General features: G+C 44.1%; 1 protein-coding gene and 1 pseudogene across 1 annotated transcript; one reads left to right on the top strand and one right to left on the bottom strand.

Annotated features, from left to right (window-relative positions):
* Positions 1 to 70,516: 70,516 nt before the first annotated feature.
* Positions 70,517 to 78,454, bottom strand: LOC136373364 (ATP synthase subunit alpha, mitochondrial-like). Its single transcript, XM_066338273.1, has 12 exons — positions 78,302 to 78,454; positions 77,168 to 77,246; positions 75,955 to 76,124; positions 75,013 to 75,186; positions 74,768 to 74,934; positions 74,475 to 74,623; positions 72,719 to 72,870; positions 72,368 to 72,592; positions 72,152 to 72,259; positions 71,476 to 71,620; positions 71,103 to 71,253; positions 70,517 to 70,721 (listed from the first exon to the last, which is right to left on the bottom strand). The coding sequence occupies exons 1-12, from the start codon at positions 78,359 to 78,361 to the stop codon at positions 70,640 to 70,642; spliced, it is 1,662 nt and encodes a 553-aa protein (XP_066194370.1). The 5' UTR covers positions 78,362 to 78,454; the 3' UTR covers positions 70,517 to 70,639.
* An 11,751-nt stretch (positions 78,455 to 90,205) lies between these two features.
* On the top strand, positions 90,206 to 92,714 carry LOC136373414 (uncharacterized; annotated as a pseudogene).
* Positions 92,715 to 144,179: the final 51,465 nt, after the last annotated feature.

Here is a 144,179-nt window from a genome sequence, read left to right as displayed (position 1 = left end):
GCTTAGAGCATTTTGCTCTATGGCACGGAGGTCTTTAGATCGGGGCAGATTGGGGGCAAGAAATGAGAGGGAGGTCCTTTGTATGTGATCCAAAGGGTTTATTCTTCTGAACAGCCAGTGACAGACCATGAGCACGGGGCACAGCAGCTTATAAACAGAGGGGTTCAAGGGGTAGGTAACAAATTTTGACCAGTAAGGAGAGGGTGTGGGAGGAGAACAAGGGAGAGTTTCATACTTTAGGAACTAATAGGAAACCAGTGGAAAGAAAACAAGTTACACGGACCAATGGGGTGTCATGTATTAGGGGAATCCTCAGAACAGGTTTTGACAGGGATTGGACCAGGAAAAGATTGACTTAGAACATTCAGGAAAAAGGGGTTGGGGTAGGTATAACTGACAGCTCAGGGGATGAAAACAACTTTCAGGACAAAATCATTAACTCAGAGAAAACAGGGGGATACAGAACAGTCCATTAACAATAAAACTCAAACAAACTACAACATGCCACTGCTCCTTAGCTCAATGGTAATAGCTACAGTGTGACAGAGGTACAGTTCTATGGAAGGCAGCACCAAGAGAAAGGCCCCTGGAGATCTCTGAGCCTACAATACTCAGTACTACTCCTGGCTCCCTGCAGGGCTGGCAACTAGGATGGCAGTGATGGGAAGTGAATTTTGGTTTGTTTGCACCAGCAACACCTCCCAGCAGTCTTGTAAGGGCAGGAAGCAAGCCATTGCCACTGCTGGATGGGACTGCAGGCACAAATATGTCACACTTCCTAATTCCCAAGAAAAGGAGGTCCCAAGGTAGTAAATAGAGGGTTTTTCTGAGAGGCAAGAGAGGGATGTTAGGTGCTGCATAGTCTTCTCTCTTCTCCCCTAATTTCTATAGAGCTTCCATATACTTTATACTCTCTATGTGGGACTTTTGTTTACAATATGTGCAATATCTAACATACTCATAATTTGGAGAGTATGCTCATGGTTTAAGATGCTGATATGCTGGTGTGGAGATCCTTGTGCCATTAAAGGAATTTCCAACTGCCCTTCCCTGAAAAAGTGAAGATTAAAGATACCCCAGGTGTAATAAAGGCTTCTCCCCCAGACACTGTTACATGCTGGTACACGGGTAATTGTGCCCTAGTTCTTCCTCATATCTAAACATCTATCTAAAGGTAAATAAAGCAGTAGCTGATTGCTATGCCTCGGGTTTAAATTTGCTATCTCATTAATCTGAGTAATTTTTCTTGAGGAAAAAATTATACATACTTGGATCAGTTATATCAGTACAAGAGGAGGTGAAGCTGCTATGACAGAATAGAAAAATCTCTAGGAATGTGAATTGTCAGTGATGTATAGTATCTAGTCACACACTAAGAGATTGAATTTAAAGTGATAATTATGTGCTGTTTTTGAGGCTTAAGTATGTTAATGCCATCATGATTGTGCTACTTAATGGAAAAGCTTAAAATCAGATTAGCATGGGAATACTAAAAACCTTAATGGCTTTCTGCTCAAGTCATTCTTTTTATTATGAAAAAACCCACCAAATATATATAAGTAAGTCTTTGGATTCAATTATTAATCCTATCTTCTAATTTGAAGATCAAAATTATCACTTAACAGCAGTTCTCTGAAATAGAATTTTAATTATTCTAGTCATCTCATAGTTGAACATGCTTTTTCCTGATCAGTACAAAGTTATAAGATTCTCAGTGCTAAAACACTAAAACAGTTTTAATTACTAATCTCAACCAGGTAAAAAATATAGTGTCAACAGCATGTCTTGAGCATCTGTCAAAGAAGCTGTAAGAAATGTCCCCTTCAGCTTCTCCATATGTTACAGTACATAACACCACCAATGCCGAACCTGCAGGGCTTTCGCCCTGTCTAACGGATGGCGCCTAGGCATTACCAGGAATTCCTTAGCCCAACCACGCGCAGCTTTCGCCGCGTCTGACAGGCAGGCACCAGACCAGACCAGAATAAAGCACCTTACCTCTTCTCCAGGGGACGTTGTGAGCAGCAGGGGGTCCTGCCTCGATGGGCTCCCCGAGAATCCCTCGGTGCCGGCTGGAGCGTGATCGGGACGGGACATCCTCAGCAGCGCTCACAGGGTCCCACCTGGGTCACCAAAATGTTAGCAAGGAAAACACATAACCATCAGAATGATTATGAGGTGCTTTATTGAAGAGCTCTGGGAGTCGGGGTACAGACCCAAATCCAACTCCGACGAGGGTCCAAGAAGGCCCCAATATTATACCCCTCCGTTACATAACTCTATGTTAATCATTAAACCTACATTGTTCTATTGTATACATCCAAGCATGAACTTTGTAAATATCTTCCTTATGATTCTAGTTTGAAATAATAATCATGTTCAGCTACTAACAATTATTGCAATTCGATCATCTATCTTATGATGATTAGGTACAGTTTCACTCAACCTACTTCATTTCCAAGTACAAGCCATCCCAATCTTCTCCTTCTCCCCCCATCCCGATTACCCAGGCAGAGTTATACTTGATTTGGTTAGAACAATGGAAGCAACACCTGGTTGCAGTGAAGCAGAGACTCTATTCCCAGCTTCTCTGGTAACAGAAATTATTAACCCTATCCTAACAGAGGAAGGAAAATGGAAATTACCTGATTGAAGAGAACTGGTATCAAAAGAATATACCAGGAAAATTCTGAAAAGATTTTATCAGCAAGCACATTGGGGAGCATAGGCTCTAGCAGAACATTTTTTTAAAATTTTTCGGATGTAAAAAAATCTATGAATTGGCTAAACAAGAAGTGCATGGGTGTATGATTTGTCAGAGGGTTAATCGAGCTGGATCCAGACAAACAGCTTTAAGAGGATGGATGCCAAATTGCCTATCGCCCGTTTGAAAGGATCCAAGTGGATTTCACCGATTTACCTAAGGTAGGGAGGTACAAATTTTTATTGGTAATAGTGGACAAATTAACCCACTGGGTGGAAGCTTTCCCTAGGGCAAGAACTAAGGCCCAAACAGTATCAGAAGTGCTACTGGAAGAAATGATCCATCGCTACGGGATAGTGGATGATATTGATTCTGATCAGGGAACACATTTCACCTTCAAAATTATCAACAAACTGCAGAAGCCTTAGGAATCCGATGGCAATATCACACCCATGGCACCCCCAAAGTTCAGGGCAGGTAGAAAGGATGAATCAAACATTAAAAGCCCAACTTTTTAAATAAATGTTAGAAACAAGAATGTCTTGGGTAAAATGCCTTCCTCTAGCTCTTTTGCACATAAGAACTATGCCTCATTCGAAAACAGGACTATCACCATTTGAAATGCTTTATGGAATGCCTTACAAACACAGAATGCCAGTTGGGCATCCTCAAATAGAGGATACTCAGATTCAAACATATCTAATTGCTATAAACAGAAATTTACAGGATCTTCGAAGGAAGGGGCTCATTCCTCAGAGCTCCCCTTTGGGATTTGCTATTCACAAAATAAATCCCAGTGATGAGATCTTGGTGAAAACATGGAGGGAAGTCCCTCTGGCACCTCATTGGGAAGGTCCTTTCATTGTCCTTCTCACCACAGATACAGCAATCAGGACTTCGGAAAAAGGGTGGACACACACCTCGAGAATAAAGAAAGTGGAGCCTCAAGGCACTGCCCCGAAGTGGAGAGTGTCCTCTCCCAGAGACTTGAAAATCAGATTACAGCATCACCATAAATGAACAGAGGAGATCAGATAAGTTGTATAAAGCCAGATTGTGAATGTTTCCTTTTTGTTTATTTTAAGTGTGTATACTGTAAACAGATTTGGGTTGCTCATTGTAAAGGGAGGGGTGTAGACCAAGTAGGCTGTGTACTACTTGTTTGGAGGAGGAACAAAGAGAGACTAGTCACTTCTTAGTAACTGCCACTGATTTGGACCTGCTGGAGTTAGAATTCTCCAGAGTGGTATTTGATATACAAAAAGGGAATAAAAGGACAATTAGATGTAGAGGCCAAAATACTCGATGTTGAGTACCAAAGGGCAATCAAGGTACCTTGTCACTCAGATACGGTCAGGTTGTCCCAGTGGGGTGTGTTTAAGAGGAGGTCTGTGGCTTGGACCAACAGGACCCGTGAAACATATGCCTGCTGCCAAGATGGGCTACCTTGCCACAGATTGCTACCGCGTGGGTGAAAGGAAAGGCAGAGGAGTATACTGGTGGAGAGTCCTCGTAGTCCTGAGCACAGTCCTGAGCCAAGCGGGGGAATTCCACCCTGAGAACCCGCAGAGGCTGACCCCCATGAAGGAGTGCAAACCATATCTAGAGGTTACACAGAAGGGACAAGTAAAAAGCCTGAAGTATCAACCATATTATGATTACTCAGGGGATGGAAAGAAGGGATATTGTTTCTTTAATGGTACTCAATATAAAATTTGTGAATCAGAAAAAGAAGTGGTGTGCCATGACCCGAAGGCAGTTACTAAAGGAGGGCAGTCCAAAGCACATAGAATTCACAAACGGGAGACAGGAAAGATGCCAACTATCCCCATTTGTGACCAATGTAACCGAACAGTATGAATAGGTGGGAGTAATGTTGTGGTTTTATATTTGTTAAATTTTGTTTATTAACTGGGAGATAGGACTTTGGGAGAAAAAGGTAAAACAGGCATAACATAAAAGTAAAAACAGATTTTATTAATATACACTAAAGGAAAAGAGAAAAAGAAAAAAAAATGAGACATTCAAACACATCCCCCCCCCCCCCCCCCAAACTGTTCACTTTCCTACTTACCACAGAGAGAAAACTATGATTTTCAGTCAGTTGCCACCATTTAAACATGACCTTACATTACCTTGGGAGAGGAGCCTCTTTAGGGTTATGGAGAACATGCCACGAGAAAAAGTTTGGGTGGCTTTCAAGGCCACAGATTTGCAACTGCCTGGAATTTTTGCAGATTCTGTGCAGTCTTACCCATATAAGTTTTGCAAGCTGTTTATGGGCTTCTACATGTTTGGGGTATCGTTTGCTTTTTTAGTACAAAACAAGGATTCTCTTCTATCTTTAAATTTACTTCTATCTTAAAAGAAACAGAAACCTTCTTATTCTTCCTCAGGAGTCAGAGACATATTCTATTTAAAATTTTTAATTAAAACCTATGTATATTAATACACACAACCCTTTGGCTAGAATTTGCATTCTCCCAAGCAGCATTAGGATATTATAAAAATAGTCCATTTCCCCATACTTCACATCTAGAGAAGGCTGGTCAAAAATGTCTACTTCTTCCATCTCATCTTCTAATAGTATTTTTCAGTTCTTTCACTGACTTTGTTTCAATGCTGTCTTTCTACATTTTAAACCACTCTGTCTTCCATGGAGGAGGGAAAAGGATTAAAGTCTTTGCCCAGAGATTTTTTTTCTCTCCAGCGGACTCCAGGAACTTCAAGGCCACAGGTGATGGTGGGGGGAGGAAGGGAGAGAGAGAGAGCATGATGGACGAAACCTTTTCCTCCCTGGTCAGATCTAAAGTGACTCAAACTTGGATCAGCTCCCTGGAGCTCCTGAGAAAAGTTCTTAAAAAGTCTCTCCTCCTTTGGACCAGTGGCTCTGGCAACCAAGGCCCAGAGCATGGCCACCGTGGTCCTGGTGCAGGGCCAGACTGCTGGTCTGCAGTCCTCCTCCCCCTCTCCCCATCGGAGGAGCCGGGGGGGGAAACAGAGAGGACATGGCCAGCCTCAGTTGCTTTCCTACAGGCAGGGCCCCCTCCCCCCCCCCCGAGGTCTGGCAGGCCTGGCCCCGGGGGGGCCCAGCTCGAACCCCGACTCACAAGATGGTGTTACCTTTCTGCTGGCCAGAAAAGGAAAAGCCAAGTCACCTGTGAACTTGTGATTTAAGACTGTGTTTCCAGAGACATAGAAACACTCCTATTCGTCAGCCAAGTTGTCAATCACAATCTATGCTAGAACTTCTTTAGGAAAAAAAATTTTTCACATTCATGCTAAATCACCACAAGTACGAAATCCATTTTTTAGGATACTATCAAGTCAATAGACTGTGCTATGATAACAACAAATTAGAAATATGTACTATGGGTGGCAAAAATGTATTGGGTAGGAAAGAACTTAAAACATGATGGTAAGACACTTGTAGGAAATGAACCCATAGTATTGGATCTCCTTAAACAGGATGATGACAGGACATGTTTACAATTTGATGAGATCTTCTGTTTTTCAAGAAATGAGGAAGGGCTAGACCCTGAAAGTAAGGTACAAATGCTGACACAGGAATTAAGAAAACAGGAATCAGAAGCAAAAAAAGAAAAGAATTGAGCAGGAAAGACTAAAAACATTAAGTGAACATTATCCAAGGATGATTGGCAAATAGAAAATTAATAAGACACCAATTTAATGGATAAATAAAAAGGTGGGGGACTGTGGAAAATATATACTATATAAAATTCGTGTATTAAATATTGTATCAAAAGTTTTGACTATTAAAAGCCACTCGAGGGTGTCTCCGGGATTCCAAAGCATATTGTGCAAGCTGTGAAACCTCAAAAATTTGCAACATAATAGCAGGGCTGGACTGGAGATGGCCCATTCATCAAGGATGGGCTCCCTCACTTCACGGCTACTCAACATCTGATATCAATCTTGGTGGAGGATCCTGAGGATGATCAAATCAGCATCCTAAAGAGGAAATCTGGGAAAACTATTGAATCGTCTTTTCATACTTACGGGAACTCTTTCAAAGCCTTGCTTGGAAATAAAGAAATACATGAATATCTGAACTTGCAATGGACTTAGCCTCGGGACAAATAAACTGTATAAAAACCACATGCTGAAACTCAGTATGTGTGGCAGGGTTGGAAGGCATCTTTGCTGCCGTTTCCCTGCCCACCCAGCATTCGATCAATGTTGTTTGATTTTATTGTGGCTTTTCAATTCGATTTTGGAAAAATTGCTAAATAAATTATTTTATTTTGAATTGGCTTCTAATCATTTATAACAGACCCTTATGCAAAATTCGACTGCATAGAAGTTCCCCACTGAGATAAAACATATCTCCTCCACAAGATCAGTGGTGCAGACAGCACAAGGGGTCTGACAGTAGCCACCCTTCCTTCAGGCCCTGTGATCTGCACCATGTGTTGGCTCTGATAGCTTTGACTGTTCCCACCCATCCCTGAAAGGACTTGGGGAACGGGCATTATTGGCCAATCATTAGGCCATTGATTTCAAGAGATAAGACTAATATCTTCTCTGGGTATCAATAAACCCTGTTAAAATTAATTCCTCACCTTTCAGAGACACTTTGCATTGGCATGTGGGACACTGAGAAGTGATATGTTGTGTCCAGTAAATCTGTGACACCTCTGTTGAACCAAACCTGCCTCCCCTCTGTGTAGCTATCAGGGGTGCGGATAAGGGGGCTGCCCGCAACAGCACAAGCTGAGCAATTTTGCTGCCTGCAGGGATTACGCAAGGGGGCTGTGGAGTCCAAGCCATAATTTTTATTTTCCCAAACGTATCAGAGTCAGTGACTCCTGGCAAAACCAACAGTCTTGTCACTGAGGTAGAAGATCTACCTAAAAGCAAAGCATGGTAACCCTGTGGTAAAGGACCACAAATCTCTGTGGGGAGACAAAATACAGAGCTGTTGGTCAACGTTACTGTGTTACTGGTTGATATGTCCAACCGGGCTCTTCCTGCAGTGGCTGCCCGTAGTTCTGCGATGGTCCAGGTGACAGGGGCTGGGCTGGCTGGAAGTTGAAGGTTGGCTCTGGCAGCTGTGCCTGGGGAGGCTGTGGAACTTGTGTCTTCACGCGTTGCCATCCTATGCTGTGAGATGAGTTTCCCTGCAAAGGATGGCCATTTTTGTGAAATTTAGAGCAACAAGAATTAGTCAAGTGAGGACCTTTCTTGGCAGCGAGGGCATACACTCAGTGTCTTTGGTTTTTGCGCCTTTCGGCAGTCTTTTTTAATGTGCCCAGGCTCCCCACAGCCAAAACAAACCAACTGCTTTCCGGGCAATATTTTCAATGTGGCAAAAGCATAGGCTATACCTTGCCCCACGGCTTGGTAAGTAACTGCTGTTGTGTGCTGCAGTGTCCCCAGGCGATTGCAAGCCTCAATCATCTGTAGCAGTGTGGGCTCTGGTTCTGCGGGCAGGGTTTTCAAAAGGCATTTACAATCCTCATTAGCATTTTCAACAGAAAGTTTTAGTAGTACAACTTCCCTGGCTTGATCATTATCAATTTGTCTTTCCAGTGTTTGTTTTAATCTGTCAACAAACTGCATAAAGGGTTCTTATGGAGCTTGCTTAATATTTATGAAGGATTTTTGTGGGGTTTTGGCATCAGGCACTTTGAGAAATTCATATCTAGCTGCCTCAGTGATCCCCTCCAGGGCATCCCTCAGTAAGGCAGCCTGGCCATTAGGATTGGTATGCGCCCCCTCGCCAGCCAATTGGTCAATAGTTAAGGCAGCCAGGGCTTGGGTTGCGTGCCTTGCATATGTTAAAATTAAGTTTTCCAGTCTTTTTTTCAATTATGCTATGAATATTGCATATTGTGTTGGGATGAGCAAAAGGTTTGCCAAGAGGAGTCATCAAGTGGGTAGTGAAGGTTGCTTTTAGTAAATTAATGAAGTAAGGGGACCCCGGACCATATTCTGTTCCTGTACGGCGCAGTTCTTTAATTTCTGAGTGGCCCAAGGGCTCCCATCGTGGATTCCACCCTCTCCGACCGAGTTTAATCCCATCTTCTTGTAATCTCAGAGGTATGTTTGTTCCTGCCATGACATCCTGTTTATCAAACTAACTATGCTAATTAAATCTGTCTTACTCTCTGTCTTGTGTATTCCCACAGAATAGAAATGAGTGACAGAGGAAGGAAAGAAGGATAGCAATCTAAGTTTGCTTCCTCTGCTAGTGTACTGTGCTTCTCTCTGGTCAGTGATTGTCTAACTACTCAAGATGGAGTCGATCTGCTTCAGTTTGTGAGAGAGCAGTGTACGGCACTCTTCTGTTGCCTCAGGTTTGCCTGTTTTTCACTGTTTGCATTTTGTTCTCACTCAGCTTCAAGTAAACTATGTATATTTTTAGAATTGTTTAAATTCTTCTCCTCTGGGAGGAGAAAGAAGATTGATGGTGATGTTCATCAATGAGGTCGAAGAGGTCGCTACCTGTGTATCCAATCTTGGCCAGTCTGTAAAATTGTATATATTATGGAGTCAGAAAAATAAAGTAGAATCTTTCCTCCTTGACCTCCTGCTGCCTGCCTCGTCCTTTCGTGCTCCTAACAGCAGCCGCAAGTGTGACCCACCATCACACTCTTCCATATTACTGCTCTTTTATGGGAGTGCAACACGTTCCCCCGGGGCCCTGTGGGTCCCAGGCAGTCACCGGTGGATCAGCGTAAAGAATGCGGGATAGGCCTAGTTTACAGCTCTGAGAATTGTTTATTATGAAAGCATAACATAAAACGCAACCTATCTTGAAGACAGAGCAGAGGCTAGGACCTAAAAATCTCTAAAAGAAAAGTGAAAGCAAAAGATCTAACTAAAAGGAAAATGAAAGCAAAAGTCCCTCTCTCAGGGCAGGACAGTGGGTTTTAAGGGACTACTTTGGGGGCTGAGTTCAGGGTAAGGGTCCAATAGGGAGAGGGGAACAAGGCAGGGATTATAATACTGAAATCAATTAAGAAACATAGGGGGAGGGGAACAATCTAAACAACTAATAAGGCATCAAAAATTGAGACATTGATAGGGAACAGTCTGGAAGAAAAGGCAGGATTAGGGAAGGATTGACAGTTACATAGGTGAATGCAATCTAGACAGTACTAACAGTACAGGACAGGGAGGGGGGGTACAACTTAGGACTAACTTATTAACATAGAGGACAGCAAAACAACCCATTTAACATAAAAACATACTGCAACAAGCAAGCAATGCTTTTTCTTTTTTGCCCCAAGCAGCCTGTTGCTAAAACGTCATCCTTGAAAGAGTGTGCTTGAGTTTCCTCTGGCAAAGAGGTGTCTGAACCTATGACTTTCTGTGTACTTGATCACAGAGTTAGTTGAGCTTCTTTAAACCAGAGCTTAAAGTTCCCAGTGACTCTGTAATTGATATTTTCTGGCCAAGTCAACAGCTTTTTGTGTGTTAGTAGAAACAATTGCAGGTTGCAACAATAGCTGGGGGAAAAGGTGTTAAAAGAACAACCAAGAAAGGAAGGAGTAGTGCTTCTTTTTGCTGAAGAAATCAGTGAGACCTTTTGACTTATGAAGAGACATCCATGTCTGCAACTGAAAAAGAAAGCACTGGAGAAATGGGCTTTCTCTGCTCTTAGCCATTCCCACTGCTAGCCTTAGGACGCCTGTTGTGCTCTTGGGAGTTCCCATTACTTACCACAGGAGTTAGACTTGTAATGATTGAGAACCCTGAACATCACAGATATCACCACCACTCCCTCCTGGGTTTCTCCTGCCATGTTTTTTAGTTATGTTGCTCCTGGACTCTGTAGTGAGTGGTGGCCTTGGTCCTACAGTGCATTACAATAACTGGGTTATGCTTCAGCTGAAGCCTCACCAAGGGCTCTGTGTTCAGTGCGTGGGCAGTTGGGATTCCCCTTGTGCAGGACACCAAGGTTTGCGTGGTGTGTAGGGACCCTGGGAGTGTTGTTCAGGTGCCACATGCTCCTTCACAAAGCAAAACAACACCAAAATGAGGGGAATCACAAAACTGTGGTGATGTTTTGTGGCTGCAGCTTTCATTTCTTTTGAATTGGTGCATTTTAATGTTGTGCTGAAAGAACACAGCATTGTAATTAGTTGGGCCTTATTTTTCTGATAACTGCTTAAGCCTTAGTATCCTGCAAAACAAGGTATTTTTCTATTAAAAGGGGAGGTTTATGGTCTGTATTTCCATAGAACCTCATCCTTAAGGAGAAACAGTCCATTACACAGAATAAATTTCCTGAATATTTCTCAACATTATTTGCTTAATAGAATAATTAGTACCACAATTATAAAGAAAAATGCCAAATAGACAGAAAAATGCTCTGTGGGTCTCAGGCTGCAGTACATATAATGCTGCTATGTACTTATAAGAAAGGAGATCTCTCTGTATTTATTTTGAAAACTGGTATCATGTTAATAAGCTGAAAGCTTCCTTAAAGCAAGGCTTTAGGACAGTCAGACCCTACTGAACTTGTAATTGCCATTTGCTGGCAAGGTCAACAACTTTCAAATCTCAGAATACTGAATGGTTGCAAACTATGCTATCCAAATACAGCTGCAAATATATCACCCTCTACCTCTGCTCCACCCACACATCACAAATAGCTACAAGAGGAAAGCATCTACTGCTGAGCAAGAAGATTCCTAAATTATAGACATCAATAATTTAATCAATTGTAATTTATTCTGTCATTACTCATTGCACTATGGCTAAAATGAGCGTTTTTGTGATTTACTCTTTTCTAGTAGTATTACTGTAAGTAGAGGTTCTATTATTATTATTTTTAATTCCTGCAGATTCAGTGCATCTACAGGTAACAATTTATGCAGCAGTGTGAACTAGTGTAGGCAAAGAATTGCAGGCTGAAAATTTCTCTGTTCACAAAACCCATGGGCAGGCAATCTCTAGATCACTCAGGACCTGGGGAGGAGGGGGAAATATGTGCTTTTGGTTAGATAAGTAGTTACTTACACTGGCCGTCAGGAGTTTTATTGTGCATTATTTTTCTTTTTAATCTATAAAGTAGCTGACCTAAGGTTTGTAGCTCATTCTGAGGAGAATCCACGTAGTGTGCATAACTTGCCCTGAAAGTGGCTGCTGAATGCAAAACATGCCATTGTAACAACTGCCATCAAGGAGAGGCAGCGTGGTTTGAGGTTGTCTGTACCCACTAGATAGTCTGTTCACTGCAGCTTAGTGTTGAGTAAAATCTAATTTACTTTGTGTCAGAAGCCAAATACTTCAACCAAAAGGAAGCCTGAGGATAGGGTGTTGCTCTGGATGTCCAGGCTTCCATAACCCATTGTAGTAATATTGCTTATAGAGTATACAAAAGCACATGGCCTATCCAGTTGAGGTTTTGATATCACCAAGGATAAAGTTTTCCTGCCCACTCTGTCCCCTGTTCTAGTGTTTGACCACATGCATGGTGAAAAAAAAAAAAAAAAAAAAAAAAAAAAAAAAAAAAAAAAGAAACAACCAGAAATGCACATATCTGATCAGAATTTCAAGCACTGGTCTTAATTTGGTGTTGTCTGCAAACTTGTGGAGAGTGTTGTCTAGTTCATTTAAGAAAAGGACTTTAAATAGCATTGACTCTAATATCTGACTCAGGAATGTTACTAGTGGCACCAGGTCTATATGGTGCTGTTGATCACAAGGTTGGGGCTTTTCAATTAAGCCAGTCTGATGTTTATAGGAATAGGGCAGTAGGTGATGACTTACATGTTTCACCCTCTTGCATGTAGCATGCCTGGATGTATTTCCTGCTCTTTTTAACTGACATCCACTGTGCCCTCCTGATACAATTCTGCATGAGGCCAGTGTGTTATGAGCCCCACAAAGGTGTATCAAGCTCTGAAGGTTGACCAGCAACCTCCCAGAAATGGCTTAAGAGTAATAAGCGAGAATGCTGACTGGGTGTGCTTTGAAAAAGCAAAAGGTTTTAATTAAAGAGAAAATAACAAACTATATAGAACAAAAGAATAAAAGCTGTGCACAGTGCAGGGAAGGCCCTTGCACCTGCTAAGACATGCCAAAAAGCACCAAGACACTCTGTGCTCTTTCTTAAGTATACAATGATCAAGGAGGGTTTTTTTTGCAAGCTGCCCAATAGGAACAGCTACAGGTCTTGAGGTACATTTCAAAGACCCAACAGGTGCCTTTGTCCTGGCACTGGACCAATTACAGTGTGAGGAGCATAGGAGATTCTGGTTCTTCTTCCTTAAAAGTTCCAGGGATGTAACTTAAACTCTTTTCCTAATATGGAAACACCTACTCAGGTGTGGAGGTGCAGTGTAACAATAGGATACCTGGCAAATGGGGCATGTGAATAATAGTTTTGAAAATTTAAAGATATCAGTGCTTTCTATGTAGTTGTTCTGGTCCATGTGAACATATGAATTACTTCATGCAGACACCTTGTGAGCCAGAGATGAAACAGGCCTTTGTGGTAGAGGAAGGGTTTCCTTAGTGCAAGACATAACATTGTGTCCTGCTTTTGCTGGATGGATTGGGGTGAAAGTGTTGCTGGCCTGCACACCTCTCCTTTGCACAACAGCATGAAGAGAGTTAGGAGAGAATTTCATCTTTGAAGGTTCTAGAAGGTGGTTTTTTTTTCCCCTCCCCTCCTTTCTAATATTTGGCTTTATGTTGGCTTAGGCAGCTCATATGTTTTCTTGCTCTTCAATTGTTTGGGGAGGAAGGAAAACAAAGTGTAGAAAAGACTTTGACAGTTCAGTATAAGCTACTGAATAAAATTACATTTATGTTAGAAGTAGTGGGAGAAATTCAGTTCAAGTTAGAGGTAATGTTTGTTCTGCATACCCTGCTTTGTGAGAGAAAACATTTCTTTACATCTCAAGAAAGATTTTCATTTTGCATTATGTCATCGAGAAATTATATCATAAATTGCTATTTTGTCATTAAAACTCTTACGCATTTTTTAGGGAACCTATACCTTAATAAATAAAGCAAAATAGCAGCAGTAAAGCCAACAGGATATACTTCAAGGTAGCAATTAGATCACTGCTTTTTCATCTCCTGTTTTTATTGCTCTTTGCTTTTGCTGATAGCTTCTTCAGGAGAGAGTTTAAAAATGGATTGCCTGTGATGTTTTTCAGTGTCAGATATAAATAAAGGAAAACTGCTGCATGTTATTTTGTTGGAAGATTCTTGTAGAGCTGTGTAATCAGGGCAATTAGAACTTTGCCTATAGTTTGTCTTGTGGGTTTGCTGTGCATACCAATTTCATCAGTCAAGAACTGAACATAAGTGCCTGGCCTCCTCATACATCTGGACACTTGCTCAGAGAGTAATGGTTTCTAAGCTGACTCCCCTGGATCCTACATGATTTACGATAACAGTTTTATTATCCCCTCAAAACTATTTTGAGGGTGTTTTGATTTTTTGCATATTTTTGCATTTCTCACCTCAGTGTATGGATGAGAGTCTGTGGTGAATGATGTAAAAAGCCCAGAGCTATTGCTGTTACTGGAAGGAAATGAGAAGAAAGAGGCAGTAAAGGCTGGCTGGAAGAAAATAGCTGGTCTCAAGAAGCTACAATGCTTCCAGGACTTCCTGGAAAAGCCACTATTGCAGTAGAGTGACACTTCTGGGATGGATGCTTGTACTTGGATGGGGAGGAATGAGACCTGGTGTGTTCAGAGAGTAGTTTATGTTGGAGTCCAGGACATCCCCTTGGATGGCCTGGGACCCGAGGAAAGGAATTTGAGCCCTGGACAGGGGGGTGTGGAGCCGGTCCAGGGGGCTCGGAGACCTTGGCACAAAGCCCAGGAAAACACCGGGTTTGATTTTAATCCATGGGAAAAGCTTCCAACATTGCAAAAGGAATTACAAACCACCGGGATGTGAAAATAGTAGTTTAGCACAGTAGACGATACAGAATTCAGTAGTTTTAGAGTTTATAGAATAGAAGTAAATGGGGACATGATGGTGGAATTTGGGTGGTACCTCATGTACTTCTCCTTCTTCCTCGTCCTCCATCTTTTGGGGCAGTGATGGTACAAAGTAGTTAGAGTGGATTGGAGCAAAGTAGAAATGTCACTTCTGGTGTGGGCACTGGGCATTGGCACAAAATAGTAAATAACCAATACGTAGTTATCTGTATAAATGTTAGGGGACATCCCCTGAAGCGAGCAGTTGCCTCGTGTCCCAGCTGCTTTCCGGACCTCAGCTGGGAGCAGAGAAAATTCTGAGATATTGAATAATAAACAACATGAGAAACCTGAAAACAGACCTTGAAGACTTGCTTTTTTACACTGAAGCGACTTGGGGCTTTTAGAGGGGCAAGGACTTTAAACCACCTAAAGCTCGGGTGAGGGAACCCCCCCCCCCCGCGACAGTTTACTCTCTGCTTTTCTCTATCCCACCTGTTGACAGTGCTAATTTTGAGAGTGTTCTCACAATCCTCTAGATCTTGGCATAATGCTGTACTCTAAATCTTTCTTGGTGCATACAATATTGGTTCTCCTTTGGAAACATTTCCTTTGCAGTTCTAAGATTATTAATAATCTTATAATTCTATTAAGAATTTGAGCATTAATAAGGTCATTTGTATGTTATGAGATGTAGCTGTGGCACTTGGAAAAAAAATCCTGTGTCCCAGGATTAACCTCTTGTTCTCCTAGTTGATGGAAACTAAAAATTGATTCAGCCTCAAAATATCTTTTGAGTATATGTAGCAATCATGGTGAAAATAGTAATAGGGGATATTATTGCCAAATGTCCCTGATTTGTTCTCTTAAATACACATAAGAACCAGTAGATGAGTTTCCATTATGCTATTGGTTTACTGAAACTGTTTAATTGAGATAGAGAAGCTATATATAAGGATATATTGAAGAATAGGGATTTTTATGACACCGTTAAAAACAATTAGTTTTTTTAAATACTAGGAGAAGTTACTATTCCAATGTCAGCAGAAATTTGGAGATTTTTGCTGCTTTTGGTGAGGTGAACTCTAGCAGATGTGGCTGTTGGTCAGAACTAGGGGGCTGTGTTGGGCAGCTCCACTGACCAGCCCTGGGCAGCTTTCCAGGGAGAATGGGAGGTACGACGGCTCAGTGCATTTCTTGGTGCTTTTACCCGTGCTCCCTGGCTAGCTCTGGCACCGGCATTGCAGTAGAGGTACGATTCAGTGTCCTGGAACACGTCTTTGATCCTGTGGGTCCCTGCCTTGGGTGAAGCATGAACAGTGGTGAGAAATAAAGGATGAACTTCGGTGGGGGACTTCAACTGGGTTTTATTAATTCCACGTGACTTCTTTCCACCCAGGAGTCAGCCTGCCGAGGCCGACGTTCCCCTTTGGGTGGCACCTCAAGTAGGGGGGTGGGGAAGTGGGATGGCAGCAACTTGGAACCAATCTCAAAGGAGAGGGATTTACCCAGAACATAAAGGACAGACAGTAGAACAAATCAGTCAGTTAGGGGGGTGGGAGAACCGAGACCCTGCCGAATCACTCAGTGTCCCCACTAGAACCTTCCAGGCATCTGGGCAAGGCTGTGGAGTGATGTACAAGACCCCTAATTGTGAGTGACATATGACAATCATTGGGGTAGACCAAAAAGGAGTTTAACATGGGGGTACAGGGAGAAACCACTGTGAAACAGTATAAAACAAGGAACAAATACAGAAAACAGGTAAAACCTCCAAACACACCACTACAGGGAGGGACTTGGGCATCTTTAAAGCTCCAGCAATCTCAGTGTTTGTATCTTCAGTAATTTCAGAAAAACAACAATAGATACATTTTGTTTAAAACAATAAAAAGTATCCTACAGCATGCAGCAAAGCAGTATTTTTTTGTCATGGATGTTGAGCTCTGTATTGAATAAATGCTATTAAAATAATAGCAGGATGTGAAATATACTGTTGTGTCCTAATAGAAGTACTATCCATTTGCTGGCAGATTATAGTGATGTGTTACTGTGGTGGCTGGAATAGTTTTTGTCACATCTCTTGCAGGTTTGGCTGCACTGTTGTGGCTGATGTTGCCTTCTGGGATGGTATCCTGACTGCTGATTAGACCCTTGTGCTGGATTTACATGTTTCTAAAGTTAGGTATGGGTAGAGAATGTTTCTCAAGCAGGTATCTTGAGCAAGACCCTACCTGGTAACCATTCTTAAGACTTGTTTTTCAGATAAGATTTAATGTGCTTCCCCTAAAGCATTCCCAGTGATAATAGCTTTCCTACGTGCTGTGTCTGACCATGTAACCCCCAAGAGGGTGCTAAAGGAAAAAATATGGAGAGGCTGATTCAGAGGCTACAGCAATCATTGTCTGACAAATCGTAGGAGATGCAAATATCTGGGCCAGATAATGCCAACTGCTGTGTGTGTAGCAAAGGTGAACACCTCCAAGTGTCCTGTCTTCATGTCAGCAGTCTGTGCTTTTGAAGTATCCCAGCAAGTAGCTTGTTTGGCATATGCTGAGATGCTTGACAATACAAGTCTTTAAATCAAATGGAAGTATTAGTATTATTTTTTGTCAGTAGTAATGTTGTGCCTCCTTTGTATGATCTGTGAAAGGGTACTTGCGTTTCTGCTCCTTTGACTACTTTTTGATGTGATAAGGGAGGTGTCTGGAGGGACACATTGCTGGGCCAGTAAAAAACCTGGGGATAGGAGGAAGCCTTGTTAATGTTAAGAAATTAAGAAACAATAAACAGAGCTACAAAACAGTTGAGAGGGAAGATTTAGCTGTGATATTAGGCATGAAGGTCAAAGGCATGGACTTTGGTCAAGCTACAAATGCCAGCCCCCCAATCAATTACTCACACTCCCAAATCCTGACCTAACAGTCAAGTGAGTGATGATGCCTGCAGAGCATCCCGGAGCATCTTAGGAATTTTTCTTTCTCTAAGTAACAAGGCCTCTTACATGATGTAATAAGATAAGACCATGAATAGTCCTTCATCCAGCATTATTTTCTGGCTTTTAGAGATATTTAAAACAACTTTGTCAGCTACCAGAATTTAGCAGGAGTGAACTTCTGAGATACTTCTGTGATCCTTCCAGTGATGTGCTGGAGGGACAAAGCAAGGAAGGGTGAGCTGACAGTGGAGTGAAAATATGGCATGGGATGGATGCAGAGAACCTGGGAATACTGTTGCCCTGACTTCTTAGAGCTTTATTTTTCCTTGATATTTTAAAAAACTGAGACCTTGTTCTGTAGCAGAACAAAAGACATGTATCTGGGAAGGATTTGTGTGGATCCAGGCATTTGGCCTTACCTGAGGAAAATTCAAGGTCAAGCTAGTGTTAGTGATCTAATTTAAAGATGCAATCTGGCTGTGAATGTTTTTTTCTTTTTTCAGCATGGAATATTATTAAACTTGTACCTCTCATCCATGTCTGTTGGCAGTATGGGGTTCGGCTACTATATAATTTATCAAATTGACTGGTTTTCCTTTTAATTGCAATTACTGGTCTAATCAATAGTATGATTAACTCCCCACATACACACACTTTTGGAGCAGTAGAAACTGCAAGGTGTTTCCTCCTCTTGGTAGTGCCAGCACACAACGAACATCAGTTGAAATTATGGAAGTTCAAGCACTGAAAAACCAAGCCATGGGCCTGGCTTTAAGTTCTGAGTGTTTTTCCTGCCTCCTGTGTGTGGCGTTGTGCATGTCTGTCCTTCCACTGTTACTACAAACAGTAACAGTGGCAGGGCTGATGTCACAGCATGGCCTTACCCTGTGCAGTGAATTTCACACCAGGTGATTATGAATAAAGAGAAAAGTCCTCTCTGTGGGAAGACTTTCTGGGTTATATCCAAGCTTTGGATCACTGTAGATCCTGTTCCCTGTAGGAAGGATGTGTCCAATTTTCCATGTTGAATTGAAATTTAATTTTAGTTAGAGGCTTATGTGTACTTCAGCATCTTATGGAATTATCTTCTTCCTTTGCAAAAACACTTCTGAGTTAACTGTATTCCTGGAAGAGATATCTTGATCCCAAAACACTAATTGCATCCTGTTTGCATTGAAAAGAATTTGTTCTGTATTTGTGAATCATCTGTGAGAGCTGATTGTGATTCAGTGCCTCCTACAATCACATCTGGTCAGGCCTTCATTTGCACAATCTCCATTGCTGTGATTCAGCTGAAATGGGATCTCATGTGCTGGATTCTTAGGGTTGCTGTAACTCCGAAGAAATTTGTTAGGAGAGTCAAAACCTGTGCGTCCCAGGAGAACTTAGAGGCTCAGCAATCCATTACCTTTGTACTTTTTTTGCCTCTTGCAAGAATTGGTGTCCAAAGGGCAGGTATGCTGCATATTTTGAAAGTGTTTGCTGCAGGAGAGCAAATGTTCTCTCTACATTAGCATTTTAGCTTTAAGAGTGAATTTTTAAATTTTGTATCTAAGCTGTCCTTGGTTACAGTACCTTTGTTTCCATAATGAGATTGTCTTGGAGCATATATTCTAGTCTAGTTTTCTTTTATATTCTGCAGTTCAGTTTCATCCAAACTAGGATTCCATTTAATATGCTCTGATGACCAATGAGCCGTTTTGTCAGTGAGACCAACAAGATTTGAGCTGAAGTGGAATCTCTCAGAAATGTGTATAATGTATAATTATTTGGTCTTTAACACCATCTATTTACTCTGTAGATCTGTTCTCATTGTGCTTTTCTACTTGTCACAGTAGACATATGTTGTGGTTTACGTTTGCTTATCCGAGTCACGGCACCATTTATGTCGTGGTATTACATTTTCTGAATTTGTTTGCTAACTGGGAGATAGGATTTTTGGGAGAAAAAGGCAAAATCAGGCTCAGCTTAGAAGTAAAAACAGATAGATTTCATTAACATACACTAAGAGAAGCAAAGAAAAAAAGAAAAAAAAAATACCAACACAAATTAATTTCTAAAACCTACCCTTTCTCCCACCACAAACTGTTCATTTTCTACCAACAATGTAAAAAGGCAAAACTCGGAACTCCATGTCAATACCACCTATAAAACAGTCTTTCATTCAGTCTTTGAGAGAGAGAAGTCTCTCCTGTTGCTTGGTAACTTTCTGCAAGAGAAACAGTCTGCTTGTGGCTTCCAACTCACACAAAAGCAGCCCGCCCAGGAAACTTCTGCAGTTGTGGACCTTCCCATATTACGTAGCCTTTCCCATGACTACATATGGGCCATAGACTCACAGAATTGGGGTGGTACCTTTTAAAAATTAGCTGTTTCAAAAAACAAAGGATCTTTTTCAACTCAGGGAACAGAGATGTCTTCTCACTTCTTCACTGGTAGAGTGCTTCTTCTCATCTCTCTTTGTTCAATCTCTCATCAGAGTCACAAAAATCACAGCTGCTAATTCAATATTCACTCAGTTTATCACAGATACCACAAATCATCTCCCCAATTTATATTGTCCACGATTTAAAATATTATCCTGTTACCATAATCCATAGGAGATTTTCAGCCTAGAACCAAGGCAACTCGTCATCTCAATCACTTAAAAGTCACTCTTCTTTTACTGACTTTGAGACCTCCATATTGTCCCTTTACATGTCTCAAATTTGGCCTTTTATCTCTGAAAAGGGTTAGTTTAAGGAAGTTTCAGTCTGTGTCAGGAAAGAGGTAAAGCTTGCTCAGGCCTGAGGTGGTCATGTGATCTCTGCTACAACAGCTACAAATGTTTCAAAGCCATGCCAATGGGGGCTGGTGGGTGCCTTCTCTTCCACCCCCTTGATCTGAAGGCATGAGCCGCTTGCAGCTGCTCTTCGAGGCCCAATGTAGAACGCGGGGGAGAGAGATCCCATACTTCCCTCGGGCCAGGGTCAAGCATCCATCATCACGTTGTGCTTCCCCTATTTAGGGTTTCCATTTTTTTGCAGACAGTTTCTCAGGCTCTCTATTCTTATTTTTGATCCTGTTGTTTTCTCAGTAACCTTGATGAATTCCTGAGAGCTCTAATAACAAAACTGCAGGTGATTTGATAATATTACTCACAACCATTTTGGCTGGTACATCAGAATGGCCTGTTATACAGATACATTGCTACATAGACCAGTTCAGTTTGGGCATGACTGAAGTGTTAACATGTGTGTAAGAGCAGGAGTTCTGAAATCACCAGGTTACCAGCGCAGTAATTCTCTCTAGAAATTCTCTGCTTTATTTGCCAGCCACAAAAAACAGGTTTTGGCAGTAGAGCATGAGGAATGGTTTGTTGGAGGCTTGGCCTTGAGACAGGCAGCCTACAGTGCCAGTCTCTAGCATAAGCACTGCAAGTAACTGGAGTTCTGGAGGCTGAACAGAAGTGTAGAATTGTTTCACACTGTCCTGAGATATGAGAGCTTTTTTCCATGCCAAAGTGAAAATCTTAAACAACTATCCTTCTAATGGATTGTCCCTTCAGTTTTCAGCTTTTCTGGTAATTTTTTTGAGAGTTTGACTGTTTTGATGTGTTTATTTTTGCCGGTAAATGAGGTTTGACTCTAGGAGTTTACTGTGAAGCGGCAGAAAAGAAATAAATAATTTTTTCATGTAACTTTCTTATCCATCCTTAGTCCTTGGAAATCATCCCCAGACCTCAGGTTACATGTGGCATAGGCAATTGAGAGCAGTTTTATTGGTGGTTAACACCTCTGTCCTTAGCAGGTGCTAAAGTAAAAGCCTAATTTGTGGAGATTATGCACTTAAATATCAAAGGAATGCATTACTAGTCTCAGCTGCTTGTATTTTTTTGATGGTGAGCTGTCATTATTATATTATGAATGGCAGCAATAACGACATGTTAACTATCCAATTTCCAGAACAGAGAGACCAATTTTTATTGATCAGTGTCCTTTTATAGACAGTTCCAAGAAAGAAACGTGATTGGATATTCAGAGCAACACCCCTCGACCATTTTTTACCTGTAAACAAGTTAGAAAAACATCACCTGCTAACAGTTTTCCACCTTAACGGTTTTTCACCTTCCAAGGATTGTTATTGATTCCTCCTCACAATTTCTCAGGCCAGTGTGAGAAAGTTATTTGACTTGATTTCACACAGATTCAGACTGCAGTTGCTGCCTGATCTTTACTTTCAATATCCACAGTGAGCCCTTTCTTTTCAACCCTGCCTGTGTTGAAGGGTGGAAGGAGTTTGCAGTGTGGTGTTTACTGAATGTCTGACTGTTCAGCCAGTCCTCCTTCTGCTATAGCTCATATGTGAGACCTGCATGCAGCTCCCTCAGTCTGATCTGCATTCAGAGCCTTCTCCAAGGCAGTTGTTTTACCACTGAGCAAAAATTAAAGATGCTGTTTACTGGATGTGCAGTTTGCCCAAACTCATCTTTTACAGAACAGTGCTTTTGGTGTGTTTTTAAATGGTAAGAGCAGAGTTTATGTGACTGGTGCCCTGACTTTGCTACCTGAATTTTGGGAAGGAAAATGAGGCAAAATGTTGTGACTTCTTCAGATACAACCACTTCAATCAACAGTTTCATGTCACAGATGCTGTTCAAGACAGGTGGACAGTGCCTAGTAATATTTTCATTTGTAAATGACAACTATTACAGGGCTTTGAGAAACATGGGCACCTGGAAACCATGGGGAACTGTGGTGTCTGTGAGCTGTGCTGGAAGGTCTTCATTCTATGTGAAACACTGCCACAGAAAAAACTCCACAACTAATAATAGTTGTTAGAGCGGTATGTATTTATCGATGCCGAGATGCGTGGGGAATAATTTCACCAAAGACACGCATATCCACCAGGGAACTTGCCCCCCTGATTATTCCCTGAGGTCTTACATATGCATGACATTCCACAGACCTTCTTCATACATATTCATTCCCTGATCTTGCCCATCCTTGCTTGGTATGATAATTAGTCCACGCCCTTCTGGGCATGCTCAGTCCTTAGTGGTGGTGGTCTCCGGGCCATGGTAGTGGTCTTCTTTCATTCACCTCTTCACCTTTATCTCTCCCATGTATGCTTTGGCCTTCTTGTCACGTTTTCAAGGGAACATATCATCTTAGAGTCTGTGTTCTTCTCTTTATCTGTGCCCTTAGCCCTGTTATTCTGTTGTTTAGGCTAGTTCTTCTAGTTCATCTTCTGAGTATGCCAAAGGTTTCCCATACTTGTGGTGTTTAAATATGTGCAAAAGGGTAACAGATACAGTGTTTGGTATTCACTAAATGCCATCTCATATATTCTAAAATACTACTTGGAAGACATTCTAACATACAGTATATGCTCTTTAATCTACTATAAAGGATCAGTTGGGATTTCTCAAAACCATGCCTCACTATGATTCTTGTTAAGTACCTGAAAGTCCAGTGCAAACTTCCCCTTCTGGCACCCGGGGACTGTGCATACTTATTTTAGAGCAGAAATACAACTTGCAATTAGCTACGTTTTCATCATCCAGTATACTTCCCTAAACTTTTGGGACAAACTCCTCTCTGCTGCCAACCTTGCATGCTGAGAAGCTTGTATGGGAATGTGTCAGGGTCCGCAAACATATGTGGGAAACCTGACAGTTCATTTTAGGGATCTCAGAGCGCAAAAGACACAGCGGGGGACAACTCAGTTTATTCAAGAAAAAATGCACCTTCATTTAGTGCCACCAAAATGCGATAGTGGGGAGAGAAATAAAGAATAGTAAGAAAGATAGAAAAGAAGGGAAAGGGGATTACAGCTACCAATGTGGAGGGACAAGTCCTCGAGGCCGAGATGCCTATAGACACGATCTTCTCCAGTGGGGTGATCACAAAAGTGAGTGGGGGTCTCCAGAGTTTTTATAGGTTGGTCAGGGCAGGAACCAAAGCGGGGGTCACAAAGCCAAAGCAGGAGCCACCTGTGTTAAGGCAAATTGTGCGGCACAGAGCCAGAGCAGGAACCACCCGTGTTGAGGTTAGGTGCTCAGGGACAAGTTGCACACCGTACATGTCTGTACTCTGGTATGGACAGACCATTTTGGGCAAGTAGTCTTGGCTCAGTCCACTGTGACCAGTTCCATTGTTCTTGCACTCTGTTCTCATGGAGATGTGTAGAGGAATGGTTGTCTAAGAAGGGTCATATAAACACTCTGCAGCTGGATAACTTCAAGATATGTAACCAACCCTCATGTTTATAGCAGCCTTATCTTTACTGCAGCCCTCTTCCTTAAAGACAGAGGCCTGGTGTCTCTGGGCTCCCAGGGAGGTAACCTCTGGCTACTGTCAAAGGTGTAGCAGAAGCCATAGGAATGCAGAGCTGGGTGTTACTTTCTCACCCCTTCACTGACCAATGCTATGCTTGCTTTTAGTTTTATGCATGAGCTTATTAGGTGTGCTATATATCCTGTAAACACTTCTAATAAACTGAGTTTTGCCAGTAAACCGTATCGGTTTGTGACAATTCTCCCGCGACCGCAACATAATGGTGACCTCGACGAGATTAAAGTGAAAGGACCACGGCTGGTCGGCGGATGGGGAACGGGTTTCTTTGCAGCAGAAACGGACGAAAGCAACAGGGTGCCGCGCCCCGGACGACCTCAGCAGAGGGTCCGGCCGTTAACGTGCTGCCGAAGCCCTTGGAGGGGCTGCAACAGCGCTGACGAAAAAGGATGGAGAGGCAAGCAGCATATGATTTATTTACTTGCTTTTTAGAAAAGCGTCAGATTAAGGACATAGATCTCCCTAAGGAGCTCCCAGGGCTGCTAACCTACAGAGATGTTCAGGGGTTCTTTCTGAATCCCCATACGATCCATGAACTGAGCAGTGCGAGTTCGGTGATAAGTTATGAGCAGCCCAGCGCGACCAGCCGGAGGATAAGAACAGCAGAGAGCTGGGAGCCTGGAGGCGGGACCGCCCCGTTTGAAAAGTGGAGCCGCAGGGGTTTGCATTGAGTGGAGAAGACGGCTGCAGTAAGATGAACTTGTAAAACAACGAAACAGAAGGGAAAACATATGTGAAATGAATGAAATGTAAGAAATTCCCTTTTTTTTGACACAGTCTGTCATTTGTTAAGAAAGTTATGCTGTTTAAAATGTTATGCCAGTTGTAACCTGTCTGTTAAGGAAGTTATGCTGTTTGTACCAAAATTTGTACCCTCAAAACCTTATTCCAAGTTGTATACCCCCTCTAAAACCCCGGGTTCCCTTCCCCTTCCGTCGGGCTAGGCTGTCCCCATTCCCCACCAGCTCCTCGAACTGCTGGCCCCGCCTAATAGGAAAATCCAAGGACTTCCATGGTGCATCGCTCCAAACCGAAGTGCAGTTGCCGGCAAGCGGACCCAAAAGCCGGGACCCGGCACAAAATCCAGATAAAAGGGAGACACTACAACAACGAGAAGACCCTCAGCTACCTAGAAACCGAATTCTACTTCTGCTGCCTTGCCATAACCAAAAGAGACTGGGAAGAAGTGACGCCCCTAGACCACACGAGCCCAGTTGGGTTGCCGGGGATTCCCGCGAGACCGGAACCCCCGACTCTGCTGCGGCGAGAGCAGCAGATTCGCCTGACACCTGATCCTCAGCGGCGACAGGAGCGAGAACGGCGACAGGAGCAGCGGCGGCGCAGGCGACCCCTCGAGTTCCCCCTTGAAAGAGCTGACTAATAAAGGCTTTTCAAAGGAGCAGGTCTCCTGGCCCATTTATAACAATTTGGGGGCTCACCGGGATCTAAGCCACGCCCAGAAGAGGACCAGGACGGGAAGGCGCAGCCCGACCTCGGACCTCCTGGACAGCTGGACATCCCGGACCAGAGGACGACGCTCGCCAGCCTCGCGGGACGCCACTGAGGAGCATCGGTAAGAACAACCGGTGGCGGGAGTGGAGACGAGCGGATGTGGAGTGAATGAGTGGGGGGCCGGCAGCTCGGACCCCCCAAGCGAGTTTGGACTGCTGAGTACCGTGTTTCCACACCCCCGCGAGGGGGCCGGCCGGGAAAAGCAGGAAGCGAGTGAACTGAGAGTGACTGAAGCGTCTCCAGGGGCATAGGCGCCCCCCTCTGGACGTGCGGAGGAATTTAGAGAGTAAGTGGCACGTCAAAGAAGTAAGTGAAGCACGCACCACACTGGCTGAGGTTATAGCCCGGGGTGTCACAGGAGGCTAGCGCTGGCTGGGGTGGCGGCTGGAACCCTAAGGGCGGGTTGCCCAGGCTACTTTCGGGGCTTGTGAGTTGGCACTGGCTGGGGTAACTACCAGGGTGTGGGGAGAGAAAGAGAGCACTGGCTGAGGCTACGACCTAGAGCCTCTGAGTACCGGCTGGGGTAGCAAAGATAGGCTGCTTTCGGGGTGCTTTGGAGACTGGCTGGGGTAGCTGTCGGGGTGCTGGGATAAAGAGTACTGGCTGAGGCTACGGCCCAGAGCGTCTGAGTACCGGCTGGGGTAGCAAAGATAGGCTGCTTTCGGGGTGCTTTGGAGACTGGCTGGGGTAGCTGTCGGGGTGCTGGGATAAAAGTCTGCATTGGTCGGGGGTATCTTGGGTACGCTTTCCGGGTTCGAGAGGTAGAACTGGTCGGGGGTGCCCAGGGAAGAGGTACGCTGTCCGGGTGCAGGGGAGTAAAGGAGTGCTTGCTAAGGGGTAGTGGCTGAGGCCCTAAGGGCGGGTCACCAGGCTACCTGTGGGGCATTCCGAGCACTGGCAGGGGTAGTGCCCAAACCCTAAGAGAGGGTCCCTGGGGCTACTTACGAGTGCTCAAAGAGTGAGTGAGAGTTAAAATTTGGGCTGCCCGCCTTTAAACTTGTGTATGTGTAGGGGCACCTTAAAGAAGTTTAATTAAAACAAAGTCAAGTAATTTTGCTTTGTGTTGCCCTGAAGTAAAGTTTCTGTCAGAATAGGAACAGCGTAGTTTTTATTTGAGACCCACTGAAAATGGGGGCGTACATAAGTAGAGTGGAGCCAGTTGAAGAGAGAGAGAAAAAGATAAAACAAATTCCATCGGACAGTCCACTAGGACAAATGTTAGAACTATGGGAGGTTGATGAGGCCACTAAAAGCTTAGACAGAATCAAGATGATCCATTATTGCATAGAGGCTTGGCCTAACCTAAATTTACCTGCAAAATGGCCATGGTGTGGAACTAAAGACCCCTGGATGTGTTCACAATTAACTCAATACTTGAAATCTCGAGGAGATTCAAGTATTGAACAGATACTCTATGCTATCTGTTGGCAAAAACAAGTAGTCAAAAATAAAACAACAAAAATATGTAAGTTACAGCAAGGGAAACAAAGGAATGAAAAGCAGAAGAACCAAAAAGAAGCTAGCCATAATTGGGACCCCTTAGAACACTTGCCTCCTCCTACAGTTTATCCCGAAGTAATCCTCCAACCTCACCTAAAAATCATACCTTCCCAAACTGTAATCCCTGTTCCTTCCCCAGCTTACCCCCCTCCAATTTATAACCCCTCTTACCCTCTGCCATTCCCTAACACTGGTCTAACCTCCTCTCCTTCACCATCCACAATCCCTGCACCCCCTCACAGCTGGGAGCTAGGTCTGGCACCTAACAATGCATCCTGTCAGGCAATAAAAAACCCAGAAAGTTACCCTTACAGTAACACCAGGTCAAAAACCAAACTCTTTCCCCTAAGGAGGTCCCATTGGGTGGGGCAGTTGGAGGAATAGGGTTTGTCAATACACCTTTAACAGCGTCAGAAGTCAGAAGTTTTAAGAAAGAGCTGGGGAATCTAGTTGAAAACCCAGTGAGAATTGCCAACCAGATTGACCAGTTTTTGGGCCCAAATATTTATACATGGGGAGAACTAAACTCCATCTTAAATATACTCTTCAATCCAGACGAGGTTCGGCTGGTTAGGGCAGCAGGGATGCGCATCTGGGAAAGAGAAAACCGAATGGGCCCCCCCGGTGACCAGAAGTTGCCAATAGCTGACCCAGGGTGGGACCCAAACAGAGGAGAAGGGAGGAGAAATATGGAAGATTATAGAAACCTAATGATAAGAGGTATTAAAGAATCAGTTTCTCGGAGTAGCAACACCAAATTAGCTTTTAACAGGACGCAAGAGAAAGATGAAACCCCAGCAGCCTGGCTGAGCAGGCTCAGATGGAATTTCCAGCAATATTCTAATTTGGATCCAGATAGCCCAGAGGGACAGATATTATTAAAGTTACAGTTTGTCACAAAATCCTGGCCAGATATCAAAAGAAAACTTGAAAAGATGAAAGACTGGCAAGACCGAGAAATAAATGAATTATTAAGGGAAGCCCTAAGAGTATACCTTAGGAGAGAAGAAGAAAAAACAAAGGCAAAAACCAGGATTATGGTAGCCGTGGCCAGGGAAAGTGTAAAGGATCTCAGAAAGGATACTAAGAGTGAAAGAAACACAAAATCTTTACCAGAAAAGGTAAGAGAAAGGAACCCACCACCTTGGGATACTCTTCAGAGACCAGGAGAGACCCGAGCCTGTTTTTATTGTGGAGAAATAGGACACTTTAAGAAACATTGCAAAAAATGTCATTTGATGAGACTGTCATGAGGGAACAAGAGGCATTAGAAAAATTATTGAGGAAGGAGGTCAAGGAGGATTGGGGGTGTCATGGGCTCTATGCGTTAGGGGACCCCATGAAACATCAAGAAGGGCCCATAGTAAATTTTGAAATTGAAGTAGGTCCCCAACATGAAGAGTTTGAGTTTTTAGTGAATACTGGTGCAGATAAATCATGTATTAACCGACTTCCAGTTGAAATTGCGATTAGAAGAAAGACATGTGAAGTCCTAGGAGCAGAAGGGGAGCCTTTCAAGGCTTCAGTTATAAAAAATGTAGAAATTAAAGAAAATTCCAAAAGATGTGTCACTAATTCGATATATCTACCCAAAGTAGACAGTAACCTGCTGGGAAAGGACCTGCAAGTTCAGTTAGGAGTAAGGATTCTTCCTAGAGAAGGAAGAATGGTGCTACAAATCATGAGGCTGACTGTTAGAGACTTAGGGGAAGTCAGGCCAGAGGTCTGGGCTGAGGAGAGAAAATATGGATATTTAGATATCCCACCTATAGAAATAAAAATACAAGAAAAGACACCTCCTATAAGGGTCAGGCAATATCCTATTTCTCTAGAAGGGAAAAAAGGACTAACCCAAATTATAACCCATCTACTCACAGAAGGAATATTAAAACCTTGTATGTCACCCCACAACACTCCTATTCTGGCTGTAAAAAAGGCAGTGCAAAACCTAAGAGAAGTGAACAAAAAGACAATTACCAGGCACCCGGTGGTACAAAACCCCTACCCGCTCCTGAGCAGGATTCCTGGAGAGCAGTCCTGGTTTACTGTAATAGATCTAAGGGATGCTTTTTGGGCCTGTCCTTTGGCAGAGGGGGGCCGAGATTGGTTTGCTTTTGAGTGGGAGTGCCCTGAAAGTAAGAGAGGGCAGCAACTGAGATGGACTCGTCTTCCTCGGGGGTCCACTGAAGGCCCAAACCTCTTCGGGCAAGCCCTAGAAGAGTTACTGAGACAGTTTATCCCTAAAAACGGTGTGCAGATCCTGCAGTATGTAGATGACCTCCTAATGTCGGGGAAAAAGCAGGATAAAGTGAAGGGAACCAGTATTAATCTACTGAATTTTCTGGGGGAAAAAGGCCTCAAAGTGTCAAAGAACAGACTGCAGTTTATAGAATCACAAGTCACCTGCTTCAGACACCTCATTGGGGAAGGGTGTAAGAAATTAAGCCCTGAGAGAATCTCAGGTATGCTCTCAGTCCCAGCTCCAACCACAAAAAAAGATACAAGAAAATTATTAGGACTATTTGGTTATTGCAAGCTATGGATAGAAAAATATTCCCAAAGTGTTAAATTTCTCTATGAGAAGTTAGTCCAACCTGAACCTGTAAAATGGACAGATAAGGATGAAGAACAATTGAAAGACCTAAAGACAAAATTGTCTTCAGCCCCTGTCCTGAGTCTCCCAGACCTTAAGAAAAAGTTTGACCTATTCATTAACTCTGAAGGGGGAATAGCTTATGGAGTATTAACCCAAGAATGGGGAGGACACAAAAAGCCTGTCGCATATCTTTCCAAACCTTTGGATCCAGTTGCAAGAGGGTGGCCGGCTTGCCTCCAGGCTGTAGCAGCCACAGCTGTTCTTGTAGAGGAAGCACAAAAACTGACACTGCAGGGAAAAATCATTGCACACACACCCCATGATCTCAGGACAGTGTTGAGCCAAAGGGCTCAACAATGGCTGACTGACTCTAGAATTTTAAAATATGAAGTGATTTTAACCGGCACCAGTGATTTGGAGCTAATCACATCAAAAAGTCTAAATCCTGCCCAGTTCCTCTCAGGGGAACCCACACCAAACTTAGAGCACAATTGCCTGGAAATCATAGATTTACAAACAAAAGTAAGGGAAGATCTTGAAGATACACCTCTACCATGTGGGAGGGTGCTATTTATTGATGGATCATCTAGGGTGACAGAGGGAAAGAGAATATCAGGCTATGCAATAGTCGAAGGTACGGAAAGAGACAATTTAAAAGTTATAGAAAAAGAAAAACTGCCCCCCCATTGGTCTGCCCAGTGTTGTGAAATCTATGCCCTCAAGAGGGGATTAGATTTATTAGAACAAGATCAAGGTACAATCTACACAGACTCGAGATATGCATTTGGAATAGTACACACATTTGGAAAAATCTGGGAAGAAAGAGGCTACCTAAATTCAAAGGGGAAAAATCTGATACATAAAGAATTAATTAAATTGGTATTAGAATCTCTTGTGAAGCCCCAAGAAATAGCAATTGTACATGTCAAAGGACATCAAAAAAAGGACACATTTGAAGGAAAGGGCAACCAAGTAGCTGATCAAGCAGCCAAACTAGCAGCTCAAAGGCTGGGAGAACCAATAAAAATTCTTACTTTAAATGATGTACCAGCTAACAAAGTTAGTGAACCCATATATGATGAAAATGAATTAAAAAAAATAAAAAAGTTAGGTTTACACCAAGAGAAGCAGGGGGAATGGCTGACCCCAGATGGAAGAACATTCCTAAATAAAGCAATAGCTCGAAAAATGCTGGCAGAAATCCACAACTTAACTCACTGGGGCACCCAAGAGTTGTGTAATGATTTTCTGAGAGAACACCTATGTGTTGGAATCTATAACCTGACTAGAGCAGTTACTGAAGGATGCCTAATTTGTCAAAAAGTAACAAACTTCACAGAAATGCCTCCAGTACAAGGACATAAGCATCTTTTGGTTATAGTTGATCACTTAACGCATTGGGTGGAAGCCTTCCCTACAAAAAGGGAAACAGCACAAGTAGTAATAAAGATACTACTAGAACACATCATTCCCCGATATAGACTGATAAATAACATCGTTTCAGACAGAGGCCCCCACTTTGTAGCACAAGTCCTGCATGATATTGTTAAAGCCTTAGAAATGAAATGGCAGTTACATACACCCTGGCATCCTCAAAGCTCAAGAAGAATTGAGAGAATAAATAAAACCTTCAAAAATGTATTAACTAAATTAATAACAAAAACTGGAATGAATTGGCTAAAATGTTTGCCCCTAGCACTCTTGAAAATCTGAGTTCGACCAAGGTCAGACATAGGGGCTTCACCATACACAACTATCCCGAATAAAAAGACCATTGCCACTTCCCAGTGTCTCTGATACCCCAGCAAAGACTCCCTCCAAATAGACCACCATTAGAGACCCAGACACACTTAAAATAACCTTCAAAAGACAACCAAAGCCCAATTAGAAACAAACAAACAAAAAAAAAAAAACCAACAAAAAACCCGTTGTTCAAAATCTTTCCAAGTTGTTATCAAAAGCTGTCATTTAAAAATGTTCTCTGTAAGTTGTTCTAAAATACCATGAAGTGTTAAGCTGTTTTAAAAAAAGTTGTGATAATATCATTACAGATCTCTCATAGGGCACACCACAGAAGGGCTAATCAAAAACTGAAAAAGAAGTGGGAATACACTGAAAGGAACTCCATAAGGCCAGCTAAATACCTTCCCCAACCCAAGAGGCAAGACCAGGTGAGATCGAGACAATGGTTCATACTGGACTCTTGGGAGGACTAAAACATAGTCCTATTGAGCAAACACATCGAAAGAGCATGCTCTAAGAGCTATTGTCCCACTTCCCCAACCCAAGAGGCAAGACCAGGTGAGATCGAGACAATGGTTCATACTGGACTCTTGGGAGAACTACACACCATCCCATCTATGACGGGGAGAACCTGCAGTCCCTTATAAAAGTTCACACTCATGTAAATCCCACGTGTTTTGATATAAAGCAGTATTAGATTGCATGAAATGCTGCAAATTTAAGCAGCGCCTAACTGGAAAGTGCCCTATAAGAGAATAGTTTTACTTTAATTAGAACCTCAAACTGAAGAACTAAATAAAAGATATTCCCATGAATCAAAAACTGCCAATTGATGCGGGCAAAGGCCCGATCAAAGAAATAGAGGGGGGACTGAAATGAATGAAATGTAAGAAATTCCCTTTTTTTGACACAGTCTGTCATTTGTTAAGAAAGTTATGCTGTTTAAAATGTTATGCCAGTTGTAACCTGTCTGTTAAGGAAGTTATGCTGTTTGTACCAAAATTTGTACCCTCAAAACCTTATTCCAAGTTGTATACCCCCTCTAAAACCCCGGGTTCCCTTCCCCTTCCGTCGGGCTAGGCTGTCCCCATTCCCCACCAGCTCCTCGAACTGCTGGCCCCGCCTAATAGGAAAATCCAAGGACTTCCATGGTGCATCGCTCCAAACCGAAGTGCAGTTGCCGGCAAGCGGACCCAAAAGCCGAGACCCAGCACAAAATCCAGATAAAAGGGAGACACTACAACAACGAGAAGACCCTCAGCTACCTAAGGACTGAATTCTGCTTCTGCCGCCTCGCCATGACCACAAAGAGACTGGGAAGAAGTGACGCCCCTAGACCACACGAGCCGAGTTGGGTTGCCGGGGATTCCCGCGAGGCAGGAACTCCCGACTCTGCTGCGGCGAGAGCAGCAGATTCGCCTGACACCTGATCCTCAGCGGCGACAGGAGCGAGGGCGGCGACAGGAGCAGCGGCGGCGCAGGCGACCCCTCGAGTTCCCCCTTTAAAGAGCTGACTAATAAAGGCTTTTCAAAGGAGCAGGTCTCCTGGCCCATTTATAACAGGGGTTTTAACAGGGCCCCAACAACACTCCCTGAACTTTTCCCCAAACCGATTCCCACTTTCCCAACAGCAGAATCAATCATACAAAACAAAGGAAAAACTTTTGCAACTGAAAGATCCGCATTCATTTGCACAACATTCAGTTTCCTCCCGACATCATCCCAAAAGGAATTTAAAAGAACAGAATTGGAATTAACATTTGGAAGACACTTAAAAATCCAATGAACAAAATGCTTAAGATCCCCTTTATAAAACTTAAATTTCCCCAAAACAAGGGTTCCCACAACTTGGAGATAAACATCCCGCTCAGGAGGGCTCAGGGCTGGATGGCTGAAGTTGTTGCCCATCCTGGAATCTTCACTCCCCGACCCAGCAGTAAAAGGAGAAAATCAAAGAAAAAGACCCAGAGTAGAAATCTGAAAGCCTAGAAAACACTCATATGTTTTTCTTCAGGTGCAGCCCATTGGGTCAAAAAAATCCTGCTGGGAGGGTGGTCACCCATTGTCTGGTCTCCATCTGCTGGTTTCAGATGGCCCAGCCAATGCCCTGCAGATAGCACCTGCTAAAATGCAGACTGGTCTCCTTGGAGAAGTGACAAACCCGAGAGCAGCTTTTGTCCAGCTGCACGAGGCAGCTGGAGATGCTTCTCTGAGGGGCAACCGAGCTGAAGTCCTTGTTCGGGATCCACTTGTTGTGGCACTCCCAACCACCCACACGCAGCTGCAACAAGGAGGGAGAAAGAAGGACAAAACCTCTGGCCTTCACTTCACCTCCCCTCCTCCTCGCTGTGGCCTGCTAAGCCTTTTACAACTATGAAATTAACCTGAAGCCTCTGGAAGCTGAGATGCCACCAGGCTGGGTGTCATGGTTACAGGAGAAAGAGTGCCAACATGGGTGTAGCCAAACTATGTTTTCCACACCCATCTACATTATTCCTGATGAACTGTTAACAGTGGGTCATTTGCAACAGCTGTCCAGTGCATACCCCAACTATGAGCTGGGTGTAGTGTTTTCTTTGTCTTCATGTGATAACTACACCCAGCCTAAGAGGGATCATGTCTGCCAATGGGCCATCAAGGACTCCCCAAAATATCCTATGACTCATAGGATTACATCATTCCATTGTGAAACTTCCTGCCCTGAGGAAGGTACCGAACATTCCTGCCTGTATATAACCTGGGGCTTGGGACACCACCACTGGACATCTGGAGGGGGACCAGACCTTCCACAGGACCACTGCTTTTGACAAGACCACAACCATAATTTCAACAGCACTGCAACGACTGCTTAATTGGACTGCAACCACCCCCCTCACCAACAGGGTGTCAGGTTGTACTCTGACTTTGTGGTTTTAAGCCAGTTTTTCTGTATCATTTATTGTAATCTTTCTATTAAATTGTAACTCTGACTTGAAATCTCTCACAATGTATTCATATGGGGTAATTTCTCCCATTGGTTTACTTTCAAATCAATCAGCACTCTGGTGAAAACAGAAACCTACTGTGATTCACATGTGAGTTGTGACATCACCCCCCACCACTCCCCATCCTCTGGTGTAAGCAACACAAGTGGATGGGAGTCTGCTGTAGGAGCCACACACACCACATCTGCATTCCAGAAAACAAGCAGGACTGCATTCCAGCTAAGCTGTTAACCTCCTGTTGTAGTCTGGAAACTGGAAAACGCAGATAAGCTACTTCAAGAAGCAGAGAAAAAAAAAGGGGAAAAACTACTTGACCTTCCCCCCCATCTCAGAGGAAAAGTAGCAGAATGGTGATAAACTATTCTATGCATTAATCTTAGCTTTTCCCAACTTTCCTTTCTTTCTCTTTGCCTCTTATACAGTTAATAAAATGAAAACATCGGGGTTTTGGTATCAACATATAACTTAGAGTTTTAATCTCGTTTTGAGGAATATTTGAACATGAAGTTCTTTCCGCAATTCACAAAGAGCTCTTTTTACTCCTCCATAATTAAGCGGATTGTAACACGTTTACTCTTTTCCTGCTGCCAATTCCATGGTTTTTCGAAGCTCTATGAGCTCTCCCCTTTGTGCTGAGGTGTCTGTGGGTAGCAGTGCAGCTTCTATTACCTTGATTGTCTTGACAATGGCATAGCCAGCTCTTTGTTTTCTCTCTTACACCAAGCTACTTCTGTCTGTAAAGAACTCTGTCTCTGGATCTTCAGTGGGTGCATCATGTAGGTCTAGTTGGCTTCCACAAACTTGCTCAATCATCTGTAAGCAATCATGGGTTAACAGCTCTTCTCCTTGCAACCGGGTATTCAAAAATTGGGCCAGATTTACTGCTGTGGTTACTTTCAACTCTCCATCTTTCTCCATTAGAATAGTCTGAAAATTCAGCATATGGCTTGGGGAAAGCCAATGCCCTCCTTTTTTTGGCCTAATACAGTGGTTACAGTGTGTGAAGTGTATACTACTATCTTTTGTCCCAAAGTCAATTTCCTGGACTCTTAGATGAGGAGAACAGTTGCTGCTACAGCTCACAGGAATCCAGGCTATCCCTGGCTGACACTGTCAAGTTGTTTTGGAAAGTGCCCCACAGGACTCTCAAAGTCTCCTACCTTCTGAGCCAGAACTCCAAGGGCAAGGTGCTGTCGTTTGTGCATAAAAAGTTCAAAGGGCTTTGTTAAATCTGGAAGTCCTATGGCAGGGGCAGACATCAGGGCTATCTTTAAGTTACAGAACACATGTTCACTCTCAGGAGTCCAAATCAAAGGTCCTTCCAGGGCCTCCTTTAAAAGCTCATTTAATGGTTTAACTAAGAGTCCATAACTCAAAACCCACAATCTACACCATCCCTCACAAGAATGCTCTTAAATCTTGGGCAGTCACAGCTTGGGAAACCTGGCAGATGGTCTCTTTTCTGTCCATTCCAAATTTCCGTTGTCCTGGAATTATTTCAAACCCTAGACATATTACAGGACCAGCCCTTCAGGATTCTTCCTTTTCCAATTCTCTAATTCTTTTGCCAATTGATTCCCAAAAAATCGTTGGAGTTTTTTTTAAATCCTTTTGGTAATACAGCACAGGTAAGCTGAGTCTTCCATCCAGTTAGGGGATTTGCCCATTCAAAGGCAAAAATGCTCTGACTGTGCTTATTAAGAGGTATGTGTTGGAGACTGAAACGTTATAGTTTATGGTTTAAACATCATGAAAGATTTTTGCCTATTATAGTAAAACTGTATAACAAAAGCTGCATGGAAGACCACCACACCCTGGATGGGCCTCCTGACTGAGGCCCTGGACTGCAAGTTGATAGAGATAAGATAAAGTGACTCAGGTCTGGGCTGGGGAAGAAGAATACATTCACAGGAGGATCAAGCCTAGCACTTCAGGATGGAGATCACAGCCCCAGGCTTATCTTCTGCCAGGTTCCCACAGACCCCTACACCAAAAGGGAGAAGGAGGAGGAGAGGTTTTGGGAGTGTGGAGAAAAAGCCTCTGGTATGAGGCAGTGAATACCCATCCTCTGCTGTGCAGATGGGCCCAGCTGCAGGGGCCCCTTCACCCTGGGAAAAGCCCCATCCACATGAAGGACAGCAGAGTGGATGTCATGTCCAATCAAACCCCCTCCTCCTCCCAGAGGGGTCCCCAGACCCTGCACCAGAGCACTGCAACATGATGCAACAAATCCACAGTGTTGCAAGAGTATCAAACTTGCCCACCCCAGGGGAGGAATGTGGGTGTTCCCACCTGGCCCAAACATATATTAATCCATTGGTTTCTAAACTTTTTGGTGGCGGGGGTTATGCCTTAATGTTAAGCTTTCATGTTTTTCAGATTCTGTGCTGCCTAGGAATGTAGTTCTGAGCCTCATATCAAGTGCTAGCAAGCTCTCTTTACAGAGTAGGTAGACAAATCCTTTTCCTGCTGAAGACCAAGGACGAGTACAAGTTTTGGGCCCAAAAGCTTAAACAACAGTGGACTGAAGGAAGAAAATAAGAAGGATAGGGCTTCACAACCTGAAGCTGTAATTGGACAATTAAACCCCAATATGCAAATGGACCAAAACTTATAAAAGTGTCTGGGTTCCTAGTTTAGGTCATCTGAAAATACAATGTCTGCCACTGCCATTTCTCTTAAGTGTTGAATCCCTTGTTCTATGGTCTTCTACTGGGTTTGCTGCATATAGATATTGTCTGCACACAGATATCTTTATGCCACACTTTCCAGGACCCATTCCCAGAGACTGTGAGGGTCAGTCCCCCTCATCATTTCTTGGTCGATGTGGAATCCTCCCATTTTGAAGAAGGTGAAATCTGATCTTACTTTCCCTTATGTTATCTCCTCCCTTGACCCAAACCCTAAGATTTCTCCCCTGCAATACCTGATAAAACCCCACCACCCTGCCCCTGCTAATTCTCTTTGCCTTCTTCTCCCTCCCTGGCTCAGGATGGGGAAATAAAATGGACTCTCGTGCTTAACAAAACAAAGACTTGTTTAGTCTGTTTCTCTGCCAGCACCTGTACCTCCTTGGACACAATGATCACTGTAGCCACGTGGTGCTACAGGCCCATAACTGGATCATGTGACAGGGATCCCAGATGCCTCGCTTCAGTGTGATCCATAATTGTAGCCTTGCCTGTAGTATCCCAAAGATGGACTAACCAACTAATAATAGATTCATCAGGTCATCAAGTGTAATCCTTTCTTAGGCCATGAAGGTCCTTCAGGGAAAAGGACTCAGTAGTGGTTCCTTATCTTACGCCAGTTGGTTTGGCTTCTGATTTTATGTCAGAAGGTGTTGAAGGTCCTTCTCTTGGATCATCGTCCACCGGTCAATCATTTTTCTGTGTGTGCTTTTTTCCCGCAGTGACTGCCAGTGTCTTAGGCTCTCTGATTTAGCTGCTGGCTTAGGCTCACTGTCTGGTTTAGCTGCTGTCTGAGTAGCTGGGGTGTTGGCTGCAGCCTGAGTGACTGGAGTAGCTGTTGATTTATCTCCCTGCCTCCGTGCCTCTATCTGTTGCCCTACAGTATCTATCAGTGTGCAATAAGCATATGCTAGGGTCCAGCTTATTGCAATGAGCTTTCTCTCCTTAGAGTAATCATGGCAGTTCTCTTCCAGATATTTCTTCACCTCTTCTGGGTTCTGAATTTGTTCACGTGAAAATTCCCAAGCTGGGGCATCAGAAAATTCCTTCAAGGTTTGGTCCATTCTCTCCCATTCTCCATATCACTTAGGATTTTCCACACCTGGGCCTACTTCTGGGTCAGGGGTCTCATCAGCTTCTCTGGACATTTCAGCCCTCATTCTAGACAAGCTACAAACCTTATAAAGGAAGCTCACCAAATCATATACCAGGAAGGTGGTATCTTTAACATTCAGGGGACACTGAACATTCTCAAAAAGTGATGTAACTGATTCAAAGAAGAAGGAAAAGAAAAGAGAAGGAAAAGCTGCAAAGCTTCATCCCCTACTCCTCCTCTAACAAACTGGGTGGAATTACTAATAAATCCCCAAAACATGCTACTGGAACTAGGACGCAGGGTAGGATGAAGAAACCATAAACCAAACATAGCTGGCACAAACTCCAGTACCCTTATAAACTTTCTATAAATCATTATCACTGAGCCCAGCACAATAGCAATTCTAATCTGTGCACCTCTACTGTAAAAACTATGTGTTAGGGACAATACTGGAGCTATTTCCAGATAAGAAAATAAACCTAGGGACCAGAAAGGTATTAAAACATCAAAAAAGCTTAGGGTACAGAAACACAGAAAGGCCTCCACCCCAAGAGACACTATGAATTCAAGCAGCAACAGGGCTACTGACTGCCTTATCCTCACACAAAGTACAACCGAAATGCAATCAGTACAAGTTTTTTCCACTTTCTTGTGCCCCACATTGGGTGCCAATAAATCTATTTGTCCTGGCTTAGGGCAAATTTGGGAGGAAACCTCTGTATGCGGGTTCCTCTGGGAAGCAAATCTAAATGGTCCCTCCCCCCAACTAGTCCAGGAAAGAACTTCCTCGGAGGAAAGTGGAAAAAACTATTTATTCAACAAAGTGCCCGCAAGCATAAAGAATGAATAATATGAAACAATAAAACCTCTCATCGTTCCATAGTGAGATGGCAAACTCAGAACGTCCTTACCGTGTGTTGCAGCTCAGCTCATGCAGTCTCTTATCAGTCCCTCTGGCACTGGAAAATGCCGTCCTGGGCCCCGGTGGGCCACAGGTGTGAGATCCAGGTGTCTCTCTGGGTTTTTCAGTCCAGGAGAGGTTTAAACAGTCCCAAGAAAAAAAAAAAAAAAAAAAAACAAAAACAGTCCAAGGAACTTGTCTGCCTCAGCTAGCTCATCTAACTAAAAGCAAAGGAGATCTCTGCCCCGCAGGCTGTTCGTGCTTCAGATGAACATCGTCCACGAGCCGGAATGCGGAGGAGTGAGTGAAGTTTCTGAAAACAAACTGCATGCTTCTTCTTTATCCCCTTCGCTCTCAGAACCAGTCTTAAAGGTACAGGACATAATATCCTGTAGCAAGGGTCCCTAACTATTAAGAGATCGGACAGAAAAGATGACACGTTAAACCGATGTGGCTTCCATGTCGAATTCCCGTTTATTATCAGCCCGCAGCTAGTTATATAGGTTCACCACATAGTTTACAGTTACAGGCTATACAAAGAATGCAAACAACCCTTATTTATCTAAGGCTTAAGGTGGCTAAAGTATTAGAACTACAATTCTACATTTAGAAACCCACTACTTCCCAAAACACCTTAATATAAACTATGAATTTTCTGCTGCGCCACAACTGTGAATTTCTAACTGTGTCACTGTGGCCTGCAGGCCCTGTAGGCTCAGGGACCCACAGGCTCTGCAGGCCAAAGGGCCCAGTCTGGAATTGCTCAAGTTTCACTCCAGATATAAATCATGTCCTTTATCTCTAAGAAATTCTGACACAATATCCAACATAAACAGAACAGACAATTGGGGATACAAGCATCATAAAGTCACTCTAGGGTACCATGGGTGGATATTTACAAGGGAAGGTACTTATTATTATGTTTTCCTGGTTTGAGTAAAAGTGAATGAGACAGATATATTAAAAAATAAAAGTGAAGGAGTGTGAATGAATGAAAGTATATGTAATATAGATTATTGATTTTAAAGTTTTAACTTTATTTTCTGGAGGGAGGTGGACTGTATTGTATTGTTGGAGAGGAGGGGTTTCCTGTGCTGTGGGGAAGGTAGGTGATGTTCGAGCTATCAGGGGAGTGGGTTGGAGCAGAGGTGCAGAGGCCAGGGACAAATGGGTAGAGTCCTAGGCAAATGAGAGAAAGAGCCAATGAATCAGGTTCAAAGAAAGAAAGGAGGGGGGGAGGTGCCTGCAGATGTACCCTGGGAGACTTGGATTTGCCAGGTCTTGAATGTATTTGTGAATTTGGGAGAACCGTTTTACCCAGAGGAGGGGGGAGTGTGCCTGTTGTTAGACAAGAGACACAGAACCCCTGAAGGTAAAAGTTTTTAAGATATCAGAAACCCCAGAGACAGAGCAAGAAAAACAAAAGAAAGAAAAGGGCTGGGATGCCTTGGAAATGTTGCCTCCCCCATTTGCCCTGGCTCTCCCAGCTGCCCCGTCTGCCACAGCTCTCCTGGCCGCCCCAGTTCTTCCAGCCACCCCAGCGCTCCCGGCCGTGCTGGCTTTCCTGCCCGTTTCCCCGCCCTTGCCTCCACGGCTTCCCTCGTGCAAACTGTTTCTGTCCCTGCCACTGTCTGTTTTCCGCCAGATGATTTTACCTCTGCCCTCTTGGCAGTTCCAGTGCCAACTCACTGCTAACTTCCGCCCTTGCCTCTGTCCCCTTAGTAATTCTGGCTCCCGTTGTCCAGGAGGGCCCCCTTCCTAGCAGAGGAACACCATACCAAGGTACAGGGAGCTCAGTTGAAACCCAGAGGCATCTCGATGGTCACTTCCCTACCATTACTCCTAAACATTCACGTTCTGGAGACGGAGACAAGGGACAGGCAGAGCCCCGGCACAGTCAAGATCCTATGAGCAAGCTAAGAATGCCTGTTTCTGTTGTGAGGAAGAGATACACTGTGGGGAGGGGTGCCCTCACCTAAGAAAAGACCTGAGAGTGTTCTGGGAAGTAGACCTAAGAGAAGAGCAGGGAGGTAGTGAGCTCTGTTTTCTGGGAAATAAATATCATCTAGAGCCTTTAATAACTTTAAAAGTAGGCCCTCAAGAGGAAGTATTAAAATTTGTAGTTGAAACTGGGGCAGAGAGAACTTGTGTGGTAGATATTCCAGGGAGATGTGAAGTGTGTAGTGACACTGTGAAAATGGCAGGAGCAGGGGGAAAGGAGTTTGAAGTTCCTGTCATTAAAAGTGTGGTAGTTGCAGGAGAGACCAAGATATAAATAGGAAATATCTTATTAGTTCCTAGAATAGGTACTAACTTACTGGGGAAAGATTTACAAGTACCATTAGGAATAGGGTTTATACCAGAAGGAGAGAAGATCTAACAGAACAAGCCCTCCTAGAAGGGAAAATAATATATATTGATAGTTCATCCAGATGCTTACAAGTAAAAAGGAATGTTAAAATATGCCTTAGTTAATAAGAAAAATATGCAGAACATCGAAAAAGGAAAATTACTTTCAAATTAGTTGGCTCAATCTAGTTAATTATATGCCCTAGAAAGAGCACTGGAATATTTGGCAGATAAAAAAAGGAACTATATATACTTATTTAAAGTATGCTTTTTGGGTAGTATACACCTTTGAAAAAAAATTTAGGAAGAAAGGGGGTTACTAAGTTAAAAAAAAAAAAAAAAGTATCTCAAAAAAAAAATAGGCAATAATTTGGCTAGAGGTGCAGAGATGCAGAAGAAATTAGAACCTAAAAAGTTGTATTAATTTTAATCCCAGACAAGGAAAAACTAAAGTTCAGTGAAGCAGAAAAAAACAAACAAACAAACAAAAAGGGAGAATTGAGTGGGATAGGGGGAGAGCAAATTCAATCTGGAAAATAGAAACTTCCTAATGGGAGGTAGTTACTTAAGCCAATGTCCTGGGTTGACTATGATGCCTCTGTATCCCCAATCGTCTGTTCTGTGTGTGCTGTAGGTTGTGTTCTGTACCTTTAAGAGTGGTTCTGAGGGTGAGCAGGGAAGAAGACGCACGCAGTTTGTTTTTGAAAAGTGTTCACTCCTCCACATTCCTTTTTTTTTTTCCTTCTTCCTCGGGACGATGTGTTCGTTGGATACTCGGACAGCGACCAGGAGAGGTTTTTTTTCCTTTTAGTTAGTTTAGCTAGCTGAGGCAAAGAAGTTTCCTGGACTGTTTTTCTCTCATTTTCTTGGGACTGTTTAAGTCTGCTCTGGACTGAAAACTCAGAGAAGTCTCTGGGATCCGGCATCCGTGGCTCGCCGGGGCCTGGACCTTGGCATTTTCCAGCACCAGTGTCCTGGGTTGTAGTTTAGGGTGTATTCTATCACCATCTTCAGTTAATGGCCCATCAATGCCTTTTGCATGACTCAGAGATAACTCCCTCCGGGCGTTATCTCTCTTTTTAATGGGCCATTAAGGCTCTCTTCCATGACTCATCATCCCATTGTGAGATGCTCCGCCCATGGGGAAGAGCCAAGCATTCTCACCTGGATATAAGCTGGGATTTGGGACAGTAGAAGCAGCCCTCTCCCACTGGATTCCCAGAGGACCGGAGCTACCAGACCTTTCTACAAGATTTCTGTTTCAAGAAGACCACCTCGTCTGGACTGTTTCCATCACCCTGATCAGGTTGTATTCTGACTCTGTCAGTGGTTTTTCTTTTTGTATTTATTTTATTTTATTCTATTTTATTTTCCTTTTCTTCTCATTCAATTTTATTTCTGACTTAGAGCCTCTCACTTAGTTTGTTTTCAAAACCACAACATATTTTTGGCGCCCAACGTGCGGCAGAGGCAATAAGAAAAGTCAGAAATTACAATCTTATTGAGGACACCTGTCTGTTATGATGCCCAACATGCTTACATGTGTCTTATACCTATCTCTCTATATTTTTCCAAACGTGGGGCACTATCTGCCGGCCTTAATACTCCTGCGTAGACCAGGATATGGTACTAAAATTGCTTTACTGGTCTATTATGTCCATTGCTTGATAAAATCTGAGGCAATGAACATTATTCAGAATATATACCCAGTTTTGTATTCTTGTTCTAGTCTAGGATGCTACGTCTGGAGCCTCAACAATCTCACCCAGCCCCTGTGGGGAGGAGTAAAGAATGATTTTTTCCAGCTTTTCAGGAAGGACACAGCAGTTTTTGAAAATATTGAGTACCCTCTGGATGCCAAGGACAGCATAATGTTCTTGTTAGTCTTGCTTGGTTTTCTCTGTACAGCCTGCACCATGCTTAGAATCAAAACACTGCATGGTGTGTTGGAGCATGTTCTTAAAGAAGTAGAAGAGGTAAAAAGAAGCAAAGCAATAACATCGACGACTACACAGACTCTCACAGAGGAAAAAGGAATCAAAAGTGCTGTCAGCATCTCCACACAAACCGTCACTGAACCAGAACAGCCTAAACCAGTAGCAGTTGCCACCACTCAGAAGAAGAAATCAAGGAGCAAATCAGTCCGCATAGCGACTGACGAGGATGGAGCAGGACCTTCGCACTCAGCTGAAGAGACAGAGACAGAGATCATCACCCGCTCTCTATCTCTGGGTGAGCTGCGTGACCTGCGAAGGGAATTCACCCGTCAGACCAACGAGTCCATCCTCACCTGGCTGCTCCGCATCTGGGATGCTGCAGCCAATGACACCATTCTGGATGGAACTGAGGCCAGGCAACTGGGATCACTGTCCCGCGATGTGGTCATTGACCAGGGAATTGGAAAAACCCAAGAAACTCTCAGCCTCTGGCAGCGACTGCTAACAAGTGTGAAAGACAGATACCTTTGTAAAGAAGACCTCCTAGTGCACCAAGGAAAATGGAACACAATAGAACAAGGTATCCGATGCCTAAGGGAATTGGCTGTGCTGGAGATCATTTTTGCAGAAGATGAGAGATTTCCTAAGAGCCCAGATGATGTCCAGTGCACATCACGGATGTGGTTGAGATTTGCACGGCTTGGACCAGAAATGTACTCACGTTACCTGGCAACACTGCAATGGAGAGAAGGTGAGGACAAGGTGGGTGTCCTGGCTAATAAACTAAGGATTTACGAGGACACTGTCACCGCCCCAGTTCGTGCCCATGTCTCATCTGTGGAAACAAGACTGGCTGAGCAAGTCAGGAACTTAATTGAAGAAGGCCATCAGAAACTGAAAAAAGAACTTAAGGAAGAAATTTACGATATTTCACCAGAGCCGACGAGAGTCTCTGCGATTAGGAGCAGGCGTCCCCCAGCCAGGGAGAGAGGATACACACCCCGAGGTAACCTTTGGTCTTTTCTTCGGGAGCATGGAGAAGATATGAAGAAGTGGGATGGAAAACCTACCTCCTCCTTAGCAGCCCGGGTACGTGAACTGAAAAGAGAAATGCCTACAACAAAAAGCTCATCTAGAATCAGTGTTGCTCCAGTCTCTCGTGCACAGAACTCCAGACGTTACAGGAATGATGATATGACTGATCCTCTTGAAGGAACCTCAGCAACTCATTTACAGGAAGAGAACAACGTATGCGATGACCAGGAATAGGGGGGCCCTGCCTCTAGCCAGGAAGAGGAAAGGGACAATCGGATCTACTGGACTGTGTGGATCCGATGGCCTGGCACATCTGACCCACAAAGATATACGGCATTGGTTGACACTGGGGCCCAATGTACCATGATGCCATCAAGGTATGTAGGAACAGAATCCATTTCTATTACAGGAGTAACAGGAGGGTCCCAGGAACTGACTGTATTAGAGGCCGAAGTGAGTTTAACTGGGAACGAGTGGCAGAAACACCCTATCGCAACTGGCCCAGAGGCCCCATGCATCCTCGGCATAGACTATCTCAGGAATGGATATTTCAAAGATCCAAAAGGATATCGTTGGGCTTTTGGGATAGCCGCAGTAATGAAAGAAGGCATCAGACAATTGAATACCTTGCCTGGTCTCTCAGATGACCCCTCTGCTGTGGGACTGCTGAAAGTAGAAGAACAAGAAGTACCAATTGCCACAGCAACAGTACACCGTCGGCAATACCGCACAGACAGAGACTCTGTGATCCCCATACATGAGATGATCCGCAAACTGGAAAGCCAAGGGGTGGTCAGTAAGGCCCGTTCACCTTTCAACAGCCCGATTTGGCCGGTGCGTAAGTCCAGTGGAGAATGGAGACTGACGGTGGATTATCGTGGTCTGAATGAAGTCACGCCGCCACTGAGCGCTGCTGTGCCAGACATGTTAGAGCTTCAGTACGAGCTGGAGTCCAGAGCAGCGAAGTGGTATGCAACCATTGATATCGCCAACGCCTTCTTCTCCATTCCTTTGGCAGCGGAGTGCAGACCTCAGTTTGCCTTCACCTGGAGGGGCGTGCAGTACACCTGGAACCGACTGCCCCAGGGGTGGAAACACAGCCCCACCATCTGCCATGGACTGATCCAGGCTGCACTGGAAAAGGGTGAGGCTCCAGAGCATCTGCAGTACATTGACGACATCATCATATGGGGGAATACACCAGAGGAGGTCTTCAAGAAAGGAGAAGAAATTATCCAAATTCTGCTGAAAGCTGGTTTTGCCATTAAAAGAAGCAAGGTTAAGGGACCAGCTCAAGAAATCCAGTTCTTGGGGGTCAAATGGCAGGATGGTCGTCGCCAAATCCCCACAGAGATAATCAACAAGATCACAGCCATGTCCGCACCTACCAACAAAAAGGAAACACAAGCTTTCCTAGGTGCCATAGGCTTTTGGAGGATGCACATTCCTGAGTACAGTCAGATCGTGAGCCCTCTCTACTTGGTGACCCACAAGAAGAATGATTTCCACTGGGGGCCTGAACAGCAACAAGCTTTTGTTCAGATCAAGCAAGAGATTGCTCATGCAGTAGCCCTGGGCCCCGTCAGGACGGGACCAGATGTGAGGAATGTGCTTTACTCCGCAGCTGGAAACAATGGTTTGTCTTGGAGCCTTTGGCAGAAGGTGCCTGGGGAGACTCGAGGCCGACCATTGGGATTCTGGAGCAGAAGTTACAGAGGCTCCGAGGCCAACTACACTCCCACAGAGAAGGAGATCTTGGCTGCCTATGAAGGAGTTCAAGCCGCCTCAGAAGTGACTGGCACTGAAACACAGCTGCTTTTGGCACCCCGACTGCCAGTGCTGGGGTGGATGTTTAAGGGAAAGGTTCCTTCCACACATCATGCCACCGATACCACATGGAGCAAATGGATTGCCCTCATTACACAGCGCGCCCGCATTGGAAACCCAAATCGCCCTGGGATTCTGGAAGTTATAACGAACTGGCCGGAAGGTGAAACTTTTGGATTATCATCTGAAGAAGAAGAAGAAGAAAAGCAAGTAACACGCGCTGAGGAAGCCCCACCATATAATGAGCTACCGGAGACTGAAAGACGATATGCTCTGTTCACTGATGGCTCCTGCCGAATTGTAGGAGCTAACCGGAAATGGAAAGCTGCAGCATGGAGCCCCACACGACAAGTTGCACAAGCTACCGAGGGACAAGGTGGATCGAGTCAAGTTGCAGAGCTTAAAGCTGTCCAGCTGGCTTTGGAAATTGCTGAACGAGAAAAGTGGCCGAGGCTTTATCTCTACACTGACTCATGGATGGTAGCTAATGCTCTGTGGGGATGGCTGAATCGCTGGAAAAAGGCCAATTGGCAGCGCAGAGGAAAACCCATCTGGGCCGCTGACATTTGGCAAGACATCGCCGCCCGAGTAGAGAGGCTGACCGTGAAGGTTCGACATGTGGATGCGCATATACCCAAAAGCCGGGCTAATGAGGAGCGTCGCAACAACGAGCAGGTAGACAAAGCTGCCAAGGTGAAAATATCACAAGTGGATCTAGATTGGCAGCACAAGGGAGAATTATTCCTAGCTCGTTGGGCCCATGATGCCTCTGGTCATCAGGGAAGAGATGCAACATATCGATGGGCCCGTGACCGAGGGGTGGACCTTACTATGGACAGCATCTCACAGGTCATCCACAGCTGTGAAACCTGCGCTGCAATCAAACAGGCCAAGCGAATGAAGCCTCTGTGGTATGGTGGACGATGGCTGAAGTACAGGTACGGGGAAGCCTGGCAAATTGACTATATCACCCTTCCCCAAACACGCCAAGGAAAGCGGTACGTGCTGACCATGGTGGAAGTCACCACTGGATGGCTGGAAACCCACCCTGTGCCTCATGCCACTGCCCGGAACACCATCCTGGGCCTTGAAAAACAAATCCTGTGGAGACACGGCACCCCTGAGAGAATTGAGTCGGACAATGGGACCCATTTCAAGAACAACCTTATAAACACCTGGGCTAGAGAACATGGTATTGAATGGATATACCACATTCTTTATCATGCACCAGCTGCCGGGAAAGTTGAACGGTGCAATGGACTATTAAAGACTGCCCTGAAGGCACTTGGTGGGGGAACCTTCAAGAATTGGGAACTAAACTTAGCCAAAGCCACATGGATAGTTAACACCCGAGGGTCTGTCAATCGAGGTGGTCCTGCCCAGTCTGAACCCTTACACACAGTGGATGGAGACAAAGTACCTGTGGTACACATGAAGGGCATTTTAGGAAAGAGTGTTTGGATTAATCCCACTTCAGGCAAAGGCAGACCCGTCCATGGGATTGTCTTTGCTCAAGGACCTGGCTACACTTGGTGGGTAATGCAGAAAGATGGAGAAACCCGTTGTGTACCACAGGGAGACTTAATTTTAAGTGAGAGCAGTGTGTAAGGTTTCATTCTGTATGTATATATGCATTCATCTGTAAGAATGTATTGATTTAGGCATGTTGTAGATGGTAATAGAATAAGGGGTGGATTGTCCTGGGTTGTAGTTTAGGGTGTATTCTATCACCATCTTCAGTTAATGGCCCATCAATGCCTTTTGCATGACTCAGAGATAACTCCCTCCGGGCGTTATCTCTCTTTTTAATGGGCCATTAAGGCTCTCTTCCATGACTCATCATCCCATTGTGAGATGCTCCGCCCATGGGGAAGAGCCAAGCATTCTCACCTGGATATAAGCTGGGATTTGGGACAGTAGAAGCAGCCCTCTCCCACTGGATTCCCAGAGGACCGGAGCTACCAGACCTTTCTACAAGATTTCTGTTTCAAGAAGACCACCTCGTCTGGACTGTTTCCATCACCCTGATCAGGTTGTATTCTGACTCTGACACTGGTTTTTCTTTTTGTATTTATTTTATTTTATTCTATTTTATTTTTCTTTTCTTCTCATTAAATTTTATTTCTGACTTAGAGCCTCTTACTTGGTTTGTTTTTAAACCACAACAACCAGAAAGACTGAAACTAACTTCTGGTGAGAACCTCCTCAGTTTGCCATCTCTCTTTGGAGCAGTGAGAGGTTTTGTTGTTTAATTTTTTCATTCTTCATGCTCGTGAGCATTTTGTTTGTTAAATAAATAGTTTTTTCCACTTTTCTCTGAGGAAATTGTTTTTTTTCCCCAGACCGGCTGGGGGTGGGGCCGTTTGGGTTTGCTCCCCAGAGGAACCCCATTCAGAGGTTTCCTCCCAATTTTGACCTAAACCAGGACAAGAAGAAAAGTATTTTACTAAGAAAATACTAAAAGACATACATCAAAAACTCATTGGTGTACTCAGGCTTTGTATAATTACTTTTTAAAGAATTATGAATGCATTAGGATTTTTAGATTGGCAAAACAAGTAACTGAAAGATGCATACTTTACTGTACTTCCCAAGTACAGAGGAGGGAATTTTTATTAGTAATAATGAACTATTTAACTCATTGAGTAGAAGCTGTTCCCACTCTCAGAGATACAGCTAATGTAGTATATAAAACCCTTTTAGAACAAAATTATTCCCAGATATAAAATAGTTAATAGAATGGACTCACATAGAAGAACACATTTTATGTCAAGAGTCTCACAGCAAATACCTCAAGCCTTAAGAATAAAATGAGAATTACATACCCCATGTCATCCACAAAGTTCAAGCCAGGCAGAGAAAGAATAAACCAGACTCTTAAGAGAACTTTAACAAAAATAATAATTGAAACCCAAATGTCATGGGTAAAATGTCTACCTTTGGCTCTATTGAGAGTCCAAACACAACCTAGGTCAGATCTAGGCGTGTCACCCTATGAGATGATGTTTGAATTACTCTTTTTAACCACCCAACATGAAACTTCTACTTATAAAGTAGAGGAAATGAATGTTAGAAAATATGTCACCACAATAGCAAGACCGCTTAAAAATTTGCAGTTGAAAAATATAATCCCTCAAATCACACCTTTAAAATTTAAAATCCATAGTATCCATCCAAGGAAATGAGTACTACTGAAAACATAGAAAAGTTCTTTTCAGGTTCTACTGATGATTGAGGCAGCAACCCGAACCAGGGAAAAGAAGGTGGATCCATGCCAGCAGAATCAAATGACCTGTGAAAGAACCTAAGGACTGCACTATAACAATTAAACGAGTGATACCAAATTGACTCTTAAGTGGGGACTGGGTGGTAATGAACTGAGAAGACCCAAATGATCCAAGAAATGTACAAAGAATCACACGGTAATTAAGAAATAAGGCCAAGCTTATATCAGTGGTTTCAAGTGTTGCCTGGACAAGTTCTGAGACACCTCTCATACCCCTTGGGGAGGAATACTTCCACTTCAAACAGGAGGATCAGGACTGTTTCAGTCAGAGAGTTCTCATATTCTGGCCTTAAACTGTGACATTAAAAAAAGAAAAAAAAAAAAAAAAAAAAAAAAGAGGAAGAATTAGAACTTCCATCAGTATTGACCTCTAGAGAGTTGCTTGCTCCACTGCCATATCTGCTTCCCAGGGTGAGACAGACTAAAATACCTTCAATGCCAGAACCTCCTGCAGCACCCTGTCCCTCACAAAAAAAACTCTTCCTTGACCCTTCATTCCTTAGCCTGTTTCAGTGGCAGGGAGCCCAAAGCTTCTCTTCTCCCTCCTCTCCCTCCCCTTGGTCTTTGCTTGCTGTCTGGGCATGAAAAAGAAGCACAAATGTCCAGTATGTCTGGGAACACTGGCTGTATGTCTCTCGCTGAACAAAGAACTTTCTCTGTTTCACTTTTCTGCATGATACTTTAGGACCAGTGGAAAACAATCTAGTCTGTCAAATCTTCCTACTCACTCCTGTTTCCTCACAGCTGGAAGTAACATGGACCTTCAGGTAGTCCAAGCTTAAATCACCATGTTTGCAAGTGTAGAAAGCAAAGCTTTTAGCAAATGGGGCCTGTCTCACAGAGTTTGCAGTGCTGTTTACTGACAGAAGGGAGTTTTCATCAAGGTTTCTGAGGAGTTCCTCATCTCTGAAGCTAATACCTGGTGAGTTGGGTGAGTGTCTGCCCTAAGGAGAGATGTTTCCCATGGTACATGTGCCTTCCTGAGCCCTCCTGGAGCAGTGGGGGGGGAGCTTTAGGGATGGCAGGGAGTCACTGTCTTCCTGCCCCAAGAGTGAACTGGGCAGGGGATCTGCCCACCAGAGCTCCCAGCACTGTAGAGCTCTGGCCTCAGGATATCTACTAGAAATTAAAGAGTTAGGAACAGCCTGAGGTGTCCTGGGAGAAGAAATAGAAAGTAAAGGGGTGAGGTTGTTTTCCTGCTTTCACACTCTGCAGTTTAGCTTATTTTTTGTTATTAAGTTTCTTTTTAACCTGTCCCTCACTCTTGGCTGCATTTCAGAGAAAATAGAAGCTTCCAAAAGGTGCTGTGACACAAAAAGGTGTGTAGATAGTGTCAGAGCTGGCCTCCTGCCATCCCCTGGAAAGGAAGATGGCACAGCTGAGTTCACTGCGGCCAGGGTCTCCCTGTGGATGCTGAATGCAAAAAATCAGGCAGCAGCACAGTGTCTGTGTGAAACTAAGTCACACAGATTTCTCATACTGGCCTGAGATATTGTGGCCTGAGAAATTGGAAGGAGGAATTTAAACAGTCCTTGGAGAAAGTACAATAATCCTTGCAGGTGCTGTTTGTCTGTCTCCCTTGCAGGTGTTGTTTGTCTCCCTGTTGTTTACTTGCAAGAAATGATTGAGGGGTGTTGTTCCTAACTGTCCAATGATGGTAATGTATTGGTTTGCTGTCCAATGAAGTTTTATTCCATCGGAACTGTCTATAAAAGAAGATTTCAAAGAGTAAAGATCGCTCTCACTTGCTAATAAGCCTGAGAGTCTGTGTCGTTTTCTTCCACCGTTCCTAATCAGAGTGACATCTCCCTAAGAGTATCTAAAAGCTCAGTGAAGTCCCCCTTCCTATCATGCCCAGAGAGTTGGGGATCACCATGCAGGGAAGTCACAAAGTGCATTAACTAGCCAAGTCAAAGAAACAGTTATTTTAGTTTTACTTAAAGTGTAGTCTGACTAGCAGTCTGTTGTCTGTTTCTGAGAAAGACTTTGCAGCTGGCTTTGGAGACTTTGGAGATCAAGTGACTTCTAATGCTTTTTAATAATGTGTGCATATATCTTGGTAGATGAGAATTATTAGTGCCTGTTGAATGGAAAATACCTAAAGAACAGTAGAGTACTACAGTTAAAGAGTATCAAAGACGATTTGCCTAGAAATTAGCAAAAAAAAAGTGACAAAGAAATAGAGAGCAAGACCGAGTAAGCCACTGTACTTGCCACCAAAAAGATCATATACACCTGCTATGGGTTGCAACCCCATAGGCATGGGAGGTAGGGGTACAAGCCATACCAGACCTATGTTATTCCTTTCTCTGTCTGTGGTGGTTTAGCATGAATGTAAAAAGGTGTTTTTTTTTTCCTAAAGAAGTTATAGCATGAATTGACAGCTTGGCTGACAAATAAGAGTGTTGTATACGCCTCTGGAGACCCAGTCTTAAATCAAAAGTCCCAAGTGACTCGACCCTTTCTTTTTCCGGCTGGCAAAGAGCTAACATCACCTCCTAAGTCAGAAGTTCGAGCTGGGCCTCCTGGGCCAGGCCCAGACAGGCCTCGGGGGGGAGGGCGCTCTGCCTGTGGGAGAGCGGCCAGGGCCGGCACTGTCCCTTCTACCCCGGCAGTGTCCCCTCTCCCCCCCCAGCTCTTCCAATGGGGAGAGGAGGAAGATTTCAGATCAGCAGTGCTGGCCTTGCACCAGGGGCCATGGCAGCTGTGCCCTTGGCTTGGCTGCCAGAGCCTCTGGTCTGAGGGAAGAAAGACTTTTAAAAACCTTTCTCCAGAGCTCACGGGAACTGATCCAAGTTTGAGTTGCTTTAGACCAGACATGGGGTGGAGGAGAGTCGTCCATCAGCATTCCTGAGCATGCTCCCTCTCCCCCTTCCTCCCACCACCATCACCTGCAGCCTTGAAGTTCTGGGAGTCAGCTGGAGAGGAGCAAAAAAAACTCTGAACAAAGACATTAACCCTTTTCCCTCCTCCATGGAAGACAGTGTGATTTGAAATGTAGAGAGATAGCATTGAGACAAAGTCAGTGAAAGAACTGAGAAAGACTATTGGAAGATGGGATGGAGGAAGTGGATATTTTTGACCAAACTTCTCTAGATGTGAATTATGGGGAAATGGACTGTTTTTATAATATCATAATGCTGTTTAAGAGAATGCAAGTTCTAGCCACAAGGTTGTGTGTACTGATATACATGAGATTTAATTGAGAATTTTGAATAGAATGTGTCCCTGGCTCCTAAGAAAAAATAAGGAAGTCTCTATTTCTTTTAGGATAGAGGCAATTTTGGAAATAGAAGAAAAGAGTTCTTGTTTTGTACTAGAAAAGCATTCTTAAAATGATACCCCAAGCATGCAGAGGCCCATAAGCAGCTTGAGAAACTGTTATATGTGTAGGACTGCACATAATCTGCAAAATTCCAGGCGGTTGCAGATTTGTGACTTTGAGAGCCACCAAACCTTTTCTTGTAGTGTGTGTCTCCATAAACTCTAGAGAAGCTCCTCTCCCAAAGTGATGCAGAACTGTGTTTAAATAGTAACAACTGACTGAAAATCATATTTTTCATTCTGTGTTGAGTAAGAAAGTGAACAGTTTGGAGTAAAGGAGAAGGTGCTTGAATGTCTCTTTTTCTCTCTCTTTCCTTAGTGTATGTTAATAAAATCTATTTGGTTTTTTTACTTTTAAGTTGTGCCTGTTTCACCTTTTTCTCCCAAAATCCTATCTCGCAGTTGGTAAACAAAATTTAGTGAACATGAAACCACCACATAAATAGTGCATTAGCCGAGAAATTCAAACCAAAACCACAACACTGTCACTCATTTGTTGTCTTTTCCCTTTCAGGATGCCGGCAAAATCATGTCAGAGATGATACTGAAAACTTTATATAGAAAAAAAACTAAGTTCCTTTTTTATTACTCACACCCATGTCAACAGTGACCATTATAACCCATCCAAATTAAGTATCTGTATGTAAAATGAGAATCAATACTAAAAACTAGCTAGTGAGATAACCTATTAAGAATAGAATGGTGGAAGAAGCTAGGCTTCTTCCTTTTATGTACTGCAGCTGATCTGGTATTTCTTCCTTGTTTAATCCCCTGCTCTATTCAGCTAATTACCAGTGTAGCCCAAGGCATGCAAGTAGTAACAATACCTATAGAACCAAAATTGACTACATCTAGAACAGCACAAAAGATCATAATGTTAAAGAAACAAAATAATATGAAAGACCCCTTTGAAGAAGCAAAAATGATTTGGGAAAAAAATGAGCAAATAGTAGAGGTTAGAAAACAAAAAATATTGCTCAAGCCAAATTATTTACAAAAAGGGAGGAGGAAGGATTGTTATAAATATATATTATATTATTGGCTTTTTGCAAATATTAAGATGAATGCTATATGTATAATGTTAAAATAACTTTGCTGTATGGATATAGGGGGGTTTTTGCTATTAACTAAACTTAGACATGGTAGTAGTATAGCTGATATATAGTTATGCTTGTAATTGAACTGCCTGCTTGGTTAGGATAACATCTAGTGAACATATGATGAGGACCTTACCACTGATATGCCAACTATCAGCACCTGCTGTCTGGAGAAAGTATGGACCAAGACCCAAGCTGGAGGTAATAAAAAGAACTGACTAAAACCACAGCCAAGAAACAGACATGCTCTAAAAAGGCAGACCCAAGGAGGGGCCATGCTAAACAGTTCCTGGAATATGTAAACTAGTTTGGGGGAAAGTATGAATATGCATAATGGTTTATGAATATGCAACAGGCTAATGTAATAGTAAAGGTATTTAAGGAGTGTCTCTGAAGATAGTGGGTATGCTCTTGGCTGAATGCCAAGCACCCGACCATTAACTCTTTGCTGAATTATCACTGTCTCCTCTTGTCTTTTATTAAACTTTTTAAATTTTACCAAGAAAGTGAACCTCATTTTTCAGATTCTCCGATACCACCCCTGTGGGAATACACAATACCAAGAGTAAGACAGACTTAATTAGCATAACTAGTCTGGTGACTAGGATGCCATGGCAAGGACAAACAGAACTTTGAGCTTATGAGAAGATGGGATTAAACCTGCTTAAGGAAAAAGATTCAATCAACCCCCTACGATAAAGATGTTGTAAAATGCATAAGTTGCTTGTATGATCTTTTAACCTAATTATTGTAGTAGAAATTATTAACCTTCCTGAAATGGTATATAAGACTTGGAAAAGCTGAGTAAAATCAAATTCTGATCATGAATCAGTCTTCCTGTCTCTCCATCAATAGCCGATAATTGGTGCTCCGTGTGACTGGAGAAGAACTGTCTATCTGACGGCAATCAGCGACGCCCCTGGAACTGATCGTGACGGTGAAAGAACCGAGTTTGGGCCCACAATCCCAGTACCCTGCGACGTGACAGGTGAGCCAGGGGAACTAAAAATATGGGACAGGGAATGTCTACTGAGAGAGACCTCTATGAAACCATGCTACGCCTCCTAAGCAAGCATGGATCCTCCATCCCTAAGAGGGACCTTAAGTCACTTCTACGATGGGTGTCATGCATATTTCCCGATACCACCGCTTCCTCTATTTTTACTCTCTCCTACTGGGACAAGGTCGGTGTAAAACTCTACCACCTGGCTACGCTGCCTGGCCATGAGCCAGAGTTTCGCCTGCTCCCTGCTTGGAGGGCGGTCATGGAAATGATTAAAAAAGAGGGGGGAGGCGAGGTAACTTGTGAGGCAACCGCAGAGACGGTCCCTGCAGCCGTGTTAAACCCTGACCGGCCCAGGTCCCACTCCCTTTCCCATTCACACCATCTCCCCGACGAAAGCCAGGGATAGAGCACAGATGCCACCTGTAGCCTTGCCACTATCCCACCAGCGACTGCAGAGCCGCCAAACGTTAATTGATTATGCGGACAGTGACTCTAGTAGCGACGGAGAGTCTTTTGACCCCAGCCCCGAAAAAGATCCGGACCTATTCCCTCCAAATATGCATAACAATTGGTTATGGATAAAAAAGAAAGCCCTTAAGGACAGAGACTTTGAAACTGCGGCAGAAATCTTTGTTGCTCCCGTGCAACTTGACCCGAGGGGGGAATCCGCGATGGGAGCCCTTAGGCCACTCAGAAATTAAGGAACTGCGCTGTACAGCAACAGAATACAGTTTGGGATTCCCTTACTTCAGTAATTTACTAAGAGCAACCTTCACTACTGTTCTGGGTTGACGCTGTCTCCTATCCCATATCTTGGACTACATTGTTGTGTCTGGCAGCTACCCCCTCCCTCTCTGGTGGGGCCTGCTGTTTTTGCTGCTGGCTCGCTCTCTCTCTCGCTCTCTACTTCTGGCTCGGCTGCGGCTTGCTGTTTCTGCTTTGCTCTCTGGCTCTGCTGCTCGCTTAACTTACTGCTGCTTGCTGCTTCTCTCTCTTTCTCTCTCTCTGCCTGCCTGCTGCCTGCCCCTGTCGCTGGCTTTCGCCGCTTCTGTTTGTTTTTTCCCCTCTTTCCTTTTCTTCCTTTTCTTTTCGCTGCCCCCCCCCCCTCCCCCCCCGTCCCCGAAGAATTTTGACCGGCTCTGGACCCGACCTGACCTGACAAGTCGGAGAATCTCCGGGGCCTGTGGAAAAGAAGCGCGGCACTCTCCTCACTCACAGTAACCTTCTTTCTTTGGTGTTGGGGAGTGTTCTTTTCATTGTTAATAAACCGGTTTTTCCACTTTTCCTCCAAGGCATTTTCCTTCCCGAACCCAGGGCTGGGGAGGGGAAGGGGTGGTGGAGGTTCGTTTTTAGGGGACTCCTTTTAGAGGTTCTCCCCTAATTTATTCCAAACCAGGACAACTACCCACCTGATGACTCCTTATGATATTAAATTCCTGGCAAACCTTTTGCTCATCCAAACGCAATATGCAATATTCATGGCACAATGGAAAAAAAGACTGGAAAACCTAATTTCAACATATGCAGGGCATGCAACCCAAGCTCTGGCTGCCTTAACTATTGACCAATTGGCTGGCGAGGGGGCGCATACTGATCCTAATGGCCAGGCTGCCTTACCGAGGGAAGCCCTGGAGGGAATCACCGAGGCAGCCAGGTATGCATTTCTCAAAGTGCCTGATGCTAAAACCCTGCAACAATTCTTCATAAATATTAAGCAAGCTCCACAAGAACCCTATATGCAGTTTGTGGACAGACTGAAACAAACTCTGGAAAGACAAATTGATAATGATCAAGCCAGGGAAGTTGTACTACTAAAACTTTCTGTTGAAAATGCTAATGAGGATTGCAAATGCCTTTTGAAAACCCTGCCCGCAGAACCAGAGCCCACATTGCTACAAATGATTGAGGCTTGCAATTGCCTGGGGACATTGCAGCACACAACAGCAGTTACTTACCAAGTCGTGGGGCAAGGTATAGCTGATGCCTTTGCCGCTTTGAAAATATTGCCTGGAAAGCAGTCGGTTTGTTTCGGCTGCGGGGAGCCCGGGCACATTAAAAAAGACTGCTGAAAGGCGGAAAAGCAAAGACACCAAGTGTATGCTCTTGCTGCCAGAAGGGTCCTCACTTTGCTAATTCCTGTTGCTCTAAATTTCACAAAAATGGCCAGCCTTTGCAGGGAAACTCAGGAAAACTTTTCCCGCCAGCCCCTTTGTCCGCACCCCCAATAGCTACACAGAGGGGGTGCGGGTTTGGTTCCACAGGGGTACCACAGATTTTCTGGACACAATGTATCACTTCTCACCGTCCCACATGCCAATGCAAAGTGTCTCTGAAAGGCAAGGAGTTAATTTTAACCGGACTTATTGATACCGGTGCAGACATTAGTCTTCTCTCTCGAAGTCAATGGCCTAATGATTGGCCACTAATGCCGGTCCCCCAAGTCCTTTCAGAAGTGTGTGAGAACAAAGATATCAGAGCCAACACCTGGGGCAAATTATGGGGCCTGAGGGAAGGGTAGCTACTGTCAGGCCTTTTGTGGTCTCTGCACCGCTGATCTTGTTGGGGAGAGATGTTTTATCTCAGTGAAGAATTTTTATGCAGTCAAATTTTGCCTAAGGGTCATTGGTGCGCATGACACCCCCAAACTGACTTGGAAAACCTCTGATCCAGTTTGGGTAGATCAATGGCCTGTGTCATTAGAAAAACTGCACGTATTACAGGAACTTGTACAAGAACAGCAAAAAAAGGGACATATAATCCCATCTAATAGTTCTTGGAATTCACCTGTGTTTGTCATTAAAAAGCAATCTGGGGGGTGGAGGCTGTTGCATGACTTGAGGAAAATAAATGAGGCAATTGAGGGAATGAGGCCCCTACAACCGCTGCTCCCTTCTCCTTCCATGATCCCTAGAAATTGGCATCTAATAGTGATTGATTTAAAGGATTGCTTTTTTGATATACCGCTGCATCCAGACGATGCATCCAAATTTAGCTTCTCTGTGACAAGCATTAATATGCAGGCATCACTTGATCGATATCATTGGTTAGTACTGCCTCAAGGATTGCGAGACAGCCCGACCATATGCCAATGGTATGTGGCAAAAAATTCTGAGTCCAGTACAGGAAAAAATGCCTGATGTTCTGTTGTATCATTATATGGATGATACCTCATCTCTGCAGAAACTGTGGTTTGTGTGGAGGAAGCAATGCGAGCGGTCTGCCAGGCTGTTACATCAGCGGGCCTGACCATTGCTTCTGAAAAGGTTCAAAAGACATCTCCCTGGAAATATTTGGGCTGGCGAATAAGCGTGCATTCTATTTCGGCACAACCCTTGCAAATTTCAACTGAAATCAAAACTTTACATGATGCACAGAAACTGCTAGGAACAATAAATTTGGTTCGTCCCCTGCTTGGGATTTCAAATGCAGATCTGGAGCCATTGTTTGCCCTCTTGAGGGAAGAGCCCGACCTTTTATCACCTAGGCATTTAAACAAAGAAGCACAGATTGCACTTCAGAAAGTGGCTGATGCTGTCTCTCAGAGACAATAAGCCTGTTGGGCCCCTGAATTACCATTGTGGTTAATCATTCTGAACCCCAGCAAGCAAACCCATGCCTTAATATTTCAGTGGGGCTCAGAAAAAGCAGACCCTTTAGTAATCATCAAATGGGTCTTTTTTGCCTAATAACATGCCCAAGACTATTTCCATGCAGGATGAACTTATGGCCATGTTGATTATCAAGGCTCGTCAAAGGCTGACCTCCTCGGCTGGGAAAGATTTTGATTGCATCTTTCTGCCTCTCACTATGTTTTATTTGAATTGGTTGCTACAGATGTCTGAAAAATTGCAAATTGCTTTAGCAGATTATCCAGGACAGATATCTATCCATCCACCTAAACACAAATTGTTAAGTTCTTGCTTTAACTTACTCCCTAAGCCAAAGAGAAGTGAGACTCCTTTGCAAGCTATGACAATATTCACAGATGGTTCTGGGAAAACCCATAAATCAGTGATTGTATGGAAAGATTCTGAAACTGGAACCTGGCAATCTGATATTGCTGTTGTTGAAGGGTCTCCACAAATAGTGGAATTAGCTGCTGTGGTCAGAGTGTTTCAGAAGTTCAGTACACCTTTTAATCTGGTTACTGATTCCGCATAAGTTTCAGGTATTGTTCAAAGAGCAGAGAATTCTGTCTTGAAAAATGTTAAAAATGACACGTTTTTCCTGGTTGAAACTGCTGGTTACTCTGTTAGACAAGAGGACGGCTCCTTACTTTCTTATGCATATTAGGTCACATTCCAACCTCTCGGGTTATCTCACTGAAGGTAACGCCCAGGCAGACTTGCTAGCTTTGCCAGTGCAGCATGTTTTACCAAACAAAATAGAGCAAGCAAGGCTGAGTCATGCCTTTTTCCATCAGAATGCTGGAGCTTTAATAAGACTTTTTGAATTAACTCCAACACAGGCCTCTAGTATCATAACCACATGTCCTGAGTGTCAGCATTGCACCCTTCCTAACATGAACACAGGAGTCAACCCAAGACGTTTACAAAGCCTACAGATTTGGCAAACAGACGTAACACACTTTCCTGAATTTGGCCGCTTGAAATTTGTGCATGCTTCCATTGACACATATTCAGGTACTCTGTTTGCCTCAGCTCACACAGGAGAGAAAGCGAAGGATGTCTGTCATCACTTCGCTGCTGCCTTTGCCACACTAGGAATCCCTCAACAGATTAAGACAGACAATGGACCTGCATACATTTCCCATAGAGGTGCAGATTTTTTCTCCTTATGGGGTATCACCCACAAAAGAGGCATAGCACACTCACCCACAGAACAGTCCATTATAGAGCGTGTCCATGGCACCCTCAAACGCCTTCTCGTACAACAAAAGGGGGGAGCTGGAGACACCCCCACTGAAAGGTTATGCAAAGTTCTATACGTTTTTAATTTCTTAAACTGTTCAGTAACAAACTTGAATTCCCCCATGACTAGGCATTTTGCATCATCCACATCGCTTTCCTGCAAGGAAAAACCACCAGTACTAATCCGTGACCCAGAATCTGGTACAATCCTGGGCCCTTACCCCTTGATCACTTGGGGAAGGGGCTTTGTTTGTATCTCCTCAGAAAGAGGACCTCGCTGGATTCCTGCAAAGAATGTGAACCCTTTCCAAGAACCTCTACCAGCAGCCGACACCACCGAGTCCACAGGAGAGGAGGAAGAGGAGGAACCCCACCCGGACTGCAACTGATGTTCTTTTGTCCTATCTAGGAAATTGTGAACTTTGAGTTTTGTGTCAGTATAAAGGGTGTGAAAACTGGAGCTATTACAGAGTCCTTTTGGTGTAATTCAGGTAAATAGCCATTGAAATTTTAATTATAGCAGGGCACAAGAAAAGGATAGTCCTCACCTCCCTGCTCTCAGGAGGCAAGTACTGAGGAAATCCAAATATAGCCATATTTGCAAACTGGAATGCAGACAAAACAATTAAGTGAGTGCCTTATATTTGACTGATCTTTTAAAAGGAGGATACACAGAAAGGAATCTTTTTCTCTCTACAACATAGAGCAAAACACCATGGGATTCAAACAGATGCTATGCTTATTAGCATTGCTTGCCCATGGCAGCACAAGCATGGCCTGTTGATCAGCCCAAAACAAATGCTTGGGTAACCCTGGCTAATGCAACCTGTAGAGGAGTGGATATCTAAGAGGGGTCATGTAAACACTCTGCAGCTGGATAGCTTCAAGATACGTAATCAACCCTTATCTTTATAGCAGCCCTTATCTTTACTGCAGCCCTTATCCTTAGACAGAGACATTGTGTCTCTGGGATCTCAGGGATGTAACTTCTGGACAATATCAAATGTGTAGCAGAAGCCATAGGAATGCAGAGGTGGGAGTTACTTTTGCGCTTCTTCATTTAACCAATAGTATGCTTACTTTTAGTTTTATGCATGAGCTTATTAGGTGTGCTATAAATTCTATAAACGCTTCTAATAAACTGAGTCTTGCTGATTCAATTGTATCTATTGTGGCATTTCTCCCGCCGACCGTGACATAATGGTAACCCCAATGTGATGAAAATGAACGGACCAGGGCTGGTTGGCGGATGGAGGACAGATCCTTATAGCAGCGAGGATGGCAAAAAGCATCAAGGTGCCGCGCCCTGGACAACCTCAGCAGAGGGTCCAGCCATTAAAGTGCTGCCGAAGGCCTTGCAAGGTTGCAACAGCGCTGACGAAAAGGATGGAGAGGCAAGCAGCACATGATTTATTCTCTTGCTTTTTAGAAAAGTGTCAGATTAAGGACATAGATCTCCATAAGTAGCTCCCAGGGCTGCTAACCTACGGAGATGCACAGGGGTTCTTTCTGAATCCCCATACAATCCATGAGCTGAGTGGCGCAGGTTTGGTGATAAGTTACGGGAAGCCCAGCGCGTCCAGCTGCCACGCGCCGACACAAGGACAGCAGGGAGCTGGGAGGCTGGAGGCGGGACCACCCCATTTGAAAAGTGGAGCCGCGGGAGTTTGCATTGAGTGGAGAAGACGGCTGCGGTAAGCTGAACTTGTGAAACAAAAAAACAGAAGGGAAAAGATATGGGTAAAAAGTTTCAGACAGCTACGTATCTAATCTCAAATATTCTCTCTAAGAGAGGTGAAACAATTAAAGACAATGACTAGCCCTATGGACTAACAAAGCAAAAGAGAAAAAGTATCCAGACCATCGCTCATGTTTAGTGAGACAGAGTGGAAAAAATAGGAGAAATACTGTGAGACTGTATCATTTGGAGGCGGAAAAGACAGAAAAACAGCTCGGGAGTTTGGTGCGGGGAGTTTAATTACCTGGGGACTTTCTCAGACGAAAACAAAAGCTGCCGAGACTGCCTGACTGCTGAGATCGCCATTCAGGCTTTTAACAGGATGAGGAACGACGCAGAGAGATGCAAAAGTCCTCCAAAACTGCCAGCTTTTTCAGTCTTTGTAACCCCTGTCCCGAGAAAGGCACAATGCCTACCGCATTTAGCTAGGCAATAGACCACATGGCTTCAGGAGCAGAAGTTTTCTCGCCAGCTCCGAGAGCGAACTGACTGATCAGGAAGTGGCACAGCCGCCAGACCCTGAGGGCGTGGTGAAACACGAGAGATCAGGCAGAGCTGAGAGCGACAAGGGGGGCTGGCAGCGGGGACGGCACAGGAGGCGGAGTTTGGAGTTTGGAGGCGGTGAGAGGCAGAGACCAGAGCAAGGCGGCGGCGAAAGAGGTGGTGCGATCCCCCTCCTCTCTCCCAGCAACAGGGATGCGGTGGAGCCCGGGAGGGGGGAGGCGGCGGCTGCATCTCCCGCAGCGGCGGCAGTGAGAGAGGTGGCGGCACGACCCCCTCGATCACAGCACAGCACCACGACAAAAGTGGGGGAGAGAGGCGGTGAGAGAGGCGACAGCAAATGGTGTTCCCTCCCCCACTACAATCAGTGGAATGGAAGAATTCCAGCTCTTCAGTTTCAGAACCCCAAAAGTTGAGCCCCTACTCCTCATACAGGAGAAATGTGAAAACCACTAAATGCTTGCAGAGCAGGTGCCGTGATCACAAGCAAAGTACACAAAAGAAAATGCAGTAATCATTTATTTTTGTTGAAATAAAAGTGAATTTTTAATTGTAATGATTTGATGTACTTAAATCCAAGTTAGATTGTGTTTTAGTATTTTATTAGTATTAAAAAATTATTTTTATAGGGTTTGTTTTAGGTTTAAAGCTTTTAAGTTTAAAGTTTAAGGTTTTTAAATTTTTAGGTTTAAGGCTTGTTAACTGTAAGTTACATTTAAGATTTAAATAATAAGATTTATTTTAAGTTTAGGCTTTGATAATTATAACTTAAGATTGAAGTTTTTAAAGTTTAAGTGATAATAGAAGTTTAAGCTTTGATAAGTATAACCTGGAATTAAGATTTTTAAAGTTTAAGTGATAAAAAATTTATAGTTATTTGTAAGGTTTTTGTGTTTTAAAATAAAAAGTAAGTTAAGTAAGTTTAAAAAGGTAAAATAAATAAATTAAAATAAGTTAAGTTAGATTTAAGATAGTTATTTGAAAGACATTGTCGCGGTCGCAGGAGAATGCCACGAACCGATACGGTTTAGTGGCTGGGGTTTGACACCTTGGCTAAAAGCTTTTCTTAGAATAGGAATGCATGTTATGATTTTAATAATAATTATGTTAGTTATGATACCTTGCTTGCTTCAGTGTGTGCAGAGATTGATTGATAAGGCTGTTTAAGGAGTGTTTTTGGTTAATACAGAAGGGGGAGATGTGGGAATACACAAGTCTGAGAGTAAGACAGACTTAATTAGCATAACTAGTCTGGTGACTAGGATGCCATGGCAAGGACAAACAGAACTTTGAGCTTATGAGAAGATGGGATTAAACCTGCTTAAGGGAAAAGATTCAATCATCCCCCTACGATAAAGATGTTATAAAATGCATAAGTTGCTTGTATGATCTTTTAACCTAATTATTGTAGTAGAAATTATTAACCTCTCTGAAATGGTATATAAGACTTGGAAAAGATGAGTAAAATTGAATTCTGGTCATGAATCAGTCTTCCCGTCTCTCCATCAATCGCCGATACACCCCTTCTTCTATTTTTACTCTCTGCTACTAGGACGTGGCAGTGTAAAGCTCTACGACCTGGCTACACTGCCTGGCCATGAGCCAGAGCTACGTCTGCTTCCTGCTTGGAGGGCGGTCATGGACGTGATTGAAAGAGGGGGAGACCGAGGCAGCCTGTGAGGCTGCCGCTGAGATGGCCCCGGTGACCTTGCCAAACCAAAACCTGCCCAGGTCCTGCTCCTCGTCCCCCATCCGCACACCCTCCTTGAGCACCGGGGATAGAGCCCGGTTGCCACCTACAGTCTCACCACTGTTCCACCAGTGACCCCAGAGCTGCCAAATGGTTATCGCTTATGTGGACACTGACTCTAGCAGGGAAGGGAAGCATTTTGACCCTGGCCCTGAAAAAGATCTGGACCTATTCCCTTCAGATACACATAACAATTGGTTACAGTTAAAAAAGAAAGCCCTTAGGGACAAAGACTTTGCCTTTATTTCGCTAATTAATGCCACTCTAAGTTTCATCAGAATGGCCAGCCTTTACAGGGAAGCATCACACAGCATGGGACGGCAATGAGTGCAGACACAAATCCCACAGCTGACGCCGTAACCAGCGATGCCTTAAGCTTAAGCTTTCATGTTTTTCAAATTCTGTGCTGCCTAGGGGTGTAGTTCTGAGCCTCATATTACATGCTGGTAAGCTCTCTTCACAGAGTAGGTAGACAAAACAAATCCTTTTCCTGCTGAAGACCAAGGACAACGAGTACAACTTTCAGGCCCAAAAGCATAAACAACAGTGGACTGAAGGGAGGAACAAGAAGGATGGGACCTCACAACCTGAAGCCGTAATTGGACAACTAAACCCTGTTGCAGAGTTTTTAATATTTGGAATAAGGTGTGAGCAATTCCAGACTGGGCCTGTTGGCCTGCAAAACATGTAGGCCTTTGTGGTGCAGCAAAAATTCACCTCTCTCCCTTAAGGTGTTCCAGGTTCTAACGGGTGTTCATATGTAGTTTTAAAGTGTTAATACGGAAGCCTCCTTAAGGCAGCAAATGTGTACATTTTTTAAGTGCCTTGTAATGTCAATAAAGTCACAAGAGAATAAATATGAATGACAAACAATAAACGTCAGTGCGGCATGAAACATGGCAACTGTGTGCATGTCGTAGCTCAGTCCGACCCCTCAAAAGGGACCCCAACTTCAGAATCCCAATATGCAAATGGACCAAAACTTATAAAAATATAAGACCTCGTGACCGGTTAGCCATTTTGTGACCATTCTAAGTCTACCTTGGGTGTAGCCCTGGTCAGGCTCTTGTCTTGCCCAAGGTGTATCCTAAAGGCCTTTCAGTAAATACCTACTTTATTCTCTAGCTCTGTCCAGTCTCTGTTTGAGATAAGCCTTCCTAAGGCATCACCAGGAGCAATTTTCAGCTTCCAACTGGCCCAGCCCCCACCCACCGGACTGTCTCTGACCTATGTGCAGACACCCCAGGAAGCGCAGTGCTGGACATATCAACCAATAACACAGTAATGTTGTCTAATTGCTCAGTTTTTGTCCCCCTAGAGGAATCTAACCCTTGGAACCTAGTTACCATGCCTTGCTCATAGGTCTCATTGTGTTGGGGGTTTTTTTCACTTGAGCTTTAGGTGGTTTAAAGTCTTTGGCTCTTTAAAAGTTCTGAGTCGTGTCGGTGTAAAAAAGTAGAGTCTTCAAGGTTTGTTTTTAGATTTTTTGTGTTGTTTATTATTTGATATCTTAGAATTTTCTCTGCTCCCCAGCCGAGGTTTGGACAGCAGCTGGGACATGAGGCGACTGCCCGCCTCAGGGGATGTCTTCTAACATTTATACAGATAATTACGTACTGGTTATTTATTATTTTGTGTCAATGCTCAGTGCTTACACTAAAAGTGACATCTCCACTTCGATCCAATCCACTCTAACTACTTTGTGCCATCACCATCCTAAAAGATGGAGGACGAGGAAGAAGGAGAAGTACATGAGGTACCACTCAAATTCCACCATCTTGTCTCCATTTATTTCTATTCTATAAATTCTAAAATTACTGAATTCTATATCGTTTATTGTGCTAAACTACTATTTTCACATCCCGGTGGTTTGTAATTCCTTTTGCAATGTTGGAAGCTTTTCCCATGGATTAAAATCAAACCCAGTGTTTTCCTGGGCTCTGTGCCAAGGTCTCCGAGCCCCCTGGACCGGCTCCACACCCCCTTGTCCAGGGCTCAAATTCCTTTCCTCAGGTCCCAGGCCATCCAAGGGGATGTCCTGGACTCCAACATCATTGATACTGGTTCTTACATGACTTATTTTAAAAAACCAGTGGCCTAGTGATTGGCCATTAATGCCTCAGGTACTTTCAGGCCTGAGTGGGAATACTCAAAGCCATCTCATCCAACACTTGGTGCAAATTACAGAGCCTGAGGGACAAATTGCTACAGTCAAGCCTTTTGTGCTGTCTGTCCTCCTGGTATTGTGGGGGAGGGATGTCCTGACACAGTGGGGAAATTTTATGCAGTCAAATTTTGCATAGGGGTCATTGAAGCGCACGACACTTTAAAACTAACCTAGAGAACAGAAAAAACAATTTGGGTAGATTAATCTCTCAAGTTCTTAACAGGAAAGGGGGAGCCAGCAATGAAACCCCTGCTGAGAAGACTGCAGAAAGCCCTATATGTTTTCAGTTTTTTGAATTGTTCTTTGATGGACCCTAACCAAATAGTTACAGCCTTTGAGCAAGAACTTAATACAGAACTGCTTCTCTCCTTCTCTTGTTTAGTTTGTCATCAAGCCTGGGTTGAATGCAAATGTATTGAATGAGAGATACTGTGCTACTGCGCATCTCATAAAAGATGAAGTCCTTGCTGTCAATGTGATCAATCAGGATGCAGCAGAAATAATGCACAAATTCAACAATTAATGTGTGGGTATAAGTTTGGTCTACTTGAACAATTGGAAATTACTCCGGAGCAGTGGCTTACTGCTACTGAGAATAAGGATAAATGATGATTTCCTGAATATCATGGTATTTACTGAGAATTGTTTCTACTGCTCAGACATAACCTGTTAAATTTGTATGCTTTTAACAAAGATTGTGATGACCAGTTTGAGTTTTGGTTCAAAGGACATCCTAATGGAAATATTTGGGCTGGTGCATAGGAATGCACTCTATTTCGGCACAACCTTTGCATGATGCACAAAATTGCTAGGGACCATTAAGCTGCGAATCTCAAATGCAGATTTGGAGCCATTGTTTGCCCTATTAAAGGGAGAGCCTGACCTCTTATCACCTAGACATTTAAACACAAAAGCACAAGCTGCACTTCAAAAAGTAGCTGATGCTATCTCACAGGGGCAATCAGCTCACTGGGCTCCAGAGTTACCACTATGTTTAATCATTTTTAAACTCTGATAGGCAGCCTCATGCATTGATATTGCAGTGGGACTCAGAAAAACCATACCCTCTGCTAATTATCAAATGGGTCTTTTTGCCCAATAATATGCCTAAGACTATTTCCATGCAAGATGAACTTATGGCCATGTTAATTGCCAAAGCTCATCAAAGACTGATCTCCTTGGCTGGGAAAGATTTTGACCGTACCTTTCTACCTCTTACAATGTTCTATTTGAATTGGTTGCTACAGAAATCTGAGAAATTGCAAATTGCTTTAGCAGATTACCCAGGGCAGATATCTATCAATCCGCCTAAGCACAAAATGTTAAGGTGTTCTTTTAATTTGCTCCCAAAACCAAAGAGAAGTGAGATTCCTTTGCAAGCTATGACAATATTCACAGATAGCTTTGAGAAAACCCATAAATCAGTGATTGTATAGAAAAATTCTGAAACCAGAGCCTAGCAATTTGACATTGTTGTTGTCCCCAAATTGTTGAACTTACTACTGTCCTCAGAGCTTTTAAAATTTTTTCTGTTCCTTTTAATCTAGTAACAGATTCAGCTTATGTTGCAGCAATCATGATGAGAGCTGAAGCATCAGCCCTGAAAGAGGGTGTAAACAAACTGCAAGCAGATGATGGGTTTGATTGGCTGAATCGACTCTAAGAGATTGGGGACTCAATGGGTGGATTAGAAATTTAGTTAAAATAGGCTTATATGTATTAGGCATTATATTATGTATTGTTATAATTATTCCTTGTATTTTATAGTGTGTAAAAATTAATAAAAAATAAGAGAAACAGGGGAGATGTGGACATAGGATGTGGATTTAATTAGCATAGCCAGTTTAATAACCAAGATGCCTTGGTAAGAACAAACAGAGCTTTAAAAATTACAAGACTAGCGATAGGAAAAGAAGATTGAATCAACTTCTGCGAGCAAGAGATGTTGTAAAATGTATGTCTGTCTGTGTGATGTTTAACCTAATCACTGTAGTAAAAAATAACTAGCCTTCCTAGAATAGTATATAAGCATTTGGAAATCAGTAAAGATGAATTCTGATGAGTGAATCAGTCTTCCCATCTCTTTCAAGTGCCACATCTACACATTTTTTAAATCCCTTCAGGGATGGTGACTCTACCACCTCCCTGGGTGGCCTGTTCCAATGCCTGATCACCTTTTCAGTGAATAAATTTTCTCTAATATCTAATCTAAGCCTTCCCTGGTGCACCTGGAGGCCATTTCTTCTTGTCCTGTCACTTGTTACTTAGGAGAAGGGACCAACTCCCACCTTGCTACAACCTCCTTTCAGGAAAGGAGGTTGTAGAACACAAAAAGGTGCTCCCTGAGCCTCCTTTTCTCCAGGCTAAACACCCCCAGCTCCCTCTCATAGGACACAACCCTCCTTTCACAATACACATCCTGCTCTTACTCATAGCTTATTATGGGCCACTGACCAAGAGGAGATGCCAAGTAAACAACCTCTGAGCAGTGCTTAAAGATGAAAGCAGCTGAGAAAGGACACTGTGCTTGAAAGCCTGAATCAGACCTGCTGCCTGCTTTAACATGTGGATAACTAAAACAGTACAGTAATAGGGAAAAAAATGGCATTTTCCACTTACTGAAACAAATCTCCTTAATCATAACCTGAGGCTGATTTAAACCACACTAACTCTGTCCACACTCCCAAGAGGGCACAAACCATCATTACAAATCCACACCATCATGGCCTAAAGGGGCTGCAACAGCTGACTTTCTCAGGCCTCCTTACTCTAACATGCCAGATCTCCCCAGAAAGATGTCTGACACTCCTGGGCTAAAAATAAATGTTGTTTCCTGTACTGCAGAGCTCACACTCCAAACACTCAGGCCATTAACAGATGTAGCAGGTTGACCTTGGCTGGGTACCAGGTACCCACTAAGCTGCTCTATCCCTCCCTTAATGAGATGGGAGAGAATAAGATGGAGAAAAACCAGTGGGTGAGATAAGGCAGTTTTATTACAGTGAAAGGAAAGAAATAAGCGAGAGTCTGCGCACGCATAAGCTAAAGGAAAGAAAAGTCAATCTCTACTTCCCATCAGCAGCAATGTTCAGACACTTCCTGGGAACAGGGCTTCAGCACGCATAATGGTTCCTCTGGAAGGCAAACTGAAAAATCACAAATACCTCTCTTTCCTCTTAGCTTTATATATCTGAGGTGATGTCATATGGTATTGATGCCTTAGGATTTTAGCTTTTCTATTTTTCATATATTTGTAATCCTGCAATTCTTTAGTGTATAACTCTAAACTCCATATAGAGTGTTAGCTACTATTTTCCAATTTTGGTCAGACAAAACAATTGCTCTCTAGGCCTGGGAATAAAGGATACCTTACTGTCTCAGGCCCTGAGAACTGTAAACAAAAGTGAGTTGAGAGCAAACTAGGGGTCAATGACTTCATTACCTGAAGCTGTAATTAGAAGATTAACCCTCAAAATGCAAATGGACCAAACTTATAAAAGCATGAAAACCCGTGATCCATCATCCATTTTTTTGGGTGTAGCCCCTGGGGAGGGCTTCGTCTGCCTGAAATGTACCTGAAGGTCCTTCAATAAATATAACCACTTTTTATTCTCTTAATTTTGTCTGGCCTCTGTTTTTAGGTAGTCCCAAAAGGCATCAGTATGGAATATCCCTTTTGGCTAATTTGGGTCAGCTGGCCTGGTTGTGTCCCCTCCCAGGATCTTGTCCACTCCCATCCATTTGATGGGGGAAGGAATGTCAGAGGGACAGCATTGCTCAGCAGTAGCCAAAACACTGGTCTGTTATCAATACCCTTCCAGCTACTAATGCAAAACACAGCACTGTGAGGGCTATGAACTTTACCTCAGTCAGACCCAGTGCAACAGAGTAGCTTGTTAGCCTGGAACTGCGTGAGAATGCTTCTAGCTGCTTGTAACACAGCAGGTTTGAATTGGGAGGCAAGATGCTCCTGTGAAGGAAATTAACTGGGAACAGAGTGAACAGCCTCAAGAGCAGTCTTGATCAAAGGTAACTGCAGTACAAAAGCTCACCAAGGATTAAGGACCAAGCTCCAGTGTACCAAGTGACATTGAGTACACCACACAAAGTAGACTAACTTTTAACTTTCCTACATCCCAGATAGGTCTAACACTGGGATCTCATGCCTCATAGGGCATGCAGAAGTTGGGAAATGAAAGCATATAATCCTCCCTCCCACCCACAAACAAATGCTGACAGTTTACTGGCAGAATTAGTCAACTACAGTTGTCCTGAGACACAAGGACCTCCATTTCAAGAGAACCCATCTTCCAAAAGCCAGGCCGCAGGATAGGTTAGACAGCAATTCTAAGAAATACTCTAACAGTATCAGGTTGTTGGAGATTCCTGTGAGGTCCAACTAGTTACCACCCAAGATAAGACAACATAAACTGTTTCCCCAGCTGAATGCCTTTCTCAGAGATCAGCTGCCTGACAAAAAGTATGAAAACTCCAAGAGCAACTCTCAGCTCTGTCACAATGGGAACTGTGGTCATAGCTCCAGAAACTAACTGCTATGCCTCCTCATTCATGTAAGGGGAGTCTGATCCAGCTGGGGAGTTAAGATGCCCCAAATTATTCAGAGTTCCTTTAAGCAAGCATGTACCACAGGGAGTCCCTCCACAGTTTTAAAGGTAAAAGCAACCAGCCAGAAGGCAATCAGAATATACAAGCCTTTTTACATAGGAACTTTTATTGTCATTGAGATCTGTACATTCAAGTTGCACATACTTTTAAATCTTTGATGGAACTCGAGCACTGGATCACAAGAGCCTGGTCTGTTTGAACAGTTTTAAGTTTATGCCTCAAAAGTAGCCAGGAAACTTGTGACTATTTCCTTCAACTTAGCTTCTGTCTGGTCAGAGATCTTCCCTTCAGTCCTGTTGAAAGAATTTAGTTAAACTTCCAACACAGAAATAGACAGATGGTCAATCCCTAGGACAAAGAAAAGGCTTCACAGCAAACCTTCCCATTTCTAACAAAATTAGTAGACGAATTAAAACATTTCTGTTTGATGCATGAATTTGTACTACTAACATAACACCCCTTCTCCATTTTAAGCATCAACTGGATTTCCTAAGAACTAAAGTCATGAAGCTGAGCTCTGGACAGCTGGAAGGCTGATTTAATTTTCAGTTCTGGTACAGGCATCTCAAGGCCTGATGTTCTGGAATACACTAATTTAACAGTTCAGTGACCATTATCTGCACTCCAGCCATCAAATCAATACCCCTGGGATGAAGCAGGATGAATCATCATACCTGATTGTGGAGAGGAGGGCCTGGTGCTGGCTCAGTACATGAGCTAGGAAAGCACTCTCAAATTTAGTAATTTTGCTGGGCTCTAGCTTATCCAAGTGACCTCTTACACCAGCATAGATGACTGCAACCTGTTCTTCAATAGCCATGGGAACTGCAGAAAAGACAGCACTCATGCCATCAGTAACTCACATCAGGACACATCAGTACTACGCAGTCCTTTCTTTGAAGATCAACTACACATATACAACATGGTTCAAGCAAGTCTGCATTTACCATGTGCACAGAATGGACATGGTAAATGCTGCCACAAAGACCAATCTCATTAGCACAAGAGACTAACATGAAATGCACTTTTTAAGTTCAAGACACTCACCATACTGTCCTTGTTTAAGAAGCTCTGTCAAACGTACACCACGGTTCAGCAGTTGTTGTGTAGCAGCATCCAGATCAGAGCCAAACTGGGCAAAGGCAGCTACTTCACGATACTGAGCCAATTCCAGCTTCATGGTACCTGCCACCTACAACACAAGATACAGATCAGCCTGAGTTTGATCACCTTTTAAATGTATCTAGGAGTTTGCAGGTTATCTTCAGATGACAGTTGTCACAAGTCAGCTTTGCTTTCCATACCAGAAAAGTGATTCTGACAAGATTCTGACAGATGATTATTTTCATTTCTAAATATCCCACCTTTTAATATAAGCATGCCTCCCTAAAACAGTGACCATTGATATTAAACCTCTAATTCCATATATGGACTAAAATCACAGGGTTAAGAGAGCATTCTCTACTTCTAGTTAGATCAGTATCCAGCTCAGCATACTGAAACATGTTCCTACATCTTTATGCAGATACTGTTTTCCTTTCTCCCCCACCTCACTCAACAAGTAATGGAAATATCATCCCCAAAGTTTGTTCTTTATAGTTTCATAACATTAAGGAATCCAAAGCTTTATTCCCTCTCTATTCACAGCTCTTTAGAGTGAAATGGGTTAGAAGGCCTACACACTACTCATCTCTAGCAAGAGGAGCAGCAGTTTCATGCTTACCTGCTTCATAGCCCTGGTCTGAGCAGCAGAACCTACACGGGACACAGACAGACCAACATTGATGGCTGGACGGATACCTTTGTAGAACAACTCAGTTTCCAAGAAAATCTGTAAGAGAGAATTGTTTTATTATATCTTGGTCAGAAGCTTGGAAGCCTCCTCAGAGACCTGACAGCAAATAACACAGATGTACACTGGGATGTGAAGAAATACTACCTGTCCATCAGTGATGGAGATGACATTGGTTGGAATGTAAGCAGACACATCACCAGCCTGAGTTTCAATGACAGGCAAGGCAGTCAGAGAGCCACCTCCAAAGGAATCATTCATTTTGGCTGCTCTCTCCAGCAGGCGAGAGTGCAGATAGAACACATCACCTGGGTAGGCTTCACGGCCAGGTGGACGACGCAGCAGAAGAGACATCTGACGATAGGCAACAGCCTGCATGGTATAAAGAAAGCTTTCAGACCTCAGAACATTAACATTTTGGATTTCTAAACGTGAGGTGATCTTACAGCTATAAACACCAATGTTAGACTATAAGGCCTATAAGCAATGCTTCCAGACCTGCTTGGACAAGTCATCATAGATGATTAACGCATGTTTTCCATTGTCTCTGAAGTATTCACCCATGGAGCAGCCTGAATAGGGAGCCAGATATTGAAGGGGTGCTGCATCAGATGCTGTGGCAGACACCACAATAGTGTACTTCATGGCATCTGGAAAGAATTGGAGAAACACACCACTGAGTATATTACCTCACCATGCCTGTAACGAGCAAATACAACACACATGCTGTAGGAGAATCTGCGGACGGCTGGGACAAGGAATTCTGCTGACCTGTATATTCTAGAACATGCAGTTTTATTGCAAGGATCGTGGGTAAAAGGGCCTTGCCTTCAGCCACCAGCCTCGGCTGAAGGGAAGTCCCAAAGAGAGAGGGAGAAAGAACATCAGGGTGAGAGCTGAGAGAAGGGAGCAAGAGAGCAAGGTGGCAGGGGGAAGAGAGCAGGGGTAGGAGAGCAAGAGAAGGGGGAAGAGGAAGAGAGAGCGAGGTCCTTGTTACAATACATTATATCTCCTTTTGTGATGAATATTCTAATTTACAGTGACCAACCAATACAAGACACAAAATCCTGTAGAATCTACATACAGCCTATAAGAACTACTACATTACCATACTGTGTTATATTTTAAACTCTAAAAACGACTCTTTAGACTTCTGTTTTGCTACATTGACCTTTGGATCCCTTAGCTAGCAGAAAGGTATTGTTCAATCAAAAGGGATTCTCCTTCAGCTAGCTAGACTATTGTTTTCAGGTTATATAGTACCTAAGACTCGGTATCCTACAACTCAAAGTAAGCTTTCATTTCTATTTCGCTTATAAGTTGCATATTTTCAGAATCTTTTGCTAAGCAATCATATTTATAAGGTTTCCCTGATTCATCTTCCCCAACAACATGCGAAGTACTAAGTTGCTAAAGTAAGCCCAGGCAGCATCACTATATTGTTACAGGAAAGCCCACTGCACTAAGATTAACATGTCTGTTAGCTCAATTAACTCAAGAAGTTTCAAGAGGAAGTTCACAGCCACCTAACACTTGCAGGCTTCTTTCTCATTTAAAATTAAGTTTAAACTTTAACTAAGACACATTTTTGTTCTAGAAGTAACTCAGTCTGAAAGTCCATGGTTTCCTGGCTGCTGGAAGGCAATAGTATTATTTGTTTCACAGTCCCAAACAAATTACTGTCCTAAAATGTGGGTTTTTTTTCCTGATAGTTATGACTCTGCTTGACCAGCAGACAAGAGGTAAGGTACCTGATCTCTTGCAAGCTCTGTTACATATGCAGCCTTGGTCAATTGTTTCTGAAAAGATGCTATAATTTTATCCCTTATGTTTGGGTAGTCATCTCTCCACTTAAATTTTTAACTGTCATTCACACTTACATGCATATGAAACACATCAAGTCCATATCAATACTTGTAGGCCATAGCTTGTCACCAGGCCTGCCAAGAGGAACCTCTCCACTCTGCTAGGAAAAAAAAATAATAGGCTGACTTTTCCAGAAGAAACTCATCAGTTTTGGGACCTCAAAATAGTCTCCTAATGCAATGTAGCAAAAATAAGGGGTTGTTTTCCCCCCAGATACCTAAAAAGATTTCTTGTCCACAAAAGTAGTTAATTCATTTAATAAAAAAAAAAAAAAATAAAAAAAATCTGTCTATACTTGCAGCTAGGAGAGGTCATAGCAGTATTCAGCATTATAATGAGAACAGGATGGCACTAGTTACCAGGCTCAATCATCTTCAGAAATCTTTACCTGCATCAGTGAGCCTCTTTACCAGCTGAGCAACAGTAGATCTCTTCTGGCCAATTGCAACATAGATACAATATAGCTTCTTCTTCTCATCTGTCCCATCATTAAAACGTTTCTGGTTGATTATTGTGTCAATTGCAATTGAAGTTTTCCTAGGTAACAGAGAGGTTGATAAGTTAAGCTGCCTGCAGTTCTCCCAACCTCTACACAGTTGTGTGTTCAGTTCTGTACATTGGCACACACTGCACTCAAGTCTCTGTTAAAGGAAACATTTTTGGCTTGGGCATTTAACTTACCCAGTCTGCCTGTCGCCAATTATCAGTTCACGCTGGCCACGACCAATTGGCACCAAGCTGTCTACAGCCTTAATCCCAGTCTGCATAGGTTCACGCACAGAGATTCTGGGAATGATCCCAGGGGCCTTTAAGCCAACTCTCCTACGTGTCTTAGATGCAATAGAACCCTTAAAAGAGGAAAGAAACTGTTGCAGTCTGTATCACATAGATACAAGCAGAGGTAGTAAGCACCTAGTTACACTTACCTTCCCATCAATTGGATTACCCAGGGCATCTACAACACGACCCAGCAGCTCTTCCCCAACTGGAACATCCACAATGGCACCAGTCCTCTTCACAACATCCCCCTCCTTGATCAGTCTGTCATTACCAAACACAACAACACCAACGTTGTCGGGCTCCAAATTCAAGGACATACCCTAGGACAAAGGTCACATTATCCTGAAAAAACCCATACCAACATCTACAAAAACTGTCACAGTTTAATACCAATGTGATCATTCTATAGTGTAGAGTATGCCACATAATCTGTCTAAATCTTATCTGTAACAACAGTCAATGTTCTGCTTTTAAGAACAATGCATCTAATTCCATATTGATTAGAGAACCTGCCTGCCTAAGCCTTCAACTTACCACATAATTATACTGCAGCAGTCTAGCATTGTCATTTATCTCTCTAAAAAGAACAGAAAGGATAAGCAGGAGTCAAATACAAGATTTATTTCTTGCCTGGGAATTGTATGAGGGAAAAGCACTAGCTTATTCTCTGGCCAAGGTGAGTTAGGTTATTAAAAATATTGGAAGAGCTGTTGCAGTACTCTCAGAACAGTCAGAAAGCTTTTTTTATTCTAATGTAGAATGAGGCTGTTATTCAACAGGTAAACAAAAAAAGCCAGCATGAAACCAAAGAAAACAAAATCCAATAGCAGATTAGTTCTTCTACTTCCTAGATGAAGATACATAAAATTCAAATGTTAGCCAAGAACCAGACACTGAAAGCAGTGTTATGAATTCAAAAAATATTAACTTTTTGTAGTATTATATTAACCAGTTAATACTTATTAAAGTTGAAGTTTGTAAGAGGTTAATACGGGTACCTCCAAGAACAGTTAATACTAGTTTAAAAGTCTTTATTTTAAAAAAATATATATTTCTAGGCTAAACAAACTGCTTTAGTGAAAGCTTACCTTCAGTCCAGAAGAGAATTCAACCATTTCTTCTGCTTGGACATTTCTTAGGCCATACACACGGGCAATACCATCACCAATTGAGAGCACACGGCCAGTCTCCTCAAGTTCAGCAGAGGTGTCAGCTCCCAAAATACGTTCCTCAAGAATAGAGGATACCTCAGCAGTACCTGGAAAGAGACATTTCACACCTGACTTAGCACATTAAGGCAAGATATGAATTCAGTAAGCTTGTCTTGAATTCACAGGTCAAGGTGCCCTCTCCAGTATGCCACGAGGTCTAGCAAGCAACATGCTAGATGCGTAAGATAAATAACAGCTTCTGTATTCCCAGCTAAGAAAAGCAGCTTTAACACATCATTACAAGACAGCTTCCATTAAAATATTGATGACTGTTTAGTTACCAGTTTCCTTCACTGTCGTACACTATTAACAATCTCTCCCTCTAGAAAGAAATTAGATTAAATAATTAGGCTAAGAACAGACATTCTCATTCCATTTGCAGAGAGATTACTTAAACTGGAGGCATCAAAACACCCTGTGATTTGTAATCCAAGATCCAAATATATTTAAAGGAACTTGATACATTTAAGAAGCAAGTTGCTCAGTATAAGCTGTAAAAATGTATTCTCCATATTCCTCAAATTTGTTTGGCAGTGTACCTCCAATAACCCTTTATTTCCCCAGCCAGGAAAAAGTATTTCCTAATATATTTAATAACCCAAAGCCACTTTGAAAATTGTATATAAACCACTATCAAAAACATAGATATGCAGGGCCACTGTTTTCTCTAAACACCAAAATGCTAGGAGCAAAAAATTCTGCTCAAGGACAAAACACTGGCAGGCCTGGGAGTCATCTGTTTCTTCATACTGTTACAAACAAGACAAAACTAGAATTTGAGGTGCTTTTTTTTCCTAAATAAGTCTGCAAGAGTTCTGAATAGCAGAATGAGATAATTCTGAATGGAACACTCACAAAGCAGGTAAACTGTGTAAACTGACATGTGACTACTCCTTGGTTTGGGCATAATCTGAATAGTTATTAAAATCCGCTGGATGTGACTGTGCAAAAGTTCAGTTGAATACTGTCAGTACATAAATGTCCTCAAGCATTCTGTCAACTGATACACACACCATATTAAAATTCCCTTCTGTCTGATAGAGCAAGTTCTTAAACCACACTGTTATATGAAGACCTTCCTCAGACTCACCAGTTTTCTGAAAGCATGTTTTGGAGGGATGGAGGTTTCTTGTAGCAACAAACACTGCACCCAGGGTGTTTCTGGAAATCTAAAACAAGTAATTATTTCAGTAACAGTGAAATTTCCTCATGAATTAAAAAAAAAAAAAAAAAAAAGTTGAGATAACAGTGATATTTTTGATCATGAGCTTATAAATTTAATGTTTTTCAGTTTTGAGTTTAGCTCCACAGCATTCCAATCACAAGTTTTAGTTATGGAACCAAGTCCAGCACTACTAAGCAAAGACAGCTGGTAAAAGAGATTGCTCTAAATTATTTTCTGCATTTTTCTGCATTGCACTGCTGTCACCACCATAGTACCACAGCAGATCCCAAAGCAACACCTCCTCTCGCTTGCCACCTTTGTGCTGAACATCAAATGCTCGGGGCAGAAAGAAATCACCACAACCCTCAAGGTTGTCCACAAGGGAGAAATAATAGTGTTTCTAAGGGTTGGCCTTCCTTAAAAAAAAAAAAAAAAAAAATCTGCAAAATTTCTGGTATGGCTAGAACATAGACAAGAGCAAAAACAACGACAGAAAAATAATCTGTGAAAATGAATGCAATAAAATGTTATAATCCTGTGTCCTAAGTAAAGCTCCCAGTGCAGCTCCAGGCACCGTTAATGCTATTTCTCTGAATGCCTGAGCAGGCCCCTCCTCCGTTCACCTTCACAAGGGACACCAGCAGAAACAGGTCGGGACAGATCTTCACAACCCCGCTCTCCCCACCAACACGAGGGGGGAAAAAAAAAAACATCACCTGGCAAAGCTTTGCAGCGCAAATCCCTCACCTTGATTTGGATGTGGCAGCTTTCAGACATTAACCTGAACCCCCAACAGCGTCAAGCGACATCACCGGGAAAGGACAGGCCGTCCCCTAGACAGCCCCCCCACACACACACCTCCCAAGTGAGGGCACCATCGCTCTCTCAGCAGTAGGTCTGGCCCGGCTGACACCCAGCGCTAAGGTGAGCCCCCCATCCCAAACTCCCGAGAGCGGAAGGCCGCAGTCTCTCAATGTCACCGCGGCCCCAAAGATGGCGGCGGCGGCCGCCTCCCGTCCACCATCTCCGCTCACTGCAGGAAGGGGAGAGCGCGCTCACCAGGCCGGCCTGCCGCGGCAGGGAGCAGGCGAGGGAGGCAGCCAGGCGGGCGGAGAACATGACGATGGCGGCGACGGCTCCTTCAGGGAAGACTGAAGTGAACACAGAACAAGTGCCAACCCCACACTATCTCCCAAAAATGGCGGCAGCTCGCTCCGCTTCTTATTACGACGAGGCCGCGCCCAGGAGGCAGGGCGGGGCGGGGCGAGGCCGGGAATTGCTTCCCCCGGCCGGTCTTCTTAAGCGTCCTGGTGCCTATTACCTCTCGCGCCTCTGAGCGATGGGGAAACAGATGCATACTTTTATATATATGTGCCCTTGAAATGTCCCTTGGCGGGCGGAAAAGGTGGAGAGTGACGGTGGGGCGGGGCTAGACAAGGCTAGACTGAGTACATGACAACCTGAGAAAGGCCGGGGCTGTTGTGAGCTGCACTAAATTGGCATGTATGGATTATGGGACAGAAGCGTAGGCATAGGGCAGGAATGTGAGGGGCTGTGAGGCAAAGGGCGGTGGTGTGAGGCAGGGGGTAGTTGGGGGAGTGACCTCACCACCACTTTCTTGGAGCTGTGGGTGCTTGCACTCCTGACCGCCCTGTCTCAATGTAGCAGCTGGGTAGTAGAAGAAAAGTGTGGTAGAGAAGCGCTGGCATCTCGCCTGTGCTCTGGAAATGGGTAAAAGGAATGTGATGTGCAGCACAGTGTTGGTTTTCTTACTGTTGTACGGAAAATCACGCCAGTGATTTTAAAGCCAGTGTCTTTAAAGAAGACAGAGGAGTCCTGCAACCCTATTCGAATAAAGGGAGGGTCCATTTGGACACATGCCCGCAGGGGTTTTCTCTCTCGAGGTTTTGGAGGACACAGCCTCCTTTTATCCTAACTCCCGGCGGCATGTTGCCCTCTTCCTTTCCCCATTGGCTGAAGTACTAGGAAGGTACAGCCTTCCTGAACTGCATACCACGTTCCCCCCTTGAACCTGGTATTTTACCCCAAAGTTCAGAAACTCAGTCTGGGAACTGACAGTGGTCAGAAAATAGATTTTTATGCTCCAGGCAGTGGCTTGAAGCCTGTGGGAAAGCCAAGTACATAACACTCCCATGCAGGGGGAAAATGGGCCACTGAATAACCAAACCAATATGATTCCAACAGAAGCCGTTTATTGTTTACATTACATGGCAGATATAGATTCTAGGTCTACTGTCCTAGTGGGCATGCATCTCTGGGTTGGCTAAGCTGCTTCTTCATAAGGCAGGCACACATCCTTCAGGATATCCAATTGGTCAAGCGTCCATCCTCACATTGTGCTTCCCCTATCTAGGATTTACATTTTTTGCAGACAGTTTCTCAGGCTCTCTTTTTATTTTTGATCCTGTTGTTTTCTCACTAACCTTGATGAATTCCTGAGAGCTCTAACAACAAAACTGCAGGTGGTTTGATAATATTACTCACAACCAGTTTGGCTGGTACATCAGAATGGTCTGTTATACAGATACATTGCTACAATTCCCCCTTCTTTTTTCTTGCACCAACTAAACTCTCCCCACTGCATTCTCTGCCAAGTGAACCACCAACTCCACAATGCATGAAATAATACAAGCAACAAAACAATGACTACTATTAACAACAAAGCTCCCTTTGTAATATCCTCCAAACATCCAGTGATTCCCCACCCCTCAAACCATTCATCCAAACCCCAGTCACCAACAGTCAACTTCTTCATGCCATCCTGTAGTTGCTTAAGTTTTCTGCGAATGGATGCCGAATGGTCAGAGAGGTTTACACAAAACCTTCCTTCAAAATTTTCACACCCGTGCCTGTGAGCTAATAGCAAAACTCTATATAACAGTTCTATTTTACAGTGTGTTGTGTTTAATACTATCTATGTCAGTGAGCATCTGATCCAAACCAGCTGAAGTTATATTCCACTGCTCAGCTGTCCACCATCCCAACCCACCAAATGTAGTCAAAGCTTGAGCAGCAACAACACCTGGAGTAAAGACCGATGCCACCATTCGTACTGGAGCGCCCTAAGACTTTATGTGATTGCCACAATCAGGTCCCAAGTTTGTGATTGCTCCTTTAGTTCTCCTGCCATGTTCCACTCTCCAAATTGTCTGATCCAGCAACTCGCCCCTGCTAGGAGCAAACATAGCCAGTCTCCCCAAGCAACAGGGTTCACCAAATGCACCACTCGGGACCACGGGCCATGCCCCATCTCCACAGACCAAAAGGTAATACCCTGGAATGAAAGAATGTGGAAACATTCCCACAGCTGCACCCTCACCAGCACTTCCAGAACAAGTTCAACCATGGCAATACTCAGCCATGTTCTGATACCATGGAAAACTGGGGTCAAGGACAACACCATTACCCCTGGGATGTGAGACTAGGCCATTGCCCATATGTTCTGCTGTTAAAACAATTTGCATCCTATTAAGGCTATTACTGGTTATCTGTTAAATACTGGACAAGATACATAAAAAACCAACTACAATCAACCAAACTTATTAAATCAAATCATGTCACTGACACAGGGTCTCACAGCATGAGAAAAATAAAATAATGTCCAAGTAGTTGAGACTCAGGAAAAGGTCCATTAGCTGAAAATGTTGATTCTTGACATCATTAAATGTCTTTTTAGGAACCTGGAACAGGAAACAGCTGAAGAAGGTTAGTAGGAACACTATACCATGATGGTGACATAAGGCTTTTCTTGACTAGTTTCCTCTGTAAGTCTCTAGACACATCCATCTTCTGGCAGTCCTACTTTTGCTCCTGTTCCAATTACGAAGGCTGGGTGGTGGTGAAGTCACTTCTCACTGGACCTCATTTTTCTCAGAGGCAATTGATGCCTGATCAAATGGATAGATGACTACTTTTAACCTGTTAATGATAAAAACACATGTACCTCTTCTCTTTAAGTTAATGCATCAATTGGAAAATATTCTGAAAAAAAATCTATACTGATAAAGTGGATTTCCCTTAAAAGCCTGGAAACTCTTTTGGGAAACATTATGCAGCTAGGTTACAAAGTGTTTTTTCACTTACTTGTTTTCCAATTGCATGTAGATCACAACCAAAAACTTGGTAGATCTGAACAGATAAAGCCTCTGGAAGATATGATCTGAGCTCAAAATCGAAATTTAGATTTGATAACTCTTTTTCCATATCTCTAACATAACTATTACATTATTCAGAATTATCCATTGTCTAAAGTTCTGATGCACATCTTGCATTATTCAGCCTTCTTAAGCCACTAAATTCCCACTTATTCCCCCCCTTCTCAGAAGAAAATTGAGGAATATGAAAAAATAGGGGGTAAGCTAGAGGAAGGAAGGTAGATATTACCTGATGGAAGAGAGCTGGTATCAAAAGAATATACCAGGAAAATTCTGAAAAGTTTGCATCAGCAAACACATTGGGGAGCACAGGTTCTAGCAGAACATTTTTTGAAATTATTTGGATGTAAAGGAATCTATGAATTGGCTAAACAAAAAGTGCATGGGTGTATGATCTGCCAGAGGGTCAATCGAGCTAGATCCAGACAAACAGCTTTAGGAGGACACCCGGTCGCCTATCGCCCGTTTAAAAGGATCCAGGTGGATTTCACCAATTTACCTAAGATACAGCAATCAGGACTGCAGAAAAGGGTGGATGCAGACTTCCAGAGTGAAGAAGGTTGAGCCTCAAGGCACTGCCCCGAAGTGGAGAGTGTCCTCGTCTCCTGGAGACTTGAAAATCAGATTAGAGCATCCCCACAAATGAACAGAGGGGATCAGATAAGTTGTATAAAGCCAGATTGTGAATATTTCCCCTTTCTTTACTTCAAGTGTGTATACTGTAAACAGATTTAGATTGCTCATTGTAAAGGGTGCGTAGATATATCGCCTGTTTAAAAGGGTCCAGGTGAATTTCACGGATTTACCTAAGGTATAGTAGTACAAATTTTTATTTGTAATAATGGACAAATTAGCCCACTGGGTGGAAGCCTTCCCTAGGGCAAGAACTACAGCTGAAACAGTATCAAAGGTATTACTAGAAGAAATTATCCCACGCTACGGGATAGTGGATCATATTGATTCTGATCAAAGAACACATTTTACCTCCAAAATTATCAAACAAACTGCAGAAGCCTTCGGAATCCGATGGCAATATCACACCCGTGGCACCCTCAAAGTTCAGGGCAAGTAGAAAAAATGAATCAAGCATTAAAAGCCCAACTATGCAAACTAATGATAGAAACAAAAATGTCTTTGGTAAAATGCCTTCCTCTACCTCTTTTTAACATAAGAACTATGCCTCATTCAAAAACAGAATTGTCACCATTTGAAATGCTTTATGGAATGCCTTACAAGCACAGAATGCCGTTTGGGCATCCTCAAATAGAGGATACCCAGATTCAAACATTTCTAATTACCATAAATGGGAATTTGCAGAACCTACGAAGAAAGGGGCTCATTACTCAAAGCACCCCTTTGGGGTTTGCTATCCACAAAATAAATCCCGGTAATGAAGTTTTGGTGAAAACCTAGAGGAAAGTCTTTCTGGCACCTCATTGGGAAGGTCCTTTCACTGTCCTTCTCACCACAAATGCAGCAATCAGGACTGCAGAAAGAGGGTGGACTCAGACTTCCAGAGTAAAGAAGATTGAGCCTCAAGGCACTGCCCCGAAGTGAAGAGTGTCCTCATCTCCCGGAGATTTGAAAATCAAATTACAGCATCACCATAAAATGAACAGAGGAGATCAGATAAGTTCTAAAAAGCCAGATTGTGAATGTTTCCCCTTTGTTTACTTTAAGTGTGTATACTGTAAACAGATTTGAGTAGCTCATTGTAAAGTGGGGCGTTGACCAAGCGAGCTGTGTACTAACTGTTTAGAAGAAAAACAAAAAGAGACTAACTGTTTATTAGTAATTGACACTAACTTGGGTCTACTGGAGTTAAATTCTCCAAAGTGGTATTTAATATATAAAAAGAAAATAAAAGGAAAATTTGTAAGAGACAGTCCAAAGATCCCTCATCTGCCTCATGACCATCATCAAGGACCGAGACTGAAACCCCTAAAAGGACTCTGAAACCCCAACACAGGAGTGCTGGCCTGGCTGAGGTGGGACATTTGCCAACTGTTGCCTACAGGTGTGTTCAATGGAAAAACCTGGCACGCGTTTCCATCTGAACATCAGAACCTGAGCAGAAACAATGGGCAAGTCATGGTGAATTGACTGCACTTCATGACGGCTGTACCGTTCCGAGTTAACACTGCACTTGCTGACGGCTGACCAGTTCCGAGTTCTCTAAATGAACACACCGTAAAGATTTCCCCGCCTTTTGGCCAGCTGCCTGTCGCTTTGGAAAGGACTATAAGGACCCCTAAGTTAACCAGGGACTTTGAGATCTCCCCACAGAAGAAGATGGATCTATTGGCCGGACCACAAGGATTTCATCTCTCTGTTGGTAGCTATAACCATCCTCTCTTTCTCTTTTCTCGCTATCCTTTGTTTCCCTTCAAATCCTTCTATCGCATTTCATGTTGGCACTAATAAAAGTGCATTTGTTTTGATGAATACTGAAATCCCCTCTGTGTTGTTTTTTGCACTCTGAGATCAGTTAATGAACCATCACGATTCCCACTTGCATTAGCGGATCGTGACACAATTAAATGCAGAAGCCCAAGTACTCAATGTTGAGTGCTGAAGGACAATCAAAGTACCTTGCTACTCAGATACGGTCAGGTTGTCCCAGTGGAGTGTCTTTAAAGGAGATTTGTTGTTCGGACCAATAGGACCCCAGAAACATACGCCTGCTGCTAAGAAGATGGGCTACCCCGCCATGGACCGCTACCCCGTGGGCAAAGGAAAAGACAGAGGAGTATTGTAGTAGAAAGTCCTCATAGTCCTGAGCCTAATCCTGAACCAAGCGGGGGGACTCCATCCCAAGAATTCGCAGAGGCTGACCCCCATAAAGGAGTGTAAACCATGCCTAGAGATTACGCAGAAAAGACAAGCAAGGAACCTGAAGTATCAAACACAGTATAATTGCTCAGGAAATAGGAGAAAGGAATATTGTTTCTTTAATGGCACTCAATTTAAAATTTGCAAATCAAAAAAGGGGTGGTGTGCCATAACCCGAAGGCAATTACTAAAGACCGGCAGTCCAGGACACATAGAATTTACAAATGGGAGACAAAAAAAATGCCAACTATCCCCGTTTGTGACCGATGTAACCGGACTGTGTAAATAGATGGGAGAAAAAAATCTACTTTTCTGGAGTACTACCAAATCAATAGACTGTGTTATGATAAAAATAAATTAGAAATGCGTACAATAGGTGGAAAGATGTATTGACTACAAAAGAACTTAAAACATGAGGGTAGAACACTTTCAAAAAATGAACCCATAATATTAGATCTCCTTAAACAAGATGATGATAGAACATGCTTGCAATTTGATAAGACCTTCTGTTTTTTTCAAGAAATGAAGGAAGGCTAGACCCTGAAAATAAAATTCAAATGTTAAAAAATATATATCCTTCCAAAAAATACTCTGAAATAACACAAGAAGAATGGAATAAATATGATAAATCCAAAAATGATTGATAAATAAAAAATTAAGGCTTATGAAACACGAATTTAATGGGTAAATAAAAAGGTGGGGAACTGTGGTAAATATAATGTATGAATTTGTGTATAAAATATTGTATCAAAAGTTTAGATTATTAAAAGGCTACTCGAGGGCATCGCCAAGATTCCAAGGCCTATTGTACAGCTGTGAAACCACAAAATCTGCAACTGAAACAACAGGGCCAGACTAGAGATGGCCCATTCATCAAGGATGGGATTCCACTTCATGGCTGCTCAAGACCTGATATCAATCTTAGTGGTGGAGGATCCGGAGGATGATCAAATCAGCACCCCAAAGAAAGAATCCGGGAAGACTCTTCAATCGTCTTTTCACAATTGCAGGAACCCCTTTCAAAACCTTACTTGGAAATAAATATGAATATTCAGACTTTCAATAGACTTAGCCTCGGGACAAATAAACCGTATAAAAACATTACGCCGAGACCCAGCATTTGTGGTCAAGGTTGGACGGCACCTTTGCTGCTGTTACCCGGTCCACCCAGCATTCAATCCATGTTGTCCAATTTTATTGTAGCCTTTCAATTTGATTTTAGAAAAATTGCTAAATAAATTCTTTTAATTTGAATTGGCTTCTAATAATTTATAACAATCACCTTTCATTGCAGGCTTCAGACAAGACACATCAGCCTCAAGTGAAGGTTCGGGGTGCAAAATTTAGTCACCAAGCAGTGGGAAGGTCCCTATGACCTTATTGCTTCAGGGCACGGATATGCTTGTGTATCCACAGATACTGGGGTATGCTGGGTATCTGCGAAGTATGTTCGTCCTGACCTACGACCGCAAAGGCAGAATCCGGCCGACAGGCAAGCTGGACACCGTGACCAAAATGAAAGGCAGCAAATGGATGAACTATCGAGTGACGACTCAGATGCAGACGACGCGAGTGTTCACTCCGATGGTCCCTCCACAAGCAGAGACTGAACATTGTTAATTTTTCTTTTTCCTTTTCATTTTTACTAACGCAAAAAGGGTGAGATGTCGCCCTGATTTTCAGCCGTCTGATTTGTTTTACATTCTTGTATTGGAGTTCTCGCACATTGAAACATAAACAAAGTAGATTGTTTTCGCATTCCTCTCTATGATGGACTGCTGGTTTGACCACTGGGGTCAGAGGGGTGTTCCTCTCATCCCCCAATCCTTGACCAAATCCCAAAAACTATATAAGTTGGGATTCCCAAAAGAAAGCCCTTCTTTTTCTCGCTCTCAAGTTGACCGGTGAGTGTCCTTTTTGTGTCCTCTTGTGACAATGGGGCATTTCCCATGGGGTCTCTCAAATTGTTAGAGGATGCAGCCTCCTTTTTATTCTAATTTCCTCGCCATATTTCCCTCTCCCTTTCCCCATTGTCTGAGGTACTTGAGAGATACAGGCTTCCTGAATCGCCTAATATAGACCACCTTCTAATGTGCATCCCTCCTCCTCCCCTTTCTTTTTCTTGGTATTTCTGTTCTTTTTCTCTAAGTCCAGAAATTTAGCATGGCCTTGGGTGAGCAACAGTCTGTGTCAACTAGTGGAATTCCTTTGGGATTTATGATTCCTTTCATTGCTTCTTTCACCTATCAGTATCCAGCTTTATCTACCATCAGGCCCACAGTCTGTTTGTAAAGACACCTCCCTCTCATTCCTTTAATTCTGGCAAAACAAGCTGATGAGGAGTGTCTAGTTTGCACTAAAGTGAATTAGCTGGAGATTGAAAGGTGGGAGGGGACGACCTTGGGCTGCATGTCCTTTCCAACAGTGCCCGGTGGAGTTTACTGAAATGCCTCAAGCAGGAAGGCTTAAATATCTTCTGGTAATAGTGTGTCAGCTAACAGGGTGGCCAGAAGCATTCCCGACTGCTTCAGCAACCACGGGATCAGTTATTAAGATATTTTTAGAACAAATAATTCCAAGATATGGGATTGTGGAAGCAATAGACTCAGATAGGGGAACTCGTTTTACAGGAAAGATCCTTCAAGGGGTTATGGCTACTTTAGGAATATAATGTGAGAGAAAATATGTGTGCTAATGCCTTTACAAACAATTTGATGGGTGTTAACATCTTTGAAAAGGATCTTAAAGTCTCTACTGATTTTGGGAAGCAAGTTTGTTGCAGAGAGGGCAGCTTGGCTACTGAAACAGACAAGGATCTGCAACAAGCCTGAACTATCATTACGATTTGGGATGGCTCAAATAACAATATGGCTCAAATAACGATATGTAGAACTCCGGTTCTTCGGAGGGCTTATAGCCAAGATTTATTGAAAGGCAGACTCTTTATGCAGTATTTCGGTAGAGTCAATAAGATTAATCATTTAGAGCAACACCTCTCGACTATTTCTTACAAGTAAACAACAAGTTAGAAAAACATCAGCTGCTAACGGTTTTCTACCTTCCAAGAATTGTTTTGATTCCTCCTTATGATTTCCCAGGCAAGAATGGGAGTGTAGCAATGTGTCTGTTGCCATTCTGATGCACCAGCCAAACTGGTTGTGAGTAATATTATCAAACCACCTGCAGTTTTGTTGTTAGAGCTCTCAGGAATTCATCAAGGTTACTGAGAAAGCAACAGGATTAAAAATAAGAAGAGAGACTGAGAAAATGTCTGCAAAAAATGTAAATCCTAGATAGGGGAAGCACAATGTGAGGATGGATGTTTGACCAATTGTGTAGAGAATAAATTGTTAGAAAGTTGATACAAAGTTATGTTATAAGTTAATAAGGATGGTGAGTTGTTGGTTGGGTGAGTTGTGTAAATCCCCTTACCGTCTGTAAGAGACGGTCCGAAGATCCCTCATCTGCCTCATGACCATTGTCAAGGACAGAGACTGAAACACCTAAAGGACTCTAAAACCCCAATACAGGAGTGCTGGTCTGGCTGAGGTGGGACGTCTGCCAAGTGTTGCCTGTAGGTGTGTTCGATGGATAAAACTAGCATGCATTATCCATCAGAACCTGAGCAGAAACAATGGGCAAGTCACAGTAAATTGTACTTGCTGACGGACCAGTCTGTCTCTGTACTTGTTCTTATTCGATCAAAATGAACACACCATATTGATCTCCCCACCTTTTGGCCAACTGCCTGTTGCTTTGGAAAAGACTATAAAAGACCCCTGAGTTGACCAAAGACTTCATGATCACCCCATGGAAGAAGACGGATCTATTGGCCCGACCACAAGGATTTCGTCTCTCTGTTGGTAGCTATACCCACCCCCTCTTGTAACAGTGTGTCTTTTTGGAGTGCAGCTACAGCCTTTCTAAATCCCAGTCAGCCTCTCCTAGAGAAACTGCTTAAGAAGTATTCAGGCAGCAATCAAGCTCACACAACCACACACATTACCAGGCTAGCTCAGCAGAGAGGCAGAAGGCTCCCAGCCCCAGATCAATTTCCAGCAAGCGTTTATTACAGTGTGCTGAAGGTGAACCCAGAGGCAAAAGAGAGCGAACATGTGGTTTTTCTTAGTTATATAGGGCCTCAGGTTCGTGGGTGGTACAAGGGGCAGGGCAGGGGTCAAGTGACCCTAGGAAAGAGAGGAACAGGACACCAACCCCCATAGCCAATGGGGAAACAGGGAAAGGGAATGCCATGGGGTGGGTGATGGACTTGCGAAGCCCAGGGAGAAGACTGCACAATATCTGCAAGGATCCATGGAGGAGAAGCCTTTTACATCTGAGGTATCCTTAATCTTCACTTTTCCAGGGAAGGACAGTTGGAAATTCCTTTAATGGCACGAAGGTCTACACACCCTCTTTCTCTTTTCTCTCTATTCTTTATTTCCTTCCAAATCCTTCTATCGCATTTGCTGTTGGCACTCAATAAAGGTGCATTTGTTTTGATTAATACTGAAATCCCCTCTGTGTTGTTTTTGCACTCTGAGACCAGTAAAAGAACCATCACGACCCCTGCTTGCATTAGCAGATCGTGACACCGTCAGGTATGCCCCTCCTCTGCTCCTCTCTCCTCAGAGACAGTGAATCATCCGAAACCATGAGGAGGAGGATGACATCACCTAGTATTCAAATGCTGAATTCCCATGGGACTTAGGGGAGAGGGAATTCATCTAATGGAGACCCCTAAAAACAATGAGCCACAACCCCCCGTGCAGGTAAAGAGCTGAAGTAGCACTTCTAACCAGAAGGGACACAGGATGACATCAAAGCTCTAGTCAGTACTACTCGCCTTCGTCACCCTAACCAAAGTGAGTCAGGAGTGACATGGTGTCAGAGTCTGTCCAAGGATGTGATATGCCTCACGACTGTCTCCAATGATTGAGGACTGAGACCCCAGACTCTGAAAGGAGCCCCTGGCCTGGCTGAGGCAGAACGTTTGCTGAGTCTCAGAGGACTGGTATGCATCTCCATGAGAATGGAGTGCAAGAACAATGGAACTGGTCACAGTGGACTGAGCCAAGGCTACTTGCCCAAACTGGTCTGTCCATACCAGAGTACAGACATGTACGGTGTGCAGCTTGTCCCTGAGCACCCAACCTCAACATAGGTGGCTCCTGCTTTGGCTCTGTGCCACTCGCTTTGGTTCCCTCCTTGACAAACCTATAAAAACCCTGGAGACCCCCACTCACTTTCGTGAACACCCCACTGGAGAAGATCGCGTCTATAGGCATCTCGGCCTCGAGGACTCGTCCCTCCACGTTGGTAGCTATAATCCCCTTACCCTCTTTTCTATCTTTCTTACTATTCTCTATTTTCTCTCCCACTATCGCATTTTGGTGGCACTAAATAAAGGTGCATTTTTTGTTGAATAAACTGAGTTGTCCCCTGCTGTGTCTTTTGCGCTCTGAGATCCCTAAAACGAACCATCAGGTTTCCCACATATGTTTGTGGACCCTGACATTAAATTGGCGTCACAGACAGGATCTTGATAGACAGAGGAGTTGTGGGTTTTATATAGTTTGTAACAGGGGAAGGACCCTTGTCTCAGCCACACCTAGCACGCCACTTCGGTGAGCGCTGTTAGAAAGCAAGGGGGGTGAGGGAAAATTCCCGCAAACTGTATACACCTAGGTGAAAACATTCCCTGTCATCAGGATGTCCTAAAAGATCTCATTGTGCAAAAGATGGGACTGTAGTTGGGTTTTTGTGTGTGTGTGTGTTTTGGGCTGCTTGGTGTATTTGAGGAGACAACCGAGTTTTAAGTAACTAAGGAGTGCATCCCAAGCAGTTTTGGTCTCCTCACCCATTCCAGGGAAGCCAAGGGAAACACAGTTTTAGCTGTGCCAGTGTGTAACTTTAAGAATACCTCCCTGAGAGTGGTTATTGTCCCTTCACCAAAATGACTGAAAAACATGAGGATGCATTTTTGGTTTTGTTAGCAAAACATGGTGCTAGACCTTCCCCAGCTGGAGAAGGGTGGGCACAGAATAATTGGTTTAATTTTGAAAACATTGTAGATAGAATATATTCTTTGCAACATGATGCTAGATTCAAACTAGGCAGAAATAAAACCATTCTTTGCTCAATTTGAGGGGCCTGTCTGTTGGCAGCCATAGAAACCCATCTTAAACGGGTAAGTGAAGAAAAAGCAATAATAGACTCCCTGCAAAATTTGGTAGAAGCTCTGCAAAAACAATTGGAACAGAAAGAAAATCAGATTTATTTGTTGCAGATTTCCCTTGCAGAAGGGCAAAGTAAAAACTTAAACCCTGTAGATTCATTTAAAGAGATAGAAGGAAAGGAAACATACAATATTAAACAAATATACCTCCAGAAAGAATTAGTACACATGCAAAATTGTGGGGAACACTGTTGCTCCAACTTGAGACCTCTCATTAAAACAGAATATAACTATATAAATGAAGAGGATCATGATCCCCACATAACCACCAAAGAAATACCATACACAGCCACTGAACTAGCTAAATTAAAGAAAGAATACTTCCGCCTCCCTAGTGAATCAGAGACGGAGTATGTTTTTAGAGTTTCACTCACTGGAGGTGACCAAATTAAATTAAGTGAACAAGAAGCAAGTGGCTATTGGGGACATGGAGTTTTCTTAACAACAGGAAATACACGTGCTCCATGGTCCCTGACACAGCATGCAGCTTACTGGGCAAGGGGACTAAACCCCCTTGAAAGGGGCGACCCTCTGGCAATTGTTGGCACCTCAGACCAACTCCTAGAAAACATCCACAAAGCTGCATGCTTGCAAATGATACATGAAAGAAAATTATTCTCTGGCTATGAGTCACCAATGCAACAGCCTGTCAAACCTGAAATTATGACCCCTTTGATTCGAGGTTTGCCAGAATCACTTAAATCAACAGCAATTCTCCTTCAAAAAACAACAGCATCTATCACCCCGGTAGATAGGCTTGAAAGATTTCTTGGACATGCAAGTGATCAAACTGGTTTTACTGACTCCACTGACTCCTCGCCTTTTGCTACTCCCAGCACACAATCTAAAAACAGTCATAAAGTTTGGACATGGAGTGAAGTAGCAGAGGAGTTAATCAGTTACAGCAGAAAATATGGACCAGTAAAACACTCAGAGGACAAACCCGAAAAACCCAGAGGAATCAGACACATTGCTTCCCCTAATGAAAAAACAGAAAGGGGAAAACAAATCTCTAACTGGCAGCAGTTGTGGTTGCTAGGGCTGAAAAGGGGAGTGCCATGAGAAGTAATGGACAAATTGCCTTATGATAAATTGGCTAAAATAATTTCTAATTTGCCCTGTCCCAAACCTATTGTATTAGATTCACCTGACCAACAACCCAGCGCACCTCCTCTTCCACCAGCCCTGAGCAACAAGCCACAACATTCCCTTATACAAGTTTTAAACAGTGAGACTATTGACACATGGTCCCTGACACAGCATGCAGCTTTCTGGGCCGGGGGAGGTAATGCTTTGGAAAGGGGAGACCCTTTAGCTATAGTTTGTACCCTTGGCCAACTTTTAGAAGATGTCCACAAAGCTGCCGGCCTATGGGAATGGACTGCTTCTCAGGAAGAAGCAATGCAATTACTGATTTTTGAAGCAACTGGTCACCAAGCCCTTGGCCCTATTCATCCTACAGATCCTTTCCAGGTGAAATGGGGATTTGCCTCCTCAGGGTTGTCAGTACACATATGGCAGCGGGGTCCTGAGGGTCGGACACGGCCTGTTGGTTTTTATTCCCGTGGTTTCAGAGATGCTGAAAAGAGGTACACTACCTGGGAAAAAGGCTTATTTGTGGTTAGCCTAGGCCTCATAGAAGTGGGGAAAATTACACAACAACAACCAATTGTCTTGAGAGGTCCTTTCAAAGTTATTAAGTCAGTCACTGCTGGGACCCCCTCACCTGATGTGGTGGCCCAGAGGGCCTCAGTAAGGAAGTGGTATGCTCAGATTAAACATGATTGTAACATCTTCTCAATAACTGAAGGAGCTGTGAAAAACCTAGCAACACAAGAAGCAGGAAACTTGGATGGCATCCAAGACAAACCTGCCTCAGTCATTACTCCTCCCTTTTCCCCTGAACAGTCAGCAAATCCTTGGTTTACTGATGCTTCTGCTTTTTGCCCAACAGCTCCAAGCGTAATTCCCTCACTACGAGGACCAAGTGATTCCAACAGTCCAGCATGTTACCCTGGACAACCTGTTTTGGTGGACCTCCCTACTGTAGGGGAAGTACCACTAGTGCTAAAAACCCCTTTGAATAAATACACATGGGTACTCTTTGATGCTCTAGAGAAAGAGTATCAAATAAATAAACGCTGGATAATTTCCATCATTCTAATTTTCTGCCTCCTGGTGGCAGATTCTGTTGTGCTTACTTTTCACAGAACTCCGAGGGACATGAAGGCTATATAAACCATGATAAATATTTTAAACAGGAATTCTAAACAGTATTGATTAATGAATAAATTGGTTGCCACAATTAGATATTTGACCAAATTACAACTACTGTAGTTGTCCTTATTGATCTTGGGAACCTAATCAGTGGCTGTTATCAAACATATTACCAAATTGGGAAAAGGTAAATGTAAATGATCACAAATTCATAATTGATGCACTTGATGTTGCACAAAACATCTCCTTGGCCCTCAGCTGCATCCAGGCACAGATTTGGATGCAGACAGTTGTTACCTCAATCATAAGGGAAGGTGAGGAAGGCATCTTTCCAACTGAAATTTGGAAAATAATTTGGGACAATGCAGATGATTTTGAAAGGGAATTCCAATCCTGGTGGAACTTGGTGAACTTTACCTGTAACCCCAATACCAACACAGTTACAGCTTTTGTGTTAACAATATGCTATGCTTCAGTGCATTTGATATTCCCTATCATTGCATTAGGTATGAATCATGATGGAGCTATTCTCTATCCTTCTGAGCATAGAGAATGGGCCCGTCAAATTGGGGAAAAATGGCAAACTGTCAATTTAGAACATGCTAACGAAGCTTCTGAAACAGTGCTTGTGTGAGGACTGCTCTGGGAATACACAAGTCTGAGAGTAAGACAGACTTAATTAGCATAACTAGTCTGGTGACTAGAATGCCCTGGCAAGGACAAACAGAACTTTGAGCTTATGAGAAGATGGGATTAAAACCTGCTTAAGAGAAAACATTCAATCAACCCCCTACGATAAAGATGTTGTATAATGCATGAGTTGCTTGTATGATCTTTTAACCTAATTATTGTAGTAGAAATTATTAACCTCACTGAAATGGTATAAAAGACTTGGAAAACCTCAGTAAAATCGAATTCTGATCATGAATCAGTCTTCTCGTCTCTCCATCAATCGCCGATAGACTGCTTGTAATGTAGTGTTTGTAGAAAATGTAATAGTGAATTTTAGGAATCTTTCAAATTTTTGTGTTTGCAATTTTATCACAATTACAGGATGTGATTTATTTTTTACACAGTCCCAGTCACATCCTATAACCTTTTACTATCCAATTTTACACTGATTGATCAGATAATGCCTACTCCCATTGGAATGAATCTAATTTTGATTAAGCAATTGTTGCTTCATCAGGACTTTATACAAATTTTGGAAGAGATCAAGAAAGACAGAAAACTTTAGTAACAGTCCATAATGATGTAAAAGAAATACGTTGTGTTTTAGAAAGGGTAAAAAAGGATGCCGAACACAGGTGGTAGGATACCCTTTTTGGATGGTCACCTACTGCTACAGGTATCTTGAAAAAAGTGTGTCATCCAATTGTTGTTCTTTTAATTTTGGTTTCAATTGGTTTTCTTTTGTCAGTTGTTTTATACATCCTAAATTGGAAAATGGTGAAGCACTTGACACACTTGACATCCATAATGAATGCACACAGTTTAGTTAATACCCCTTTTGCAAAAGACACTCCTAAATTTATTGACACAAGATGCACTACCAAAACAGTGAGAATTAAGCCTGCAAAAGCAAATTAATTTGAAATTGTTTGTTGTTTGTTTTGATTAGTGTTGTTTGTTTTAGCTATGTTATGTTGTAGTTAAAATTAAGATTTGTTTAATTTTAGGGAATTTTGTGATTTGTTTTGATTATTTTGAAGAAAATAGTTTTAATCAATTTATATTGATTGTTTATTGTTTATGATTTTTTGATATTTGTGATTTGTTTGATGGTTTTGAAAAATTGTAATCAATATTGATTGATTTTGTTTTGCTTTTTTTTTTTATTTTATTTTTCCTTTTCCTCTTTCTCTCTCTCTCTCTCTCTCACTCTTTACTGTCTTTGTTTTCTGGGATATATGCTACAACATTGATGAGTCCTGAAGACATCATGACAACGCTGCAGACCCTTGCTAGAAGGAGAACCTTTTTTGTCAGTCATGAGTCACGGGGTGGTGTCAGAGTCTGTCCAAGGATGTGATATGCCTCTCGACTGTCTCCAATGATTGAGGACTGAGACCCCAGACTCTGAAAGGAGCCCTGGCCTGGCTGAGGCAGAACGTTTGCCAAGTCTCAGAGGACTGGAATGCATCTCCATGGGAACGGAGCGCAAGAACAATGGAACTGGTCACAGTGGACTGAGCCAAGGCTACTTGCCCAAACTGGTCTGTCCATACCAGAGTACGGACATGTACGGTGTGCAGCCTGTTCCTGAGCACCCAACCTCAACACGGGTGGTTCCTGCTCTGGCTCTGTGCCCCTCACTTTGCTTTGCCTCAACATAGGTGGCTCCTGCTTTGGCTCTGTGCCACTCGCTTTGGTTCCCTCCTTGACAAACCTATAAAAACCCTGGAGACCCCCACTCACTTTCGTGAACACCCCACTGGAGAAGATCGCGTCTATAGGCATCTCGGCCTCGAGGACTCGTCCCTCCACGTTGGTAGCTATAATCCCCTTACCCTCTTTTCTATCTTTCTTACTATTCTCTATTTTCTCTCCCACTATCGCATTTTGGTGACACTAAATAAAGGTGCATTTTTGTTGTATTGAGTTGTCCCCCGCTGTGTCTTTTGCGCTCTGAGATCCTAAAACGAACCATCAGGTTTCCCACATATGTTTGAGGACCCTGACACATGGGGACCCTGAACCTGAAACCAGTAGGTGTAGTGGCATGGACTTCCGTGAGGAAGGAAGATCCAGATCTGCCAGATTACAAAGCTGTCCTCCTCCACGCCGTATTGGGAGCAGCAGTGGTGTGCGCACACCCCACGGGCCGCTTTCTCAGACTGTTCCTAATAAAGCTAAAATCACTAAGGAGCTGGTCTCCTAGCATTCATAATGTTAAAAATGCATATTATGTAGTTGGCTTTTCGCAAATATTAAAATTACTCCCATATGTATAATTATACTGTATTATATTTTATTAATAGGAGTTTAGAAGGATAATGAATGTGTATTTTTTGATTATACCAGAGAGTTTAGACTGAGGGTTTTTTTGTGGGTTTTTATCTCTTCTTTGTAACATCTAAACCACCAAGCCAGAAGTTATGAGAGGGGAGGTCACCTTGTGACCCTTCATAAAAACCTGTTAACTTTCTGTTTTCTAATTCAAATGAAAAAAACCAGAGAACCTCAGAAGAAAATTTACACCCATGTAACCAGACTGAGTGGAGCCACCCACAAAATAAATCTGTTAGATAAGATAATCGGGAACACTTAAAACTGATCAAAAGAAGAATGTTTGATTCATATCTATTGAATATTCAACACAGCACTCCTTAATGATAGAAGTCCTAAAAGGGTGAGGTGGGCTTCAGGCAGACCTTGTGCTAAGCCCCCTCGGCCGAGAGGCTTCACTTATTCTGTCTCCTAATTTTTCTATTTTCTTAATTTTTTAACTAAACTTATAAATTATTTTTAAAAAAAGTGGACTCGTTTTTCACAATTTTGGAGCTTTTTCCGGGATATACCTCATCCCTGAAACCCCAGGAGGTCCAGAGTGAGGAGGGTGCCCCTGCCTGATTTTTGGCAGCCTTGCTTTGTTTGTCTTTGTGGGAATTAGAGATTAGAGGTCATATACCCAAAGAGAAAAAAAAAAAAAAAAAAAAAAAAAAAAAAAAAAAAAAAAAAAAAAAAAAAAAAAAAAAAAAAAAAGACAAAAACAGACAGAAAATCAAGTCATGAAAAGGTAAAAGGCTCCCTAAAACTGGAGTTTTTTGTTGTTTTTTTTTTTTTTCTCTGTAAAAACCTCGTGCACAAAGAACCTAAGAAAGAAAAAGGATTGTAGGTATTTCTTAGGGGAGCAGGTTAAAAAGGGGATCTGTGTGGTGTGTGAATGAGACACTGGCTGGGTACCCCAGACTGGTGGAGCAATTGTGGTAGCTTCTTATGCTGCGGTTTAGTTCTCTTGCGAGAGGGACGGCCAGTACGGAGGCAAAGCAAAAGATAAAAAAGAGTGAAAGTGACCCCTGGGTGGCTGGAAAAAAGCGTTGTAAAAACCCTGGGTTGCTGGAATGATCCCAGGGAGGGGTTGGACCCCTCAGGAAGGGAGCCAATAGTTTTCCTATACAATTCACTGGGAAAACAGGATTAAAAAAACCCAAAAAAACAAGTGGGGGATCCCTAAAGATTGTCGGATTGAAGGTTAGGTAACCTGAGAGCATCCGGAGAGTGGCCAAATATATGAATCTTTTTTTTTTTGCCAGATTGAGGAAAAACACAAAAAGGCTAGGGGTATAAGATTCAAGACACTTGGACTTTAAAAAAATAAAGCTGCCAGGTTGAGAGTCACTAGAGGTTTAGAGGTTTACAAAAGAGTGGTAATCCAAGAGCATCTGGAAGGGGGGTTAATTAAATACCTATAGGTAAATATTTCATGAGGGTACCATTTTCTTGTATTGTCTGCTTGTATTGTCTGGTTGTGGATGGGAAAGAGTGAGGAAAGAACAATAAACATAAATTGGGTAAGTGGGGGTGAATGAATGTATATGTAATATAAACCGCTGATTTAAATTTTTTTGGGGGGGGAAGAAGGTACATGGTATTGTACTGTTGAGAGAAAGAGTTTTCTGTGCTTTGGGGAAAGGGGGAAGGTGGTGTTCCGGCTGTTAGGGAAAGCAGAAAATAGAGACTAAGGGATAAATAGATAAAATCCTGAAAATGGGACAGAAAATCAGTAAAAATCAGGGTTCAGAATGTGAAAACTGAGATTCACTTTTCATGTAAATTTTAAGAAATAGGTTTAATAGAAAATAAGGCAATCAGGAGATAGAAAAAAAGCAAAGTACAGCTGGCCGGGTGACTTGGCATTTAGCCAAGTCCACACCATGCTATTTCAGAGACTTTCTTTAAATATCGTTTCTATTGTATCAATCTGTTGAATATTCATATTTTTCCTTAAACTAGTTTCCATATTCCAGGGAATGTTTTGCATGGCCCCTCCTTGGGTCCGCCTTTTTAGAGCATGCGTGTTTCTTGGCTGTGTCTTCATTATCACCTCCAGATTGGGCCTTGGTCCATGCTTTCTTCGGATGGGAGATGCTGATAGTTGGTGTATCAATAGCAGAGTCTTCTTTATATGTTCACTGGATGTTATCCCAGCCAAACAGACAGTTTAAGCATACTATATCACTACTACCACTATGCCTAATTTTCTTTACTAACAGCAGAAATAAAAACTTATATCCTTACCACAAAGTTATTAATTCTATAGTACACATCTTGCGAAAAGTCAACTTTATAACAGGCATTTATAACAAGAAAAAAAAGGAGAAAAAGAGTTGCCAGCAGAAATACTCCAAGATAGCCCTTTGGGGGTTTTATTAGCAAATTGGGATATGGGTCCTTGTACAAGAAAAAAAGACAAAGTAAAGATGATTCAGTACTGTATGATTGAATGGACAAAAAGGGAAATAAGATCTGACTACATTTATTGGCCTAGATATGGTTCTTTTTAAGGATGGATTTGTCAGGCTTTAAACATATATGTAAATTCAAAAGAACCGTTTAACCTGGAGGAAAAAAATATGCTGCCTGCTGGAGAGGAGACATGGATCCCATGAGGATGTTATAAATGATTAGAAGCCAATTCAAAATTTAAAAAAAAAATTATTTAGCAATTTTTCCAAAATCAAATTGAAAGGCCACAATAAAATCGGACAACATCGATCAAATGCTGAGTAGGCAGAGTGACAGTAACAAAGGTACTATCCAACCTCGACAACACACACTGGGTCTTGGCGTATGGTTTTTATACAGTTTATTTATCCTGAAGCTAAGTCCATTGAAAGTGCAAATATTCATGTATCTCTTTATTTCCAAGCGAGGTTTTGAAAGGGGTTCCCATAAGTATGAAAAGATGATTCAGGAGTCTTCCCAGATTTCTCCTTCGGGGTGTTGATTTGATCATCCTCCGGATCCTCCACCACTAAGATTTATATCAGGTCTTGAGCAGCCATGAAGTGGAATCCCATCCTTGATGAATGGGCCATCTCTAGTCTGGCCCTGTTGTTTCAGTTGCAGATTTTGTGGTTTCACAGGTTGCACAATAGGCCTCGGAATCTTGGAGATGCCCTTGAGTAGCCTTTTAATAGACCAAACTTTTTGATACAATATTATATACACGAATTTATCCATTACATTTACCATAGTCCTCCACCTTTTTATTTACTCAATAAATTCGTGTTTTATAAATCTTAGTTTTCTATTTACCAATCATCCTTGGATACATTATATTCGTCCCATTTTTCCTGTGTTACCTCACAGTATTTCTGGAAGGATAAATTTTTTTCTTTTACTTTATTTTCAAATTTTTCCAAGGCATCTGCTGCTCTGTTTCTTTTTTCCAACTTCATTAACCTAGACGTTTTGGAAAGCTGTCCAGTTTTTCCTTCAGCTAGTTCAAGGTCAGTGGGTAAGGCTGCAATTTGCATACCTTGTACTACTGAGTGAATCAGCCGAATGAAACGGGATTAAACAAGGTAGAAATATGATTCCGGCTATTGAGCATAAGATAAAAAAATACTACCTTTTTTTCACCAGATACCTTGCCCAAACAGCTGGTCCCGCCATGAGGCCTGAAGTATAGAATTCCATTTCTGGACAGGCACATGGATTACCTTTTTAATTTCAGCTGCCAATCCTCTTATTGTTTTTTCATAATCATTAATTTTCATACAACATTCTAATTCATAGGATTTTTCACAGACTCTCCCTTCTTCTGCCAATAAGTAATCGAGGGCCAATCTATTTTGATAAACAAATGCCCTCATCTGGGAGTGCTGTTTGGCCAGTAATTCCAAAGCCTCTGAGGTGTGGTTGGAGACTATTTCTACCACTGCCTGTAATCTTATCAGTCTGTTTAAAAGATAGATAGGGGTTCGGTACCCCCAACTCCCATCATTTGCCCAGGTTGCAGGACCATAATATTCTATTATTATGAATAATAATAATATTCTTATTCTTCTTCAGGCCATTCTTCTTCTCCCCATTTTTGACTTTTCCCTGCTAAAGGCAGTTCTTTTTTCAAATCTCTTTTTTGTCTGTCTAGGGTTTCATACAGTGGGGCCCCCAGCAGATTATTTTCTGTCCTGGATAAAATGAAAAAGAAGGGCCTAATTATTCTCCTTCTACTTTCAAGGTAGCTCACTATAAGCCTTCTTTCTACATATCCAGTAGATGCCATCAGGGGCTTTCCACTTCATGTTTACTTTTTCAGGCTCTTTCCAATACTCTCACAAACCTTCAAAGGACTGGTAGGGGTTAGCTCCAGGACTCTTATACCAATATAATCCAATTGACTCAAACCAGTTACAATTGTCCTTTTTCTTTTGGCTCCAAAACCCAGCTGGGGGTTCAGGCTGCCAGACTTTTGACTTGTTATTTGAATGTATTGCTAGGGTGGATATGCAGGGGGTGTAGCCTACCAACTCAGTGTATTCCTTACCTTCCCTGCTGATACAAATGGTTCCAATGATTCTTTTGTCTAGAATCCACCCTTCAGGTCTCTGAATAGTTTTTGATATCTGAGTATTGTCCCATTTTAGGAGTTGTTCCGGAGTTAAGCCCTCACCTTTCCATGGCCATTTTTCTGCTGATTTCAATCCTCCACACATTCGGCAGTTAGACAGACCTAATTCAGTGGCAATTTCCTTCATCAAATCTATAAATAGGTTCTGATTTGGAGCAGGTAATCCCCAGTCTTTATATTGTTTTTCCAACTGCTCATAATGTTCACTTAATGTTTTTAGTCTTTCTTGTTCAATTCTTTTTCTTTTTGCTTCTGATTCCTGTCTCCTTAATTCTTGTGTTAACATTTGCACCTTACTTTCAGGGTCGAGTCCTTCCTCATTTCTTGAAAAACAGGTCTCATCAAATTGCAAACATGTCCTATCATCATCCTGTTTAAGGAGATCCAATACTATGGGTTCATTTCTTGAGAGTGTTTTTCTCTCATGTTTTTAGGTTCTTTTCTACCCAATACATTTTTTTCATCCATAGTACACATTTCCAATTCATTTTATTATAGCACAGTCTATTGATTTGATAATCCCTCAGAAAAATAGATTTCTTTCTCTCACCTATCCACACAGTCCGGTTACATCAGTCACAAACGGGGATAGTTGGTATTTTTCCTGTTTCCCGTTTTTAAATTCTGTATGCTTTTGACTGCCCATCTTCAGTAATTGCCCTCAGGTCATGGCACATCACCTCTTTTTCTGATTCACAAATTTTATATTGAGTACCATTAAAGAAACATTGTCTTTTTCTCCTATCCCCTGGACAATCATGTGATTGATACTTCAGGTTCCTTGCTTATCCCTTTTGTGCAATTTCTAGGCATGGTTCACACTCCTTCATGGGGTCAGCCTCTGCGGGTTCGTGGGGTGGAATCCCCCTGTTTGGCTCAGGACTAGGCTCAGGACTACGAGGACTTTCTACCACAACACTCCTCTGCCTTTCCCTTCGCCCACGGGGTAGCATTCCGCGGCGGGGTCGACCATCTTCTTGGCAGCAGATGTATGTTTCTGGGGTCCTGTTGGTCTGAGCCGCAAACCTCCTTTTAAAGACACTCCACTGGGACAACCTGACCGTAGCTGAGTAGCAAGGTACTTTGATTGTCCTTCGGCACTCAACATCGAGAACTTCAGCCTCTGCATCCAATTGTCTTTTTATTCTCTTTTTATATATTAGATATCACTCTGGAGAATCTAACTCCAGTAGACCCAAGCAAGTGGCAATTACTAAGAAATGGCTAGTCTCTTTTTGTTCTTCTTCCAAACAATTAGTACACAGCCCACTTAGTCTACGCCCCCCTTTACAATGAGCAATCTAAATCTGTTTACAGTATACACACTTGAAGTAAAGAAAGGGGAAATATTCACAATCTGGCTTTATACAACTTATCTGATCCCCTCTGTTCATTTGTGGTGATGCTCTAATCTGATTTTCAAGTCTCCAGGAGACGAGGACACTCTCCACTTCGGGGCAGTGCCTTGAGGCTCAACCTTCTTCACTCTGGAAGTCTGCATCCACCCTTTTCTGCAGTCCTGATTGCTGTATCTTAGGTAAATTGATGAAATCCACCTGGATCCTTTTAAACGGGCGATAGGCGACCGGACGTCCTCCTAAAGCTGTTTGTCTGGATCTAGCTCGATTAACCCTCTGGCAGATCATACACCCATGCACTTTTTGTTTAGCCAATTCATAGATTCCTTTACATCCAAATAATTTCAAAAAATGTTCTGCTAGAACCTGTGCTCCCCAATGTGTTTGCTGATGCAAACTTTTCAGAATTTTCCTGGTATATTCTTTTGATACCAGCTCTCTTCCATCAGGTAATATCTACCTTCCTTCCTCTAGCTTACCCCCTATTTTTTCATATTCTTCAATTTTCTTCTGAGAAGGGTAAGGGGGATATTCCAGAATCCCCCCTTCCCTAACCTCAGGGATACTTACTGTGAGCAACGCTGCTCTTTTTGCCTCCTTGTCTGCCAAATTATTACCTCTGGTCTGGAACTGCACACCCACCTGATGTCCTTTGACATGGACAATGGAGATTTTCTTGGGTTCCCTGATTGCCTCCAGGATTTGCCTTATTATTTTCCCATGAATTAACCCTCGTCCTCGAGTGTTAAGTAAACCTCTCTCTTCTCATATTTTACCAAAAGTGTGTGCAATCCTGTAAGCATATTTTGAATTGGTGAAGACAGTGACTCTTCTTCCTTTTAATCTTCTGAGTGCCCTTAGCACTGCATATAATTTGCAAGCTTGGGCAGACTAATTTGTATTCAGAGGCCCTGACTCTACTACTGTCTTGGTTTGGGAAGATGGGTATCTGCCAGGGAAAGCTGGAGCTTCCCTTGGAATGGAGAATGTAAACCACGACCACCACCCTTTTTCCAATGATATTTTTTTCAGTTAAAAGCTTTTAGGCAAAAGATTTTGGAAATAGAAATAGCAGTTCTTTACTAGTATGTATAACAAAGCAAACAAACAAACAAAAAAACAGCTACAGCTTTGATAACAAACAGTATCAAGAACTTCGAGGACTTGGCTTCACAAAAAAACCCAGGGCAGTTTGGACTCGGTGCCTCTGCAGGATCCTCAGATCACCAAGCTGGGAACAGTGGAAAAGTCTCGGGCTGGTAGCTCAAGTGGAAGGATGTCCCGGCAGGCAGGGGCAGGGTGTCCCGGCAGGACAGGAGGGTGCAGGGTGACTCTGTAGCAGACGAGCAGTGCTGATGGAACCACGACAGTGGGGCAGGGCTGGCCCAGCTCTCGCAGGGCGGCAGAGGAGCTCAGAATTCCAGGGCGAGCAGATGATGGCAGATTTCCCAAGACTGGACTGCAGTGAAATTCTCCAGCAGGAGTACCAATCCAGCCATGCCTTCTCCCCCAACACCGAAAACCACAGAGCTACAGGCTACCTGAAGCTCTGTCCTTTACCTGCCTCAAACCCCCACCCTCCTTCAGGCTTCGACCACCCCTTTGTTTTGTTAAATTGTCTTAAGTACGACATATAGTCTCCTTGGTAACCTATGTGGAAAAAAATCCATTAGAGTAAAAAGGAACAAAACCTAACCCCCAACAACTACTTTCTCAGATTTGTCATCTACTATGGCATATCCTGATTTTCTTTTCCCCTCTATTACCTTTGCTGATTCATCTACAAAGCATTTTTTTCTTTCTTATAATTCTTTTTCTCCCAGGTCTGATCTTACCTTGGTTTACAGTTCCACCATTTCAGTGCAGTCATGAGGGGTTTCCCTCAGTGCCACTCCAAACAAAAACTGGGCTGGGTTCTGAGCACCTGTTGTCTTAAGTTCCAAACCATATGAATGCACCAAAATAGCCTCATACTTCAGGAGCCTGGCATCTGTGAGCCATTTATCTGCCTTTTGTTGCAGAATGCTCCTCACATTGTGTGGTGAGTATACTACCAGGGGAGCCCCAAATGTTACCTTTTTAGCCTCTTCCACCAGCAGAGCTACTGCTACAATGGCCATCCCCTGCTTACTGGATCCAAAAGCTTAGAAACATATCCTACAGGCTTCTTTCTTGGTCTCTGCCCATTCCTGAATTAAAACACCATGAGCAGTGCAATTGCTAACATCCACAAACAACTGAAACTGCCTTTTTACATCTGGCAAACTTAATACAGGAGCAGTTATCAATGCCTCCTTTAGTCTCTTAAATTCTAATTCATCCTGTTCAGTCCATTCCACCCTATCTTTGTTCAGTCTTTCATAAAGAAACTTTACCTTTTTACTATACCCTTAGCTTGTATAAGCTTACCACCAATTGTTATTAAAAATGGGCCAGGAGACCTGCTCCTTTGAAAAGCCATTATTAGTCAGATCTTTCAAGGGGGAACTCGAGGGGTCGCCTGCGCCATCGCCGCTCTCGCTCAGGCGCTGCTGAGGAGGAGGTGCCAGTTGAATCTGCTGCTCTCGCCGCAGAGTCGGGAGTTCCGGCCTCGCGGGAATCTCCAGGAACTCAACTGGGCTCGTGTAGTCTAGGGGTGTCACCTTTTCCCAGTCTCTTTGTGGTCATGGCGAGGCGGCAGAAGTAGAATTCAGTCCCTAGGTAGCTGAGGGTCCTCTTGGTGCTGTAGTGTCTCCCTTTTATCTGGATTTTGTGCTGGGTCGCGGCTTTTGGGTCCTTTTGCCAGCAACTGCACTTCCGTTTGGAGCGGAGCACCATGGAAGTCCTTGGATTTTCCTATTAGGCGGGGCCAGCAGTTCGAGGAGCTGGTGGGGAATGGCGACAGTCTAGCCCAACGGAAGGGGAAGGGAACCCGGGGTTTTAGGGGGGGTGTACAACTTGGAATAAGGTTTTGAGGGTACAAACTTTGGTAGAAACAGTATAACTTTCTTAACAGACAGGGTACAACTGGCATAATGTTTTAAACAGCATAACCTTCCTAACAAATGACAGACTGTGTCAAAAATGGGAGTTTCTTACATTTTATTCATTTCAGTTGTGTCTTTTACAATCAGATTTATTCCTAGAGCTATCATCATGTCTTTTTCCAACAAATTGTAATCTGCTTCTTCTACCCGAACCAAATTCTTTTAACAAATTTTATTATCAGATTTTATTTTCCCATTTTTAATCTTCTCCTGGCTTTTAAAACAACTTTTAGGCAGTTTTTGCAATGTGCTCTGTTCTGTCCCCGTATCTAACAAAAATGTTACTATTTTTCTTTGGGGACCGACTTTTAGCTTTATCAAGGGTTTGTTTGATGTTCTGGTCCTCAAAATAAAAAGCCCCTGAAACCCCTAGTCCTCTTGAAAAATCTTTTCATCCCTTATTCTTTTTCTACAATTCTTCCTAATGTGCCCTTTTTTTTTTTTTTTTTTTTTTTTTTTTTTTTTTTTTTTTTTTTGCCAATAGAAACACTCCAGGAGCTCCTTTCTAGACCTTGAATTCTTATTTGACGGATCTATTTGTTTTCTCTCTGTTGTTTTTTCCTGGTTCCGGTAGCATTCCTGCTTTTGCCCCTCTCTTACAGCTGCAATCAGAACTTTGGCCTGTGTCTTTTGATTTTCCCCATCCCTCCTCATGTATACCTTTTGAGCCTCCTTCAGTAGTTCCTGCAAGCTTTTCTCTTGCCAATTCTCCATTTTCCCCAGTTTTCTCCTTATGTCCTCCCAAGATTTTGCAACAAATTGTGTTTTTAACAACACTTCTCCAATGGGTGAATTAGGATTTGTTCCGGAATAAACTTGTAAACTTTTCCAGTCGATCCAGCCATTCCGAGGGAGATTCCTCTTTCCTCTGACACTCCCCAAACATTCGGCTGATGTTTTGCCCCCTCAGTACTGCCTCCTGTATACCTTGGATCATGATATTCCTAAGATCTATCATATTTTGCTTACCTTCTTCAGTTTGGGAATTTGTCCTGGGTTGAAGTTTAGGATGTATTCTATCACCATCTTCAGTTAATGGCCCATCAATGCCTTGTGAATGACTCATAGATAACTCCCTCCGGGAGTTATCTCTCTTTAATGGGCCATCAAGGCCCTCTTCCATGACTCATCATCCCATTGTGAGATGCTCCGCCCACGGGGAGGAGCCAAGCATTCTCACCTGGATATAAGCTGGGATTTGAAAGGCAGCCTTCACCCACTGGATTCCCAGAGGACTGGAGCTACCAGACCTTTCTACGAGATCACTGCTTCAGGAAGACCATCTCGTCTGGACTGCTTCCATCACCCTGATCAGGTTGTATTCTGACTCTGTCAGTGGTTTTTTTTCTTTTTGTATTGTTGCATTTATTTTATTTTATTTTATTTTCCTTTTCTTCTCATTAAATTTTATTTCTAACTTAGAGCCTCTCACTTGGTTTGTTTTCAAACCACAACAGAATTCCATCCCAGACTTTGTCTAAGCCATTTCTGGTCTCTGGGTGTACTCTGGGGGTTGTGTCATTCCCAATCTTGGATCTCCGCCTGTTGGATCATGTCCCTTTTCTCAGGGTTAAATAGTGACCTTAAGATGGACATAAGGTCTTCAAAAGTGTAAATGCTACTTCCCAGAAAGTCATCTAGCCTTTCTGCCACTCCGAATGGATCATCCAATAATCGACCCATTTCCTTTTTGAAAGCTCTTACATCCCCAGTATTAATTGGAACGTTTATGAATCCAGTAATTCCGGGTGCTGTAGGAACTTCCCGTAAAGGGAAGAGATTGTGCTTATCATCTTCATTCTCGCTCCCCTCCTCACTCAATTGCTTTACCCTTCTCCGGGTTCAGCTTGCTGGAGGAGAGCTCACTGGGACTGATTTTCTGGTTTTTGTGGTCTGCGGGATTGGCGGGGGCAGAGGAAAAAGCAGCTGAGGGGTAATCAAGGGTTTTGCCAAGGGAGAAGATACCTCCAATAGTTGTGAGAGAAATAGAGATGGGGTTTTGTTGGAGTCCAGGACATCCCCTTGGATGGCCTGGGACCTGAGGAAAGGAGTTTGAGCCATGGACAGGTGGGTGTGGAGACGGTCGAGGGGGCTCGGAGACCTTGGCACAGAGCCCAGGAAGACACTGGGTTTGATTTTAATCCACGGGAAAAGCTTTCAACATTGCAGAAGTAATTACAAACTTCCAGGATGTGAAAATTGTAGTTTAGCACAGTAGATGATGTAGAATTTAATAGTTTTAGGGTTTATAGAATAGAGGTAAATGGGGACAAGATGGTGGAATTTGGGTGGTACCTTATGTACTTCTCCTTCTTCCTCGTCCTCCATTTTTTGGGGCGGTGATGGCACAAAGTAGTTAGAGTGGATTGGACCGAAGTAGAATGTCATTTCTGGTGTGGGCACTGGGCATTGGCACAAAATAGTAAATAACTAGTACGTAATTATCTGTATAAATGTTAGGGGACATCCCATCTGTGGGGCAGTTGCCTCGTGTCCCAGCTGCTGTCCGGACCTCGGCTGGGAGCAGAGAAAATTCTGAGATACCGAATAATAAACAACACGAGAAACCTGAAAACAGACCTTGAGGACTCTGCTTTTTTACACGGATGCGACTTGGGGCTTTTTAGAGGGCCAAGGACTTTAAACCACCTAAAGCTCGGGTGAGGAAACCCCCCCAACATCTGGCATCCCTGGGTGGGCACCGAGGGAGCACCTCACCGAGAATTGGCTTCACTGGGTGCTTTCCAGTGAATGCACAAAGCCCTCTAAAGCCAGGAAGAAATCCAGAGAAGACAGGGGAAGATTTGTGGCCACAGCAGCTGACTTCACCTCGGACAGAAGAACCCCAAGGGCCCTGGATTTGTCACCCTGAGATCTGCTGGTCGGTGATCAGGACACCTCCGGGACGAATTTGAGAACATCTGCACCCTGTTCTTCAGTTTTGGTGAGACCGGTGAAATCCAGAACACATGGGGGTGGGGGTCTCCCAGGAACAACTTAAAATCCTATCCGTTTTACGGGTGGTCATGTCTGCACATCCTGCAGGCCTTCCTGAAAAGGAGCTTCAAGCTCTGCTTTTGTGGGTTCGGTGTAACTTTCCACATTGTGAAACCCACGTCCTATTTGAGCCGGCATTTTGGCAAGAGGCAAATAGGGAGTTGTACCACAGGGCAACTAAAAAGGATAAAACAGCTGCGAAGCTATTGCAGGCAGGGAGAATTATGCTAGAAGCAATTTCACGTAATAAAAAGGCAGTTCCTCCTTCTTCACAGCAGCGGAGGGCTGCGCGGGAGGAACAGAGCGATGTTTCTTCTGTTGAACAGCAGCCAGCTGCTTCTCAGCAGCAGGCAGGTCCCATATCTCCTAGTGAGAATGTGGGAGGAGGGGATCGCCAGCCGCTTTCCCAGGATGTAGCAGCAGGAGAGAGCCAGCAGCTCCTCCAGGATGAGGCACATAAATCACAAGAGCTTATCTCGGAGCCTCAAATTCTGAAACCTGATTCCCCGATGCCAGTCCCGGGAAAGAAAAAAATTGTACTTCATCCTAGCGATCAGGATAGAGACATGCTTTCTTTTGAAGCATGTCCCCTGGACATGGGACAATTGCCCCGGGGGGGGAACGGGAAGATTTAGATCGGATTCCATCTAGAAGTCCGTTTACCCCTCCCCAGACACCGCGCGAAATCGCTTCGCCATCCCTTCCTCCACCCGAGCAAGGACAGACACAACAGGGGGGAGGGGGAGTGAGCCAAACACCAGAGCAGCAGGGAAAACAACCCCAAATCGCGCCGGCGGCGGGAGATAACACCGCGGCGCAAGGACGCCAAGGCGATGCGAGTCAATTGCGCCGGGAACAATCACACGGCGCGGACGCGGAACGTGACGGGGGGCAGCAGAAAAACACACCATGTCAGGGGGGCGCGGATCGCGGGGAAAAACAACTCGCGGGCGACCGTCGGGATTTCGCGGACCGCGAGACCGGGACAAAGGGGGAGGAAAAGCCCATGCCGGTAGTTCGGCGTAGGGTGATGATGGAGGCTACGGGAAGCAAAATGGACCAAATTGTGTCCACATCGCAAAGTGTGGGCAGAGAGCCAGGAGGGGCGGTGCAGACGCAGGCGCAGAGCCGTGCACTGCAAACCCCAGAGGCGCTCGCGGCTCACGTTGGCGCAGGCGCAGTGGGGGTGGGATGTATCCCAAGCCGCAGTCTCGCTCCGGGCGGGGTAAACCCCGATGGCGAGCGGGACGGGGCGGCCCCCGGGGGCGGGTCGAGAGGGAACGCCTCCCAGGGCGGTGCCGGGACGATGCAAGCAGGATCGGAGCAGGCGGGGGCGGTGCAAGTGTTGATGGGGTGGGGCCAGGGCGGAGAATTTCCTCAAGGGGCCGCCTCCTCACAGCAGACGTCACAAACCCCGCCCACGAGCGGCGCCTCAATACCAACTCGGCAGCTACTCAGTGATTTAATATTAGCTAGCTCGTTCAGGCACATGGGTGCACATCCAAACATCACTGCAGTTTTTCCCAGAGATCCAGAAACGGAGAGTTTGTTACAAGCACAGCGTCTTCTGTCAGAAATAATTGAAGAGATCCCGGACAAAATATCGATCGATCGACAGGGTCCAGTTGTCGCGATGCCAGCGCCACCTAGTGGCGGGACTGCACAGTTACAGCAGCCACGGCGACTTCCACACCCAGCCATGGGAGCAACAGCGCCCCTAGTGGCGGAATACCCACATTGCATCATTTTTCCCCAGTCACATATAAAAAACAGATTTATTCTCCAAAGCAACAATTCCAACAAGAACAAATGAAGCCGTTGTTAACTTCAGAGGATCATGCGGCAACTCAACTGCAACAACAAGCATTTGCCACAGATGACAACATGATTCATATTACTGCTTCACAAGGCATTCCTTTCAGATCAACAACTGCATGTCCTTCATCTCAAACTTCTTCAATTTTATTATCTCAAGATTTCATGAAACACATTTTTCCTCAATTTAAAGAAACAACTTTGGAATTCAACCCAGATTCAAACATTCAATTCCCTCAAGTGCTCCTTCCACCAAAAGGCAATCAAGCTCCTCTTCAGTTAACTCCACAGACGCTTTCTTCAGTTACCTTCCAGTTATCTGATGGCTCAACCTTTTGTCTTGGTAATGCTGCACAAGGATTGCGTGCTGCACAACAATCTCAGCTTTTTACCCCTCAACTAGAAGGGAGAGAAATGTCAAAAAGAGAAATATCCCTCAAGGATGAAAGGATCACATCTCAAGAAGATGGGAACAAACAACTAATAAAGGCAGACTCTGGAATAGGAGGAGCAGTGTAATTCTAAAACGGATGTGGATGGAAACCCTCTGCCTCTTCCGGGAAACTCCAAGAAGAGCACGAATTGTCAGCGCGCGACGACACAAGTGATGGCGATGACTCAAAGTCAAATTCTGCAAGTGGGACAGTCGTCAGAGAAAGTCAATCCGACGCCCTCAGCAGGACAGGTCGAAGGACCATTCAAATTAGTAACTTGGGGCAAGGGTTATGCTTGTGTCTCCACAGGAGCCAGACCGAGATGGGTGGCAGCGAAGAACGTGAAGCCCTACCGAGTCCAAGTGCAAGCAGACGCGGACCCCAAGATTGGAAACAGGAATGCAGGCACGCAAACGTGAGCGGATGTCAAGACAGCAGACATCCCCTTGTTCTACGCGCAAAAGAGACTTTGGGATTTGGGTTTTCTTTGGGACTTGGGTGGTGGTGCATTTCAATGGTTCCCAAGGGAAAGAGGCCTTTGGTGACACACGTGTACCTCATTCTCTCAGTGATTGCTTTGAGCAATGCGGCAGTTTGGCCCATGGCTCAGCCAAAGGAAAATGTTTGGGAAACTCTGGCCAATGCATCAGGGTTGGACACCATTTGTTTAACTCACTCAAGACCAGGAAAACCTTTTTCAACATGTTTAGTGGGATTGCCAGTCAACAAATGGCCGACTCCAGAAAACATCCCTCCAGCGATCTTAAAGGTCATTTCAAATCCAGTGGACAAATGGGATGTTTGGGCGAGTTTCCTTCCTGTGGCTCCTTTTGAACCACAGGAATTGGAAATTCTTGGATCGGTCAGAATGAAGTTTTGTGTAAAGTTTAATTATCCTGGAGTGGCGGGAAATAAAACAATAGACGTCACTCCCAATCATGTAATTTATAGAAATGCATCATCTTGGTGTAACTACACTAAGATGGTGAGCAGACCATCCAACCATGTTCCAGTGCAATTGCCAAGAGGAATCTTTTTTATCTGTGGGGACAGAGTTTGGCCCACAGTCCCTGTAAATGTCAAAGACGGTCCATGCAGCATTGGAAGACTCTCATTGTTAACACCTAACATAACATTGTTGAGAGAGCAAGAACATAAAGAGAAAAGATCCATCCAACAATACGATCCAAAATGTGATGACAATGTTCACACCTGGACCAAGGCGCAAAGGATTGCAGTTGCAAATTTTTCACCGCAGGCAGCATCAGGAGAAGCCTTGACAGAATTGGACCACATGGCTTGCTGGCTGAGCAAACATGCCCGAGCCGTTTCTCTTACACTGAGTGATATGTTAATGGACATTGACAGTGTAAGACGAGCAACTGTCCAAAACAGGGCAGCAATCGATTATCTTTTGCTGTCACATGGACATGGTTGTGAAGAGTTTGAAGGAATGTGTTGCATGAACTTGTCAGATCATTCCAGATCAATTCATGAAAACCTCAAGCAATTGCGAGAAAGTGTAAACAAACTTGGAGAGGTAACTGGGTCATGGCTGGATGGCATTTTCAATTTTTTTGACCTTTCACCACTGTGGAAGGAAATTTTAAAAACAGGTTTATGCATCCTGTTGGGGTTTGTAATTCTTCTCATGGTCATACCATGTCTGTTTCAGTGCATGCGGCGGCTCATGGACAAAGCTGCCAAAGAGGTCTTTTTGGTTCAAACAGGAGGGGGAGATGTTGGAGTCCAGGACATCCCCTTGGATGGCCTGGGACATGAGGAAAGGAGTTTGAGCCCTGGACAGGGGGGTGTGGAGACGGTCGAGGGGGCTCGGAGACCTTGGCACAGAGCCCAGGAAGACACCGGGTTTGATTTTAATCCATGGGAAAAGCTTTCAACATTGCAGAAGTAATTACAAACTTCCAGGATGTGAAAATTGTAGTTTAGCACAGTAGATGATGTAGAATTTAATAGTTTTAGGGTTTATAGAATAGAGGTAAATGGGGACAAGATGGTGGAATTTGGGTGGTACCTTATGTACTTCTCCTTCTTCCTCGTCCTCCATTTTTTGGGGCGGTGATGGCACAAAGTAGTTAGAGTGGATTGGACCGAAGTAGAATGTCACTTCTGGTGTGGGCACTGGGCATTGGCACAAAATAGTAAATAACTAGTACGTAATTATCTGTATAAATGTTAGGGGACATCCCATCTGTGGGGCAGTTGCCTCGTGTCCCAGCTGCTGTCCGGACCTCGGCTGGGAGCAGAGAAAATTTTGAGATACCAAATAATAAACAACACGAGAAACCTGAAAACAAACCTTGAGGACTCTGCTTTTTTACACGGACGTGACTCGGGGCTTTTTAGAGGGCCAAGGACTTTAAACCACCTAAAGCTCGGGTGAGGAAACCCCCCCGACAGGGTTTGAGAGGTTTTCGGGATTTGTAGTTCCAAAGCTTGCAAGTGCGGTGCCTCTGGAATTTGAGGAGACAGTGCCAAGGATTTTGACGGGACTACAAGGGGCGTGAGAAGGGGTGTCTGGTCTGAGGGTCCATCCGGGGGTAGGGGTAGAAGCGGGGGAGGCAACTGAGGTGTCACCTCGGAACTCAGAGGAGGGAGGGATATGGAGGCCTGGTCTGATCTCGTGATCAGGGCCCTTTGCGAAGGACCTGGTGCCAGTATGGACTGATTCAAGGGTCCCAAGGGTGCAGAGGGAGATGCCTGAGCCTGTATACATGGCAGCGCTGAGACGAGATATGAGGGAGGGAGATAGTCAAGAGAATTTTATTTATCATTCTGAGCTGAGGTCCCCTTCTTAGTTTTTATGGCAAACAATCCTATCCTAGATCCTATCTATAACTGAGCATATTCTTTTCCACATGGTCCTGTGATTTCTTATTATTCACGTAACTGCATAATGCCTTGCAGGTCTATTTTTCAAATGTGCCAAATGTGGGCCAAATTACATGACTCTTTATTTTTTTGCCTTAATAATAAATAATTTTTTTCCTTTTACTTACCTCTTCTTCTGGAGCACTCCTCCCAATGCTCCAGGATCCATCCCAGTGGGCTGTCCCATGGGATTTCGAGAGCACCCTTCTCTTTTTCAAGGGTGTACTTTCTTTTGGGCTCTTTTTGGTGTTTGCTTTTTACTTGCTCCATTATATTTTAACTTAAAAAAAAGTTTCTTACCTTTTTGGTGGGTCTCGCGTTGAATTCTTTCTTAGCTTCCGCTAAGAGCTGGGAACCTTTTCCCAAACTGTTTTGTCACAAACCATGTTTTGCTTTTTTTGCTGGATTACTTACCTGTCCAGTGAGCTGAGCTGTGGGGTTTTTCGGCCAGTGATGAATCTCCGTTTTGTGTCCTGGGCTCTGACCAAGCCCGTAGCTAAAAGGTTTACCAATTTCAGGAACTCAAAGGAACGTATCCTTCCCTTTTAGCTTCCTTGTGATCGGTTCCCAAGACTCCCCTGAGTCTGGGTTTGATGAACAAAATGAGTTTTCTCTGACTTGCTTCCCAGTCGGCCGACCAAATCCCTCGTGGGAGTTTGGAACTGCGGCGTTCAGGTCCACACTTGGGTCGTGACCAGGTCACGTCTCATTCACTCACCCAATCACTCTCACTCAACCAGCAATACTTACAGCTATTTTCTTGTGTGGAATCTTCGTGCACGGAGAAATTTTACGAGTGAAAATTGTCACCGTGGCTCCGAAAGACCCTCCTAGGCCTTTCCTGAGTTCCTTCCTGTTTCTTGGATCCAGAACCTCCCTTTTATTGTGGCATTTGACCTAAATTTGTTCGTGATACAATAGGTGCTACGGGGTTTCCCGCTTCGCTGGGCTGCCAAAAATCGGCGGGGTGCCTCCTGTACAAAGGGGTTCTGCAGTGCCAATATTGTATCTGAGTCATGGCACCAATCTGTTATAAATTATTAGAAGCCAATTCAAAATAAAAGAATTTATTTAGCAATTTTTCCAAAATCAAATTGAAAGGCCACAATAAAATCGGACAACATGGATTGAATGCTGGGTGGACCGGGTAACAGCAGCAAAGGTGCTGTCCAACCTCGACCACAAATGCTGGGTCTCGGCGTAATGTTTTTATACGGTTTATTTGTCCCGAGGCTAAGTCTATTGAAAGTCTGAATATTCATGTATTTCTTTATTTCCAAGTAAGGTTTTGAAAGGGGTTCCTGCAATTGTGAAAAGACGATTCAAGAGTCTTCCCGGATTCTTTCTTTGGGGTGCTGATTTGATCATCCTCCGGATCCTCCACCACTAAGATTGATATCAGGTCTTGAGCAGCCATGAAGTGGAAGCCCATCCTTGATGAATGGGCCATCTCTAGTCTGGCCCTGTTGTTTCAGTTGCAGATTTTGTGGTTTCACAGCTGCACAATAGGCCTTGGAATCTTGGAGATGCCTTCGAGTAGCCTTTTAATAGTCCAAACTTTTGATACAGAATTTTATACATGAATTTATACATTATATTTACCACAGTGATGGTACAACATGACAGGGTTGTTAGAATTCTGCAGCACTGTAAGGTGATCGATGGTATACAAAGCTTTTGCCAACCAACTGCGCGGGGTTTCACCCTTCATTCCCCGTTTTTGATGAACCCGGGCATCAATGGCACACGCCAGGGCCCTCAGCAAATGCAACAAAGCAGCATTGCTGAGTTCCTTCAAAACTAAATGACCCAACTGCTGTGCTATGTTGGCCACATAAGCGGAATCCGTGACTAAATAGAAAGGTTCCTGGGAAAACTTCTGAAATGCCATTACGGCAGTCCTCAATTCATCCAATTGGGCTGACTAATCCTCATGCCCTTCCAGAACCTGCCACTCAGATCCATCCTTCCAAGTAACAATGGCCTTTCCTGTCCTTCCCAAACCGTCAGTAAAGATGGTGGGTCCTTGCACTGGCTCCTGACTATTTTTGGGCCGCAAAGAAAAATTAGTTAATTTCACCACCTGCAATAGCTTGTGGCTGGGCAGATGATAAGTGATCTGCCCTGAAAAATTTTCCAGAGCACTTTGCAGAGAAATACTGTTTGCAAAGCTCCAGTCAAATTCCTCCTGTGGAACTGATAGTATGATCTTTGTGGGATCCGCACCCATCAATTGCAAACACTGTTGCCTGCATTTAATTATTGAGATATTAATTTTGAAGAATTAAGGACTTTAGTTAAACTAGATATTGCTGACATAGACTTCCCTTTACTAACTAGACATTGTTGAGGTAAACTTCCCTTTTTTTTTAACATAAGCCGGATTTAAGGAACTGATAAATCAGGAGACCTGTCAACTTAAATCAATAGACTCCAAGAACACAATGTGATCATAAATCAGATAGTCTTGAGAAAACAGGATCCAGGTTTCACCAACACTAAAAGGTTAAAAAGTCAAAGCGAGGAAGACGCATCTTACTTCATCATTTTGAGACCCCACCCCATAAGAAGGACCACTGACTCATTTCAAAGAACGAACTACGCATGCTTAATTGCTTTTTGGCTAATTACCATACGAGGCAGGGAATGGGATGGACCAGAGTCATGAATATGCATTTGTGTTTTGGGTATTCAACACTTTTGGACATAAAAAGACCCTGTGACCATCTGTAAATTGCGCGTGTGTATTTGGGAGCTATCCCGCACGCTGCCTGGCGTCGTAATAAACATACACTTTCTAACTTCAAACTGTTAGAGAGTCTTTGTCCGTCATAGTTGGATATTGGTATTAGATCAATATCCATATTTTTTTAACAAATCATTATCAGTTGAGCAAAGAGCTCAAACAAAGTAATCTGCCATCTTTTGCAGCTGAAATCGAGCAATCAGCTCAGACAATGCGGTTGCCATCTTTTGCAGCTGATGGGGCAGGAATATCCAGTCCAAGACGTGCAAAGGATCGGACCATTTATCATTCCATCAACCAATGATACCTGTAGGATGCAAATGAATCACAAGAAAACAGTCCTTCAGATTCACAATGAGGACTGGCCAATCTGCGGGAAGCATGGTGGGCAATGGCATACCAGCCTGTAACGTCCCCATGCTTTCCACCACAGCATTAACTTTTCTGAGGTCTTGTAACAACCTCCATTTCCTAGACTTCTTTTTGATGCAGAAAACAGGAGTGTTCCAGGGACTGGCAGAAGTCTCCAGATGACCCTGATCCAACTGCTCCTCAACCAAGTCATGAAGGGCGACTAATTTGTTTTGAGGGAGGGTCCACTCTGGGGACCAAGTGGCAAGGGAGTGAATCGCAATGTCCGCTCCAGGAGCAGAAAGGCTACAGATTGTCTCAGGACAGTTTCTGGTCAGAACAGGAGTCCAGTGAACTTGAGGCGGCCCAGTAGCTTCGGAGCAGCCATCCCCTCGCCACCGGTTCTCTGTCCTGCGAACAGAAGACTCAAAAAACACAAGTTGAGCAATCTCGGTTCCTCCAGGGAGGCACTGGCCTCCTGGTGGCCATGTCCCTGCCTGCGCCAAAAGCGAATGCCGCGGGGCGGGCACCCGCCGCAGCCCCGGGTTCCGTGGGAGGCGGCGGGGTTGGACTCGCTGGCTCCGGGGCTGCTCCAGCCCCAGCGGAGCCCGTGTTTGTCGGCAGCACAGGAGCGCTGGCCGCCGCAACACAGACAAAGGACCCTGCTACAGCTGCCGGTCCAGACGGAGCATGCGAACCCGGCTGGAGACGGAGCGAGGCCGGCCCATGGCCCTCCCAATCCAGCGCGGGGGGAGAACGGGACGCAGGGAGAAGCGCGGCTTGCAGAGCCGCGGCATCGCCCCTCGCCACCGCCAGAGGCTCGGCAGGCAGCGCGGGGGGAGAAGGCCCCTCCGCTCTTCTGGCTCCTGGGCGCAGGGACGGGCGGGGCCGGCATGGCCGGCGCAGCCGGCACAGCTGACTCCGCGGGACCCCCAAGGGGCCATCTGCCGATCGGCCGGGACCAGCTGGCCAGGAGCCCCATCCCCCGCCGGGGGACCGAACTCGCTGCCAGGGACGGAGATGTCCTCCATCGCAGCGTCCTGGGAGGAAAGGGAGGGGGCTTCGCCCCCCAATCCGCCTCGGAACCTGCCTCAGCCTCTGAGAGGGGTTCTTCTTCACCCCCTGCCTCAGCGTCCTAGCTGGAAAACTCTCCAGGACAGATACATCCACTCACAGGAGCTACCGAGCTCTCATAACTTCTTAACACTTTATCACACTGCTTCCAGAGCCTCAGCAACTCCACTGCGTCCGCAGTGTAATTTGCAGACAAAACCTGGATCAGGAAAGTGCCAAACTGGCCCCAGACACTTCCTGAGACCACTTCCTCAATCCCTGGGAAGAAACCGTGGGCCTTTCCATAATAATACAAAAGCCAAAAATCATCACCAGAAACGAAAGCCTTTTTCTGCTCCAGCACGCCTTGCCAAAGGTCCAAGGCCAAAGCGTCAACCCCAGATGCGGGGAATACCATTTTTGCAAAAGGCTATCTACAAACAACCCCTGTTACCTTAGAACAGGCCACTGTGACTGCACGCTCTGCAATTCTCACTGGGGTCACCAGATGTCGCAAGAGGACACGAAAAGAAGAACACTCACCGGTCAACTTGAGAGCGAGAAAAAGGAGGACTTTCTTTTGGGAATCCCAACTTATATAGTTTTTGGGATTTGGTCAAGGATTGGGGGACGAGAGGAACATCCCTCTGACCCCAGTGGTCAAACCAGCAGTCCATCATAGAGAGGAATGCGAAAACAATCTATTTTGTTTATGTTTCAATGTGTGAGAACTCCAATACAAGAATGTAAAACAAATCAGACGGCTGAAAATCAGGGTGACATCCCATGGCCTCTTCTTTTATTTTAATAAAGTTAGAGGACTCTTCTGTCTCGTTTTTGGACATAAACCTCTGATATCATGGATTAAATTTCCTGATAAGAACACAAAAACCAGAAGCAGCATATATCTTGAGAAAGGCTTCTGCTAATCCCTGAGAGCCCGAATGACTTCCTTCATGGAGTTATTATAATATTTGCAGGGCCAAAGGTTTTGGTATCCATTGTTTACCACCCTTTGTGAACCAATTATCCCCTCTTTCTTCTGTCCTACTCTTCTTAATGATCTCCAACTCCTCTGGTAGAAAATAGTTTCTCTGACAGCGGTTGAGCCACTGGAAGCAAAGGAAGAATTGTGGCATATGAATGCGAGACTCACAAGCTGAGAGCAAAATGAATCTGTTTATTGCAGAGTTAAGACAGTACTTATACACTCAGTGTGAGAATCTTTGTTCAGTCCTTGGCACGCAACCTGATTGAAGGCCTCTAATAAATCTGTCCACCTGACATTTTGTTAGTTTCCTCAAGGTTTGCAGTCTTCAAAGAAACAGGATGTCTTTCCTGTTATCAGATAGTGTGTAATCTACTTTCTCTTGTGCTTCACAGGAATTTTCTGCAATGCAAGGCTTCCTGTTTCCTTATATCTCACCCCTGATGTTTATTTTTTTTTTTTTTAATTTGGGTCATAGATAAGGCTAAGGTAACCATGACTTGTTTTTGCATGCTTTTAACAGCTCTGATCATGTTAAAAAGGACAAGACAGAAGATTAAAAAGAACATCATTTCCAGACAACCCAGTCCAATGAAAACCCAAACTCGTAAATTTATCCCAGAAAACCATTTTTTTTGATTTAGCCAAGAAAGATCATTTTTGATATCTGTCAACACCTTCTGTTCCTCTAGAGTTTGTAAAGTTCTGAGTTGATCTTTTAAGTGTGAAGTGACTATACATTCTGTTGTAAAGCTTTATCAAAGGCCCCTTGGAGGTGGTTGCTTTTTTTTCCCAATTCTCTTCCATGTCTTTCCATGGAAGGGGAACGACACATAAGGAATTATGGATATGTTCCCAATCATAGTGCAGGGATGGATGAGTTTTTTGGGCCTCAACTCTCTCGCCTACCCGTATAAGAGCACTTTCCAAGGCATCTAATCTAGCCATTGTTTCTTTATCAATGTTTTCTTATGTTTGTAATTCTTTTGTGATATTAGCTAAAGCTTGTCCCATGGTATGGGCAGTTTGAATGGAATGAATTAAGGCAGCTGTAATAATATTAACCACAGAGGCTGTGGTTAATATTATTACAGCAGAAACAGTTGCAAAGATTAACCAACCCAGAAATTTGCAAACTTGTTTCTTACTCGTTTGTATTTCCTCTTGGACTATTCAAGCCAATCGTGAGAGACCATCCTGTCCTTTCCAGGCCTGAGTAAGGTTTACAGGTACCCAAATTTCAGATCTTCTTTTAAATGGAAGAAGGACAGAATAGTTACACATATCTCCATAGGTTATACATTATTTGAAAACAAACGAATCAGCGGATAAAAAATACAAACCATTTCTATAATCTATTGAAAAATCATTAGCTAAAGCAAAAACATGCAGGTGTGAAGTACAAGTCATTACTAATTGTTCCTCTTGCAGTGGTAAAGTAGCAATTGTAGCATTCTTATCTAATTTAACTTGGTATATCCTATTGCCAAAAGCAGGTAACATTTTCCACAACTATTTGTGCACACGGGACTGATTATTACCTAAATAATATTGAATTAATGATCCAGCCATCCCACCATCATGCCAAACAATACTATGGTTTGCCTTTTGGGATAGGAGAATAGTTGTGTTGGTCCCACTTTTTTTAAAGATACCATGTGGTCCCCAATCAATTACCCTCCCTTACTGTAAAAATTGTTTTTGTGGCCATTGTCCTATACATGATGTCCATTCCAAAGGCCGTGTGTTGGAGATGGGTGTATGTCCTGGTTTGGAATAAATTAGGGAAGAACCTCCAAAAGGAGTCCCCTAAACCAAACCTCCACCACCCCTTCCCCCCTCAGCCCTGGGTTCAGGAAGGAAAATACATTGGAGGAAAAGTGGAAAAACCGGTTTATTGACAAAAAAACCACTCCCCAACACCGAATAGTGGGAAAGATGGGTTACTGTGATGATGAGGAGGGTGCTGACGCATCTGTCGCGAGCCCTGGTACTTCTCCAACTTCTCAGGTCAGGTCAGGTCCGGAGCCGGTTCAACCTTGCGGGGGGGGGGGGGGGGGGGGGGGGGGAAGAAGGAAGGAGGGAAAAAAACCAAACAGAAGTAGCGGAAAAAAAAACCAGCGGCAGGGGCAGCCGGGAGAGGGGGGGGGGGGGGGGGGGGAAGAGAGAAAGGGAAAGAAAGCAACAGAAAGCAACAGCAGCGAAACAAAGGCAGCCAAGCTAGCAAAAAAGCCAAAGCAGCAAAAGCCGACAGCCGCAGCAAAAGCGAAAGAAAAAAGCTGCCGGCCCCACCCAGAGAGGGAGGGGCCGCTGCCACACACAACAATGTATCCAAGATATGGGATGGATATATGGGATAGGAGGCAGGTCAACCCAGAACATTCCACCCCTTATCCCATATATCCATCCAATTAAATCTTTCATCTCACTTACTCAGACCTTTAACACTTACACATTTCTGTCCGTCTTACTTGCTCAGACCTTTTACACTTATACATTTCCTTCTGTTCCATGTCTAACTGATCTAACGCGCAGACCATGGTAGTAACATTCAGCACATATCAATCTTATCCCATATTCAGATCTCCCTGAGGTACACATTGTATTGTCCCATCTTTCTGCATTATCCACCATGTACAACCCGGTCCTTGAGCAGAGACAACTCCACGGATGGGTTTGCCTGTACTCGAATCAGGGTTGATCCATACTGTCTTTCCCAACAAACCTCTAACATGGGCCACTGGGGCTTTATCTCCATCTACTATATTAAGGTGCTGGGACTGAGCAGGACCCACTCAGTTGGTGGAACCTCGAGTGTTAACTAACCAGGTGGCTTTTGCTAAATGGTGCTCCCGATTTTTAACGGACACTCCACCCAATGCTTTCAGGGTGGTTTTTAAAAGCCCATTGTACCTCTCCACTTTACCCGCGGCTGGTGCATGGTAGGGGATATGATATACTCATGCAATGCCATGTTCCCTAGCCCAGGTTTTAATAAGATTATTTCTGAAATGAGTCCCATTGTCTGACTCAATTCTCTCGGGAGTGCCATGCCTCCAAAGGACCTGCTTTTCAAGGCCCAGGATGGTGTTGCGGGCTGTAGCATGAGACACAGGATAGGTTTCCAACCATCCTGTGGTGGCTTCTACCATGGTCAGCACATGGCGCTTGCCTTGGCGGGTTTGAGGCAGTGTGATGTAATCAATCTGCCAGGCCTCCCCGTACTTGTACTTAGACCACTGCCCTCCATACCAGAGAGGCTTCATCCGCTTGGCTTGCTTAATGGCAGCGCACGTCTCACAGTCACTGATAACTTGAGAAATGCTGTCCATGGTTAAATCCACCCCTCGGTCTCGTGCCCACTTATAGGTGGCATCTCTACCTTGGTGACCTGAGGCATCATGGGCCCATCGTGCTAGAAATAACTCTCCCTTGTGCTCCCACTCAAGATCTATCTTCAACTCCCCTATCTTTGTAGCTTGATCTACCCGCTGATTATTTTGCTGCTCCTCATTAGCCCTACTCTTGGGGACATGGGCATCTACATGGTGAATCTTCACAGGTAGGTTTTCTAACCGGGCAGCGATATCTTTCCACTCTTCAGCAGCCCAAATTGGTTTTCCTCCACGCTGCCAGTTTGCCTCTTTCCATTTCTTCAGCCATCCCCACAGAGCATTGACTACCATCCAAGAATCAGTGTATAGATAGAGCCTTGGCCACTTCTCTCTCTTTGCAATATCCAGGGCCAGTTGAATGGCTTTGAGTTCAGCAAATTGACTGGATCCACCCTCTCCTTCAACGACCCCTACGACCTGTCGTGTGGGGCTCCATACAGCTGCCTTCCACCTCCAACCCATCCCTATGACACGGCAGGAGCCGTCGGTGAATAAAGCATAACATATTTCCTCTGCTGGCAACTGGTCGTATGGCGGAGCTTCCTCAACCCGGGTCACTGGTTCTTGTTCTTCATCTGCAACACTGAAACTTTCACCTTTGGGCCAGTTTGTAATTACTTCCAAAATTCCAGGGCGATTCAATTTCCCAACTTGAGCACGTTGTACAATGAGGGCAATCCACTTGCTCCAGGTAGCACTGGTGGCGTGGTGGGTGGAGGGAACCTTTCCTCTAAACAGCCACCCTAGCACCGGTATTCGGGGTACCAGGAGGAGTTGTGCTTCCATACCTATAACCTCTGAGGCGGCCCGAACCCCTTCATAGGCTGCTAGAATTTCCTTTTCTGTTGGAGTATAGCTGGCTTCCGACCCTCGGTAACTTCGACTCCAAAATCCCAGTGGTCGGCCTCGAGTTTCCCCAGGCACCTTCTGCCAAAGGCTCCAGGACAGACCGTGGCTCCCGGCTGCAGAATAGAGCACGTTCTTCACATCCGGTCCCGTCCTGACTGGGCCAAGGGCTACCGCGTGAGCAATCTCCTGTTTGATCTGAGTAAAAGCGTGTTGCTGCTCAGGGCCCCACTGGAAAGTGTTTTTCTTGCGAGTTACCAGGTGGAGAGGGCTCACAATCTGGCTATACTCTGGAATATGCATCCTCCAAAAACCTATGACACCTAGGAAAGCTTGTGTCTCATTCTTGTTGGTTGGTGGAGACATCGCTGTGATCTTATTGATGACATCAGTGGGAATCTGACGCTGTCCATCTTCCCACTTAATTCCCAGGAACTGAATTTCTCTAGCAGGTCCCTTCACTTTGCTCTTCTTGATGGCAAAACCAGCTTCCAGGAGAATCTGGATAATCTTCTCTCCTGTTTCAAACACTTCAGCTGCAGTGTTCCCCCACACAATGATGTCATCGATGTACTGCAGATGTTCTGGAGCCTCACCCTTTTCCAATACAGTTTGAATCAATCCATGACAAATGGTAGGACTGTGCTTCCACCCCTGGGGCAGTTGATTCCAAGTGTACTGCACACCCCTCCAGGTGAAAGCAAACTGAGGCCTGCATTCTGCAGCCAGAGGAATGGAGAAAAAGGCATTGGCGATGTCAATAGTGGCATACCACCTTGCTGCCTTGGACTCCAGCTCATACTGGAGTTCCAGCATGTCCGGCACGGCAGCACTCAGCGGTGGAGTCACTTCATTCAATGCCCTGTAGTCCACAGTCAACCTCCATTCTCCATCCGACTTGCGCACAGGCCAGATGGGGCTGTTAAAGGGTGAGTGGGTTTTACAGACCACCCCTTGGCTCTCCAACTCCCGAATCATTTTGTGGATGGGAATCACTGCATCTCGAACTGTTCTATACTGCCGCCGATGCACTATAGAAGTGGCGACTGGCACCTGCTGATCTTCCACCTTCAACAATCCCACAGCAGATGGGTCATCCGATAGTCCAGACAGGGTGTTCAGTTGCTTAACACCCTCTGTTTCTACAGATGCTATTCCAAATGCCCATCTGAATCCCTTTGGGTCTTTGAAATACCCATTCCAAAGAAAATCTATGCCCAGAATACACGGGGCCTCTGGGCCGGTCACAATCAGGTGTCTCTGCCAGTCCTTTCCAGTCAGGCTCACCTCAGCCTCCAACAAAGTCAACTCTTTTACTCCCCCTGTCACCCCGGCAATGGAAAATGGTTCTGCCCCGACATGTTTCGATGGCACCAAAGTACATTGTGATCCAGTGTCAACCAAAGCCTCATGTCTCTGTGGCGCCAATGTGCCAGGCCATCGAATCCACACAGTCCAAAACACACGATTCTCCCCAACCTCTACCTGGCTAGAGGCAGGGCCCCTCTAAGCCTGATTATCTTTCTTTCCTTGGACATATGTCCTAGAGGTTCCCTCCAGGGGATCAGACATATCATCATCATCCCGGCTGCAGAAAACTGGTGCTGCTCTCTGTTTAGTAGGATTTCCTCTTTGAATCCTACCTTCTTTCAATTTACGCACCCGTTGTGCCAGCGCAGCAGTGGGTTTTCCGTCCCACCTCCTCATGTCCTCCCCAGCTTCACACAAGAAGACCCACAACTCGGTTCGCGGAGTGCACCTTCTCTCCCCAACAGAGGTACGCCCACGTTGAACACCAGGGTCTCTAATTTGAATGGCCGAAATTTGGAGGAAGTCCTCCCTAATCTCTTCCCTGAGTTTTTTGTGATTTTCCTCTAATTTATCTTCCAATTTCTGCAGTCGTGTTTCCACAGCTGCAATCCTGGCGTGAGTTGGGCCATGTACTGCATCAGCATATGCTCGAAGCTTCCTTGCCATATCGAGCACGATTTCATGTGTCTTCATTATTGCTAGAGCAGAAGCGTAATGAGATGGTCCAAGTCGTACAAGTTTTCGCCACATCACGGGTGTACATGGTACCAAGTCTGGGTTCGTAGTGTTTAGGTCATCTGAGAAGATAATCTCTGCCACTGCCATTTCTCTCAAGCATTGAATCCCTTGTTCTATGGTCTTCCACTGGGTCTGCTGCATGTAGAGATCATCTGCACACAGGTATCTTTGTGCCACACTTCCCAGGACTCGTTCCCAGAGACTGCAAGGGGTAGCCTCCCTCATCATTCCTTGGTCAATAACTGGATCATGTGACAGGGAGCCCAAATGCCTTGCTTCAGTGCCGTCCAGAATTGTAGCCTCGCCTGCAGCATCCCAAAGACGGACTAACCAAATAATTATAGACTCATCTGGTCGTCAAGTGTAATCCATTCTTAGGCCTCGAAGGTTCTTCAGGGAAAAAGAATCAATAGGGGGTCCTGATCTTGTGCCAGCTGGTTGGACATTTGATCTTAGGCCAGTTGGTCCGGCTCCCAATCGGGTGTCAGTTGGTTCAGCTTCTGATTTTATGTCAGTTTGTCCAACTTCTGATTGGGTGTCCTCGGGAGGCTTTGAGGGCCCTTCACCTTCATCATCATCATCCTCTACTGGTTGATCAGTCTTTCGTGCTCTCTTTGCCCCGGCGACTGCCAGTGTCTTAGACTCCCTGTCTGGTTTAACTGTTGGCCTGGAGCCCAGGATATTAGCTGCAGCCTGAGTGACTGGGGTGGTAACTAGCTTATCTCCCTGTTCCCTTTCTTTTATCTGCTGTCCTTCAGTATCTAGCAGAGTACGGGAAACATATGCCAGGGCCCAGCTCACTGCAATAATCCTTTTCTCCTTAGTATTACCACGGCACTGTGGGAAGCCTGCCTGAGATATGGCTGCGTGAGAAAGGACATAGCAACCAGATTCAGCTAGTCTCTGTGTGAGAAACTAGGCGTACGTGACTGAAGCAGGGCCAACAGTGCCCTTGAAACACAGGTGCAGAGATAACAGCTGGGTTGTTGAGAATAGTTGGTATGCAGTAAAGAAAATTAATGAGATAGGAACTTGGAATCGCAAGGCTAGCAATAAAAAACAAAGCATTAGTGTTAGACCCAATCCTGAGCTTAGATTTTGCAATATGCATGAGCTAATTATTGTGTGTATAAAAAACGACTGGTTGAACAATAAAGCGAGACTTGTTGACCATGACAGCTTGGGACTCGTCTCCCATCTTTTCCAATACGGCACTTCTCTTTCAAATACTTTGCCACCTCAGCTGGGTTCTGAATTTGTTCAGATGGGAAGTCCCAGACTATAGGATCAGAAAATTCCTTTAAAATTTGGCCTATATCTTCCCATTTCCCACTCCACTCAAGATTCCTCTTTGTGGGCTTTACCCCTAAATCAGGAGTCTCATTAGCCCTTTTAGAAATCTCAGCTTTCATTTTATATAAACTGCAGACAGTATAGAGAAAACTTACTAGATTATATGCCAGAAAGATGGTCTCTTTAACACTCAGGGGAAACTGAACATTTTCAAATAGAGATGTAAAAAAATTCAAAGGAGAAGAGGGAAGACAGAGGCTGGAAAAACTCTCCCCCTGCTTCTCCCCTAACAAACTGAATGCACCACCATAACAACGAACTATACACTCCTGGAACAGATTTAAGCATCTTAACAGCCCTCCTATAAAGCATCACAAGCAAGCCCAGCCCAATGAATATTCTGGTTAGTGCTCCACGGCCCCAAAAACTACATATTAGTAGCAATACCAGAGCTTTTTCTAAGTAAGGGAATAACCCTAGGTACCACAGAGGTATTAAGACCTGAAAAACTCCTGGGGACCAGAAATATTGGCAGGCTTTCACCCCAAATGACATTATGAATCTAGAAAAAAACATCCCAATACACCCACAAAACAACTAGAACCACCAATATTATTATTAAGGTTTTTCCACTTTCTCTGGCCTGTTTCCCGGCCAACGCACCAAGAAATGTCCTGGTTTGGAATAAATTAGGGAAGAACCTCCAAAAGGAGTCCCCTAAACCAAAACCTCCACCACCCCTTCCCCCCCAGCCCTGGGTTCGGGAAGGAAAATACATTGGAGGAAAGTGGAAAAACCGGTTTATTGACAAAAAAAACCACTCCCCAACACCGAATAGTGGGAAAGACGGGTTACTGTGATGATGAGGAGGGTGCTGACGCGTCTGTCGCGAGCCCTGGTACTTCTCCAACTTCTCAGGTCAGGTCAGCTCCGGAGACGGTTCAAACCTTGGGGGGGGGGAACGGCGGCAGGGGCAGCCAGAGAGCAAAGCAAAGCAAAGCGAAGCGAAGAAGGCAAAGGCAGCAGAGCTAGCTAAAGCAAGAGTTGAAACAGGAAAAAAAAGAAAGAAGAAACTGCAGGCACCCGCCCAAGAGGGAGGGATTCAGCTGCGAGACATAACAATGTATCCAAGATATGGGATGGATATATGGGATAGGAGGCAGGTCAACCCAGAACAGTGTAAAAACAATATTTGGGGAATTGAGGTGGAGTGGCATCCACAGATTTGTTGGAGGTAGACAGAATGGCTGGCAATCTAATAGCAGTCAATTTTCTTGCATTGTCTGAGTGTACGTATATTAAATGCAGTTGCCTAGAAAAGTTAGCACAAGGTAAAGGTAAAGAGGTACTTGTTTAATTCTGTGTTAAGCATAGAGGCTGTAAATCAGCAACAAAAGTAGTGTTAATACAATACGTATCTACAATATCCTGATCTAGGGGAGGTAAACAAGTTCCTCCTATCCATTCTGTTCCATTGTTGCTGAGGGGAGGCTCTGGATCCCACCAGATCAGAGGCTGAAACAGTGGAGGTTGAATGATGTGGGCCCAGTAGATTCCTCCTTCCACCACTTGAGAGCAGTATAGCAGAAGAAAGATGGCAAGCTTCATTGCTGTCTTCCTTGTGTGAGTTTGATGTATTTCTCCAGGAGCCAATATGGTCCTGTAGGTAAAGAAACACACCGAATAGCCTCTTCCCCAATTTAACAGTGGAAGTGGACCTTTCCACTGACTGCTATATACATCTCTGTATGTAATTTCTGGGTAAACTTCTCCATCAGCAGTCTGACCCAGGAGCCTTTTATGTACAGTTATCTCTAGTGGAGAGATTAAGAAAAAAATAAATATAGGTTGCTTTGTCGAGCTGCTCTTGAGGGAGTATAACAACTGGGTTCCCCTTTTTTTGTTTTTGCAGCATGTTTTTCAATGTTTCGTGTGCTCCTTCTGCTATGGCTTGCCCTGTTGGGGAATGGGCAATACATGTGACGTGTTTGATACCGCAAGTGTGGAAGAATTCTTGTGTTTAATGAGATGCGTATGTGGGTCCATTATCTGTTTTTATCTGTTGGAGCAGTCCCATCATGCTGAAGGCATGGAGCCAATGTCAGGTGGCATCTCTTGATTTCTCACTTTTGTGTGCTGTTGCTACTATGAATCCTGAAGAGGTATCAATAGAAACATGGACATATTTAAAAATCCCAAAGCTCAGTATGTGTGTTACATCTGTTTGGCAAATGTCATTAGGTTTCAATCCTTGTGGGTTTGTACCTAATGTTAGTGTCAAAGAAAGAGTCTGCTGACATTGTGAGCAAGTATTCATTACATCCCATGCTTGTGGCAAAGTTAGATTGAATAGTTTAGCTAGCACTTGGGCATTTTGATGGTAGAAATAATGAGAAAGTTTTGCCTGCCCTAACTTTTGTGGTATAGTGACTGACATGGTGAAGGCATCCGGCCTTGCATTACCTTCCACTATAGGTCTAGGCAGAGTGATGTATGACCTAAGGTGCAGAATGTAATATTCATGTGACTTGTGAAGTAAAAGGTTGTACAGAGTGGTTAATAACACAAAAAGATTTTTGTTAGATACTTCCTTCAGGAATGAGTGCTCAGTTCTCTCAATGATTCCTGTAACATAAAGAGAATCATGAACAATTTTAATAGGATCCTGTGAAAAAAGACAAAAGGCTTCTACCACAGCTGCCAGTTCAACCAATTATGTAGATCCAGGATGAAAGGTTATCAAATGTTCCCACTGTCCCTTATAATTTTTCTACAGGGTGACAGCTTTGTTTATCTTTCCTGATCCATCAGTGCAAGCAGTCTTTGCATCAGGGATAGGAGTTTTCATTTGTAGTCATCGTTGTTGAAAGGGGAGTTCCTTGAAGGATTGTAGCAGGGCATGTTGAAGCAACGTGTGAAAAAATTGTCCATTATAGTCTGCAAGGGCAATTTGAAATGACAGTGAATCCCTGAACAGATTCTCTAATTCTGCTGCAGTAATAGGGAGATGTGTGACTGCTGGATCATATCCTGTCAGGCTATGGCATTGGAGTTGTCCCATGGACAACAGTCAAATATGCATCTTAAGTTGAGTGTCAAGAGTTTTTGAAAAGGCGTGTGGCACTAAATCCCATTCTAATAGCCAGAGATGATGGTCCTGTACATGAGATTGACCAATAAGATCATAGGGTTGGAAAGATTGCAGAATCACAAGCAGCTGCAAATGCAGATCTAGGTTTTTACATGTGGCAAAGGACTTATTGATTTTATCACTTACAGTCTCTAAAGCCTTTTGGGCAGTTTTTCTCAACTGCCATGGGGAAGAGACATCTGAGTCCCCTTTTAACAATTGAAATAAGGGGGATAATTCATCTTTGGTGATTCCCAATAAAGGGCAAATCCAATTAATAGTGCCTAATAGCTTTTGCAAATTGTTCAATGTGTGCATGTCAGCTTTTAGGGTTACTAACTGTGGAATGACTGTTGTGTCTAATAATTTGAAACCCAGGTATTTCCAGGGAGGTTCTGTTTGGACTTTTTCTGTGGCTATGCACAAGCCTCTGCTGGCAAGGGTTGCCTTTAAAGCAGCAAGTCAGTCACGCAATAATGGAGAATTTTCAGAAGCAATTAAAATATCATCCATGTAGTGATACATTTAAAAGGATATTTTGACAGATAATAGGACTGTTTTTCATATCCTGAGGTAGCACAACCCAGTAGTATCATTCCATGGAAGTTTCATGATTGACAGATGATAAAGAAAAGGCAAATTTAGCTGCGTCATCAGGATGCTGTCCTAGGGTGACTTTATGATGCTTGTATCTCCAACTGTCTGTTCTGTTTATGCTGGATATTAAGTTCTACACCTTTAAGACTGGTTCCAAGAGCGAAGGGGGAGAAAGAAGAAGCGCATAGTTTGTTTTCAGAAACTGCACTCACTCCTCTGCATTCTGCTCCTGGACTGTGTTGTCTACAGACAGACAGCCAGAGAGAGCTCTCCTTTGCTTTTTAGTTAGTCTTTAGCTAGCTGAGGCAGAGAAGTTCTCTGGACTGTGTTTTTTTTCTTTTTCTTGGAACTGTTCAAACCTGCTCTCGACTAAAAACCCAGAAAAACACCCGGACCTCATGCCTGCAGCCCACTGGGGCCCAGGACAGCATTTTCCAGCACTGGAGGGACTGGCAAGAGACTGGGCGAGCTGAGCTACAACCCACAGCAAGAACTTTCTCAATTTTGCCATCTCTCTTCAGAATGGCGAGAAGTTTTATTGTTTAATGTTATTCATTATTTATGCTTGTGAACACTTTGCTTGTTGAATAAACAGTTTTTTCCACTTTTCTCTAAGGAAACTTTTTCCAGAAACGGTTGGGGGAGGGGCTGCTTGAATTTGCTTTCTAGAGGGACCCAATTCAGAGGTTTCCTCCCAAAATTTGCCCTTAACCAGGACAGATGCAAAGGAATTGTAAAAAAGCAGTCTTTAAAGTCAATTATCACTAATTCCCAGTGTTCTGGAATCATTGTAGGGTTAGGTATCCCTGGTTGTAATGCCCCCATAGGTGAAATGACTGCATTGACTGCCCTGAGATCCTGTAAAAGCTTCCACTTTCCTGATTTCTTAGGAATAACCAAAATAGGTGTCTTCCATGGGCTGGTAGAAGGGACTATGTGACCCAAACATAATTGTTCTAGCACAAGGATCCAGGCTTGATGAAGCTGCTCGTTTTTCAGGGGCCATTGGTTTATCCAGATTGGCCGGTTTGAAAGCCAAGTCAGTTTAAGAAGTGGCTTTTTATCAATGGCCCCTATCAAAAATGTGTTGAAATGATCAAACCCCATTGTGCCAAAAAGATCTTGCCCCCACAATGATGCCTTAAGTTCTAACTTTCATATTTTCCAGATTCTGTACTGCATTAGTATATAAGTCCGAAGTTCATATAAAGTGTTAGTGAGTTGTCTTCACAGAGTAGTTAGTCAAAACAATCCTTTTCCAACCTGAGAACCAAGAACACTGTTGCAGCTTCAGGCCCAAAAAGTATAAACAACAGTGAATTGAGTAGAGCAATCTGGGAGGATGGTACTTTGTGACCTGAAGCTATAATTGGACAATTAACCCCAATATGTAAATGGACCAAAACTTATAAAACTGTGAAAACTTGTGACCCATTTTCCATCTTGGGTGTAGCCTTGGCTGGGGTCTTGTACTGGCCAAGGTGTATCCTTTGAAGGCCTTTATTAATAAATATCTACTTTATTCCTTTAACACTGTCTAGCCTCTGTTCTAGGTCACCTCTCAAGGCATCAGAGAATGTCTGGGCTTGGGAGTACATATGGTTGCAAGGTGGCAATCTTGCCCTTTGGTCCGAAGATTTTCACTTTCTTTGTAGATTGCCAAGGAATCTGCTAACTTTGAATGCCTGCTACAATCACAGTTGAGGGCACCAGAGGCCACTTGGGGGGCCAGCCCTTTTGGGATATGATGGAAACATATGCTTCAGTGTTGATCAAACCTGTAAAAGACTTAGATTCTATTTGACAAGTGAGTAATGGTTGTTTTACCCCTATAATATTTGACCAAAATATTTGTGGGGTGTCTGTGCTCCCAAATCCTGCTGCATCTCATTGTTGCTGTAAGATCAGTGCTTAACAGGGAATTGTTGGCAGCGGTATTAATTTTGCCACTTGGCTCCCCTGTGCCACAGTACAGGGAGGATTAGGTGTCCAAGCAATGATTTTAATTTCCCCTTTATAGTCAGCATCAATGATTCCTGGTAATATAAATAGTTCTGTGCGGGTGGTAGAGGAGCATCCCAGGACTAAAGCATGTGTTTGATAAGGCCTGCATACAGATGTGGGCAGCAGGTAAACCAAGGTATCATTCAGGGTTGTGGTAGCCTTGATGGCCAGGTCCGGGCTGGCACTCCCAGGGATGCCCCTTGCAAGGCTTGTGCTTGTATTGGTGTCTGAGTGTGGTCCCATTGCATTGGGGAGCACTGAACTCCAAAACCTCCTTTGAGTTTCCCTCCTGTGGGAGAAGGTTGCCATGTTTGTCATATTTCAACTGGCATTGATTGCTCCAATTAAACCCCTTTGGGCAAGGAGGACAAGGTTTACTGGGTTTTTTATTGCATCTTTGTCCCTTTGGATATTGCTTCCTAATATGTCCCAGATCCCTGCATTTAAAGCACTTAATAGCTGCCCTGGCCACTTGCAGTTGTTGGGCTATCGCAGTAGAAATTAGTTCTACTTTGAATTGTTCTGAGCCAATATCAGCACATGCCTTGATATAATCAGAAAGTTCAACATCAACATGATTACGAATCAGGGCCAGAGCTTTTTTACAGTCATTGTTAGCATTTTCATGAACAAGACATTTTAAGACAGCATCAACTATTTTCAGCATATCAATTTGCCATCTAGAGGCAGATTGTAATCGATTGATAAAGGTAATATATGGTTCCTGAGGCCCCTGCCTCACAGCAGCAAAACCAGATCCTGACTTTTTTGTATCAGGTACCCTTTGTAGTGTCCACATGGTAATAAGAGTAGACTGATCCCACACTTGGGGAGGAGTCTTAATTGAGCCCAAACAGCAGCGTATATGTCTGTACCAGAGAGTTGTGATGCAGTGGTATTAATGGGCAGTTGTTGATCACCATTTTTTGATGCATGAGTTCGAGCCAAATCTACAAATTCCATCCACCAGACATAGTATTGTCCTCCTGTCAAAATTGTCTTAAAAAGAGATTTGCAATCCACTGGTAACATAGTATGTGCTTCTGCAATTGCATCAAATAAATTCATAGTAAAGGAGGAATGTAAACCATTTTCTTTCACCAATGTCCTCAGTTCCTTTACGATCTCATATGACAACTGTCTGTGATGTGGATTTTGATTACAATATACAACAGGCACTGCTTGAAAAAATTCAATATCACCCTCCTCCAGTGCTCGCCTCCGGCATTTCTGTATAAACCTTTCTGGCTCAGGTCCTATAGATGGTATTCTTTCTCCATCATAGTCACTAGAGGAATAGGACGAGGTATAAGAGGGTGGTGGAATACGTGAAATATTTGCTGCAGCTTTTTTGCATGCTGTTTGTAGTATTTCTTTTGTGCTAGGAGAAGCTGCTGCCATAGCATGTACTGGGGCTAGAGAAGGATATAAATCTGATTCTTGTCCAGAGTCAGTAGGACCAAGATCAAATGAATCCTTTTTCTCTGGATCATTCTCTTCAGGTGTTGTTTTATTAACAAAAACAACAGTATCTGACAGTGATGAAGGCAGAGCATCTGCAAGGAGGTTGTCTGGGTCCTTCCTTAAATTGTTGCAAAGCTGAGTATACCACATGCCAAGTAATAATATCATCAAGGTGGACATGGTGATGAGAAATTTGGTGGGTTTGTAGACATTCACTGACCTTTTTCCAGTAAGATCATAGGAACCATCTGATGGGTACCAGGGTGTCGTGGTTTGACACTGACCCAATGCCAGGCACCCACGAGAGTCACTTGTTCACCCTCCCCTGCCACAGTTGGGCAAAGGAGGGAAAAAAATTAACGAACACTTCATGAGTGAGATAAGGACTGGGAGAAAACACTCTAAGGGCAAAACAGGCTCAACTTAAGTTGCGAAGTGAACTTATTACAAACAGAATCAGAGGAGGATAATGAGAAGTAAAATAAGCCCTTAAAACACCTTTTCCCCCTCATCCCTTCCCTCCTTCCCACCAACAGTGCAGGGAGACAGGGCATGGGAGTTTTGGTCAGTTCGTGACCTGAGATTTTTTTCTGCTGCTCCAGGAGAGGAGTCATTCCCCTGTGAGACCGTGGGGTCTGTTTCTTCTGGAGACGTTTCTCTGTGAACATCTCTCAGGTTGGTCCACTCTCAAGAGCAGCAGCCATATCACACCTGCTGCAATGTGAGCCCCTCCCACGGGCAAACAGTCCTCCCAAAATTGCTGACATGGATCTCTCTTCCCACAGGATGCAGTCCTCCAAGGACAGGATGCTCCAGCCTGGAAGCAGGAGCCCCCTCTCTCCTCCAGGTCTTCCACTGGATGACAGCCTCCTTCAGGTATCCACCTGCTCAGCATGGGCATCTCCCCCATGGGCTTTGGATGGATCTCTGCATTCCCCGTGGATCCATGGGCTGCAGGGGGACAGCCTGCTTAATCATGGTCTTCACCACATCCTGCAGAGGAATCTCAGCTCTGGTGCTTGGAGCACCTCCTCCCCCTCCTTCTCCACTGACCTTGGTGTCTGCATGTTGTTTTCCCTCACATGTTCTCACCTCCACCTCTTCTCTGACTTGAAGCAAAACCCGTGACTTTTGTTTTGATTTTCTTCTTAAATATGTCATCACAGAGGTGTTACCAACCTCTCTCATTGGCCCAGTTTTGGCCAGCAGCATGTCCATCTTCAGAGCCATCAGCCATTGGCTCTGCTGGACATGGCAGGAAGCTTCCAGCAGCATCTCACAGGGGCCATCTTTGTGGCCCCCCTGCTACCAAAAAACAATACACAGGGACAAAATTGTCTGACCCATATAAGTATCTGGATGAGGCTTTGGGGTTGTAGTTCGTATCCCTGTTCCCTGGTGATGTGCAACAGACAGTCTTTATGGAGTTTTTGGGATTTTGTTGTGCTTTGCTGCATTATAAGAAATGCTTCCTGACCACTCACTAAGGCTAACCTATTCTATAGCCAACAATGAAAGGCGCTCCTTGGTGATCAGCTGAACACATGCATGCTTGGTTCGGTCAGGGTACATCAGTGGACTGGATCACGTCAGTAGTAATGATGTCCCTGTTAATTGGGAGGCCATTTGTAGGGTATGAATGCAAGACTCACAAGCTGAGAGTAAATTAACCTGTTTATTGCAGAGTTAAGAGTATGTATACTCTTAGTGTGAGAATCTCTGTTCAGTTCTTTGAATGCAACCCAGTTGCAGGCCTGTAATAAATCCGATGGCCTAACAGTCTTATTTTTCTCAAGATTTGTAGGCTTTGGAGAAACAGGAAGCCTCTCCTGTTTTCAGATCATGTGTAATCTTCTTTCTTCTGTGCTTCCCAGGGTTTTTCAGGCCTGCAGTTTCCTCACAATCTCTTACCCCTACATCAGCATCTGGAACTATGGATTCCTGTGAATCTTACACGGGAATGGGAAGGAGAATCAGGAGTCATGTATCTAAAGCGCTTGTTTTCAAAGGAATTCAAATGAACTAAGAGATTTATTTTTTGATGTATTGCTTTGATTGTATCTGCTATTGTTATTTTAGTTTCATCTACTATTGCTATTGCTGCCTTAACAGAATCAATAAAACAGCTCATGAAGTTAGTTCTTTAAGGAGTAATTTCACAGAGGGACTACAAATGCAAACGGTAATTGATTAACAAATATTGTCACGCTTAGATGCCCTTGAGGCTGCTCTGCCATGGGTAAAAGAAAAACAAGATGCCCTAAATACTGCTTATGCCTTCATTGTGATTGGCAGCACACCGATGCTTACATGTGTTACCCCTGTAGAGTGGAACAGTTCTGAAACTTCCTGGGATAAAGGTGAAGGCTCGTTGAAAAGGGTAATTCTCTATAAATATGGATAAAAAACATTAATGCATTAAGAGATAGCATTACGAAAGAATCTCAAAAACTTTAAACTATATCTGCACACAGTTTCTATGATACACTGTCACTAGATGGACACAAAAAACCACACTCACCCATCAGGTTGTGAGAATGAGAAAGAAGGAAGTTTATTTGGGAATTTGACTTATATAGTCTTTGGAGTTTGATCAGGGATTGGGGGACAAGGTTGACACCTCTCCGACCCCACTGGTCAAACTAAATGTCCATCAATTTGTCCTTCCTCCAGGAAAGGAATGCATAATTTACAAAACATCACTCTTTGTTTATGTCACAATGCATGAGAACACTCCAGTAGAAAAGGTAAACATCAGAAGGCTGAAAAATCAGGGTGACTATACACTTGCTAACAGCTTTGCCTGGCTTAAACTGAAATCTTGGTTTAAGGGACTGAATTAATGCATATGGCTGTTTGGCACGTTGGGGACGGATCTCCTTCTTATTCTCGTTGCAGGATTTCTTTTCCTCTGGAGACTGTTTTCAATCAGCAAAAAGGCTGAAGCAAATGTGATAGCTGCCTTTGTAATCGTTTCCTCCTTAAACAAAGAAGGCAGAGATGTAGAAGCAGTGGCCTGCTTGGGCCATCCTGACCTTGATTAACAGCTCTTCTCCCATTGGGAAAGCACATACCGAGGGATCAAGTCCAGCCATAAATATCCGTGCTTTGATGTATGACCCAGAAAACTGGGCTGTGAATGTGTGTGGGATGAATGATAACAGCTAGAAATATCAGCTCTACTCTTCTTCATTTTGTGTGGTTGCTCTGTCTCTCCTACTGGCTGGCTGTGTAGTTGATCCTAAAACTTGTACACAGAAGAAACATATAAAAATTATGTGTGTTTAATAAAGATGATCCTGCTAGATGAGAAAGTGGTGGTCTGTTATCCTTAATCGCTACACTTCACCATCCTCATCACCCTCCTTTGGACCTTTTCTAATAGCTTAATCTCTTTTTTAAATTGTGGTGCCCAAAACTGCCCCCAGCACTCGAGGTAAGGCTGCCCCAGGGCAGAGCAGAGCAGAACAATCACCTTTGACTGGCTGGCAATGCTTTGCCTGATGCACTCCAGGACACAGTTAGCCCTCCTGGCTGCCAGGGCACACTGCTGTTTCATTCAACTTGTCATTGATCAGGAATCCCAGGTCCCATTCATAAGATTAGTGATTTGCCATATATTTAATTTTTGAAGTCTCTCTGCAGGGCCTCTCTGCCCTCAAGGGAGTCAACTGCTCCTCCCAACTTAGTATCATCAACAAAGTTACTTAGTATTCCTTCCAGTCCAAAGCTCAATTTGGTAATGGAGATGTTGAAGACCACAGGGCCTAAGATAGAACCCTGTGGAACCCCACTAGTGACAGGTTGCCAGCCTGATGTCACCCCATTCACTATAACCCTTTATGCCCAACCCATGAGGCAGTTATTCACCCATCACATAATGTTTATCCATCTGTGTGTTGGACATTTTGTCCAGAAGGATACTGTGAGAGACAGTATTGAAAGCTTTACTGAAATCCAAAAAGATTACATCAACTGGCTTCCCTTGATCAACTAGGTGGGTTACCCTGTCGTAGAAGGAAATCAGGCTCGACATGCAGGACTTTCCTCTCATGAAGCTGTGCTGGATCTGACTGGTGACTCTGTTATCTGTATTTTTCAGTACTTCCCAAAATAATCTTTTCTGTGATTTTACCAGGCACTGAAGTAAGACTGACAGGCTTGTAGTTTCTGGAAGCCTCCTTCTTGCCCTTCTGGAAAATTGGGGCAATGTGTCTCGGTTTGAAAGACAGATGTCTGCCAAGGGAGGCAGGAACCTCTATTGGATTGGAGAATATGATCCCTTTCTCTCCAAATTATTATAACTTTGAAATTAAGGGGCTCTTAGGCAAGGATATGGGAAAAGGAAGAACAGTTCTTTACTAGTATTTATGTGGATAACAAGGCAAACAAACAACAACAATGACAGCAACAACAAACAAAACCAGAAACACAGTAACAGCCTTATCTCGGCTGTCAGGCAATTTCCCCTTTGGTGTAGTTATGGTCACAGGGCAGGGACGCTGGTGGCTTCCTGGCTGGGCAGGGTAGGTGCGATGACTCTTCCACAGCTGCAGGGGGCGCTGTGGTGCCCATTCGGTCATCTCTCTGCATGTGGAAAAAGGCCGGTGCAGCCAGCAGGAGGGATGGAAAAGGGGCTTACTTTACAAACCTCCAGGGGCAGTCGATTCCAGTGCCACTCTGGATAGCGAAATGAGTTGTAGCAGAAACCTCAGAAACAGCAAGCTGGAACGACAAGGGCTGGCTCACCCCGGGAGTGATGAACAAAATGTAGCAGAAATTCCGGGGCCATGTCCAAAGCTGCAGGGTGTACAGGTGTCAGATTACAGTGTAGCAAGAAGCTCTGAAACAGTGGCAGAGAACAGTGAAACCGGGCAGGGAATCTCTCCCTGGCTTAGCTCACCGGCAGTGGTTGGGCCCTGGGTCTGGGCTGTGCGGAGGCGGGGGGCAGCCCCCGGTGCAGAACAAGGGTATTCCCAGGTCCTGGATCTTGGCTCCCCAACAGCAGGGAAGTAAAGAAGTAAGACAGAAAGCCCAGTCACAGTGCTGAAGGAAAAGAAACAAAAAGAAACAGGCAAAACCCACAAAAGCAACAGTATCAATAGTCAGAGACTGCAGCAGCACTGAAATGAATAAAATGTAAGAAACTCCCATTTTTGACACAGTCTGTCATTTGTTAGGAAAGTTATGCTGTTTAAAATGTTATGCCAGTTGTACCCTGCCTGTTAAGAAAGTTATGCTGTTTGTACCAAAATTTGTGCCCTCAAAACCTTATTCCAAGTTGTACACCCCCTCTAAAACCCCGGGTTCCCTTCCCCTTCCGTCGGGCTAGACTGTCACCATTCCCCACCGGCTCCTCGAACTGCTGGCCTCGCCTAATAGGAAAATCCAAAGACTTCCATGGTGCACCACTCCAAAGCCAAAGTGCAGTTGCCTGCAAACGGACCCAAAAGCCGCGACCCAGCACAAAATCCAGATAAAAGGGAGACACTACAACAACGAGAAGACAGACCCTCAGTTACCTAGGGACTGAATTCTACTTCTGCCGCCTCGCCATGACCACAAAGAGACTGGGAAATAGTGACACCCTGTCAGAGTCTGTCCAAGGATGTGATATGCCTCACGACCGTCTCCAATGACTGAGGACTGAGACCCCAGACTCTGAAAGGAGCCCTGGCCTGGCTGAGGTGGAACGTTTGCCAAGTCTCGGAGGACTGGTATGCATCTCCATGAGAACAGAGTGCAAGAACAATGGAACTGGTCATAGTGGACTGAGCCAAGGCTACTTGCCCAAACTGGTCCGCCCGTACCGGAGTATGGCACGTACGGTGTGCAGCTTGTCACTGAGCACCCAACCTCGACGCAGGTGGCTCCAGTTTTTGGCCCTGTGACTCTCCTTTGTCCCAACCTAGATGCAGGTGGCTCCTGCTTTGGCTTTGTGCCACTCGCTTTGGTCCCCACCTTGACCAACCTATAAAACCCTGGAGACCCCTGCTCACTTTCGTGATCACCCCACTGGAGAAGAATCACGTCTATAGGCATCTCGGCCTCAAGGACTCGGCCCTCCACGTTGGTAGCTATAATCCCCTTACCCTCTTTTGTATCTTTCTTACTATTCTCTATTTTCTCTCCCACTATCGCATTTTGGATGGCACTAAATAAAGGTGCATTTTTGTTGTATTGAGTTGTCCCCCGCTGTGTCTTTTGTGCTCTGAGATCCTAAAACGAACCATCAGGTTCCCCGCATATGTTTGCGGACCCTGACACACCCCTAGACCACACGAGCCCAGTTGAGTTCCTGGGGACTCCCGCGAGGCTGGAACTCCCGATTCTGCAACGAGAACAGCAGATTCGACTGGCACCTCCTCAGCGGCGGCCTGAGTGGGAACGGTGACAGGAGCGAGAACGGCAACAGGAGCGACGACGGCGCAGGCGACCCTTCGAGTTCCCCCTTGAAAGAGCTGACTAATAAAGGCCTTTCAATGGAGCAGGTCTCCTGGCCCATTTTTAACAGCATGGCAAGCCAAAAAAGCCCTCCTGGAAGGAAGGAGTTCCCCTCCCCCATCCCAAACTCTTTCCAGAACCCCCGGCCTGGCGGCCTGGCTTTCACTCATCTTAATACTCTCGGAGCCAGTAACAATGGGGGGGGGGGGGGGGGGGGGGGGGAGGGCAGCAGCCACCCCAGACACAAAACAAAACCCCCCCAAAATTATATGGGACAAAAAACCATCCCCAAGACAATATTTCATCCCAAAACAAGGTCCCCTTGAGGTATGCGTTGTGTCTCTCCATCCTTCTGTGTCACCCACCAGGTGCAACCTGGTCCCTGAGCAAAGACAATCCCACAGATGGGGTTGTCTCTACTGGAGGCAGAATTAATTCAGTTTTTCCCAGCATACCTCTCGTGTACCACCGGAACCTTAACCTCATCAGTTGTCTGTAAGGGCTCAGATTGGGCAGGGCCAACTCAGTTGGTGGAACCTCAGGTGTTAACTAATCAGGGGACCTTTGCTAAATGCATCTCCCAATTTTTGAAAGTCCCCCCACCCAGTGCCTTCAAGGTGGTTTTAAGCAGGCCATTGCACCATTCAACTTTCCCAGCAGCTGGTGCATGATAAGGAATATGGTACACTCACTCGATGCCATGTTCTCCAGCCCAGGTGTTTATAAGGCTGTCCTTGAAATGAGTCCCATTGTCGGACTCAGTTCTCTTAGGGGTACCATGATTCCAAAAGACCTGCTTTTCTAGGCCCAGGATGGTGTTCCAAGCAGTAGTGTGAGGCACAGGGTAGGTGTCCAGCCATCCAGTGGTGGCTTCTACCATTGTGAGCACATAGCACTTGCCTTGGTGGGTTTGAGCAAGTGTAATGTAATTGATCTGCCAGGCCTCCCCATACTTATATTTGGACCACTGCCCACCATACCACAGGGGTTTCACCTGCTTGGCCTGCTTGATCACAGAGCACTACTCACAATCATGGATAACCTGGAAGATACTGTCCATGGTTAAATACACCCCTCAGTCTTGTGCCTATTTGTAGATAGCATCTTTGCCCTGATGGCCAGAGGCATCATGGACCCATTGAGCTACAAATAGCTACCCCTTGTGTTGCCAATCCAAATCTATCTATCTGTGACACCTCTATTTTCGCAGCCTGATCTACCTGTTCGATGTTTCGGTGCTCCTCAGTAGCCCGACTCTTTGGGACATGGACATCCACGTGATGGATCTTCACAGGTAGCTCCTCTACCCAAGAGGCAATGTCTTTCCATTCATCAGCAGCCCAAATTGGTTTTCCCCTACGCTGCCAGTTGGCCTTTTTTCACCTTTCCAGCCAACCCCACAGAGCATTGGCTACCATCCACAAATATGTGTAAAGATATAGCTTTAGCCACTTCTCTCTTTCAGCAATGTCCAGGGCCAATTGAACAGCTTTGAGTTCAGCAATTTGGCTCGATCCACCTTCTCCTTCAGTAGCTTCTGCGACCTGTCGCGTGGGGCTCCATACGGCTGCTTTCCATTTTTGATTTGTCCCTACAATGTGACAGGAACCATCAGTGAAAAGAGCATATCGTGTTTCTTCTTGTGGCAATTGGTTGTAAAGTGGAGCTTCCACAGCACGGGTTACTTGTTCCTGCTCCTCTTAGTGAGACCAAAGTTTTCACTTTCCGGCTAGTTTGTAATTTCCAAAATCCCAGGGTGATTTGGGTTTTCAGTACAGGCATACTGTGTGATGAGGGCAGTCCATTTGCTCCACATGGTGCCAGTGGTGTGGAGGGTAGAGGAAGCCTTTCCTTGAAACATCCACCCCAGCACCGGTAGTCAGGGTTCCAGGAGTTGTGTTCCATGCTGATCACCCCAGAGGAAATTGTTCTTCTTGTGAGTAACCAGGTAAAGAGGGCTCACATTTTGGCTGTACTTGGAGATGTGCATTCTCCAAAAACCTATGGCAGCTAGGAAAACTTGCATTTCCTTTTGGCTGGTCAATGGAGACATCACGATGATCTTATTGATGACCTCAGTGGGAATCTGATGCCATCCATCTTGCCACTTTACCCCCAGGAACTGGATGTCTCAGGCAGGTCCCTTGACTTTGCTTTTTCATGGTGAAGCTGGCTTCCAGGAGAATCTGAATAATTTTTTCTCCTTTCTCAAGTACTTCTTTTGCTGTGTTCCCCCAAACAATGATGTTGTTGATGTACTGTAGATGTTCCGAAGCCGCACAACTCCTCCTGGTACCGCGACTACCAGTGCTAGGGTGGCTGTTTAGAGGAAAGGTTCCCTCCACCCACCACGCCACCAGTGCTACCTGGAGCAAGTGGATTGCCCTCATTGTACAACGCGCTCAAGTTGGGAAATTGAATCGCCCTGGAATTTTGGAAGTAATTACAAACTGGCCCGAAGGTGAAAGTTTCAGTGTTGCAGATGAAGAACAAGAACCAGTGACCCGGGTTGAGGAAGCTCCGCCATACGACCAGTTGCCAGCAGAGGAAATATGTTATGCTTTATTCACCGACGGCTCCTGCCGTGTCATAGGGATGGGTTGGAGGTGGAAGGCAGCTGTATGGAGCCCCACACGACAGGTCGTAGGGGTCGTTGAAGGAGAGGGTGGATCCAGTCAATTTGCTGAACTCAAAGCCATTCAACTGGCCCTGGATATTGCAAAGAGAGAGAAGTGGCCAAGGCTCTATCTATACACTGATTCTTGGATGGTAGCCAATGCTCTGTGGGGATGGCTGAAGAAATGGAAAGAGGCAAACTGGCAGCGTGGAGGAAAACCAATTTGGGCTGCTGAAGAGTGGAAAGATATCGCTGCCCGGTTAGAAAACCTACCTGTGAAGATTCACCATGTAGATGCCCATGTCCCCAAGAGTAGGGCTAATGAGGAGCAGCAAAATAATCAGCGGGTAGATCAAGCTACAAAGATAGGGGAGTTGAAGATAGATCTTGAGTGGGAGCACAAGGGAGAGTTATTTCTAGCACGATGGGCCCATGATGCCTCAGGTCACCAAGGTAGAGATGCCACCTATAAGTGGGCACGAGACCGAGGGCTGGATTTAACCATGGACAGCATTTCTCAAGTTATCAGTGACTGTGAGACGTGCGCTGCCATTAAGCAAGCCAAGCGGATGAAGCCTCTCTGGTATGGAGGGCAGTGGTCTAAGTACAAGTACGGGGAGGCCTGGCAGATTGATTACATCACACTGCCTCAAACCCGCCAAGGCAAGCGCCATGTGCTGACCATGGTAGAAGCCACCACAGGATGGTTGGAAACCTATCCTGTGTCTCATGCTACAGCCCGCAACACCATCCTGGGCCTTGAAAAGCAGGTCCTTTGGAGGCATGGCACTCCCGAGAGAATTGAGTCAGACAATGGGACTCATTTCAGAAATAATCTTATTAAAACCTGGGCTAGGGAACATGGCATTGCATGAGTATATCATATCCCCTACCATGCACCAGCCGCGGGTAAAGTGGAGAGGTACAATGGGCTTTTAAAAACCACCCTGAAAGCATTGGGTGGAGTGTCCGTTAAAATCGGGAGCACCATTTAGCAAAAGCCACCTGGTTAGTTAACACTCGAGGTTCCACCAACTGAGTGGGTCCTGCTCAGTCCCAGCACCTTAATATAGTAGATGGAGATAAAGCCCCAGTGGCCCATGTTAGAGGTTTGTTGGGAAAGACAGTATGGATCAACCCTGATTCGAGTACAGGCAAACCCATCCGTGGAGTTGTCTCTGCTCAAGGACCGGGTTGTACATGGTGGATAATGCAGAAAGATGGGACAATACAATGTGTACCTCAGGGAGATCTGAATATGGGGTAAGATTGATATGTGCTGAATGTTACTACCATGGTCTGCGCGTTAGATCAGTTAGACATGGAACAGAAGGAAATGTATAAGTGTAAAAGGTCTGAGCAAGTAAGACGGACAGAAATGTGTAAGTGTTAAAGGTCTGAGTAAGTGAGATGAAAGATTTAATTGGATGGATATATGGGATAAGGGGTGGAATGTTCTGGGTTGACCTGCCTCCTATCCCATATATCCATCCCATATCTTGGATACATTGTTGTGTGTGGCAGCGGCCCCTCCCTCTCTGGGTGGGGCCGGCAGCTTTTTTCTTTCGCTTTTGCTGCGGCTGTCGGCTTTTGCTGCTTTGGCTTTTTTGCTAGCTTGGCTGCCTTTGTTTCGCTGCTGTTGCTTTCTGTTGCTTTCTTTCCCTTTCTCTCTTCCCTCCCCCCCCCCCCCCCTCTCCGGCTGCCCCTGCCGCTGGTTTTTTTTTTCCGCTACTTCTGTTTGGTTTTTTTGTCCTCCTTCCTCCTCCCCCCCCCCCCCCCCCCCCCCCCCCCCCCCCCCCCAAGGTTTAAACCGGCTCCGGACCTGACCTGACCTGAGAAGTTGGAGAAGTCCTGGGCCTGCAACAGACGCGTCACACCCTCCTCATCACAGTAACCCCTTTTCCCACTATTCGGTGTTGGGGAGTCTGGTTTTTCCACTTTTCCTCCAAGGTATTTTTCCTTCTGGAACCCAGGGCGGGGGGGGGGAAAGGGTGGTGGAGGTTTTGGTTTAGGGGACTCCTTTTGGAGGTTCTTCTCTAATTTATTCCGAACCATTACACCGGTGCAGTCTACATCAGTCCATGGCAGATGGTGGGATTCTGCTTCCACCCCTGGGGCAGTCAATTCCAGGTGTACTGCACGCCCCTCCAGGTGAAGGCAAACTGAGGCCTGCACTCTGCTGCCAGAGGAATGGAGAAAAACACCTTGGCAATGTCAGTAGTGGCGTACCACTTTGCTGCCTTGGACTCCAGCTCATACTGGAGCTCCAGCATGTCTGGCACAGCAGCGCTCAATGGTGAAGTCACTTCATTCAAGCCACGATAGTCCACAGTCAATCTCCATTCTCCATCAGACTTGTGCATAGGCTAAATGGGGCTGTTGAAGGGTGAGTGGGCC

The sequence above is a fragment of the Sylvia atricapilla genome, chromosome W, assembly GCF_009819655.1.
Source record: "Sylvia atricapilla isolate bSylAtr1 chromosome W, bSylAtr1.pri, whole genome shotgun sequence".
In the NCBI taxonomy this organism is placed as follows: Eukaryota; Metazoa; Chordata; class Aves; order Passeriformes; family Sylviidae; genus Sylvia; species Sylvia atricapilla.
Note: the sequence above shows the minus strand (reverse complement) of the source record. Positions and strands in the feature narration are given on the sequence as shown.

Bases quoted from the DNA above. Each gene is read 5' to 3' on its own strand.
- LOC136373364 (XM_066338273.1), bottom strand. From the start codon at position 78,361: ATGTTCTCCGCCCGCCTGGCTGCCTCCCTCGCCTGCTCCCTGCCGCGG. The intron at 74,624-74,767 runs GTAAGTTAAATG...TCTGTTACCTAG, and splicing joins ATTGGCGACAGGCAGACTGG to GAAAACTTCAATTGCAATTG. The intron at 70,722-71,102 runs GTATGATGATTC...TTCTTTCAACAG, and splicing joins GCCCTCCTCTCCACAATCAG to GACTGAAGGGAAGATCTCTG.